This window comes from Mobula hypostoma, chromosome 7 (genome assembly GCF_963921235.1).
Source record: "Mobula hypostoma chromosome 7, sMobHyp1.1, whole genome shotgun sequence".
Taxonomy (NCBI): Eukaryota; Metazoa; Chordata; class Chondrichthyes; order Myliobatiformes; family Myliobatidae; genus Mobula; species Mobula hypostoma.
This window is the reverse complement of record NC_086103.1, coordinates 16,648,818-16,755,841: the sequence shown is the minus strand read 5'-3', so window position 1 is coordinate 16,755,841 and position 107,024 is coordinate 16,648,818. Positions and strand designations below refer to the sequence as shown.

Genomic DNA, 107,024 nt, shown 5'->3' with positions numbered 1-107,024 from the left:
CTCCGGTGCATGTGTCGTGGAGAATAAAGTGACTGGCTGCCTCACATCCTGGTGTGTATGAGAGCACCAGGCTGTTTGAACGGAACTCCTTTACCCAGTCCTTTACCCCACCATTGAGTACATCTTCAGGGAGCGATGTCGCAGGAAAGTAGCATCCACCATAAGGACCCCCCACCACCCACGCCATGCTCTCGTAAGGAGGGACACCATCAGGTTCAGGAAGTTACTACCTGTCAGCCAGCAAGCTTTTTAACCAGAGCTCTCACTCCATCACTACAACATATAGACTCACTTTCTAGGACACTTCATCTCCTGTTCTTGATATTTATTGCTGTTTTGTCTTTCTGTACTTGCACTTTGCTGTCTTTTGCACATTGGTTATTGCTCCATCGTCTATTGTCCATCTTGGTACAGGCAATCTTTAATTGATTTATTGTGTTTCTTTGTATTTATTGTGAATGCCCACAAGAAAATTAATCTCAGGTTGACATGTATGTACTTTGATAATATATTTACTTTGAACTTTGGAACCAAATGAAGGGCAAATGATGGAGAGAATTTCCTTCAACCTCGCTCTTCAGCACTTCTAAATGGCCCGTATCGCCCATCCTCTCTACAGACATCCTGGATACACTGCTGGAGAGGGTGCTGGAGGATGGGCCACGCATAGCATTTGAAAAAGGAATTTTGGAACAATTCAGCAATGATTCAGAAACTGCTTCTTTCCATCCACCATCAATCCACAAGGACCCTCTCGTTATTTGTTTTATTTATTTTTAAGGGCAATGTTATGATGGTAATGAAAGATTTTAACAAGGAGGCTGGGAAAAGGATATCGAGCGAGTTTGTTGAATGTCTACAAGATGGCATTTTAGAGCACTTTGTCAGAGTCCTCCTGAAGGGTCTCTGCCTGAAAACATCGACTGTACTTTTTTTTTCCCCCATAGATGTTGCCCGGCCTGCTGCGTTCCTCCAGCATTTTGTGAGAGTTGCTTGGATTTCCAGCATCTACAGATTTTCTCTTGTTTGAAATATGAAAGCAAGTTAGCAAATGATATCAAAGAGGATAGTAAAAGATTTTTCAAATATGTAAAAAAAAGAGGAGAATGGATATAGGACCACTAGAAAATGAGGCCAGAGAAATAATAACCGGGGACAATGAGATGGCAGATGTACTAAATGAGTATTTTGTATCAGTCTTCACTGTGCCAGATGTTGAAGGGTGTGAGGGAAGACAAGTGAATGCAGTTACCATTATAAGGGAGAAGGTCAGTATCAGGTTTATTATAACCAGCATGTGTCGTGAAATCATAAAGCTGAAAGATTTTTGCCTGGACCAGAAAAACTGCACCCTAGGTAGAGATTGTGGCTCTTTCAGAAATCATTGGACTCTGGCATGGTGCCAAAGGACTGAAAAATTGCAAATGTCACTCCACTCTTTGCGAGGAGGAAGGTAGCAGAAAGGAAATTATAGACCAGTTAGCCTGACCTCAGTGATTGGGAAGATGCTGAAGTCAATTGTTAAGGATGAGGTTATGTAGTACTTGGTGACACAGGACAAGATAGGACAAAGTCAGCATGGTTTCCTTAAGAGAAAATCTTGCCTGACAAACCTATTAGAATTCTATGAGATTACAAATTTGATAAATAAAAGGGATGCAGTGGATGTTGTATATTTAGACTTTCAGAAGGCCTTTGACAAGGTGCCACACATGAGGCTGCTTAACAAGTTAAGAGACCATGGTATTACAGAAAAGTTACTCACATGGTTAGAGCATTGGCTGATTGGTAGGAGGTAGTGAGTGGGAATAAAAGGGTCCTTGTCTAGTTGGCTGCCAGTGACTAGTGGTGTTCCACAGGGATCAGTGTTGGGACCACTTCTTTTTATACTGTATATAAATGATTTAGATGATGGAATAGATGGCTTTGTTGCCAAGTTTGCAGATGATACAAAGATTGGTGGAGGGGCAGGTAGTTTTAAGGAAACAGCTAGGTTATAGAAGGACAGACAGATTAGGAGAATGGACAAGAAAGTGGCAAGTGAAATGTTGTTGTTGTTGTTCGTCCTTCGTAGTCGAAGATGACCATGGCTTCAAAGTCAAATGGGAGATTGGTGGCTGTGGGTCCAGAGGTGACTGATGAGGCCAATCCGGGCCCTGAAGGCTCGCCCACATGTGGGACACAAGTGGGTGGGTGCTGTCGTGGCAGTGGATGCTGCTCGGGCCTTGCGCACAGCACGCTTTCGTTGCGCCTCGATGATGCGCCTGACTTCAACTGCACGGGCTCCTGTGGTGACCTTGCTGCGCCAAGCTGGACAGTCAAGGGCAAGCGTCTCCCACATGTTGATGTCGACACCCAGGCCTTTGAGGGACACTTTAAGGCAGTCTTTGTAACGTTTCTCCTGGCCCCCGATTGAGCGATTGCCCTGACACAGTTCTCGGTACAGCAGCTGCTTAGGCAATCGGCTGTCTGGCAAATGAAATATAATGTTGGAAAATGCATGGTTATGCACTTTGGTAGGAGAAATAAATGTGCAGACTATTCTCTAAATGGGGAGAAAATCCAAAAATCTGAGACACAAATGGACTTGGGCATCCTTGTCCCGAACACTCAAGGTTGATTTGCTGGTTGTGTCAGTGGTGAGGAAAGCAAATGCAATGTTAGCATTCATTTCAAAAGGACTAGATTATTAAAAACAAGGATGAAATGCTGAGGCTTTATAAAGTGTTGTGAGATTTGTAACCAGTTCGGGCACCTTATCTAAACAAAAATGTGCTGGCATTCCAGAGGAGGTCCATGAGAATGATTCTGTGAATGGAAGGGTTAATGTTTGTAGCACTTGATGACTCTGGGCCTATATTTGTTGGAGCTTAAAAGAATGGGGGGCAGAGACCATTAAAATCTATTGAATATTGAAAGGCCCATATAGAGTAGATGTGGAAAGGACGTTAGAGTCTAGGACCAGAGGGCACAGTCCATTTAGAACATGTTGTGTATGTGGCCTGGTTACACCACAATCCTATTAATAAAAATGCTGGAGACGGGAGCTCAGTTTCACGGTTCTTTTCTGGCAGAATCCGAAATCAGCACACATGTCCTAATGGCGCATGCTCGATACATGCCTGATAGTGCATGCAACGACGTGTTACTAAAACATAAGGTAGTCCCTTATTATACTGTAGGCTATACGGTACAATCCTCCCCTTTTAATAGTGTATCAACTTTTTCTTTACTGGGGCACTATGCTAAACAAATGCTTAACATACAATGCCTACCATTTGTTTACTTAGTAACTTAATAATATCAAATTATAACAAAGTAACATAATGATATCAAATTATAACAAGCCTTTTTTTTTTACTTTTGGTCTAAGACTCATTTATAACCCAAGTCTCTGGTGGTGGCTGGGGGTCTTCTCTGCCTCTCCGGGTAATGTCTGTCAATAAACTTGTTTGTTTTAATACAGATTTCCATATAAAAGTCATGAAAGGTTGACCTCTGAGCGTAGGGAGTTAAAAAGATGTGTGCCTCCAACTTGCTAAGAGTTCTAGGCAGCAGATCGCCTCCATATAATGAAGACTCCTCTGTGCGGCTGTCCTAGATATATACGCATCTTTGTGCTATCACTTGTCTTCTTTACCCATATCTCATTTGTTCCAACTAATCTAATTACCCAGCCAACCTTCGTATTCTCCTTAGATTCCAAATAGATAGCCTGACCTTTATGATACCATCTCTTATTGTAATATAACTTTCCATCCTCTATTCGTGTTTCATATCTTTGTGCTGGTGATTCAGCAGGAGTGCTGGGAAGATGCTCAGGAGAAGACGGAGATGCTGGTCTTTTCAGAGATTTAAGTTTATTGAGAGTTCGCAGCTCTTGCATTATTTATTCATCTGTTAACAAGTAATTTAACTGTGCAGATGCAGGTTTTCGTCTTTTGTCTGTAATTGGAACAGGGTCATTAGGTCTCCTGCTTAGTTTCCCAGTTATTCTGGGCTTTACCTCCATAGAATCTCCTGTGAGTTCCATTGTTAGTCTCTCATTCTCAATCATCTCTTTCTTTTCTTCAACTCAATCTTTTTATCTTCAAATTCCTTCACTGCTGCTTTCTTCTCTTTAATATAATTCCTTTCCACGTGTTATGTCTCCAGTTGCAGATAAAGCTCTGCATTTCGTATTCTTTCCTTGTATTGTTGATCTAGTTTCTTCATCCTTTTCTGATACTCCTGCAAAGTGCCTTCCTGTAACTGCTGTAGCTGTCTTTTGAGAGATGTCAGTTTCTCCCAGTACATGTGCTCTTTTACTTCCAGGTAGTCTTCATCATCCTGCTTATTGGCAATATCTGGCTCCCTTGCATCCTCTGTATCTTCATCCGAGTCCCGGCCATGGATACTGTGTTTGTCCTCATTGTCGACGCAGTCTAGTTCCTCCTCGTCATTGTAATAGTCATCAATGGGTGAGAGGAGAGCTGCGGACATCTTCCCCGCCGAGCTGCCCTCCTTTGTTGACACATCTGGTGCCTTGATGGTGTGCCAATCCAACTGGATTTTCCTGAGCCATTCACGTCCCAGCAATGGTGGTCCTCCATTTCTCAGTACGTAGAGGTTCAGCTGTTGTGTTTTGTCTCCATAGGTCACTGTCACTTTAATTTTACCTTTGGGACAGTAGTTTAGTTCGTTTCAGAGGTATGTGAGAAAACAGTCATTTGTAATCGTGTACAGAGATCACTGTTAAAGCTGAGCCTGTGTCCAACTCCATTTTCAGTCTCACGCCTGCCACTTGTAGAGTGATCCTTATTACTCTTCAATCATCTGTCTCTTTCATGCTGTGAAGTTGCAGACAAGACAATTTACTTTCATCTGAACTGTCTTCATCAGAACTGCTTTCTTCCATTTTGTGTACATTGTTGTGTTTTCCTTTCTGGGGTTTCTTGTTTCTGTATTTTGTTCTTTTTCTTCTGTTTACTAGCTCTGCCTACTCTGCCAGTGTGACCCTGTTTGTCACAGTTTCTGCAATCTTTGTCTTTAAACCAACAGTCATCAGGGTCATGTGACATGTTCCCACAACGATAACATTTCTTTCCTTCATTTCTGCTCAGTGACATTTTATTTGTAGCATATTTCAGAGACTTTTGTTGCATCTCTGAAGCACCTCGTGCGGCTGTTTCTAATGATATTGCAATGTTCAGCACCTTCTCTAATGTAAGGTCTTTTTCACCCAGGAGCCTCTTCTGTGTGGTTTCATAGTACATGCCACACACTAACCTGTCCCTCAATGCGTCCGATAGACCAGCTCCAAATTGACAATGTTTTGATAATTTGCGCAATTCAGCACAATATTCAGAAATGCTTTCATTTTTGCTCTGACTCAGTTTGTGAAATTTAAATCTTTCAGCAATGATCAGTGGTTTGGGGTTTAAATGGTGTTGGAGAGTGTCTACTGTTTACTTGAACGTTTTGTCAGCTGGCTTTTCAGGGGTTAACAAGCTCCATAGCAGCCCATATGTTTTTGCTCCCATAATACTGAGTAAAACGTTGAGTTTCTTTTCATCCTTAACACCGTTAGCCTCACAATACAACTCCACTCTCTCAATGTAAGTTGCCCTGTCTTCAATGCCACTATCAAATGCTGTAATGGTTCCAATCATCGCCACCTTTGTTATGTTAATTTAGCCCCTGGTTTCCCCTTTTTTTTTTGACTCACGTGTCCTTTTTGCTCGCGCCACGAGCACACTCCGTCTAAATGTGTATATCGCTCCTTTTTATCTCCCTTCTGGGGCAGGCAGACTCTCAGTCCCTGGGGGTCAGCACCAGCTGTGGTCTGGCCTGGACGTGCTGCGGCTACGACTGTGTCTCTTGGTCTCCTGACGTTCCTGACCCCGGCTGTGCTCCTGCTTCCTTTCAGACTCGCGGCCTCACTCCACCTGCTTCTCCCGCTCCTTGGCTCGTTCCTTGCGCTCTTCCTCCGAGTGTCGTTATCAACTAAAACATGGCGTTCCAATACGATGTCGGTTCATTGTGATTGTGTAGCCAAGTTTCCATCGAACTCAATATATAAGTTTGCTGATGACACAACAATTGTAGGCCATATCTCGGGTAATGATGAGTTTGAGTACAGAGAGGAAATTAAGAACTAGTGGCATGGTGCAAAGAAGATAACCTATCCCTCAATGTCAGCAATACGATGGAATTGGTTGTTGACTTCAGAAAGAGTAGCGGACCGCACGACCCAATTTACATCGGTGGTGCGCAAGTGGAACAGGTCAAAAGCTTTAAGTTCCTCGGGGTCAATATCACAAATGACCTGACTTAGTCCAACCAAGCAGAGTTCACTGCCAAGAAGGCCCACCAGCACCTTTACTTCCTGAGAAAACTAAAGTAATTTAGCCTGTCCCCTAAAACCCTCACTAATTTTTATAGATGCATTGTAGAAAGCATTCTTCTAGGGTGTATCACAACCTGGTATGGAAGTTGTCCTGTCCAAGACCGGAGTAAACTGCAGGAGATTGTGAACGTGGCGCAGCACATCACACAAACCAATCTTCCGTCCTTGGACTCACTTTACACCGCACGCTGTCGGAGCAGTGCTGCCGGGATAATCAAGGACACGACCCACCCAGCCAACACACTTTTAGTCCCTCTTCCCTCCGGGAGAAGGTTCAGGAGCTTGAAGACTCGTATGGCCAGATTTGGGAACAGCTTCTTTCCAACTGTGATAAGACTGCTGAACGGATCCTGACCCGGATCTGGGCCGTACCCTCCAAATATCCGGACCTGCCTCTCGGTATTTTTTTGCACTACCTTACTTTCCATTTTTCTATTTTCTATTTATGAAATTTAATTTAAATTTTTAATATTTACTATCGATTTGTAATCCAGGGAGCGGGAAGCGCAGAATCAAATATCACTGTGATGATTGTACGTTCTAGTATCAATTGTTTGGCCACAATAAAGTATAAAGTATAAGTATAACCTCGTCACCAATTTGTTGTGTATGTGACCTGGTTACACAACAATGCTATTAATAAAAACACTGGAGACAGGAGTTAAGTTTCATGGTTGATTACTTGCAGAATCCTAACTCGGCACACACGTACAGATCAATACGCGCCTAATAGCGCATTCAACAACGTGTTATTAAAACATAAATAGTCCCTTATTATACTGTAGGCTATACAGTCCAGAATAGATGAGATGAAAGTTAACAAATATTGAAAGGCCTGGATAGAGTGGACGTGGAGAGGATGTGTCCATTAGTGGGGGTGTCTACAACCAGAGGACACAGCCTCAGAATAGAGGGACATCCATTTAGGATAGATACGAGGAGGAATTTCTTTAGACAGAAAGTAGTGAATCAGTGGAATTCAGTGCCATAGATGACAATGGAGGCCAAGTCGTCTGGTATATTTAAAGCAGAGGTTGATAGATTCGTGATTAATCAGCGCATCAAAAGTTACGGGGTGAAGACAAGAGAATGGGGTTGAGAGGGATAATAAATCAGCCATGAAGGAATGTTGAAGCAGACTCATTAGAATGGTCTAATTCTGCTCGTGTGGCCTATAAATCTATAGGAGGACAATGAAAGCATCGTTTGTGCATCCTTCATTGTGGTCTAATGGTCCAGTTGGGGGTGCAGGTTCCCCAGTTCTGCACACTGTCAGGCTTCGATGGGACCAGGAAGTTTATCCAAATAGTGAAACACGACATTTTCTGGAATCTGCGATAAAATACATGGAGATGCACAGACAGGGCATTTCATCAGGAGTTCTGATGAAGGTCTATTTGAAAATTTAAACTGTTCTCTCCGCACATGATATCCGATTTGCTCCATCGAAAATGAACAATCATCCTCAAAACTCAAGAGCACTTTTATTGATGTTTTAAACCTTAATTACAGCTGTCAAACTTCACTGTCATTTCATTATTACAGGACTTTGAATAATCATTCTTGTGAAGTCATCGCCATACACAACGTGTCCACTTTAACCGGGATAAAACCGGGCTGTAACCCCTCATGTTAATACCTTGCACCATTCCAACCACCGGATATTGTTTAAAATGTTACATAGTCACTGTAAAACAAAAAGGGTGAAGCATTTTCAGGTACCTCGTACCCTAGACCAGGGCTTCCCAACCCTTTTTATGCCATGGACTCCTACTATTAACTGAGAGGTCCATGAACACCAGGTTGGCAACCCTTGCCCCAGACTAATAAGCATCTACATGTATACCCGATGACAGTGACATGGATTACATCAGGCTAAGGGTCAACACCAAGTTACCACCATTAAACTGGCTGAATTATTCACTTAAAAAACACAATGATAGATTTTCTTGAAAGCTTCCACATTTAAGTAGAATTGAACAAGAATTCACCCCAAGCCTCACCATTTGTCCCAAGTTTTCCCTAACACAATAAAGGATTGTTAAAGGACTGATACCTTGCCAACTGCTGACTATAGATCCTGGGCTTCAGGAGGTGAACTTTGAACAGAGTGTCTCAGCAAACCCAATGCCCCTCACTCGACTGCTGCGATGAGAGAAACTGTTTATCACACAATCTATGTTTTCAATCCGAGAATCAGTTTATTATTCAGTAATTTAGATATACTGTTTACGTTCTGTAAGTACCTCCAAGCAAAATAACCAACTGTTAAGGGAGACACTTTTGAAATAATTTAATTTAATTTACAGTTTTTAATCAGCTACCATCTTCATTAACAACACCTTGCAAATTAATTCCTTGTGAAAGCAGCACCATTATCTGTAACAGATATAACTGGCAACAGAAAACTCTTCAGAAACATTTACACATTTCAGTCCTTTACAAACCACTCACAAATATGATTGCAATAATGAGAAAATTCCCAATGAAAGTCATCCAAAGGGGATTAATGTTTAAATATGTATTTAAAAAGTCAAGCCTCAATTCATTTGGAAAAATAGCAACTGTATGTAACAAAGCTTTTTCCTGTTGTGCGCACAATCCATTTGTCGCCTCCAACGTATTACCAGTGTCTCAGTCCAGTTGAAGTTCTCAGCATTGGAATCAGACCTCAGGTCATCTGAAGTGCAGTGTTCAAGGTACATTTATATTCGCTGTAAAATCAAAATTCATGAAGTAGATGCTATTGTTCATCCATGCTGAAGTTTTACAAGAGATAGGGTCAATGTATATTGACAGCACTTGGCCAAACTTTAAACATTTCTGAACCCACCCCTAAATGCCATGAGACTCCCAGCAGAGACCACGACAGTCAGTGTCAAGGTCGACCCACAGTGTCAGACTCCAGTGATGGAACAGAGATCATTTCCTAGCCAGCATCCCACACAACCGAAAGGAGAGCTTGACAGTGATAGTGTGGCCCTGTGCTCCGCTGTCCCCCGTCCCCGCACACCAGCAGCCCATGCATTGCCACTACCCCCACACACACTGCCCTAACGCCAACCCCCTCTACACCGCCCTACCCCGACACCCCCACGCCACACACACCGCCCTAACGCCGACCCCCCCCACACCGCCCTACCCCCGACACCCCCACACCGCCCTACCCCCAACACCCCCACCCCACACACACCACCCTACCCCAACCCCCCTACACCACCCTAACCCCGACACCTGCACACTGCCCTACCCCAACACCCCCACCCCACACACACCGCCCTAACCCCAACACCCCCACAACCCTACCCCAACCCCCCCACAACCCTTACCCCGACACCCTCACAACCCTACCCCGACCCCCCCAACCCTTACCCCGACCCCCCCAACCCCCGCACTGCCCTAACCCTGAGCCCCGATCCCACACACACACCACCCTAACCTCGACCCCCCACACCGCCCTACCCTGACACCCCCACCCCACACACACCACCCTACCCCGTGTGCTGCCTGCCTTGGATTTGTACACCAGCAGCGATTTAGAAAAGGGTGATCCAGTTGTTGCACACTGTGAACCTTCAGGGTAACAGATACCAACCACACAGGCTGCTTCATTCCAAATAATATAGTGAGTCTTGATTTGGAAATAGTTGGCTAAGATCCTATAACACCTTTGTAATAGCACAGGGTGGAGTGCATCAGCACAGGGACTGCACCAGTTTGGCTCCCTGATCCCTACCCCCACCCATCCACACCCTGGACACCCACACAGGGGCACTTCACCCCAGGGACTGCACCATCAGTCACCTGCTCGCCACACCCACTCCTTCCAGCAACACTACCCGGTCACAAAGCTGTTAGATTGTTATCTGAGGACCTTGCCCTGTATCCAGGAATCATCTCAGCCAGCTGTCACGTAGCAACCTCGGCCAAAGATCACGTGAACAACTTGCCTGTAGTATCACTAGAGAAAGTGTTCACAAAGTTGACAGCAACTGTAGAAACATGAGAATTATTTACCTTCTTTCAGTGGCGTGGTGGGAACAACATTTTCCTTTGCTATGTCTTTGAAACCTTTTGCCAGTTCAAAGCGCTTGGTACCTTGGCAACGATTCTCCTGGTTCTTCTGCTCAGCCTTCTCCTTGGACAACTGACCTCGCAGTTTTGTCACCTCCTGTTTGGATAACCAGAGCAAATACTTATCCTCACGCTCAGCACCATGGCCATCACATATATACAGTGGTGCTAGAAATGTGAACCCTGTAGATTTTCTACATTTCCGCATTAATATGACCTAAATGTGATCAGATCTTTATGCAAGTCTCAAAAATAAACCAAGAGAACCCAATTAAATAACACAAAAATATTAAACTTATTCATTAATTTATTGAGAAAAATGATCCAATATTACATGCATTTGTTGGGAAAAAGTATGTGAAAAAGCATGGAAGCTATTTGGAGTCATGTGTTCCAATTGATGAGAATGGAGGTGTGTGTTGTAGGGGTGCTCTACCCTTTGAAAAAGACACAAAGTCAGGTTACTAACAGAGCCTGTTCTTCTCAAGAAAGATCTGTTTATGTACATCATCCCTCAATCAAAACAACTTTCAGAGAGCCTTAGAAGAAGAATTGTAGAGAAGCATGTAGCTGGAAAAGGCTACAAAAGCATTTCTAAAGACCTGAGTCCTCAGTACGATAAATCGTCCAAACAAAAAAATGGAGGAAACTCAGTACTGTTGCTACTCTCCCTGGGAGTGGGCGTCCTGCAAAGATCACGCCAAGAGCACAACATGCAATGCTAGAGATGGTGAAAAAGAACCCAAGGGTGAGAGCAAAAGACTTGTAGAAATCTCTAGAACTTGAAGTCTCTGTACATACGTCCACTACAAGAAAAACACCAAACAAGAATGGTGTTCATGGAAGGACACCACGGAGGAAAGCACTGCTCTCCAAAATGCACTTCTGAGACAATGTTCTATGGACAGATGAGACAAAAGTTGAGCTTCTTGGCAGAAATGCACATTGCTATGTTTAGAGGAAACACTAACACCAAAACCTCATTCCGACTGTGAAGCATGGTGGAAGGAGCATCATGGTTTGGGGCCTTCTCCTTGGTTTTGTAAGGAGCGATGACCTAAAGCCAGTGCAGGACTGATTAGCTACCAGAGCGTTTGGTTGATATTATTGCTGTTCAAGGGGATCACACCAGTTACTGAAAGCAAAGGTTCACATTCTTTTTCCAACAAATACATGTGAAATTGGAACATTTTCCTCTAGAAATAAATGAACAAGTATAATGTAATTAGTGTTATTTATTTAATCAGGTTCTATTTCTCTAGTTTTGGGACAAATGAATATCTGATTACATTTTAAGTCGTATTTACGCAGAAACAGAGAAAATTCTACAGGGCTCTCAGACTTTCTGGCACCACTGTATATGAAATTCAGACACTCATCCCCACACTCGGTACCTTGGCCATTAAATATTGTCACCACATTGGGACAACAGTTTGGGACAGAGTTCAGTTCCAATATCATAAGACCAGAAGATATAGGACAGAATGTGGCCATTTGGACCATCATATCTGCTCTGAAAATTCACCATGGCTGATCCAATTTTCCTCTCGGCCCCAATCTCCTGCCTTCTCTCCGTATCCCTTCGTGCTCTGACCAATCAAGAATCCATCAACCTCTGCCTTAAGTATACAGAAAGAAATACTGTACACAGCTGCCTGTGGCAAACAACTCCACAGACCGGGCACTCTGGCTAACAAAATTCCTCATCTCCATTCTAAAAGGATGCCCCTCTATTCTGAAGCTGTGTCCACTGGACTTAGACTCTCCCACCATAAGAAACATCCTCTCCACATTCACTCTATCGAGGCCTTTCACTATTCGATAGGTTTCAATGAGGTCACCTCTCATTCTTCCGAGCTCCAGTGAATACAGGCCCAGAACCATCAAGTGCTCTTCATATGACAGGCCATTCAATCCTGGAATAATTTTCATGAACCTTTTAACCCTCTCCAGTTTCAGCACATCCTTTATAAGATAAAGGGTCCAAACCTGCTCCCAGTACTTCAAATGAGGCCCCACCATTGCTTTATAAAATTTCAACACAACATCCTTACTTTCATATTCTAGTGCTCCTGAAATTAATGCTCACATTGCATTTACCTCCCTCACCAGACTCAACCAGCAAATTAATCTTTAGGGAATCCTTCAGAAAGACTCCGTCCCTTTGCACCACAGCTTTTTGTATTTTCCCTCCAGTTAGAAAATAGTCTACCATTTCATTTCTTCTACCAAAATACATAACCACACACTTCCCAACACTGTATTCCATCTGCCACTTCTTTGCCCATTCTCATCTGTCCAAATCCTTCTGCAGCCTCAAAACCACTTGCCCCTCCAACCATCTTCATTTGCAAACTTTGCCACAAAGGCATCAATTCCATCACCCAAATCATTGACATACAATGTAAAAAGTATTGGTCCTAACACATCTTCTGTGGAATACCACTAGTCACCGGCAGCCAGTCAGAAAAGATCCCCTTCATTCCCACTCTTTGCCACCTGCCAATCAGCCACTGCTTTATCCATACAATAACATTTCCTGTAATACCATGGGCTCACAGCTTATTAAGCAGCCTTGTGTGGCACTTTGTCAAAGACCTTCTGGAAATCCAAGTACACAATATCAACCAACTCTCCTTTGTCTATCCTGCTTGTTATTTCTTCAAAGAATTCCAACAGATTTAGAACATAGAACAGTACAGCACAGTACAGGCCCTTCGGCCCACAACATTGTGCCAACCCTTAAACCCTGCCTACCAAATAACCCCCCCATCTTAAATTCCTCCATATACCTGTCTAGTAGTCTCTTAAATTTCACAAGTATATCTGCCTCCACCACTGACTGAGGCAGTGCATTCCATGCACCAACCACTGAGTGAAAAACCTTCCTCTAATATCCCATGTGACAACAGACCAAATTATCAGAAGATTGATGCTGATAAGAGGACAATGGGGGAACATTCAGAAATGTTATTGGAGGATGAGAGAGATTAATGAAAGGGAGACACAGTTCCGAGTATTGTCAAGACCGGTTGCTTTGAACCTGAACTGTTTGAAGTTTGATGGACAGGCAATACCCCAGCAGGGGGATAAAAGGGACAGGTTCGCTAAGGCAAAGGACACACCACGACACCACGAGGTAACGAGACCCTGGAAGCGGTGTGCCCCCACAAGTTGGTGGGAGTTTTGGAGGTCTGGTCGCGGGACCAGCCATAGACGCACAGGGTGGAAAGGTACGGTCGGCGGGAACCCGATGTGTGTGTCCGCCCTTGCCTGGGTGCCGGGTTCACCGCAGAAGAACGATCGTATCTGGAACGGAGGGGTCACAGTCGGTGACCTCAGATGACATTACAAAGGGCTCGCCCGAAAGCTAACTACGAGGAATATCGAAGGTCTGTTTGGAATCCGATTTGCATATTTATTCGCTCTCTCTCTCTCTCCCCAACGGCACAACAGCGATTACTGCGAACTGAATTAAATTGAACTGAACTCTGTGTCACTTGAGACTGATCATTTTACCCCTAGACTGCGATAGAGCTTGATTGATCCTATTATCCTAGTTCTGTGTACATGTGTGTTTTATCATTGCTAACCTGTTGCATTTATATCCTTATGATTAGAGTACGGTGTTGCTTGTTTCTTCAATAAAACTTTCTTAGTTCCAGTATCCAGACTCCAACTAAGTGGTCCATTTCTGCTGGTTTGGCAACCCAGTTACGGGGTACGTAACACCCATAAGACCATAAGACAAAGGAGCAGAAGTCGGCTATTCAGCCCATCGAGTCTGCTCCGCCATTTTATCATAAGCTGATCCATTCTCTCATTTAGTCCCACTCCGCTGCCTTCTCACCATAACCTTTGATGCCCTGGCTACTCAGATACCTATCAATCTCTGCCTTAAATACACCCAATGATTAAGCCTCCACTGCTGCCTGTGGCAACAAATTCCACAGGTTCACCACCCTCTGGCTAAAAAAATTTCTTCGCATCTCTGTTCTGAATGGGCACCCTTCAATCCTCAAGTCATGCCCTCTCGTACTAGACTCCCCCATCATGGGAAACAACTTTGCCACATCCAATCTGTCCATGCCTTTCAACATTCGAAATGTTTCTATGAGGTCGCCCCTCATTCTTCTAAACTCCAAGGAACACAGTCCAAGAGCAGACAAACATTCCTCATATGTTATCCCTCTCATTCCCAGAATCATTCCAGTGAATCTTCTCTGTACCCTCTCCAACGTCAGCACATCCCTTCTTAAATAAGGAAACCAAAACTGCCCACAGTACTCCAAATGAGTTCTCACCAGCGCCTTATAGAGCCTCAACATCACACCCCTGCTCCTATACTCTATTCCTCTAGAAATGAAAGCCAACATTGCACTTGCCTTCTTCACCACCGACTCAACCTGGGTATCGTGCACGAGGACTCCCAAGTCCCGTTGCATCTCAGAACTTTGAATTCTCTCCCCATTTAAATAATAGTCTGCCCGTTTACTTCTTCTGTCAAAGTGCATAACCATACACTTTCCAACATTGTATTTCATTTGCCACTTCTTTGCCCATTCTTCCAATCAAAACAAGTCTCTCTACAAACTCTCCATTTCCTCAGCACTACCGGCCCCTCCACCTATCTTCGTATCTTCAGCAAACTTAGCCACAAAGCCATCTATTCCATAATCCAAATCATTGATGTACAATGTAAAAAGAAGCGGCCCCAACACCTACCCCCGTGGAACACCACTGGTAACCGGCAGCCAACCAGAATAGGATCCCTTTATTCCCACTCTGTTTCCTGCCAATCAGCCAACACTCTATCCACATTGGTAATTTTTCCCGTAATTCCATGGGCTCTTATCTTGTTAAGTAGCCTCATGTGTGGCACCTTGTCAAAGGCCTTCTGAAAATCCAAACATACAACATCCACTGCATCTCCCTTGTCTAGCCTACTTGTAATTTCCTCAAAAAATTGTAATAGGTTTGTCAGGCAGGATTTTCCTTTAAGGAATCCATGCTGGATTCTGTCTATCTTGTCATATGCCTCCAGGTACTCTGTAACCTCATCCTTGACAATCAACTCCAACAACTTCCCAACCACCAATGTCAAGCTAACAGGTCTATAATTTCCTTTTTGCTTCCTTGCCCCCTTAAATAGCGGAGTGACATTTGCAATCTTCCAGTCCTCCAGAACCATGCCAGAATCTATCAACTTTTGAAAGATCATCGCTAATGCCGCCGCAATCTCCACAGCTACTTCCTTCAGAACACAAGGGTGCGTTCCATCTGGTCCGGGAGATTTATCTACCTTTAGACTATTCAGCTTCCTGAGTACTTTCTCTGTCGTAATTGTGACTGCACACACTTCTCTTCCCTGCCACCCTTGAGTGTCCGGTATACTTCCTCAGCGAAGACTGATGCAAAATACTCGTTCAGTTCCTCCGCCATCTCCTTATCTCCCATTACAATTTCTCCAGCATCATTTTCTATCGGTCCTATATCTACTCTCACCTGTCTTTTACTCTTTAAATACTTGAAAAAGCTTTTAGTATTCCCTTTGATATTATTTGCTAGGTTCCTTTCATAGATAATCTTTTCCCTCTTAATGACCTTCTTAGTTTCCTTTTGTAAGCTTTTAAAAACTTCCCAATCCTCTGTCTTCCCACTAATTTTTGCTTCCTTGTATGCCCTCTCCTTTGCTTTAACTTTGGCTTTGACTTCTCTTATCAACCATGGTTGCATCCTTTTCCCACTCGAAAATTTCTTTTTTTGGAATATACCTGTCTTGCACCTTCCTCACTTCTCGCATAAACTCCAGCCACTGCTGCTCTGCCATCTTTCCCACTAGTGTCCCTTTCCAGTCAACTTTGGCCAGTTCCTCTCTCATGCCACTGTAATTTCCTTTACTCCACTGAAATACCGACACATCAGATTTCAGCTTCTCTTTTTCAAATTTCACAGTGAACTCAATCATGTTGTGATCACTGCCTCCTAAGGGTTCCTTCACCTCAATCTCTCTAATCACCTCTGGTTCATTACACAATACCCAATCCAGTACAGCTGATCCCCTAGAGGGCTCAACAACAAGCTGTTCTAAAAAACCATCTCGCAGACATTCTACAAATTATCTCGAGAGACCCAGTGCCGACCTGATTTTCCCAATCCACTCGCATGTTAAAATCCCCCACAATGATCATAACACTGCTCTTCTGACAAACCTTTTCTATTTCCTGTTGTAATTTGTAGTCCACATCACTGCAGCTGTTTGGAGGCCTACAAATAATTGTCATCAGGGTCCTTTTACCCCTGCAATTTCTTAGCTCAACCCATAAAGATTCTGCACCTTCCGATCCTATGTCACCTCTTTCTAATGATTTAATATCCCCCTTGAACTTCCCACCCCTTACCTTAAAGCCGTATCCTCTTGTATTGAGCAGTGGTGCCCTGGGGAAGAGGCGCTGGCTGTCCACTCTATCTATTCCTCTTATTATCTTGTACACCTCTATCATGTCTCCTCTCATCCTCCTTCTCTCCAGAGAGTAAAGACCTAGCTCCCTTATCTCTGATCATAATGCATACTCCAGGCAGCATCCTGGTAAATCTCCTCTGTACCCTTTCCAAAGCTTCCACATCCTTCCTATAGTGAGGCGACCAGAACGGGACACAGTACTCCAAATGTGGCCTAACCAGATTTTATAGAGCTGCATCATTAGCCCGCGACTCAAACTCTATCCCTCAACTTATGAAAACTAACACCCCATAAGCTTTCTTAACTACCCTATCTACCTGTGAGGCAACTTTCAGAAATCTGTGGACATGTACCCCCAGATCCCTCTGCTCCTCCACACTACCAAGTATCCTGTCATTTACTTTGTACTCTGCCTTGGAGTTTGTCCTTCCAAAGTGTATTACCTCACACTTCTCCAGGTTGAACTCCATCTGCCACTTCTGCATCCTATCAATGTCTCTCTGCAATCTTCGACAATCCTCTACACTATCCACAACACCACCAACCTTTGTGTCATCTGCAAATTTGCCAACCCACCCTTCTACCCGCTCATCCAGATCGTTAATAAAAATAACGATAAAGTAGAGGTCCCAGAACCAATCCTTATGGGATACCACTAGTCTCAACCCTCCAATCTGAATGTACTCCCTCCACCACAACCCGCTGCCTTCTGCAGGCAAGCCAATTCTGAATCCAACTGGCCAAACTTCCCCGGATCCCATGCCTTCTGACTTTCTGAATAAGCCTACCGTGTGGAACCTTGTCAAGTGTCTTATTAGATCACATCCTCTGCACTACCCTCATCTATACGCCTGGTCACCTCCTCAAAGAACTCTATCAGGCTTGTTAGACACGATCTGCCCTTCACAAAGCCATGCTGACTGTCCCTGATCAGACCATGATTCTGTAAATGCCCAGAGATCCCGTCTCTAAGAATCTTTTCCAACAGCTTTCCCACCACAGACGTAAGGCTCACTGGTTTATAATTACCCAGACCATCCCTACTACCTGTTTTGAATCAGGGGACAACATTCGCCTGCCTCCAATCCTCCGGTACCATTCCCATGGACCATGAGGATATAAAGATGCTAGCCAGAGGCTCAGCAATCTCTTCCCTCGCCTCGTGGAGCAGCCTGGGGAATATTCCATCAGGCCCCGGGACTTATCCATCCTAATGTATTTTAGTAACTCCAACACCTCTTCTCCCTTAATATTAACATGCTCCAGAACATCAACCTCACTCACATTGTCCTCACCGTCATCAAGTTCCCTCTCATTGGTGAATACCGAAGAGATGTATTCATTGAGAAGCTCGCTCACTTCCACAGTCTCCAGGCACATCTTCCCACCTTTATCTCTAATCAGTCCTACCTTCATTCCTGTCATCCTTTTGTTCTTCACATAATTGAAGAATGCCTTGGGGTTTTCCTTTACCCTACTCGTCGAGACCTTCTCATGCCCCCTTCTTGCTCTTCTCAGCCCCTTCTTAAGCTCCTTTCTTGCTACCCTATATTCCTCAATAGACCCATCTGATCCTTGCTTCCTAAACCTCATGTACGCTGCCTTCTTCCACCTGACTAGATTCTCCACCTCACTTGACATCCATGGTTCCTTCACCCTACCATTCTTTATCTTCCTCATCGGGACAAATTTATCCCTAACATCCTGCAAGAGATCTCTAAACATCGACCACATGTCCATAGCACATTTCCCTGCAAAAACATCATCCCAATTCACACCTGCAAGTTCTAGCCTTATAGCCTCATAATTTGGCCTTCCTCAATTAAAAATTTTCCTGTCCTCTCTGATTCTATCCTTTTCCATGATAATGCTGAAGGCCAGGGAGCGGTGGTCACTGTCCCCCAGATGCTCACCCACTGAGAGACCTGTGACCTGACCCAGTTCGTTACCCAATACTAGATCTAGTATGGCATTTCCCCCTAGTCGTCCTGTCAACATACTGTGACAGGAATCCGTCCTGGACACACTTAACAAACTCTGCCCTGTCTAAACTACTGGAACTTGAGGAAATCATGCTGACTACGGCCTATTTTATCATGTGCCTCCAAGTACCCCGAGATCTCATCCTTAATAATTGACTCTAACATCTTCCTAACCACTGGCCTGTAATTTCCTTTCTTCTGCCTCTCTCCCTTCTTGAAAAGTGGAGTGACATTTGCAATTTTCCAGTCTTCTGGAACCATTCCAGAATCTAGTGATTCTTGAAAGATCATTACTAATACCCTTCACAGTCTCTTCAGCCACCTCTTTTAGAAATCTCGGGTGCAAACCATCTGGTCCAGGTGACTTATCTACTTTCAGACTTTACAGCTTCCAAAGAACCTTCTCACTAGTTATGGTAACTTCACACAGTTTATGCCCTCTGACGCCTGGAACTTCCACCATACTCATAGTGTCTTCCACAGTGAAGACTGATGCAAGATTCTTATTCAGTTCATCTGTCATTTTGCAGTCCCTCATTACCATCTCTCCAGCATCGTTTTTCAGCAGTGCAAAATCTGGTCTCTCGGTCACACGTTATGTATCTGAAGAAACTATAAGGAGTCTGCACACCCTCCCCATGGAATGTGCAAGTTTCCTTCAGATGATCCACTTTCCTCTCACAGTCCAAAGATGCACTGGTCATTAAGTTAATTGATTATAAATTGTCCCATAAATAGGAAAGAGGGTTGCTGAGTGATGTGGCTCAAAGGGCCAGATGCGCACTCTAGCTCAAATTATATCACCCTGTATATTTCCTTACAGGGAAAACATGAGAAGTTTCAGAAAAAGGAGAAAACGAGAGTGTGACTGGGTAATTAACCCATCCAGCTCCCCTACACAAGTACAATGGCAGTGATGGTCTTATGGTTACTGTCATCTTTTTTAAAACCCAGTTAGTAAGAACATTGCTGCAGCAATCATATCCACAGACAGCTCACATCTTTGCTGAACTGTGTGCTGATATGTTGATAAAATAGCCAAATGAAAGGCAGTGTGTCCGTGGTTTCTGGTTCATTATGGAGTGAAGATATAGGTTCAATAAAATCAGCAAGTATAACACATTTTCCCTTTCAGGTTAATACAGAAAATGGTTTGCATAACAGATAGACTGTGGCTAAGGTGGCATTGACATTATAGTTTCAAGTTGCTGGGTGTCAATGTCCCTGAAGTTCTATCCTGGACCCAACATATTGATGGCACTACAGTGGCTATACCTCATTAGGAATTTGAGGCGATTTGATGTCACGAAAGACCCTGATAAATTCTGACTGGTCGTATAAGAGGCCACTGCACAGGATCAGAAAAAGCTGCAGTAATTTGTAAACTCAGCCAGGTCCAGCATGGGCACATTCAAAGGGTGACACCTCAAAAGACATCCATCATTAAGATCTCCCGGGACATGCCCTCTTCTCATTGCTACCATCAGGGAGGTGACACAGGAGCCTGAAGACACACACCCAACGATTGAGGAACAGCTTCTTCTCCTCTGCTGTCAGATTCCTGAACGGTCCATGAACCCATGAACACCACCTCACGACTTCGCTCTCTTTCTGCACCACTTATTTAACATAAATAACATTAACCTGTACTTAATAAAATACAGTATATATAATTTCTTATAATTTATAGTTTTTCATAGTGTATTGCAACTACTGCTGCTACAAATCATATTTCATGACGATTACCAATTGATTCCTGTTGTCAACCCACACGGCAGAGGTCAAGTCTGTAAGACGTAGAGAAAGCTCAAGTTGCTATAGATGGTACAAACTGAACCTTCATGGTGACGAGTATCAACCACACGAGCTGCTTCATTCCAATTCGAACAGTGTATTAACATAGAACAGCGTAGCACAGTATAGACCCTTCCTCACTGTCTGAAAAAGTCAACTATAACACCTACCCCTTCCTCCAATCACCTTAAAATTATGCCCTCTTTATAAGTCATTTCCACCCTGGGAAAAAGCCTCTGGCCGTCCACTCGCTCTATGCCTCTTATGATCTTGCACACCTCTATCAGCCTCTCATGCTCCTTCACTCCAGATGAAAAACCCAACGCTCGCTCATGTTTAGGGAGTCCTGATTTGTAAGTACTTAGTACAGATCCTGGATCATTGGGACCTCTTTTGGGGCGGCTGTGACCTGTACAAAAAGAACGGGTTGCACTTGAATCCCGGGGGACCAATATCCTGGCAGGAAGTTTTGATAAGGCCAGTGGGAGAGTTTAAACTAGAATTGTTGTGGGGGGGGGGGTGGGAACCGAACTGAAGAGACTGGGGAAGAGGAGGTTGGCTCACAAATAGAGAAAGCTTGGAGACAGTGAGGGAGGATAGGCAGGTGATAGAGAAGGGACATGCTCAGACCAACAGTTTGAGATGTGTCTATTTTAATGCAAGGAGTACCGTGAACAAAGCGGATGAGCTTAGAGCATGGATCAGTACTTGGAGCTATGATGTGGTAGCCATTACAGAGATTGAATGGCTCAGGGACAGGAATGGTTACTTCGAGTGCCGGGTTTTAGATGTTTCAGAAAGGACAGGGAGGGAAGCAAAAGAGGTGGGGACGTGGCACTGTTGATCAGAGATAGAGTCACAGCTGCAGAAAAGGTGGATGCCATGGAGGGATTGTCTACGGCAGCGGTCCCAAACCACCGGGCCACGGACCGGTACCGGGCCGCAAGGCATGCGCTACCGGGCCGCGAGGAAACGATATGATTTGGCGATATGAGTCAGCTGCACCTTTCCTCATTCCCTGCCACGTCCACTGTTGAGTCATTACGCATGCGAGGTCATTACCCGCGCGTCATCCATGTCAGCGTGGGAAGAAGATCAACTCCTCGAGCTTGCAAATGATGGTGGGCTGAGAAGTATGTTTGACATAACATCTCTGCCGGCGTTCTGGATCAAAGTCAAGGCTAAATATCCTGAGATAGCCCGGAAAGCACTGAAAACGTTGCTTCCATTTCCAACATATCTCTGCAACGAATGCAACGAAAACTAAATTGCGGAATAGACTGGACATAAGGAACCTCCTTCGAGTATCGCTGTCTCCCGTCACCCCTCGATAGGACCGTCTTGTTGCAGGGAAACAAGCCCAGGGCTCCCACTGATTCAGCGATATTGGTGTGTTGCAATGATTTTATATGTTCATACAGGGAAAATATGTGCTGTGTGTTTAATATCCAAATGATACTTAAAATGTTACGATGCTATTGACTTACTTATAATATATTATAATAATTATATAATAATTACAGCAGGGAAACGGGCCATCTCTGCCCATCTAGTCCGTGTCGAACGCTACTCTCACCTAGTCCCACCGACCTGCACTCAGCCCATAACACTCCATTCCTTTCCTGTCCATATACCTATCCAATTTTTCTTTAAATGATAATGTCGAACCTGCCTCTACCACTTCTACTGGAAGTTTGTTCAACACTTACTTTAAGCTCTCCTGATAATTGACTTATCGCTATATTCATGCGAGGAAAATATGCGCTGTGTGTTTAATATTAAATTCGTTAGATAAACCCCTTTAGAAACGAAATTGAGTATATTAGCCACTTATCACCGATATTCCGGTCGTGATTAACACCACCCCCCGCCCTCCCCTGAACAGATTCGCCAAAAACGATTTATAGAAAAAAAATCGGTACCTACATGCATGCGCAAATTACGCATGCACACTTGTGCCCGCGCAAGGCTTCATGGTCATTGTAGTCTCGTGGTAAACAACGTATTTGACTGCTACTTTTGTCTGTTGGCAACCCTACCCGCCCCCCCCGGGTTGGCTGGTCCGCAAGAATATTGTCAATATGAAACCGGTCCGCAGTGCAAAAAAGGTTGGAGACCCCTGGTCTACGGAGTCTCTATGGGTGGAGGTTAGGAACAGAAAGGGGTCAATAACTCTACAGGGTGTTTTTTATAGGCCGCCCAATAGTAACAGGGATATTGAGGTGCAGGTAGGGAAACAGATCCTGAAAAGGTGTAATAATAACAGAGTTGTCGTGATGGGAGGTTTTAATTTCCCCAGCTTTGATAGGCATCTCCCTGGAGCAAGGGGTTTAGATGGGGTGGAGTTTGTTTGGTGTGTTCAGGAAGGTTTCTTGATACAATATTTAGATAAGCCTACAAGAGGAAACTGTACTTGATTTGGTATTGGGAAATGAACCTGGTCAGGTCAGATCTCTCAGTGGGAGAGCATCGTGGAGATAGCGATCATAATTCTATCTCCTTTACAATAGCATTGGAGAGAGATAGGGACAGACAAGTCAGAAAAGTGTTTAATTAGAGTAAGGGGAATTATGAGGCTATCAGGCAGGAAATTGGAAGCTTAAATTGGGAACAGATGTTCTCAGGGAAAAGTACGGAAAAATGTTCAGGGGATATTCGTGTGCATTTCTGCATAGGTACATTCCAATGAGACAGGGAATTTATGGTAGGGTACAGGAACCGTGGTGTTCAAAGGCTGTAATCAATCTAGTCAACAAGAAAAGAAAAGCTTACAAAAGGTTCAGAGAGCTAGGTAATGTTAGAGATCCAGAAGATTAACAGGAAGGAGTTTAAGAAGAAAATTAGGAGAGTCAGAAGGGGCTGTGAGAAGGCCTTGGCGGGCAGGACTAAGGCATTCTACAATTATGTGAAGTGCAAGAGGACAAGATGTGAAAGAATAGGACCTATCAAGTGTGACAGTAGGAAAGTGTGTATGGAACCAGAGGAAACAGCAGAGGTACTTAATGAATACTTTACTTTAGTATTCACAATGGAAAAGGATCTTGGTGATTGTAGTGATAACTTGCAGCGGACTGAAAAGCTTGAACATGTAGATATTAAGAAAGAGGATGTACTGGAGATTTTGGAAAGCATCAAGTTGGATTACGTAGTCAGAACCGGATAAGATGTACCCCAGGCTACTGTGGGAGGTGAGGGAGGAGATTGCTGAGCCTCTGGCGATGATCTTTGCATCATCAATGGGGATGGGAGAGGTTCTGGAGGATTGGAGGGTTGCAGATATTGTTCCTTTATTAAAGAAAGGGAGTAGAGATAGCCCAGGAAATTATAGACCAGTGAGTCTTACTTCAGTGGTTGGTAAGTTGATGGAGAAGATCCTGAGAGGCAGGATTTATGAACATTTGGAGAAGTATAATATGATTAGGAATAGTCAGCATGGCTTTGTCAAGGGCAGGTCATGTCTTATGAGCCAGGATATGACTAAACGTTGATGAAGGAAGAGCAACAGATGTAGTGTATATGGATTTCAGCAAGGCTTTTGATAAGGTACCCCATGCAAGGCTTATTGAGAAAGTAAGGAGGCATGGGATCCAAGGGGATACTGCTCTGTGGATCCAGAATTGGCTTGCCCACAGAAGGTTGTAGATAGGTCATATTCTGCATGGAGGTTGGTGACCAGTGGTGTGCCTCAGGGATCTGTTCCGGAACCCCTACTCTTAGTGATTTTTATAAATGACCTGGATGAGGAAGTGGAGGGATGGGTTAGTAAATCTGCTGATGCCACAAAGGTTGGGGGTGTTGTGGATAGTGTGGAGGGCTGTCAGAGGTTACAGCAGGACATTGATAGGATGCAAAACTGGGCTGAGAAGTGGCAAATGGAGTTCAACCCAGATAAGTGGTTCATTTTGGTAGGTCGAATACGATGGCAGAATATAATATTAGTGGTAAGACTCTTGGTAGTGTGGAGGATCAGAGGGATCTTGGGGTCCGAGTCCATAGGATGCTCAAAGCAGCTGCGCAGGTTGACTCTGTGATTAATAAGGCATATGGTGCATTGGCCTTCAGCAATTGTGGGATTAAGTTTAAGAGCCGAGAGGTAATGTTGTAGCTATATAGGACCCTGGTCAGACCCCCTTCGGAGTACTGTGCTCAGTTCTGGTTGCCTCATTACAAGAAGGATGTGGAAAGCATAGAAAGGGTGCAGAGGAGATTTACAAGGATGTTGCCTGGATTGGGAAACATGCCTTATGAAAACAGGTTGAATGAACTCAGCCTTTTCTCCTTGGAGCGACGGAGGATGAGAGGTGACCTGATAGAGGTGTATAAGATGATGAGAGGCATTGATCGTGTGGATAGTCAGAGGCTTTTTCCCAGGGCTGAAATGGTTGCCACAAGAGGGCTCAGGTTTAAGGTGCTGGGGAGTAGGTACAGAGGAGATGTCAGGGGTAAGTTTTTTTTTATTATTACACAGAGAGTGGTGAGTGCATGGAATGGGCTACCGGCATCGGTGTTGGAGGCGGATACAATAGGGTCTTTTAAGACTTTTGGATAGGTATATGGTGCTTAGGAAAATAGAGGGCTATGGTAAGCCTAGTAATTTCTAAGGTAGGGACATGTTCAGCACAACTTTGTGGGTCGAAGGACCTGTATTGTGCTGTAGGGTTTCTATGTTTCTAACAGCCCTTGCTATGGCAAAGTGCATCAACATATGGACTGCACCAGTTCAGCTTCCTGTCCCTTCTCCCAACAGCACCCACCCACACAATCCCTACATCCATCCGCTAATTTCTATTAGCGACATTAGAAGGTTACTTAGTGCGAAATGCAGAGTTTGTGACCCATTATGCCACAGAAACCAATCTGGAAGTCAGGTGGTAGAGCAAGCAAGACACAACAGGAATTATTCTTTGGCTATACTGTACAAGCAATGTTCTGAAATGGGACCAACTGTGTCCGTCAGGACTGTTTGCGTGCTTTGTGGAGTGACAGACACAATCTGTACACTAACAGACCAGCAGGTGTAGTGCCCATTCTATTGCTGCCCAAGGGTTAGGAGCAGAGAACCAGAGTGCTGGTTTGTGCTGTCCACTGTCTCAGCTGGGGAAACATGGTCTGAATGATTTCATCCTCACCCATTATCAGGTTTCACTTGCCCAAACCCTGTCGAACTCCGTCAAGTAGCTTCAGGAAGAAGTAGTTCCAGCAGTTGCTGAACAATGTCATCAGGGTTAACGCCCCCAGTCCTGTACAGTACCATAACAGGGAGCACCCACATCGAGCACAAGTACTTTCAATGGATGCTCCGAAACCATAGGAACGCACAGCTCGCAGCATCACTGCGAGGAGATGGGTAATACGAAGCCGAGCTCATCCCTCTCTGCCAATCTCCCTGCCGGCACTTACCCCTGTAAGCAGGACAAATGCTACCCCTGCCATCACTATTCAGGTCCCAAAACTGTCCTTCCTGGTGAGGCAACACTTCACCTGCGAGCCTGTTGAGCTTGTCTACTGTATCCGACACTCTCAGTACAGCCTCATCTACATCAGTGAGACCCGACATAGATTGGTGAGCTGCTTCACTCCTCCACAACAGGCAGGATTGTCTGATGGCCTACCATTTTAACTCCACTTCCTATTTTCATGGCCTCCTCTGCTGCCATGATGAGGCCACTCTCAGATTAGAGAAACACCTTATTGTTTGCATAGCATGAACGTTGATCTCTCTAACCAAGTAATTTCTACCCCCTCCTCATTCCTTGTTTTACCATCCCCAATACTGATTCCCCTCTTACCGCTTTTTCTCCTCACCTACCTATCACCTACTCCTCGTGGCCCTCCTCCTTCCCTCCTTCCCATGGTCCACTCTCCTTTCCAACTAGATTCCTTCTTATTCAGCCCTTTACCTTTTCCACCTATTACCTCCCAATTTCTTCGCACCACCCTTCCACCCACCTTTCCCCTCACCTGATCTCACTTATCACCCACCAGCTTGACCTCCTCCCTCTCCCCCCACCTTCTTAATCTGGCTTCTGCCGCCTTCCTCGGGGTCTCGGCCTGAAACATCAACCATCTTATTCCCCTCCATAGATGTTGCCTGACCTGCTGAGTTCCTCCAGCATTTTGTGTGTTGCTCTGCAGACTCTCTTGTGTTTCTTTTGAAGGATGCTTTACCTGTTTTAGCTGCACATTCTCTTGCTTCAGTTTCATGACATGTTTGATCTTCTGCTTCTGGTTTTGGTGACCCAGCAGCTTTGCATAATCCGTGCTCAGTTTGTTTAGCTGCTCCTGGGTTGCCCCGTGCTCATTCAGTAGGGCGTCTTTCTCCTTTTCATATGCGTCCAGCTGGTCCTGCTCACAGGGGTGCACAATCAGTGTCTGCAACTCAGCCTATTATTACCAACTAAATGTCAAGTTAAGATTTACAAACATGACCAACTCTCTGTGGACCCAGCACAAACTTGACCAACTCTCGACGGACCCACACAATACACGAGGATTCTATATTGCATCTTGCTCCATCAAAATCAATTCAAATTTGACCTTGCTTTATAACAACTACGAGGGGTGATTGATAAGTTTGTGGCCTAAGGTGGGAGGAGTCAATTTTAGAAAACCTAGCACATTTATTTTTCAACATAGTCCCCTCCTACATGTTTCGTCAAGAGTAACTGAAAAAAAAAGAGACAGTAAGAGATTTGAAAGTGGGAGGGGGAGGGGGAAACCCAAACTGATAGGAGAAGCCAGGAGGGGAAGGGAAGAAGCTAAGAGCTGGAAGTTGATTGGCAATAGGGATACAAGGCTGGAGAAGGGAGAGGACCATGGGATGGGAGGCCTAGGAAGAAAGAAAGGGGGAAGGGAGCACCAAAGGAAGGTGGAGTACAGGCAAGGAGTTATTGTGAGAGGGAAAGAGAGAAAAAAAAATTATGGATGGGGTGAGAAGGGGAGGAGGGGCATTAGTGGAAGTTAGAGAAGTCAGTGTTCATGCCATCAGGTTGGAGACTACCCAGACACAATACAAGGTGTTGTTCCTCTCAAATCTCTTACTATCTCTTTTTTCCGTTAGTCCTGACGAAGGGTCTCAACCCGAAACGTCGACTGTACCTCTTCCAAAAGATGCTGCCTGGCCTGCTGTGTTCACCAGCATTTTGTGTGTGTTGCTTGAATTTCCAGCATCTGCAGCTTTTCTCGTGTTTGCCCCTCCTACATGTACACACTTAGTCCAGCGGTCGTGGAGCGTACGGATCCCTTCTTTGTAGAAGTGGTCCACAGCAGGGGTGATTGATAAGTTCGTGGCCCAACGTAGAAGGAGATGAGTTATACCGCTCTCATTACATGCACGTGCAGTTCAACTCTGAGTGAAAATGCAGAAAGTTTGAAGTTAATAACTCATCGCCTTCTCCTTAGGCCACGAACTTATCAATCACCCTTGCTGTGGACCACTTCTGGAGATCCAAGACGCCAACTTCTACAAAGAAGGGATCCATATGCTCCACGACCACTGGACTAAGTGTGTAAGTGAAGGAAAAATAAATGTGCTAGTTTTTCTAAAATCGACTCCTTTGCCTTAGGCCATGAACTTATCAATCACCCCTCGTACACTCCAATTTGGCAGCATCCTGGTGAACCTCTCCTACACCCTCCCTGTAATGGAGCAAACAGAACTGCACGTAATACTCCAGATGTGGCTTCAACAGTATTATACACCTTTAATTCTCCACCATGACTGACAACAAGCATGTCCTACACCACCTTTCTCACACCATCAACTCGCATTCCACTTTCAGGAGATATGGACTTCCACGGCAAGATCCCTCTGTACATCAATGCTCCTGCCATTAACTATACATTTTTCTCTTGCATCTCCAAATGCAGCGACTCAAACTTGTGACGATATTGGCCAACCTTTTAACTTGCTCCAAGATCAATCAAACCCTTCCTTCCCATGTACCCTCCATTTTTCTATCATGCGTCTCTTAATGTATCTGCCTCTATCACCACTCCTGGCAGGGCATTTCACACACCCACCGCTCTTCTCATTTCTGACATCCCCATGCCTTCCTCCAACTACCTTAAAATTATACCCCTTTGTATTAGCCATTTCCGCCCTGGGAAAAAGTCTCTGGCTGTCCACTCGATCTATGCTTCTTATCATCTTGTACACCTCTGTCAAGTCAGCTCTCATCCTCCTTCACTCCAAAGAGGAAAGCCCGAGCTCACTCAACCCATCTATTGATTGAGATACAGCATGGAACATGCTCTTCCCACTCTTCAAGTTATACTACCCAGCAGTCCTGATTTAACTCCAGCCTAATCATGATACAATTTACAATGACCAATTAACCTCCCAACCAGTACATCTTCGGACTGTTGAAGGAAACCGGAAGTCATGGGGAGAAAGTACAAACTCCTTACAGGCAGCGTGGGAATTGAACCTGGGTCACTGGTACTGTGAAACATTGTGCTAACCACCACATCACCGTGCTCCCCTAGCTTCATGCTCTCGAATCCAGGTAGCATCCTAGTAAATCTCCTCTGCACCCTCTCTAAAGCTTCCACATCCCTCCAAAGATGAGGTGACCACAACTGAACACAATATTCTAAGTGTGTTATCGCTCGCCAAATATTTCAATGTTTCAATGGGAGACAATATCCACTGCCCTACCCTCAAATCAGCTTCATCAGTTGAAAAATCCCAATAGCGTCACCTTTCAATCAAGTGCTCAGGTTAGTCTGGTATGTCACAAGTGGTTTGCAATGGTTAGTGCTGATAAATCACGTACCTGGAAAGGTTTGACCTTGTTGTGTAATTCCTCATAAAGAACTTGCCACTTCTGCACTTCATCCGTGAGTTCTGTAAGCACATGTTCGTCCATAGCATCACCCCTGCAACAATAATCACTTCTCAGAAAACAAAGACAATGTTGCTGACTACACAAAGTGACAGCCCCTCTACTGGTCGGGGTCAACAACGGATATTGTGCCTTAGCTGTCATACGCAACCCAGGGCTGTACCATATGGAGAGCAAGCTGTTGCCCATGCAGCCAGTTCCCCCTCTCCAAGCAGCTGATGAATCCAAAGGAACAGCAGATACCAATAGAATTTGGCACGAGCGGTGTTGCAGGAGTTGCCATTCAGCATTGAATTCAACAAAGGACTGCCTCAGGGACTCCAGCTCTGAATTGCTCCTTGGGATTACTCACAAGGCCTTCCCCATGAGTCGGTATAGCCGAAAGGAGCGGAGGTTTGAGATCAGTTGTCCTCCTCCTGGTTGACTGCCAGACACAGCTGACCAACACAGAAGATCAGCATACTTTGGAGGAACAGTGGGTGATGTAATGGTTAGTGCAATGTTCAAGGCTCCAGCACCACAGGTTCAATCCTGAACTCAGCCGCTGTCTATGTGACGTTTGCATGTTCTCCCTGTGGCCATGCTGGCTTTAGATTCCTCACACTTCGCAGAGGGTGTGCGTTTGACTACTGCTGTAGGTGGGTAACAGGCAAGTCTGCAGGGGGTTAACAGGCCGAGGAGAGAAGTGCTGGGGTGAGACAGGCGAACTGGTGGGAGGTTTCTCAGCACAGATGTACATCACATTCCTTCCTTTCATGTCTGAAGAAGCAGCAAATTCAAAGCTGCAATTATGGGTAATGAGCACTTTCAATGGTCACTGACTCAGTTTTTAACTAGCAGGTAGCAGACTATACTATCGGTGACGAGCCACAATCAATAGCACAGATAAAAAAAAGTTTTATTATTTAGAGTTACAGCACAGAGCAGGCCCCTGTGGCCATTCGAGCCGCGCTGCCCAGCAATTCCCAATTTAGCCCTATCCTAACCACGGGACAATTTACAATGACCATTAACCAGTACACCTTTGGACCATGCGAGGAAATCGGAGCGTCTGGAGAAAGCCCACACACTGCACGGGGAGGACATACAAACTCCAGAAACAGGATGTTGAGGTTGAACTTTGAGCTCCAACGCCCAAGTTGAACAGCATTGCACTAAACGCTGCACTACCACGTCAGCCAGCTTAACCAAAGCATTCATTAGCGAGGTGACTCTGTAAGTCTTGTCACAAACTTGGTAAATCACCAAGTATCATTACATTCAACACATTCCAGGGTCAGTTTTAATTCCCACAACTGTGAACAGATTTACGAGTCTTCCAGCAGAGCCAATTTGATGTCTGCTCTAAATAGTTGTCCTGTTCATCTTCTCAATCTCCACTGAACCGCCTGAACATCTTCATCCTCCAGAATGATTAAGTGCAGCAGCCCAGTCCATCTGCAGTAGGCTGATCCAACTTTGACTGCCAAAGTTAACCATTCATAATCGAAAGGATTAACTTATGAGAAGCGTTTGATGGCTTTGAGCCTGTACTCACTGGAATTTAGAAAAATGGGAGCGATCATATTGAAACCCATCAAATATTGAAAGAACCTAGATAGAGTAGATGTGGAGAGGATGTCTCCTATAGTGGAAGAGTATAGGACCAGAGGATGCAGCCATAGAATAAAAAGACGTCCCTTTGGAGAAATTTCTTTAGTTCGCAAGTGGTGAATCTGTGAAATTAATCGTCACAGACAGATGTGGAGGTCAAGTCATTGGGTATATCAAAAGTGCAAGTTGATGGGTTCTTGATTGCATGGACGTCAGCGAGAAGAGTTTAAGAAGACAGCTTTATAGAGCAAGTGTCAGAAGAACGGGCGTCAGAGTAGAAGGAGACAGAGTAGGAGGGCTTTGGCTTAACAGGTCTTAGGCGACAAAGGGTCGAGGCAAGGGCAGTTACATGTGAAGAATAGAAACAGGAAGTATGTGTGTGAGGCTGGTTCTGTACTGGGTGTCAGATGTGGGAAGTCCAGGAGAATCCCAGCCTCCCAGACGGCCACATCTGCGCCAGGTGCGTCGAGCTGCAGCTCCTTCGGGACCACGTTAGGGAACTGGAGATGCAGCTCGATGACCTTCGTCTGGTCAGGGAGAGTGAGGAGGTGACAGAGAGGAGCTATAGGCAGGTAGTCACACTGGGGCCTGGGGAGACAGATAAGTGGGTAACAGTCAGGAGAGGGAAGGGCAAGGAGCAGGTACTAGAGAGCACCCCTGTGGCTGTCCTCCTCAACAATAAGTTCTCCTGTATGAGTACTGTTCGGGGGGGGGGGGGGAACAACCTACCTGGGGGAAGCAACAGAGGCCGTGACTCTGGCACAGTCTGGCTCTGTGGCTCGGAAGGTAGGGAAAGGAAGAGGATGGCAGCAGTGATAGTTATATAGTTAGGGGGTCAGACAGGCGATTCTGTGGACGCAGGAAAGAAGCACAGATGGTAGTTTGCCTCCCAGGTGCCAGGGTCCGGGATGTTTCTGATCGCGTCCACGATATCCTGAAGTGGGAAGGAGAACAGCCAGAGGTTGTGGTAAACATTGGTACCAACGACATAGGTATGACAAGGGAAGAAGTCCTGAAAACAGACTACAGGGATTTAGGAACGAAGTTGAGAAGCAGCACCTCAAAGGTAGTAATCTCGGAATTACTGCCCGTGCCACGTGACTGAGAGTATAGGCATAGAATGAGCTGGAGGATAAATGCATGGCCGAGGGATTGGAACAGGGGGCAGGGATTCAGACTCTTTGCCCACAGAAGGCAAAGAGGGGTCACAGATAGGCCATATTCTGCATGGAGGTTGGTGACCAGTGGTGTACCTCAGAGATCTGTTCTGGGACCTCTTCTCTTCATGATTTTTATAAATGACCTGAATGAGGAAGTTGAGGGATGGGTTAGTAAATCTGCTGATGACACAAAGGTTGGGGGTGTTGTGGATTGTGTGGAGGGCTGTCAGAGGTTAGAGCTGGACATTGATAGGATGCAAAACTGGGCTGAGAAGTGGCAGATGGCGTTCAACCCAGATAAGTGTGAGGTGGTTCATTTTGGTAGGTCAAATATGATGGAAGAATATAGTATTAATGGTAAGACTCTTGGCAGTGTGGAATGAGAAGGGTGTTGGGGTCCAAGTTCATAGGACACGCAAAGCTGCTAAGCAAGTTGAATCTGTGGTTAGGAACGTATACAGAGCATAAACTGTGGGATTGAGTTTAGGAGCCAAGAGGTAATGTCGCAGCAATATTGGACCCTGGTCAGACCCCACTTGGAGTACTGCGCTCAGTTCTGGTCACCTCACTACAGAAAGGATGTAGAAACGATAGAAAGTGTGCAGAGGAGATTTACAAGGATGTTGCCTGGATTGGAGAGCATGCCTTATGAGAATAGGTGAGTGAACTCGGCCTTTTCTCCTTGGAGCAATGGAGGATGAGAGGTGACCTGATAGAGGTGTATAAGATGATGAGAGGCATTGATCACGTGGATAGTCAGAGGCTTTTTCCCAGGGCTGAAATGGCTAACACAAGAGGTCAGTTTTAAGGTGCTTGGAAGTAGGTACAGAGGAGATGTTAGAGGTAAGTATTTTTACGCAGAGAATGGTGAGTGCGTGGAATGGGCTGCTGGCGACGGTGGTGGAGGCGGATACGATAGGGTCTTTTAAGAGACTCCTGGATAGGTACACGGAGCTTAGAAAAATAGAGGGCTATGGGTAGCCCGAAGTAATTTCTAACGTACATGCTCAGCACAGCATTGTGGGCCGAAGGGCCTGTATTGTGCTGTAGGTTTTCTATGTCTCTCTGATTAGATGTTATGGCAAGCCAAAACAGACAACACCTATTGGTCAACTGGCAACGAATCCCAGATTGAGTTTCGCTAACTGATCTTTGCTCTGATCGAAGTCTTCAAAGTTCTTTGGATAAGACATCGAAAGCTTTGAGAGGAGGGGACTTCAATCAGGTCCATTGCCCCGGGATAAAAGGCAGCAGTGGGCCAGTACAGCGAAAAAGAGCTTTGACCAGTGGCCAGTCAGCATTTGGGATTGATTAGCAAGAGCAAATTAAAGACAGTGGCAAGCATAACGACCATCATCTGAATGGATATCGTCAGAGTAGTGTTCTTAAGGATTTAGCTCTCGAAGCTTCAATCAGTGAAAGTAAATGAAAGAAAAGCTCAAGTTTTGTGTTCTCTTCTTTATATCTGCTCAGCTTGGACAGTGGGGATGACAGGCAGGATAGTGGAATGCTCCTCTTGCTGGATGTGGGATGTGTCCCTGACAACTACAATTGAGAGAAGTGCATCCAGCTGCAGCTTCTGACATTCCGCGTTAAGGAAGTGGAGTTGGAGCTGGATGAACTCCGGATCATTTGGGAAGCTGAAAGGGAGAGAGATAGAACATATAGAGAGGTAGTTACGTCCAAGGTGCAGGACCCAGTAATCTGGGTGACAGTCAGGAAGGGGAAAGGGGTTAAGGAGCCAGTGCAGAGTACCCCTGTGGCCATCCCCCTCAACAACAGGTATATCACTTTGGATACTGTCGGGGTGGGGGTGCGGAATGACCTAACAGAAGAAAGTCACAACGGGCAGATCTCTGGCACTGTGACTCAGAAGGGAAGGGGAACAAGAAGAGGTACGCTGTGGTGATAGGGGACTTGTTCATTAGAGGAACAGAAAGCAGATTCTGTGGCTGAGAACAAGAATCCCAGGTGGTATGTTGCCTCCCAGCTACCAGGGCCCAGGATATTTCAGACAGAGTCCTCAGCATCCTCAAGGCAGAGGGTGAACAGCCAAAAGTTGTCATCCATGTAAGTACAATGGCATGGGTAGGACGAGTGACGAGGTTCAGCACAGGGAGTTCAGGGAGTTAGGTGCTAAGTTAAAGGGTGGGACCTCCAGGGTTGTGATCTCAGGATTACTACCCGTGCAACGTGCTAGTGTGGCCAGAACGAGGAAGATTATACAGTTTAATGTACATGATGGTGTACACCCTAGGGTTCTGAAAGAGGTGTCTGAAAAGATCAAGGAGACTTTAGTAATGACCTTTCAAGAATCACTAGATTCTGGAATGATTCCAGAAGTCTAGAAAATTGCAAATGTCACCCCACTCTTCAAGACAGTGGAGAGGCAGAAGAAAGGAAACTATAGGCCAAATAGTCTGACCTCAGTGGTTGGGAAGATGTTGGAGTCAATTATTAAGGATGAGGTCTCAGGGGCTTTGGAGGCACATGATTAAAAAAGGTAGTAGTCAGCATGGTTTCCTCAAGGGAAAATCTTGCCTGTCAAATCTGTTGGAATTCTTTGAAGAAATAACAAGCAGGATAGACAAAGGAGAATTGGTCTATGTTGTGTATTTGGATTTTTAGAAGGCCTTTGACAAGTTGCCATACATGAGGCTGCTTAACCAGCTAGAGCCCAGGGTATTACAGGAAGGATTCTAGCATGGATAAAGCAGTGGCTAATTGGCAGGAGGCAAGACGTGGAAATAAAGAGAGCTTTTTCTGGTTGGCTGCTGGTGACTAGTGTGTACCACAGGGGTCTGTTTTGGGACCGATTCTTTTTGATATATGTCGATGATTTGGATGATGGAATGGACAGATTTGTTGCAAAGTATGCAAATGATATGAAGATGGGTGGAGGGGCAAGTAGTTTTGAGGTTGTAGACATGCTACAAAAGGGACAGACAGATTCGGAGAATGGGCAAAGAAATGGCAGATGGAATACAGTGTCGGGAAGTTGTGCACTTTGATAGAAGAAATGAAAGGGTTCTAAATGGAGAGAAAATACAAAGATCTGAGGTGCAAAGAGACCTGCGAGTCCTTATGCAGGTTTCCTGAAAGGTTAATTTGCAGGTTAAGTCTGTGGTGAGGAGGGTAAATGCAATATTGAATTGAATTGATTTTATTTCTTACATCCTTCACATACACGAGTAAAAATCTCTGTTACATCTCCATGTAAATGTGCCATGTGCAATCATGGTAATTTATTATAAATAGCATTAATTTCAAGAGGACTAGAATATAATAGCAAGAATGCAATGTTGAGACTTTATAAAAAGCACAGATGAGGCCTTTCCTAGAGTATTGTAGGCAGATTTGAGTCTCTTATCTTAGAAAGAATGTGATGAAACTGGAGAAGTTTAACGAAAATCATTCAGAATTGAATGGCTTGTCACATGAAGAGTGTTTAATGGCTCTGGACCTGTATTCGCTGGAATTCAGGAGCACGAAGGGTGACCTCATTGAAACCTATCGAATGGTGAAAGACCTCAATAGAGTGGATGTGGAGAGGATGCTTCCTATGGTGGGAGAGCCAAGGCCAGAGACACAGCCTTAGAACGGAGATGAGGAGGAATCTCTTTAGCCAGAGAATGGTGAATCTGTGGAATTCTTTGCCACAGGTGGCTGTGGAGGCCAAGTTTTTATGTATATATAAGGCAGAGGTTGATAGATCCTTGTTTGGAAAGGCATGAAGGGATATGAGAAGAAGGCAGGAGATTGAAGCTGAGAGGAAAATTGAATCAGCCATGATGAAATGGCAGAGGAGACTCGATTGGCCACATGGCTTAATTCTGTTCCTATATCTTACGGTTATATGGTCTTAAATAGTCATGTTTTAGGATGTACTATTGGCGTTTGAGTTTGAGATTTTGTACTTACATGGTTTTACTGACTGGAGTGTTTCAAGTTCTGGCTTTGACCTATCCCCTGGCTTCAGGTCCCACCAGTAGTTATTGTTGAGCAAAACAACAACTTGGCAATGGGGTGCCGCATTATATTGATATGGCGATAAAGACTTGCACAAAATTCTACAAGCTCAATTTGAAGCAGCATAGCTGAAGTTAATCAAAACTTTGACCAGCTTGGTTATCAGTGACTCCAACAATGTTGGTGTCAAACACTAAACAGAACTCATGTGAGTCAGTTGTTGGGGCCATTACCAACCTCCGTATGTGCCCTAACATTTGACTAAACTGTCCAAGCGTTTTTGGAAAACAATCATCTCTCTTCAGTGTTCACTACCATTGCCTAAAACTCATTAAACATAATGCCAATGACTTCAACACATACTGTATGCCAGTGTTGTCAATCACAAATGTGAATATTTCAAGCTGGGTAACATGATTGCTCACAGTTCAAAAGACTACGGAGTTCAGGCACCTGGCAATGCAGACATTTGCAAAAGGTTCCTGGCCAGATCCTGGTTTCACTTCACAAGCAATCACTCAAGAACATCAGCACTTGATCAACCTGAAACATAATTCCACCTGGTCCAACAGAACCATGTCAATACAGTTTCCAAGTCTCCAAACATAGCTTGTTGGAACTGTGGTGCATGGCATTACACAAGAAACTGCTGATAAATGAAACACATTTGCAGCAAGTGCCATCGCCATGGTCACAAAGGCGGCTTTCTAGAGCAGTGAAACACAAGAAGTTTCAAAGGCCACCAAAATCCACAAGAAATTTAATGGTCATGTTCAAAGTTGAATTTGCCACCGGGGGAAAGTATATCACCGTATTTATTAACAATCAATTGGTCAAGCTACAACTTGATACAGCGTTGGACAACAGCAAGTGCTTTGGCTCACAATGTTGTGCTGACCATGTAACCTGCTCTAGAAACTGCCAAGAATTTCCCAGCCGAATAGACCTCTATTTTTCTAATCTCCGTATACCTAAGAGGATCTTAAAAGACCCTATTGTATCCGCCTCCACTACCATCACCAGCAGTGCATTCCACTGTTACATACTTCATGGATATATTGTGACTGTCGTATGAGGATGATGTAATGGTCTTGCAGAGGTCACATGATGTAATTTTCCCGCCAGTGAAGTCACATGATGACCTGTTCTCAACAGGTATATAAAAGAGACTCCTGATGTGACGCAGTTAGGTTTCAGTTTAGTTTTGTGTTGGTTACTCCATATTGCTGCGTATTCGTCTTATGACGCAGTTTTGTTTTAAAGTGGAGTTCTGCTTTCTATTGTAAGTTGTACTGGAGAGTGAAGACCATACCAAAGTACAGGAATTCGCCGAGTCGAGTAAAGCTGATATTGTTTGGTGGTTTTGGAGAGGATTGACCTTTATTGAATCTTCGTTCAAGTAAAAGTGACCTGCAACTGAGATATCCCCTGCTAAAGTAGGAAGGATAGTGCAGTGTCTATTCTCCAGAGGAAAAGATCAGTTCCTTTAAACTGTTTTATTTCTGTCGTTGTGAATCCTGCAGACAAGGCAGGTTCCGGCTGGGATCAGCAGTAACGACACGTCTTCGAGGAATTCTTTACTTCAGGAAAGTCTCTCCTAATAAAGTGTATAAATCTCTTGGACTTTTGAATTTACCATTCTAAGAACGGTGTTCGAATTTACCACTTTAACAACTGTTTTTGCATTTACCCTTTTAAGAACTGTTGCAGAGTTGTAGTATAGCAGTTACCTTCTGGTTAAGTCAGTCATTTAAATATATTTTGCTATATTTTTGAGCAGAGTTTAATAAATGTTTGTTTGTTTTTATAAAACCTGAGTAGTTTCTATATTCATTGTTGCCAGTCACGTGACACCATGCACCCATCACTCTTGTGTGAAAAGTTTACCTCTGTCATCCCCTCTGTATCTACTTCCAAACATCTTAAAACTATGCCCCCGCGTGTTAGCCATTTCAGCCCTGGGAAAAAAGCCTCTGACTATCCACATGATCAATGCCTCTCATCATCTTATACACCTCTATCAGGTCACCTCCCATCCTCTGCCGTTCCAAGGGAGAAAAGGCCAAGTTCACTCAGCCTATTCTCATAAGACATGCTCTCCAATCCAGGCAACATCCTTATAAATCTCCTCTGCACTCTCTCTGTAGTAACCACATCCTTCCTGTAGTAAGGTGTCCAGAACCACACCAAGACTGGGGGTTTATTGCACAGCAAGGAAGATTATCAAAGCTTACGGTGGGATCTAGACCAGTTGGAAAAATTGATCCAAAACAAAAAAAAGGCAGATAGAACTTAATGCAGACAACAGTGAGGAGTTGCACTTTGGGAGAGCCAGCCAGGGTAGATCTTACACGGTGAGCGGCACGATTGATGAATGCAGTAGAACAGAAAGATCTGGGAACACAGGTCCAGAACTCCTTGAAAGTGACATCACAGATAGATAGGATTGTCAAGAAAGCATTTGGCACATTGGCCTTCATAAATCAAAGTATTGAGTGCAGGAGTTGGGATGTTATGTTGAAGTTGTATAGGACGTAGATGAGGCCTAATTTGGAGTATCGTGTGCAGCTTTGATCACCTACCTGCAAGAAAGTTGTAAATAAGATTCAAAGGTGCAGAGAAAATTTATAATTATGTTGCCAGGACTTGAGAACCACAGTTATCGGGAAAGGTTGAATCAGTTAGGATTTCATTCCCTTGAATGTAGATTAAGGGGAGATTTGATAGAGGTATACAAAATTATGAGGGGTACAGGGAGCGCTTTTCCCCACATTAAGATTGGGTTGGGTAAAACTACAACTTGAGGTGATGAGTTAAGTGTGAAATGTGAACTGTTTAAGGGGAACATGAGGGAACTCTCAGAGGGTGTGAGAGTGTGGAACGAGTTTTCAGTGCAGGTAGTGGATGTGGTTTCCATTTCAACATTGAAGAAAAATTTGGTTGGTACATGGATGGGAGGGGTACGGAGAGGCATGGTCTGGGTGCAGGTCAATGGGACTAGTGGTTAATGGTTCAACAGACTATACAGGCCAGACAGCCTATTGTAGTGCTCAATGACAATGACATCATAGGTTATGGAGAGAAGGGAGAAGAATGGGGCTGAGAGACATAGTAAATTAGCCATAATGGAATGGTGGAGCAGGATAGATGGGCTGATATTGTCTGTTCAAGTTAACCATTCGTACTGGAGTCAGACACCTAACCAGAGATGAAGCAATTCCTTTCATGGCTTAGAGACACAACACCACCAAACATGAGTTACTTATTCATACCTCTGTTTCTCCACTTGGAGTGCCAGAGCCTGATCCAGCTCTCTTTGCAGCTCCTTTACTTTCAGGGTATAACTTTCTTCCAGTTTTCGAAGTTCTGGTTCCTTCTGAGCTAACTTCATCTGTGCTTCCAAAAGCATCCTTTAAAGAAGGGAGGAGGGACAGAAACCTGTTAATGTTCCATGTGGCATCAGAGAAAAACTTCAAATGGCATCACTGTAGACTTTCTCTGCATTTTTGCATGTGAGCGGCTTCTTGGGCCATGTGCTTCCCATTAAAACAGAAGAGCACAACACAGGAACAGACCCTTGCACCCACAATATCTGTGTTGACATGACGTCTTTCTGATCTAATCACATCTTTCTTCACGCGATCCGTACCCCGCAACCCTCGCCCACGCACGCGACAGCTCATGTTCTCAATATCTCAGTATTATTTAATTATTGTTATTCTTTTTTGTACTTGCACAGTTTGCCTTTTGTCAGTCTTTGTGTTGTTTTACATTGGTTCTATTATATTTATTTGTTCAACTGTGAATACTGGCAAGAAAATGACTATCTGTGCAGTATATCGTGACATACAGTGGCATGCAAAAGTTTGGGCTCCCCTGGTCAAAATTTCTGTTACTGTGAATAGCTAAGCGAGTAAAAGGTGACCTGATTTCCAAAAGGCATAAAGTTAAAGATGACACATTTCTTTAATATCTTAAGTAAGATTACTTTTTTATTTCCATCTTTTACAGTTTCAAAATAACAAAAAAGGAAAAGGGCCCAAAGCAAAAGTTTGGGCACCCTGTATGAAGAGTACTTAGTAACACCCCCTTTGGCAAATATCACAGCTTGAAAATGCTTTCTGTAGCCAACTAAGAGTCTTTCAATTCTTGTTTGGGGGATTTTCCCCCATTCTTCCTTGCAGAAGGCTTCCAGTTCTGTGAGATTCTTGGGCCGTCTTGCATACACTGCTCTTTTGAGGTCTATCCACAGATTTTCGAATATGTTTAAGTTGGGGGACTGTGAGGGCCATGGCAAAACCTTCAGCTTACACCTCTTGAGGTAGTCCATTGTGGATTAAGGTGTGTTTAGGATCATTATCCTGTTGTAGAAGCCATCCTCTTTTCATCTTCAGCTCTTTTACAGATGGTGTGATGTTTGCTTCCAGAATTTGCTGGTATTTAATTGAATTCATTCTTCCCTCTACCAGTGAAATGTTCCCCGTGCCACTAGCTGCAACACAAGCCCAAAGCATGATCGATCCACCCCCGTGCTGAACAGTTGGAGAGGTGTTCTTTTCATCAAATTCTGCACCCTTTTTTCTCCAAATATACCTTTGCTTATTGCGGCCAAAAGGTTCTATTTTAACTTCATCAGTCCACAGGACTTGTTTCCAAAATGTATCAGGCTTGTTTTGATGTTCCTTTGCAAACTTCTGACGCTGAATTTTGTGGTGAGGACGCAGGAAAGGTTGTCTTCTGATGACTCTTCCATGAAGGTCATATTTATGCAGGTGTTGCTGCACAGTAGAACAGTGCACCACCACTCCAGAGTCTGCTAAATCTTCCTGAAGGTCTTATCCAGTCAAACAGGGGTTTTGATTTGCCTTTCTAGCAATCCTACGAGCAGTTCTCTCAGGAAGTTTTCTTCCAGACCTCAACTTGACGTCTACCATTCCTGTTAACTGCCATTTCTTAATGACGTTATTAACTGAGGAAACGGCTACCTGAAAACGCTTTGCTATCTTCTTATAGCCTTCTCCTGCTTTGTGAGCATCATTTATTTTAATTTTCAGAGTGGTCGGCAGCTACTTAGAGGAGCCCATGGCTGCTGATTGTTGGGACAAGGTTTGAGGAGTCAGGGTATTTATAAAGCTTTGAAATTTGCATCACCTGGCCTTTTCTAGTGATGACTGTGACAAGCCATAGCCCTAACAAGCTAATTAAGGTCTGAGACCTTGGTAAAAGAGCTCAAATCTCTTGGGGTGCCCAAACTTTTGCATGGTGCTCCTTTCCTTTTTATCCCCCCACTCTAAAATTGTACAAAACAAAAATAACACACTAATCTTGCCTAAAATGTTGAAAAGAATGTTTCATCTTTAACTTTATGCCTTTTGGAAATCAGTTCATCTTCTACTCACTTAACTATTCACAGTAACAGAAATTTTGACCAGAGGTGCCCAAACTTTTGCATGCCACTGTATGTACTTTGATAATAAAATTACTTTAAACTTAGAAGCATGCAAGGTTAAACTTGTTCGGTGATATCTATGGCTCGAATTATTATCTGCACGCTGGGATTTGTCGAAGCTTTTTGCTGTTTTTGGACTGGAGCTAAAATAGTTCAGTGTAGTTGAACTCATTTAGAGTTGAATCACCACCTGGGCAACAGGTATCCACGTACCTAGCGTACTCTTCTTTAGCTTTGTCATTCGACAGCTGACACTCTGCCAGCTGCTGCTGCTGGTCCTTGGTTCGATCACGCAACTTCGCCAGCTCATTGGACAATAAGATATTGCTCTCCTGCAGAGATTTCAGCTCCACACTTACAGAGACTCTGTAGCTGAATCAGTGTCAGACATTAATTAACATTTACAGAGGGAAGCACAAACAGATGCTTTCAACACTAGGCAAATCAGGGGTACAAAGTACATTCACAGTAATTAGAAACGTCACAGAAAAGAGAACTGCAACGTTGGGACAAAAGTGTTTTAAATGATACGACTGATGTTGGGCATAATGCAAACAGCAAACACTCAAACAACCAGACACTAGCTGTGTATACAACTTTGAAGTACATTAAACATCATACCAACCTGAAACACATTCACTTCTCCAGAAATGGTGTCTGACCAGTTTTTAAACATGATATTTCAAGTCAGAGCATGACAGTGCAGACAGACCCTTCAGCCCATCTAGTCCATGCCAACCTAGATTTCCATCTGGACTGCATTCCTTCATACCCCTCCCATTCATGTACCGATTCAAACTTCTCTTAAATGTTACAATTAAATCTGTATCCACCACTTCTGCTGGCAGCTCGTTCCACATTCAGAGTGAAGAAGCAACCCCCCCCCAACCTGCCAGGATCTCCTTAAATATTTCATCTTTCATGTTTAACTTATGACTTCTAGTTCTAGTCTCACCCAACCTCGAGTAAAAGCGTGCATGTATTTACCCTACCTATACTCACAATATTGTATACCTCCACAGTATAAGATCTCTGTACATTCTCCTACACCCCAGTGAATAAAGTGCCAACCTATTCAATCTTTCCCTATAACTCAGGTCTTCAAGTTCCACCATCATAGACACAAAGCACTATGGCATAGAAACAGCCCCTTTGGCCCATCTAGTTCATGCTGAAATATTAATCCCATTGAACTGTACCTGGACTATGATCCTCCCTACCCCTCCCATCCATGTACCTATCCAAATTTCACTTCAATGTTGAAATCAAACCTGCATCCAGCTCTTCCACTGAAGCTTATCCTAACCTAGGAATAAAGTCCCAACTTATTCAACCTTTCCCTATAACTCGGCTCCTGAAGTCTCAGCAACATCCTTGTAGATTTTCTCCGCACTCTTTCAATATTATTGATATCTTTCCTGTAGATAGGTGACCAGAACTGCACACAATTCTCTAAGGCCTCACCGTCTTAAATAAATTCAACATAATATCCCAACTCCAGTACTCAACACATTGATTTATGAAGACCAATGTGTCAAAAGCTTTCTTTATGACCCTATCTACCTATGACGCCACTTTCAAAGAATTATAGATCTGTATTCCCAGATCCCTCTGTTCTACTGCACTCCTCAGTGCCCTACCTTCACCTTGCAAATTCAACCCGGTTTGTCCTCCCAAAGTGCAGCTCATCACACTTGTCTCCATCAGCCATTTTTCAGTCTATTTTTCCAGCTGCTCCAGATCCCACTGCAGCTTTGACAGTCTTCCTCGCTGTCCACTACACCCCCCTAATCTTGGTGTCATCTGCAAATTTGCTGATCCAGTTTATTGCATTATCATCCAGTTGAAGCAACAGTCCCAGCACCGAACCCTGCACCAACCATCTATAACCACTGTCTGCTTTCTCCCATGAAACCAACATAGTAACATAGATTCAGTAATCCAGTTGACAACTTCATTCTTAATGCCAAGTGAGTGAACTTCCCGGACCAACTTTTCATGCAAGACTTTGTCTACATGGACTTTAGCAAGGTCTTTGACAACACCCATCATCTTTGTTTCCTTCTTAGTAACCTCAAAAAATAAACAAGAGATTCTGCAGATGCAGGAAATCTAGAGCAACACACACACACACACAAACTGCTGGAGAAACTCAGATCTAGCAGCATCTGTGGAAATGAATAAGCAGTAGATGTTTAGGTCCAATCTGCTGAGTTCCTCCAGCATAATGTATGTACTTGAAAAATAAGATTGGTTAGACATCTTTTTCCTTGCAGAGCCATGTTGACTAAGCCCAAACAGACCTTGTCTATCCAAATACTTATATATCCTGTGCCTCAGAATACCTTCCAATAATTTACCCACTACTGACTTCAGACTCTCCGGTCTATTATTTCCTTGCTTATTGTTAGAGCCTTTCTTAGACAATGGAACAACATTAGCTATCCTCCAATCCTCCAGCACTTCATCCATGGCTATGAATGATTTAAATATCTCTGGACTAGCATCACATGGGGTCTAAGGAACACATTGTCGGGCCCTGGGGATTAATCTACACTAATTTGCCTCAAATCAGTTAACACCTCCTCCTCTGTAACCTGTATAGAGTCCATGAAGTCGATGTTGCTTTGCCTTATTCCCATAGACTCTGTATCCACCTCCTGAGTAAATACAGATGTAAAAAAATCCATTTAAGTCTCCCCATCTCTTTCACTTCCATGCATAGAAGACCACTCTAATCTTTAAGAAGATGTTCCTTGCAATCCTTTTACTATTAATATATCTGTAAAAGTCCTTGGGATTTTCTTTGGTGTGCTAAACTGAACCACTAGAACCACATAGTGTGTTGTTACACTGGATTCCTTCAGATACCATGAGGTCAAATACATACAAGGAGCCACTGATGTTTATATACCTTTCAAGTTGTGCTTCAACATCTCCTAGCTTTCTGAGCAATTTGCTGTTCTCTTCACGGAGCCCCTCCACTGTTTGAGTGTGCAGGTGATTGATGGTTGCCAGTTCTGCATTTCTCCTATTTAAGAGGAAGGAAAAAGTAACTGTACACAACTCCAGATGCAACATTAAGAAACACAAGGGTTTCTGCAGAAATACACACTCAAAATATTTGAGGAACTCAACAGGTCAGGCAGCATCTATGGAGGGGAATATCAATGACCTGCATTGACATAGAGCAGTACAGCACAGGAAAAGGCCCTTCAGCCCATAACGTTGTGCTGCACCAATCAAATAGTCAACTGAACTATTTGGCTGTATTTCATAAGCAGTTTGAGGAGATTTGGTTTATCACCTAGAACACTCAAAAACTTCTACAGATAAGACCATAAGACATGGGAGCAGAATCAGGCCACTTTACCCATCGAGTCTGTTCCACCATTTCATCATGGCTGATCCAATTTTCTTCTTAGCCCCAATCTCCTGCCTTCTCCCATATGTACCATGGAGAGCATTCTAACAGGCTGCATCACTGTCTGGTATGGAGGGTCTACTGCACAGGACTGAAAGAAGCTGCAGAGGGTTGTAAAATTAGTCATCTCCATCTTGGGAACTAGCCTCTATAGTATCCAAGACACCTTCAAGGAGTGATGCCTCAGAAAGGCAGCGTCCATTATTAAGGGACTCCCATGACCCAGGACATGTCCTCTTCTCACTGTTACCATCAGGAAGATACAGAAGTCTGAAGGCACTCACTCAATGATTCAGGAACAGCTTCTTCCCCTCTGCCATCCGATTCCTAAAAGGATATTGAACCCATTAACACTACCTCTTTTCTTAAAAAAAAATACAGGTGGCCCCCGTTTTCCGAACTTTCACTGTTACGAAAGACCTACATTAGTTACCTGTTTTCGCTAACAGGTGTTTTCATTGTTACAATAAAAGGCAGCGTGTGAAAAAAAGGCAGTGAGGCGCGCGCGCCCCAACAGCCAAGCTCCTCCCCTGGAACTGCATTCTAGCCGGCATTGCTTAAACATGTGCTTTATCTCGATTTATTTTGTGCATCCATTAGCAAGATGATTTCTAAGGTATCGGAAAAGCCTAAAAGAGCTCATAAGGGTGTTACACTTAGCGTAAAACTAGACATAATTAAGCGTTTCCATCATGGTGAACGAAGAAAGGACATTGTCCGCGCGTTGAACTTGCCTGCGTCCACCATTCGCACTATCTATACGCAGAGAGAAAGAATTTTGAAAGATGCCGATGTTACTGTTGGTTCTGCTCATAGCAAATTGGTTTCTCTTAGTCGGCATCCAATAATGGATAAAATGGAAAGTCTATTGCTTGAATGGATTGATGGGTGTACAAAGCGTGGTGTTCCGTTAAGTTTTCTTATACTTAAGGAGAAATCAGTCAGTCTTTTTAATAAGCTGAAACAGAAAGCACTGGACGATGGTGATGAAAGTGAAATTTAAAGGTAGTCATGGGTGGTTTGATTGGTTTCTGAGGCGAGGGCAGCTTCATAGTTTAAGGAGTGGTGCCCAACCTCTGGGCCGCGGACCGATACCAATCTGCGAAGAATGCAGTGGTGCGGCAGTAGTCAGAACGCACTCAGCACATCTTTAAGAAAAAAGCCGAAATAAACAAGCTAATTAATTAGGTGCCACCCGGCACGTAAATGTCGGCCCAGATCAGAGGCGATTGCCGATTGCGTCAGGTGGTTATTTGTATAAGCAAGTGTTTAACTGTGACGAACTGCAATTTATTGGAGTCTTCCCGTATCCGGTAAGTGAAACTACACTGTACATACATTATTTCTACTTTATATAGGCTGTGTATTTTTATGTGTTATTTGGTATGATTTGGCAGCTTCATAGCTTAAAGGTTACTGGAGAGAGTGTTTCTGCCGAGAGCGCTTCCGCGAGATTTTCGCTGTGCTGGACAGTGCAGCAGAAAAATATTTCTACTCTATATAAACTGTGTATCTATATCATTCCTGCATTTACTATATGTTACTATTATTTCAGGTTTTATGTGTTATTGGGCATGATTTTGTAGGTTATTTTTTGGGTCTGGGAACGCTCAGAAGTTTTTCCCATATTAATAAATGTTAATTGCTTATTCACTTTACGACATTCTGGCTTATGAACCGTTTCATAGGAACGCTCTACCTTCGGATAGCGGAGGAAACCTGTACAAACTATTTCTGTTTTTGCACTATTTTTAATTTAACTATTTAATATATATTTACTGTAATTTCTCTTGCAGCTATCGAAGGGAGAAGATCATGTCGATTGTGGAGCGTTCTGACCTAAAACCGCACTGAGACTCGGGATATACCCTTTCGGCTATTTTCTGCAGTCTGTTCAGGACCACGCGGGCGAAGACCTTCCCAACGATGCTCAGCAAGGAGATTCCCCTGTAGTTGTTACAGTTGCTTCTGTCCCCTTTGTTCTTATATATGGTGTCAACGTTGCAGTCTCTCATGTCTTGCAGCACTGCTCCCTCTGTCCAGCACTGGCACAGTAGTTCGTGCAGGTGGTTTAGCAGGATGCCCTTTGCACATTTGATGGCCTCTGGTGGAATGCCATCTAATCCTGGTGCCTTCCCAGTGGGCAGGCTGTCGATGGCTTTACTCAGCTCTTCGGCAGTCGGCAATGCATCAAGATCCTCCATGACAGGCAGGCATTCTGCGGCGTCTGGCACGCTGCCCGAGATGCTGTTTTCTCTGGAGAGGCCTGCATCCTCACAACACTGCTTTACGGCAGAGAGACCTGGAGCCTCTACTACAGACAAGAGTGGCGTCTCAACGCCTTCCACCTTCGCAGCCTGAGACGCATCCTGGACATCACGTGGACTGACCGAGTCACCAACAAAGAGGTCCTGGGCCTGCGCCCAGATACCCAGCCTCTTCACCCTGCTCCAACAACGCCGTCTCCGCTGGCTGGGCCACGTACACCGCATGTCAGACGGAGGATCCCGAAAGACCTGCTGTACGGGGAACTGGCCCCCGGCAAAAGAGCACAAGGGCGACCCCATCTTCGTTTCAAAGATGTTTGCAAGAGAGACATGAAGTCACTGAAAATGAACATCGAGAGGTGGGAGGACATCGCAAGCGATCGCTCTCACTGGAGGCTTGAACTACACAGAGGTCTAAAAAGAGAAGAGAAGCTGAGGCTTGCTGCTGAAGAAAAGCGCACTTGTCGGAAAAACAGCACCAAGACAACACTGGAGGACAGTGCCTTCATGTGCAGTTGCTGCAGCCGAGTCTGTAACTCCCGTGTGGGCCTCTACAGCCACAACAGACGCTGCTCTAACAGACTGAAGCAAGACTTTCCAGGCGCAGATCCATGGTCTCGCGAGACTAACGGATGCCACCACCATTTACTGTAATTGACTTTTCTATACTTTCACGTATTGCATTGTACTGCTGCCACTAACAATATGCTGCTGATATAAAACCCGATTTTGATTCTTTGCTGCCTACACAAAGTCCATATCCTTCCATTTTCCTCACAGACATGTGTCTATCTTACATGAATCTGCCTCCACCATCACCCCAGGCCGTGAATTCTAGGCACCCACCACTCTGTAAAACCATAGCAGCTGGATCAATGCGACCTGCTTACTCTGATCAGCCCGCCAAACAAGCTTAACACGTACAGCAGCCAATGGTCCCCAGGCCTCGCCACATTAGTGAACTTTCTCAAGGACACGGGCCTCAGCCGTGGTCAGCAGCCCTTTTTCCTACAGCGTCTCTTGCTGCAGAGATCTAAAGCCCTCCCTCCCCATCAACCATCCAAGTGCACATTCCTCTGACACAGGGGGCTTGTATAATACAGAGATTACTGTTGTTCATATCTTCCTTCTTAAACTCTTCGCATGCAGAGCAGCCAGCAAGCTCTCATTCCGTTTCCCCAGCTGTTTCCAGGGTACACATGGCCTGGGCTCTGGCCTCGCTCTCCCAATTAGAACAGAATAATGGTTAGAAAGGGATGCAGTCAGGCGTCTCCTGAACCGTCCCCGAACCCGACAAGATGAGAGGCACAGATAAAATGGATATCGAGACTTTTTTTTTCCACAGAGCAGAAATGACTAATACGAGGGGGAATAAGTTTAAGGTGATTGGAAGTAAGTATTGGGGGGGGGGGCATGTTAGAGGTAATTTTTTTTTTAAAACATGGAGACTTGTGGTTGCATAAAACACTCACCGACCACTATCTGTTTAAAACAAAAAGTGGTTTTGATGGTAGAGGTAGACGCATTAGGGACATTCAAATAGGCATAGTGATAGAAGGAAAATAGCGGGCTACGTGAGAGTGAGGTATTAGATTAGAGAGGTGGTTAATAAAAGGTTGGCATAATATCATGCTATGCTGTCATGTTCCATGTTCTAATCTGCATGCATTTCAACCAAAATCTGCAAATGACTGCCATCTGAGCTATGCTGTTGAAACGATCTTGTGAATGGATGGCATTGAGGTCAAGGGCTGCTCTGAGACGCTGACACCTGAATGGCAAATTTCACAGCTGAGATACTGCAGAATGCCTATTTATTTGATTAATTCACCAAACCAAAATAAACCATCAGGCCCTCTTCCCCACACTGCTCCTCCAGTGAATGTGATGTTTCATCTCAGCACAGATCAGGTACTGACCTGTCCAGTTCTCCCTGCAGTTTATTGAGCTGTCCTGCTCTCAGCTCGCTCTCCTGTTGCAACTGTTTAAACATGTCCTCGACCTGCACCTCCTTCACCTGTAAGAGCTCCAGCTCAGACAGTGCCCCTTGCAGCTCCTCCTCAAGCTCGAGCTTCTCCTGGCTCAGGTCCTCATGAACAGCACGCAGCTGCTCGAGCTCCGAATCTGAGAGTTCCTGCAAAACACAGGACAAGGACCAAGTCAATGAAGAAGTGCAAACCCATCACAGCAGGATGACCCTATTGTGAGAAAAGCACAACAGAAAATCCGGAACCAGAGATTTTACCCCAGGATTGTGGCTGCTCTTTCCATGCCAGAGTGCAGCCATCCACATGACACAAAACAGGTGAGGCAGCATCTGGAAGGGGAAGAAACAGTTGATGCTTTGGGCCCAGACCCTTCATCAGGATTGGAGAGGAAAAGGAAAAAGCCAAAATAAGGTGGTTGGGGTAAGAGAGGAGGAGGACAAGCTGACAGCGTATAGTTGAGAGGGAAGGTTGTAAGAGAAGTTTGCCATGTGTCTCTTCACCACTCTCCTCAGAGGTGTTGTGACTTTCAGAGATCCATGGACTGGAACCCCCAAGGTGTCGCTGCTCATCACCATTCCTCAGTACCCGACCATTTACTGTACTGTCTAACGCCTATTTTACTTCCCAAAGAGTGTCACTTCGCTCTCATCAGGGCCACATGACCATAAGACAGGAGCAGAATTAGGCCATGCGGCCCTTCGAGTCTGTTCTGCCATTCCACCATGGCTGATGTAGTTTTCCTCTCAACCCCATCCTCCTCAGCAGGTCGGGCAGCATCCATGGAAACGCACAGTCAACGTTTCGTCATCAGGACTCGGCCCGAAACGTTGACTGATCATTTCCATGGATGCTGCCCGACCTGCTGAGTTCCTCCTGCGTGTTGTGTGCATTGCTTTGACCCCAGCATCTGCAGAGTATTTTGTGTTTACGAACCCCATCCTCCTACCTTCTCCCCATAACATTTGATACCCTGACTGATCAAGAACACCCCTCTGTCCAACGTTTCATCTGATCTATCCCCTCCACTTTTGCAAAGGTTCCTTTGCAGTACCCACAAGTTTTGTGCCATCTGCAAACTTGCTCAGCATTTCTCCTACATTGAAATCCACATATAAAATGACAAGCAGCAAAGGTCTCAGTACAACTTCCTGCAGTACGCCACTAGTCACAGACATCTGATCAGGTCTCAGTACAACTTCCTGCAGTACACCACAAGTCACAGACATCTGATCAGGTCTCAGTACAACTTCCTGCAGTACACCACAAGTCACAGACATCTGGTTAGGTCTCAGTACAACTCCCTGCAGTACACCATGAGTCACAGACATCTGATCAGGAGGGCACCCATCCTCCACTGCCCTCTGCTCTGTCACCTCACCAGCTGCCAGCTCGCCTTGGATCCAGCACCAGTGCCTTTACTACACCCAATTCCAGATATCCAAGGATAGAGAATCTCTGCAATTCGATACCAAAGGAGGTTGAAGGCTAGAGAGAGAGTTAGTCAGGGTTTTGTTCAGTGCCAATGGAACCAGAGCTGCTGCCACTGAATGAGCAAACCTCATTTACCCAGTGAACACTCCACCTGGCACAAAGCAACACACACACACACACACACTCAGGTGTAAGGCAGCCAAGCAGCTACATGCTAGCAGAATGAACAAAAGTATACAAGTAGATTTCAGAAGCAGATGTATAATCTTCCAGAGTTATGATGTTTTTTTTGTAAAAAACCTTTTCTTGTTTAATGGAACAGAGCTGCTCTTCTTTCTGCTGTAGGTCGTGCTCTGTGGTATGCAGCTTTTCCTTCAGTAGAGCCAGCTCTCCGATGAAACGTTGCTCCAGTTCACGGCACTCTGCCTCCACTTTTTCTGCAGAGGGAGAAACGTTAATTCCAACAAAGACATCATGTGGTTATGGTTAAGTCCTTTATGAAAAACATGCTAACATTAATTTGACAGCTCTACCTACTGTTTGACAGACCAGTAGCAATGATAACCAAAGAATCTCAAAGTCTGCTCTAGTTAAAGAATGGCTTAATTAGCTTATGGTTCAAACCGGTCTCTGAGCTTTCCCTACTAAATACCAGTGCAGACCGATCGCATTCACCTCCACCAGGACAGTGGGACAGCACGCCCGCCTCAATTTGAACAGTGGCAAGATTAGTAAACTGGCATTCTAAAGAATTCAGATGCAAACATTAGGAATTGACACTGGACAGCTCCTGACATGCCAGCCAGATTCATTCAGTAACACAAACACAAAACACTGGAGGAACTCAGCAGGCCAGACAGCATCAATGGAAAAGCGTACAGTCGACGATTCGAGCCGAAAGCTTTTCGGTGGGACTGCTGACCCTTCATGCTGATGAAGGATCTCAGCCTGAAATTTCGACTGCACTTTTCTTCCATAGATGCTGCCTGGCATGTTGAGTTCCTCCAGCATTTTGTGTGTGTTGCTTCAATTTCCAGCATCGGCAGATTTTCTTTTGTTTGAAATCCATTTAGCAGTAGATACTCATCACTATTAATAAGTGTCTATTCTCCAAGTACAATGAGAATGGAATTCCATTTTAATGGATGAGAGTTGATGAAATTACTAACTTGTCATTAGCCAGAGACCCACTGTTGAGTTTGCACTGTCAGAGAATGATCACAATGGTTTCTTTAGACGGGGCATTTTCTGTGTTCTATTGCCAAAGGTATCGATCTCTTGAGGAGGACAGAATCCTCATAGCACAGGCTATCTCGTACCTTTCTCCTGTTGAAGATGCTGATATTTCTCAATCACTTGTCGAATCTGCTCAGAGTGAACTGCCTCAATCTCCTGCAGACGGTTCTGGAGATCTGTAGCTTCCTTTTCCTTCAGATCAAGCTGCTCTGCTGACAAGGTGACTTTTTCTTTTGCTCCTTCAAATTGTACCTTTAACTGACTAAAGAAATGATCATTTTTAAACACTTTTACATAGGCATCTGGATCACAGTCCCTCCAAAATCACAGGGAAATCCCTCCCCACCATTGAATACATCTACACAGAACACTGTTGCAGGAAGATAGTGGAACAGTGGATCCATCATCAGGAACCCCACCCTCCAGGCTATAGTGGATACTGCACAGTGCATCACAGGTGAAACTGTCACCACCTTTCAGTACATCCACACACAGCTTTGTTTCAGAAAAGTATCCATCACCAGAAACCCCCACCATCCCGACCACGCTCTCCTCACTGCTGCCATCAGGAAGATGGTACAGGAGCCCCAGAACTCTCACCACCAGGTTCAGAAATAGTCATTACCCCTCAACCATCAGGCTCTTGAACCAGAGCGGATAAATTCATTCATCCCAACAATGAAATATTCCCACAACCTATGGATTCACTTTCAGTGACTCTTCATCTCATGATCTCAATATTTAATTGATTTTTTTTTTGTTTGTTTATTTTATTTTGCTTTTTTTTTGTTTCTTTGTAGTTACTGGGAATGTTTGTAAGAAAATGAATCTCAGGATAGTATAAGGTGACATGTAATTTGCAATGTTCTCTCTAATTTGTGTGTGGCACGTGGCCAAGTGGTTAGGGCGTTGGACTAGTGACCTGGAGGTCGTGGGTTCGAGCCTTGGCCGAGGCAGTGTGTGTGTCCTTGAGCAAGGCACTTAACCACATAATGCTCCAGGCTACCCAGCTGAGAATGGGTACCAGCAAAAATGCTGGGGGTTAACCTCGCGATAGACTGGCATCCTATCCGGCGGGGAGTCTCGTACTCTCATTCGCTTCACGCCACAGAAACCGGCATAAGCACCAGGCTGATGGGTCACAAGGCTCGTGACAGATTTTAATCTTAATCTCCCATTTGTAATGACAATGTGCGCAAAAATCTAGTGCTGTGCAATTTTTTGCCCGGTGACACGTATGCACTGAAAAATTTCTTCAATAAACCAACATAAATGGCCAGTTCTAAAATCTGTAGACAAATCATTGCAATCTCCATGTTATCAACAGTGCCCACATCAGAAACCAGAAAAGGAAATGTGATTGTGTACGATCGTGAAATATACTTAACATGCCACCAAGGTAGAGGGTGACAACCTTTTGGGCACAGTTTAAATTCCTTTGTGCACCAGCAGCAAAAGATACGTGTGCACACACACCTTAGAGAAAACATTGTTACTTTGACAACAAATTTCTTTGAACTAATTTCATATCAAATTGCTGAATTAAAAAGGGATTTGTAAAAACATGCATTTTTGTATGCATAATGGGGAATTGGACAAGAACACATCTAATTGAAACTTGCTGAATGGAGCTCGAGTCAATTGCTGCTAAATAAATTGAGATAAGATTGCACTACGCCATGGCCATGAACATTGATCCTTACACTAGCACACATCGAGTCCTTTGATCTCAATATTTACACACACCCCTTCTCTGCAAGTACACTGGTTCCGATTAATTGGGCCATTAGTTAACCGGGGCAGCCACTTATTTGGGACAACTCTTAAAGAACAAAACTAATTAAGGAAATATCCGGGATTCCCTTCGTCCATTTGGGACACCATGCTGATGAATTGTGTCAGGACACCAATGCCAAACAGTTACTAACTAGCATCAGTCTTGTGCACTTGTGCAGCTGTTAGTCACTACACCATGCTTAGAACAACAGTTTTTTTTTAATTGTTTCAGTTGCATGTGTTTCTGTTCAGAAAGCAAAGATTTTTGCCACTGATAGTTGACAAGAAATAAGCAGCAAGACATTTCAGAACTGTTTTGCTCACTGTAGTTTGAAGCATTCAGGCTTGGAGATGCCAAAAATAGCCACTGGATGAATTGCTCAATCAATAACTAGGAACTAATAGAGTTTTATAATCCTGTAGTAGTATTGGTAGTGTTCTAATTTGTTCTGTATTTTATTTAAACACATAATCTGTCTTTTTATGCCGTAACTATTACCATGAAACTTCAGCGAATTGGGGCAGTCACTTAATTAGGCAAAATCCCACTAAATCCCAATGAACTGGAATCCACATTGCCATCACCCAGTACATAGTCAATGCTATTACAGTAATGACCAGTTGTCCATTAAAAATCTAATCAGTTGCTCATAACTGGCATCAAGCTTCAAATGAGGGATATGATAGTTACAAGAAATAGTGACTGAAGCTGAAAAATTCATTCTCATTAGCCTACTAAAAATGTACATAGGAGCAGACAGCCATTGCATACAGGATGGTCTTTCTGAGCACATTTCAGTCAATACCTTGTCAGATACTTTCTCACAAGTGACAGGTCTTTTAGTAAATTTTTAGCAGGGCAGCACAGCAGTGTAACATTGAGCACAATAACTCCATAGTGCCAGTAATCACTGATCAGGGTTCAATTCCTGCCTCTATCTGTTAGGAGCGTATACGTTCTCTCTGTGACTGCTTGGGTTTCCCCCGGATGACCACAGTCATAGGAGCAGAATCAGGCCATTCAGCCCATCGGGTCTGCTCCGCCATTCAATCATGGCTGATCCTTTATTCCCTCCTCAGCCCCACTCCCTGGCCTGCTCCCCATAACCTTTGAACCATAGCCAATCAAGGACCAATGGTCAATTAAGGATTTAGATTAGATTATGAAGACATGCAGTCCTCTTTTTATTGTCATTTAATAATGCATGCAATTAATTTGCCTTAAATACACCCAACGACCTGGCCTCCACAGATGCCTGTGAAAATAAATTCCACAAATTCACCATCCTCTGTCTAAAGAAATTTCCCCACATCTCTGCTTTAAATGGACACCCCTCCATCCTGAGGCTGTGCCCTCTTGTCCTAGACTCCCCCACCATGGGAAACATCCTTTCTACATCTATTCTGTCTAGGCCTTTCAAAGGTTTCAATAAGATTCACCCCCCTCCACCCATCCTAAATTTCAGTGAGCGCAGACCCAGAGCCATCAAATATTCCTAGTATGATAAACAGTTCATTCCTGGAATCATCTTTGAGAACCTCCTCTGAACCCTTGCCAATACCAGCACATCTTTTCTTAGATGAGGAGCCCAAAACTGTTCACAATACTCAAGGTGAGCCTCACCAGTGACTTATAAAGCCTCAGCATCACATCCTTGCTGTTGTGTTCTGGACCCCTTGAAATGAATGCTAACACTGTATTTGCATTTCTCACCACCGACTCTACCTGCAAGTTCTTCTTTAGAGTGTCCCTTTGCATCTCAGATTTTTGGATTTTTTTCCCCGTTTAGAAAATATTTTGCACGGTTATTTCTACCAAAGTGCATAACCATGCATTTTTCAACATTGTATTTCATTTTCAACTTTCTTGACCATTCTCCTTCTACGGTTGTCCTGTTTCCTCAACAGTACCTGCCCCTCCACCAATCTTCATATCGTCTACAAACTTGGCAACAAAGCTATCTAGTTCATCTAAATCATTAATATACTGCCTAAAAGGAGCGGTCCCACCACCGACCCTGCAAAACACCACTAGTCACTGGCAGCCAACCAAAGGATCCTTTTATTCCCACTCACTGCCTCCTACCAATCAGCCAATGCTCTAACCATCTTTCCTGTAAACCACAGGCTAACTTGGTAAGTAGCCTCATGTGTGGCACCTTGTCAAAGGCCTTCTGAAAGTTCAATATACAACTTCCACTGCATCCCCTTTATCTATCCTACTTGTAATCTCCTCAAAGAATTCCAACAGATTCATTAGACAAAGACTTTACCTTCAAAAAACTATGTTGACTCTGTCCCATCTTGTCCTGTGTCACCAAGTATTCCATAACCTCATCCTTAACTATCGACTCCATCATCTTCCCAAACACTGAGGTCAGGCTAACTCGTCTATAATTCCCCATTTGCTGCCTTCCTCCTTTCTTAAAGAGTGGAGTGACATTTGTAATTTTCCAGTCCTCTGGCACCATGCCAGAGTCCAATGATTCTTGAAAGATCATTTCTAATGCCTCCACAATCTCTACCACTTCTTTTTTCAGAACTCTAGAGCACAGTTCATCTGGTTCGGGTGCCTTAAGTACCTTTAGGTCTTTCAGATTTTTGAACATCTTCTCCCTAATAATAGTAAGTGCACTCACTTCTCTTCCCTCACACCCTTCAACATCTGGCACACTGCTAATATCTTCCACAGTGAAGACTGATGCAAAATACTCACTTAGTTCATCTGCCTTCTCCTTGTCACCCGTTAATATTTCTCCAGCCTCATTTTCTAGTGGTCCTATATCCACTCTCATCTCTCTTTTCTTTCTTACATACTTGAAAAAGCTTTTACGATCTACCTTGATATTATTTGCTAGCTTGCTTTCATGTTTCATCTTTTCCCTCCTAATGATTCTTTTAGTTGCTCTCTGTAGGTTTTTAAAATCCTCTTAAATCCTCTGTTTTCCTACTAATTTTTGCTTTATTGTATGCCCTCATTTTGTTTTTACACTAGCTTTGACTTTTCTTGTCAGGCACAGTTGTACCATTTTGCCATTTAATTATTTCTTCATTTTTTGGATTACATCTATCCTGCACCTTCCTCATTTTTCCCCAGAAACTCATACCATTGCTGCTCTGCTGTCATCCCTACCAGTATCTCCTTCCAATTTACTTTGGCCAACTTCTCTCTCATACCACTTTAATTTCCTTTACTCCGTTGAAATACTGCCACGTTAGACTTTACTTTCTCTGTATCAAATTTCAAATTGACCTCAATCTTATTGTGATTACTGCCTCCTAGGGGTTCTTTTACCTTAAACTTCCCAATCACCTCTGGTTCATTACATCACCCAATCCAGTACAGCTGATTCCCTAGTAGGCACAATGACAAGCTGCTCTAAAAAGCCATCTCTTAGGCACTTAACAAATTCACTCTCTTCAGATCCATTACCAACCATTTCTCCCCCCAATCAACCTGCATGTTAAAATCTCCCATGACTATCATAACATTGTCCTTTTGACACGCCTTTTCTATTTCCCGTTGAAATCTGTGGTCCATCTCTCACCTTCTGTTGAGAGGCTTGTATATAACTGCCATCAAGAATCTTTTACCCTCGCAGTTTCTTAACTAAATCCACAAGGCTTCAACATCTTCCAATCCTTGTCACATCTTTCTACCAATCGGATTTTACCAGTAGAGCCACACCAGCCCCTCTGCCTCCCTTTCTAACCCTCCGATACAATGTGTAACCTTGGACATTCAGCTCCCAACTACAACCATTTTTAAGCCACGACTCTGATGGTCAACACAGCATACCTGACAATCTGTAACAGTGTAACAAGATCATCCACCTTATTTCTCATACTCCATGCATTGAGATATAACACTGAGTACTATATTTGCTACCCCTTTTGATTGTGCATCCCTAACGCATTGATACTCACCCTGCTGGCTGCAATTCTGTCCTAGCACCTGTCTGCTCTTCCTGACAGTCTGACTGCACACTATCTTTGCTTTTATTCGATCTGTCCTATCCTGAGTCCCTTCACTCCGGTTCCTACCTCCCTGCCAAATTAGTTTAACCCCTCACTTTCGTACAGGTCTTACCTCCCCCAGAAAAGAACCCAATGATCCAAGGACCCATCTCAGGTCTGTTCACATACAACATTAATTGGAGACGGAGACGCAAAATCATGTGAACAAATATGCCTGCCATCAGTAGGTACAATCATACAGTCATAAAACTTTAAGGAAACTGAAGGGAATATAAAGTTTGCTCAGAATTGCTTTCAGATTGCTATATAAATGAATTGAAGTTTTGACATATGCAAAAAGCCCAAGTACCTGAGTTCTTCCAAACAGCAGGAGAGTTTCAGTTCAGCTTCAGCTTTGGCTTTCTCTAGTTTCTGTTTGTCTTGCTCAGTCACAGCTCTGGGTCAAGTTAAAACAGCACTGATTTAAACCAAGTCATTTACCACACACAGGCAGCACATACTGTGCTGGTTTCACTCAGCATCACAGACAATTTCACACCTTTTAAAGTTTGTGGAAACTCTGCAGTAAGCACAAAATAACTTGCATTTAGAGGGTACCCTTTGATTTATTTGAAAGGATTACTGTTGTCATATTCACAACTATGATTTTTACAGTGTGAAGTTTACTGTTAGTGTGACAACATTACACTGAGATATGTATTGTAAATATTGTTGGCAAGCTGGGAATTACAGTTTAGCTCCTGACACTTTCACTTACTGGCTGCCCCTCACTCACAAGCAGCCACTCCTCTGGGGTAATAACAGAGATATCAACAGCTCTCAGCCCTTTCCACCGACAGTATTACAAACCGTCCACTCCTCTGGGGTACTAAAACACACACCTAAAGGTCTGACCATTTCGCCAAGGGGGAAAAACCACCCTCTGCCAGCAGAGGGGGAATTTTGTGTACGTGTTGCCCTGGATTTCTTGCATCTGCAGAATCTCATTTGTTTATGATTTTCTCCCCCATCCACCTGTCCCAATTGAAACTCGAACAGCCTACAGAGCAACCCAGCAGCTTTCTGTTTGCCCCCCACAGAGCGAGCAAGAAGCCAGCAAATGTTTTGCAGTCATGTTAGAGAACAGGTCTGTACACATACGATCATTGTCAGTATCATTAACAGAGCCTCATCATTAGAGAAAGAATGTGGAAGCTTTAGAGAGGCTGCAGAGGAGATTTGTCAGGATGCTGCCTAGATTAGAGAGCATGTTTTATGAAGACAAGTTGAGCAAGCTAGGGCTTTTCTCTTTGGAGTGAAAGAGGATGAGGTGGTGACTTGGAGGTGTACAAGATGATAAGAAACATGCGTAGATCAAGTGGACAGCCAGAAACTTTTTCCCAGGGCAGATGTGGCCAATACCAGGGGCCATAATTTTAAAGTGCTGGGAGGAGAGCATGTGGGGGGGGGGGGGGGAGAGAAGGTGGTACAGGTAGTTTTTTTTTTAAATATACAGTGTGTTGGATGTGTGGAACACACTGCTCTTTGGAGGTAATAATAGGCTGGCAATAGAGGTATATTGGAAGTTCTTAACGAGGCAAATAGATTATAGAAAAATGGAAGGCAAACCGGGAGAGAAGGGTTAGATTGGTCTTGGAGTAGGTTAAAGGGTCAGCACAACATCGTGGACTGAACGGATTGTACTGTTCTGTGGTTAGTCAATTTCACAACAACATCCATCGATTGGTACATACAGTTTCGCCTGAAGATCTGCGATATCTTCCACTGTTTGTTCCAGAAGCTTCTGTACTGCCAGGTGATCTCTCTCAGTCTGCTGCTGTTTGATTGTTAAGGTCTGAAAGTCAAGTTATTTATTTATAACACACAGGTATGCAAGGACTCCCCACTTGAACAAAGGCGTTTCTGATCAAGCAATCAGCCTACTGCAGAATACTCAACTGCTAGCAGAGATTACTTGGTCAGTAAATTGAATGGTTAAACATTCCTTGGAATTGGATTAGTTCGTTTAATTCTTAGATTAAACATTTTAATTTTTTTTTTATTAAACAGTTTAACAATTGTAATGCCCTGGTTAAGATTTTTGCTCCTAATGTTGTAGGGAAATTCATTTAGTAGCTTTCTGTAGAAGCAGTGTGTCCTGCTGATAGCACGTTTGGGTTTCAGGTAAAGATAAGGGGCTGTGATGTTCAGCTTCGGTTGGTAGAATCTCAGATGGTAACGAGAGGGTGTACAGGAGTGAGATATGCCAGCTAGTGGAATGGTGTTGAAGCAACAACTTGGCACTCAACGTCAGTAAGACGAAAGAGCTGATTGTGGACTTCAGTAAGACAAAGGAACACACACCAATCCTCAGAGGGATCAGAAGTGGAGAGAGTAGGCAGTTTCAAGTTCCTGGGTGTCAAGATCTCTGAGGACCTAACTTGGTCCCCAACATATCGATGTAGACATAGAGAAGGCAAGACAGCGACTATACTTCATTAGGAGTTTGAATAGATTTGGCATGTCAACAAATACACTCAAAAACTTTTATAGATGTACCGTGGAGAGCATTCTGACAGGCTACATCACTGTCTGGTATGGAAGAGCTACTGCACAGGACTGAAAGAAGCTGCAGAGGGTTGTAAATTTAGTCAGCTCCATCTTGGGTACTAGTCTACAAAGTACTCAAGATATCTTCAAGGAGCAATGTCTCAGAAAGGCATTATCCATTATCAAGGATGTCCAGCACCCAAGGCATGCCCTTTTCTCACTGTTACCATCAGGTAGAAGGCACACACTCAGTGATTCAGGAACAGCTTCTTCCCCTCTGCCATCTGATTCCTAAATGGACATTGAACCCGTGAACACAACCTCACTTCTTCAATATAGAATTATTTGTTTTTGCACAATTTTGATCTATTCAATAATGCATATACTGTAAATTGATTTATTATTTTATTTTTTTTTCCCCTCTTCTTCAATATTATGTATTGTATTGAACAACTGCTGTCAAGTTAACAAGTTCCATGACACATGCCGGTGACAATAAACCTGGTTCTAATGTTGTGTCAGCCAGTCAGGATGGTGGAATTGGGAGAAGGCTCCAGAGAAAGCTGGATGGAGAGAGATTTGTGGCAGACACTGGTGGGGTTGGAGGACTTTTTGACAGGAGTTGCAGAGAGGACAGGAGGGAGGATGGATAAGGATGCCATGAGGAGGTGCGTCCCCATTGCACAAGATGCTTTGTGCAGATGAATGGCTCCAAGGAGGAAGGGCCAATACTCCAGATATCGCCTGTTGTTTGAGAAGGATTTTGAGCAACGTTCGGGATGTGTTGTGGGCTTTCATGCAGACCATGAATTCAGCGTACGAGTTAAAGACAACCCCAGTATGAACTCCAATTTTATGTGCACATTTGAAATGGGCCCTTTTATTGTTTTCCTTTTCTTTTTCTACTAACTGTTCAATAAAGCTGAAATTTGTAAATATACTTTCTTTATAATTTGATATTTCATGCAGACCCAGCAATTGTGTATGGGCAGTATTTACACAGCATTAGCTCAAATTGAGATTTCTTTAATGACAATGTTCCTGTTTGGCAGAACCCCAAATCAAATACATAGTTTGTTTATAAAAGGTGGATGGGGCTTACACAATGACAAGGGAAGTCAAAGCTAATGTAAAAGCATAAGAGGGCATACTACAAAGCAAATTGCAAATGTCACTCCATTCTTTAAAGAAAGGAGGGAGACAGCAGGAAGTAGATTATAGACCAGCTAGTCTGACCTCAGTGTTGGGAAGGTGTTGGAGTCTATTGTTAAGGATGAGGTTATGGAATACTTGGTGACATAGGACAAGATAGGACAAAATCAGCATGGTTTCTTGAAGGGAAAGTCTTGCCTGACAAAACTGTTGGAATTCTTTGAGGAGATTACAAATAGGACAGATAAAGGTGATGCAGTGGATGTTGTACATTTGGACTTTCAGAAGGTCTTTGGCAAGGTGCCACGTAAGACTACTTACCAAGTTAAGAGCCAATGGCACTACAGGAAAGTTACTGGCATGGTTAGAGCATTGTCTGATTGGGAGGAGGTGGTGAGTGGGAATAAAAGGATTCTTGCCAGGTTGGCTGCCAGTGACTAGTGGTGTTCCACAGGGGTGGATGTTGGCACCAATTCTTTTTGTGCTGTATATCAATGATTTAGATGATGGAATAGGTGGCTTTGTTAAGAGGTTTGCAGATGATACGCAGATTGGCGGAGGGGCAGGTAGTGGTGGGAAATAGGTAAGCTGCAGAAAGAAGAACGGGAGAATGGGCAAGAAAGTAGCAAATGAAATACAAAGTTGGAAAATGCATGGTCATGCACTTTGGTAGTAGAAATAAATGTGCAGACTATTTTCTAAGTTGGGTGAAAAATCCAAAAATCTGATATGTAAATGGACTTGGGAGACCTTGTACAGAACAACCTAAAGGTTGACTTGCAGGTAGAGTCGGTGGCGAGGAAGGCAAATGCAAATGTAGCATTTAGTTCAAGAGGTCTAGAATACAAGAGCAGGGAAGTGATGCTGAGGCTTTCTAAGGCACTGGTGAAGCCTCGTCATGAGTATTGCAAACAGTTTTAGACTCCTTATCTAAGAAAAGATGTGCTGGCATTGGAGAGGGTTCAGAGGTTTACAAGGATGATTTCAGGAATGAAAGGGTTACCATATGAGGAACATTTGATGGCTCTGGGCCTGTACTTGCTGGAATTTAGAAGGATTGGGTGGGGTGGGGGAAAGAAGATCTCATTGAAACCTTTCAAATGTTGAAAGGCCTAGACAGGGTAGATGTGGAAAAGATGTTTCCCATGGTGGGGGAGTCTAGGACAAGGGGACACAGCCTCAGGATAGAGGGGTGTCCATTTAAAACAGATGCAGGGAAATTTCTTTCACCAGAGGGCATTGACTTTGTGCAATTTGGTACAGCAGGCAGCTGTGGAGGCCAGGTCGCTGTGCATTTAAGGCAGAAGTTGATAGGTTCTTGATCGGCCACAGCATCGAAGGTTACCGGGAGAAGGCGGCCCAGGAGTGGGGCTGAGCAAGGGATTTAAAAAAAAAGGATGAGGCATGGTCGAATGGCAGAGCAGACTCTATGGACCAAGTGGCCTAACCCTGCTCCTATACCTTATGGTCTACAATTGCTTACTTTTATTTTATATAATCATGTAATAACATAATTAACTGCCTAGTATGCTCCCTAGTAGTGACAGTATATACATGCGATTGTTCAATCTGTCCTCTTGTTATTAATTGGTATGATTCTGGAAGCATCTCTTGGTACTGCATTATGTTTAATGGGGGATATCTCATTGGTCAACTGTTGCAATCTACTGTTTTTTTAAAATACTTTGTATATTAGTTGAATTAATGCAAGACTAAAATTTAGTTTTAATCGCAGTTTCTTTCTGACTTATATAATTTGTGTTTTTAACAATTAGTATCTAGAGCAAACTTGAGTATTTTTCACTGTATTTGGCAGTTCATCTCCACCTACTGGCAGAAGGCTGTATAGCAGTTACATAATGGTTTATCACTCCTTTTCATTTTTAATTGGCTAAATCAGTGGTCCCCAACCACCGGGCCATGAGGAAACTATATGAAACGATGTGAGTCAGCTGCACCTTTCCTCATTCCCTGTCACGCGCTGTTGAACTTGAACACCACCACTCCCCGCCCCCCCGTCGGCCAGTCCGCAAGAATATCGTCAATATTAAACCGGTCCGCAGTGCAAAAAAGTTTGGGGACCCCTGAGCTAAATATTCACACATTTTCATAGAACATAGAAGGTTGTCTCCTCTTGACAGCTCATGGAGTAAGACGTTTTTGTCGTTGCTCCATCTTTCACAACTTACTTTCCACTGCTAGATTCATTTCAAGTTTGATTATTTTTGCTGAAGGATTAACGATTTAATTACAATGGCTGATATTCGATCTGGAACCGAATTAAGAAGTGGCAAAATTCTTCCCGAAGTTCAACAAACAAAGAAATCAGAGGAAGTTTCTACTTCAGAAAGAATGTTCTCTTTAATAGAAGCTATTAATGCGAAGATCTGTACAGTGGATACCAAAATCGATAAATTGACAAACACTAATGAAATGCTTGACAAAACCATTCTTGCTGTTCAGGAATCTTTGAAGAATCTGGAAGATCGATATCTGACACTTAAGCAGAGCACTCATAGAATTGAAAGTTAATGAATCAAACTATTAAAGAGCAGGATTTGAAGATGCCTTTTACGGAAAAGAAAATTAAGAGACTATTTCGAAGTTATCAAGAATTAAGAAGAAAACGATTGATCTGGAAGCAGAAGTCACAGGATGAATTTATGCATACTGGGTTTGCCTGAAAATACGGAAACCGGTGAGCCATTAAAGTTTTTTTCAAAGATGTTATATTCACTCTTTAGTGACATTCACAAAGCTTGTCCGATATTGGATAGAGCCCACCGAATTCGACGTCCTAAGCCTTCAGCCGAAATGAAATCACGCCCTGTAATTCTGTGTTTGCATTATTTTACAACCAAAGAAGCTATTCTTTGGGATGCAAGAAAAAGGAAACTAATTTATAATGAAGTTAAGATTCATATAGTTGAAGATTTTACTCCAGAGATTTATGCTGAAAGAATTAAATATTGGGAAGTTATGGCTGAACTTTAAGATTAACTGTTGCCCTTCTCTGCATTATTCAGCTCGTCTGATGATTACTCCACCCAATGCTCGTCTAAAAGGGATTGACTCTTCAGAAGTCGGTTGGAAATTTATAAAGGAGTTTAAGTCCATTTTGTAAGCAATTTGAAAAGTTCATCCTTAGCTGGGAGTTGTTTGTAACGGCTTCGATGAAAGTCTGCTCCACGTTGTATGAGTGCCCAGACACGGACTTGGTTGACTCACTTAGATCTGCTGTTGTTTAACAGTTAATATAGCTTTGGATTTAATATATATAGATTTACTTATTTTTTTCTTCGATTTGAGTTCATCTTTAGTTGGGAGTTGTTTGTTATGATTTCGATGACAGTCCGCTCCATGTTTTATGAGCGCTTAGACATGGTTTTGGTTGACTTACTTAGATCTCTTGTTGTTTGCTTTAATAGTTAATGTAGTTTTGAATTTAACATATATATTTACTTTTTTTTCTTCGATTTGTAAGTCTTTAATATTAGTTGGCTGAATTTATCTCTTTTTTTGCGTATTGTTGCGTATTTTAAATGGATTTAAGATGGCCGTCATTAATTCAGTCTTAACTATTGTTAGACATAATATGAAAATATTTGGAATCTGTTTACTTCTTTATGTATTCTGTTATTCTTTTTGGTGGTGGCAACATATTACTTTGCAAGCAGGGGCTGCTATCTGGAGACAAGGGTAGCATGCCGTTCGCCTATTGGACGGTTTCTGGGTTTCCGGGAGAGAGAGGTGGGTCTATTAGATTAGTTTTTTTTCGACTGGACAATCATGAGGGGTTTATTTTGTCAATCTTCTTGCTTTTCTTTCTGATTGAGTCATGCTTCGCCCTTTCTTCGGATTTAGTTTGCACCTGCGCATTAGGCTTCATAACAATTTTAAATTAAACTTTAAATATGGATCTTAATAAAATTAATATATCATGGAATTTAAATGCTATGAACCAACCTATTAAGCGCAGAAAGATTTTTAAGAAATTAAAAACACTTCATGCAGATATTATTTTTGCGCAGGAGAATCATGTCCACAGGCAGGATGAAAATCGCTTTTTTTTTAAATTTTGGAAGGGACCCTTATTTCATTCTTTATCAGTAAATAAAATAAGAGAGGTATCTATTTTTATTAATTCTAAACTCCCTTTTGTTCATTTTAATACTGTTACTGAATTAATTGGAAGATATTTAATTGTCACTGGTCTGTTATGTGGTCAAAAGGTGGCTTTGGTGTGTGTATATGCACCTAATATAAATGGCCCTGAATTTTTTAAGACGCTATTTTCTGTATTGCTGAATTTAAATGAATATAAGTTGATTATGGGCGGTGACTTTAACTGCTGTCTCAATCCATCGATTGACAGATCGTCCACCAATCCGTTGCTTCCTAATAAAGCTGAGACTTGTATTAATTATTTTTTTATTAGAATACGGTTTGGTGGATATTTGGAGATTTAAACATCCTAAAGAAAAAGATTTTTCTTTATTTTCCTACATGTATACCATAAATATTCAAGAACTGATTATTTTTTGCTGGACACGCAATTGGTGCCCTCTGTTATTGTTTGTGCGTATGATGTGATTGCATTGTCGGATCATGCATCTATGAAACTAACTTTGAAGTTTTCTGGTAATATTCAGATACCTCAGTGGAGATTTAATGTTTCATTGTTACAAGATTCAACCTTTGTAAATTTTATTGAAGAGCAAATTTCTCTATTTTTTTGAATTAAATACAACTGAGGGAATATCAAATTTAGTTATTTGGGATTTGATGAAATCTCTTCTTAGGGGACAGATAATTTCATACTCAGTAGGTTTAAGGAGGAAAACGAAGACGGGACTTTTAGTGATTACTAATAAGATTAAAGAAATAGATAAAGTTTATTCAGTAATGCCTGGTGAAGATCTCTTTAAGGAAAGGGTGGAACTCCAAACATAGTACAATTTGCTTTTGACTTTTCCCATTGAGCAGCAACTTCTTAAATCTAAAAGTTAATTTTATATGCATGGAGACAGGTCAGGCAAATTATTGGCTGGTCAATTAAAAGCAAATATGGCTAGAAGACAGATCCTGAAAATATGAAGACCTGATAGAACCAAAATGGTAGATCCTTATGAAATTAATAAGGTATTTATGGATTTCTACTCTAACCTTTATAAATCTGAATGTTCAGACAGTATTACTTTTATGAATAGATTTTTGCAAAAATTGAATATACCTAAAATTTCTATTCAAGATATGAGTACATTAGATGCACCTATTAAACAAGAGGAAACAGCAAGGGCTATATCCTCTCTTCAATCAGCTAAGGCTCCAGGACCAGATGGATATACAGTGGAATTTTATAAGACTTTCACTGAAATACTAACACCTCATTTATGTCAAATTTTCACTGATTCTATATCCTCTGGGACTCTCCTGAAAATTCTTTTATGAAGTTTCATTCCCTTTAATTCCTAAAAAAGATAAAGATTTATCTGAATGCGCTTCCTATAGACCAATCTCTCTATTGAATGTAGATTTTAAAATTCTTTCCAAGATCTTAGCTAATAGACTTGAGAGTATTTTACCTTCTGTTATTTCCAATGACCAAACTGGATTAAAAATAGATGTTCACATTTTAACATTTGAAGATCATTAAACACTATTCACTCTTCTCCATCTAAAGAATCTGAATGTGCTGTTTCTCTTGATGCAGAGAAAGCCTTTGATAGGATGGAGTGGTCTTATATATTTGAAGTTTTGGAAAGATTTAATTTTGGCCGGGGATTTATTTCCTGGATCAAATTGATCTATCATGCCCCAATGGCCACGGTTATAACTGATAATCAAAAATCTCCCTATTTTAGATTATACAGAGGTACTTCGGCAGGGATGTCCTCCTCGTCCTTCATTATTTAACTTGGCCTTAGAACCCCTTGCTATTGTTCTTAGAGATTCCAATACTGTTCAGGGTATTAAGAGAGGGGATAAAATACACAAGGTTTCATTATATGCAGTTGACCTGTTAGTTTATATTTCAGATCCTAGGAAATCTATTCCTTCTGTTATCTATATTTTCTGAATTCAGTAGTTTTTCTGGGTATAAATTAAATTTACATAAAAGTGAGTTATTTCCTATTCATAATTACTCAGATCCAAATCATCAAGTACCTTTTAGTATTGCTAAAAATTACTTTACCTATCTTGGTATTAAAATTACTAAACATTTTAAGGGCCTCTATAAATATAATTTTTTTCCATTAATTGAATACACCAAACAAACGCTTTCTAAATGGTTGCCCATGACATTATCATTAATAGGTCGAATTAATGCTATCAAAATGATAGTTTTACCAAAATTCTTATATATATTTCAGGTAGTTCCTTCTTTTGTTTCCAAAACGTTCTTTGACAGAATAGATTCTATAATTTTATCTTATATTGGAACAATAAAAAATCCTAGATTGAGTAAATCCTTATTGCAGAAATTAAAAAAGGATGGTGGTATGGCTTTGCCAAATTTTAGAATGAGTTACTGGGCAATTAATATTCGATATATTACTTTTTGGATTCACTATTCAGATATATATGAACGTCCTTCATGGTTGGATTTGGAGGAAAACTCGGTGAAGGGGTTCTCTTTGGCCTCTTTACTGGGAGCTCCTCTTCCCTTTTTGTGTTCTAAGATTAGTAGACAAGATTTTAATCCCATTATTAAACATACATTAAGAACTTGGTTTCAGTTTTGTAGATTTTTTGAGTTAAGTAATTTTATTTTTTCTAATAATATCCATCTCAATTTTTTTTTGAAGCATCAATTTTGGATAAGGCCTTTTTAATTTGGAAAACCAGGGAATAATAACTTTTTCAGATTTGTTTTTAGGGGATTGTTTAATGTCTTTTTCTCAGTTAGTGAATAAATGATTTATCTAATGTACACTTTTTTAGATATTTACAACGTAGGAATTTTTTACGTGGCTTGTTGCCAAGTTACCCTTCTGCTTATCCACCTAATATGACAGATGCTCTCTTTCAGTTTAAACCATTTCAAAAAGGGTTGATAGCTATAATCTATAAACGATTACTGAATTCACAAATCATATCTAATGATAAAATTAAATGTGCTTGGGAATCAGAATTTCAAGAGTCATTTTCAGGTACTCAATGGAGTAAAATTTGTCATTTGGTTAATAACTTATCTATTTGTGCTCGTTATTCCTTGATACAGTTCAAGGTAGTGCATCGGGCCCATATGTCAAAGGATAAACTAGCGCGTATTTTTTCCAATATTAATCCAATTTGTGACAGATGTAATATTGAACTGGCCACTTTAACTCATATGTATTGGTCTTGTATAAAGCTAGATAACTTTTGGAGAGATGCTATCAAAAGTCTTGGATCTGGATTCACAATCTAATTTACTTAAGGCAATATTTGGGATTATCCCATCGGAAGCAGGAAATATTCCTGTTTCCGCTCAACGTATGATAGCCTTTTCGACTTTATTGGCTAGGAGAGCCATTTTATTGAAGTGAAAGGATTCTAATCCACCTACTGTCTTTCTTTGGCTTTCCTCCATTATGTCCTGTTTAAGTTTAGAGAAAATAAGAAGTCAGACATTTGATACATCCTTAAAATTTGAGCAAATATGGCGACTTTTTATTCTATATCTTCATTTGATTTATTCATTACTCCTCCAATTTTTTTTTTGAAGTTTTAGATTTGATCAGAAAGTCTTTCCTTTTTTTCTTGGTTGTATCCTCCGAATGGACTGCCCAGTCCCCCCCTTTTTTTTCAGTGCAGTGGGTTTTCCCCCCTTTCATTTTAAATTTAAAGTTTTTTTCCTCTTTATGAATTGATAAGAGGAGAATTAGTTGTCCTTTTTTATTATATATTGCATATTTGCTTATTACTATGTATGATTATGATAATATCTATTTCATCTTTTGTTTATATTGTTGCTGATATCCATATTTGAGATAATTCTCCCCTTGTCTGTATATCTGTTTTCTCTAAATCAATAAAAAGATTAATAAAGAAAGAAAAAGTTCTGAGATGCAACGGGACTTGGGAGTCCTCATGCAGGATACCCTTAAGGTTAACCTCCAGGTTGAGTCGGTGGTGAAGAAGGCGAATGCAATGCTGGCATTCATTTCTAGAGGAATAGAGTATAGGAGCAGGGATGTGACGTTGAGGCTCTACAAGGCACTGGTAAGGCCTCACTTGGAGTACTGTGTGCAGTTTTGGGCTCCTTATTTAAGAAAGGATGTGCTGACTTTGGAGAGGGTTCAGAGAAGATTCACTGGAATGATTCCGGTAATGAGAAGGTTAACATATGAGGAACGTTTGTCTGCTCTTGGACTGTATTCCTTGGAGTTTAGAAGAACGAGGGGGGACCTCATACAGACATTTCGAATGTTGAAAGGCATGGACAGAGTGGATATCACAAAATTGTTTCCCATGGTGGGGGAGTCTAGTACGAGAGGGCATGACTTAAGGGTTGAAGGACGCCCATTCAGAACAGAGATGCAAAGAAATTTTTTTCAGCCAGAGGGTGGTGAATCTGTGGAATTTGTTGCCACGGGCAGCAGTGGAGGTCAAGTCATTGGGTGTATTTAAGGCAGAGATTGATGGGTATCTGAGTAGCCAGGGCATCAAAGGTTATGGTGAGAAGGCGGGGGAGTGGGACTAAATGGGAGAATGAATCAGCTCATGATAAAATGGCGGAGCAGACTCAATGGGCCGAATGGCCGACTTCTGCTCCTTTGTCTTATGGTCTAAAAACTTACCCCTTGGTACACATTTCCAAGCACCTTAAAACTCTGTCCCTTTGTGTTAGCCATTTCAGCCCTGGGGAAAAAAAAACCCTGGCTATCTGCACTATCATCTTAAATGCCTCTATCAGGTCACCTCTCATCCTCTGTCGCTCCAAGGAGAAAAGGCCGAGTTCACTCAACCTGCTTTCATAAGGTAAACCCTCCAATCCAGGAAACATCTTTGTGTAATTATCCATGCGTTATAATTGTGTAGCCGTTGACTGGATTTTCTTATCTATGAAATTTCTGTTATCTGAATTATAAAGGTGATAGAGTTTTCAAAAGCACCAGATTCAATCTATTGAATCTCTGTTTTGCTTCACAGCTCCTCACATATTTTTGAATGCTCTCTATCTTTGTTTAAACTTTAAAATAAACAATCACAAAGAATCAAAGTTTCTTGCTTATTCCTGAACTCCTAAAAGAACCCAGGAATCAAAAACAACAGAGATCTGACAATCCTATCTATGAATCTGAATGGAATTTTCCCTTATCTACGGGCATGAAAATAGCTGATCATAAGCCAGTGCTATCTTGGCTTTTTGTTTTTCCCTTCTCTAAGTAGCCCTCTATCACTGCCTGTTTCAATTTCTCTTTGTTTTACTAAATCTTAATGAAATGACTGTGAGGCAACAGCTTTTCCTCACTTCTAAAATAACTTTGAATTAAAAACATCAGAATCCTACACAGGTCAAGAACTGTCAACAGAGGCAGTGTCCTGCTTTTCAACATACCAAGGGCCTTTGGAGTTCATAACAAAAACTGATGTGAACAGTAAATTCAGCCATTGAACCTGGATACCAGGTAGACACGATGATAAAGAATTTTAACAACTCCAGTTAGTTGCCTGGAATTTTCCCCAAGTTGCATAAAGCCTGTGTGCTCTGTGGCAACATGGTTACAGAATGACTAGAGCGACAATCTACTTGGTCATTTTTACAAACAACCTTCTGGTTTATTAATCACTGGGCACCATGCTAGAGTAGTGATTAGCGCAATGCCGTTACAGCTTTCCGGAGTATTGAGTTCAATCCCCGGTAAAGAGTTTGTACATCCTCTCCATGACCATGTGGATTTCCTCCCACAGTCCAGAGACGTACTAGTTAGATGGTTAATTGGTTATTGTAAATTGCCCTGCAATTAGGCCAGGGTTAAATAGGTGGGTTGCTGGGCAGCGCAACTCATTGGGCGATTCACTGTGCTGCACTACATCTCTAAATAACTAAATAGGAGCAGCACACCCCACAGGTCTCAGCTACAGTACCCTCAAGTTACAGACTGTAAGAGTGTTAACAGGATAACCTTACCGAGCACTTTTCTTCCATGTCAGTGGACACCAGTTGTAATTTACTCTCATAGTCACTCACTTTGGAACTCAATTCTATTTGAAGATCCTGTAGGATTAAGCAAAGAATCACAACATAGCTGCCTTCAGGTACATTGACAAGTTCTGACTTTAATCAATAATCGCATCTCCTGACCTCTCCTCAACCTTGGAAATGTTTTCCTTTCCTGCACTCATCCATTTCCCTTGTGAATGTATATAACCATGAGCTAGCTGAAGGGCTTTCATGTCATTTTGGACCTTTTTCTGTTTGCCTTCATTGGACATCAGTGATACTCTTCCTCAAATGGGAACAACCTCCATCTGCACGACTTTAAATACACTGTCTCGCTCCTCTATTCCATGAACAATCCAACACCGTCAATCCATCCATGTGATAAAATCCTTACTCACAGGTACATGTTCTGGACCCTCTGCATTATTTAGACTTTCATTCCTGTCCCTTTCAGTAGTTCCTCAGTTATCCTCAGGTAATATTCTGGGTGCACTTGTTGTTTCAATAAGTGCATGACAGAGGGTAAATCCCAATTTAGTCCTAATAAATTATGCCTCAAGCAAAGAAATCAATAGGCTATCTGAAATAGACACACACCGAGGCCCCCATTGGTCAGGGTTGACTGTGGATGTTGTGTCCCAGCTATCTACCTAATACATAGGGCAGTATAATACTGAGAGATCCAGAGAGAGTTCCGTTGCTAAACCAGGTCCCTTCCTGAGGTAGTCTCACTTTCTTACATTGGGACAACTCTCTCCAAACCCTTCCTATCCATGAACTGTCCAAATGTTTTAAATAAGAACATAAGAACATAAGAAATAGGAGCAGGAGTCGGCCATCTGGCCTGTCAAGCCCGCTTCCCCATTCAATAAAGATCATGGCTGATCTGACCATCGACTCACCTCCACCTACCTGCCTTTGCCCCATAACCCTTAATTCCTCTACTATGCAAAAAATCTATCCAACCTTGTCTTAAGTATATTTACTGAGGTAGCCTCCACTACTTCATCGGGCAGAGAATTCCACGGATTCACCACTCTCCGGGGAAAACAGTTCCTCCTCATCTCCATCCTAAATCTACTCCCTCAAATCTTGAGGCTATGTTCCCAAGTTCTAGTCTCACCTGGCAGTGGAAACAACTTTCCTGCCTGTATCTTATCTATGCCTTACATGATTTTATATGTTTCCAGAAGATCTCCTCTCATTTTTCTGAATTCCAGCGAGTACAGTCCCAGGCGACTCAATCTCTCCTCATAGTCTGAACCCCTCATCCCTGGAATCAACTTGGTGAACCTCCTCTGCACCACCTCCAAAGCCAGTATATCCTTCCTTCAAGTAAGGAGATCAGAACTGCACACAGTACTCCAGGTGCAGCCTCACCAGTACCCTGTACAGTTGCAGCATAACCTCCCTGCTCTTAAATTCAATCCCTCTAGCAATGAATGCCAACATTCCATTTGCCTTCTTGATAGCCTGGTGCACCTGCAAACCGACCCTTTGTGATTCATACACAAGCACTCCCAAATCCCTCTGCACAGCAGCGTGCTGCAATTTTTTACTATTTAAATAATAATCTGCTTCAAGTACCTGAATTTTTTCATTGGCTTTCTCCAAATATTCTTGAAGGACTTTATTCTCTTCACGTAATTCTTCAGTTAGAGCTGTACAAAAAGAAAACACTGTCGTGTTCACCATCATGCCAATCTAACAACCCCATCGGTGTATTATCTACATCCTTTCTCTTCACGTCTAACCACCTCAAACACTGCTACCACATGTGCTTCCCCACTTACCCCAGCACCGTGCTCCAGGCACATAACACACCAATTTAAAAAAAAACTTCCTCTCAGCTTAACCTGTGCCCTGTGGCATTTGACACTTGTATCCCATGAAATGGCATTACTATCAACCGATCAATGTATTATCAAAATACATACATGTCACCATATACAAACTTGAGATTCATTTTCTTATGAACATTCACAGTAAATGCAAGAAACTCAATCAATGAAATACTGCACATAGGAAAACAGAGAAACAACCAATGTGCATTAGACAAACTGTGCAAATACAAAACAATATAAGTAAACAATAAATATTGATAACAAGAGATAAAGACTTCTTGAAAATGAGTTCATTTATTAGGTTGCTCCTCATCCAAGTTTGTCCAACTTCTCCTTATAGCTCCAGTCCAGCTAGCATCTTGGTGAACCTCTTCTGCACCTTCTCCAAAGCTGCCATATCCTTCCTGTATACATAAAAGTTGCTGGTGAACGCAGGAGGCCAGACTTATTGATCAGACTTCCCGAAGTGAGGGCGTGGAATAGCGCAGTAGGCATTCTTGATGGTGGTGTAGCAATGGTCCAGTGTGTTGTTTCCTCTAGTACTGCAAGTGATCTGTTGATGGTAATTGCTTAGCGATTTTTTCAGACTGGCCTGGTTAAAATCTTCCAAAACGATAGAGAAGGTGTTAGGTGCGCTGTTTCGTGCACACCCATTGCTCAGATCATCTAAAGCCTGATTGACATTAGTCTGAGGTGGAATGGATACTGCTACCAAAATGATCCCGGAAAACTCCCGCGTTCGGTAAAAACTGCTAGATATTGGTCCATGGCATGAAAAAAAGCTCAGGAACCCCTGCTCTAGAAGATCAACATTCTCACCATCATGCATGTCCTTCTCGTTGACAAGGTAATCCAAAGTACTCAGGAAGGACTTCAGCCATTTCCTCTAGCTCCACACACAAATTCCCTTTTGTTTCCAATATAGAAGCAAAATGCCCATCAGTCCTTCTTGATCCTGCTTGCAATTATATTTTATGGTCCCTTTAGCCCTCCTAATTGCTTGCCAAAGTTCTTCAACATAACCACATGTGAAAACAGGAAGAAACTAACAGTTCTGCCTGAATTTGCTGGTCAAAATGCCGTCACTGAATTCCGAGTCAAATGTGGATAACACTAGTTTATTATTTTCACATGTACCAAGGTGAAGGACTTGTCTTACATACCATTCATACAGCCCAACTCATTACAGCAATGCATTGAAGTAGGACCAGCTAAAACAGTGTTACAGTTATCAGAGAAATTGCATGAAAGGCAGACAACAAGTTACAAGGTCAGAAGAGTACACATGAGAGAAACTGCCTCAGGGCTCAAAATAACTTGTCTGAATGCTGGGAAAACATTCCACTCTCACGAGTCACACAGGCAGAGGAAGATGGTACTGTGGCCAGGAACAATCTTCTTCTCTGCCTGATACTCACCAGCCTTCTTCGTGGTACCGTCTGAAGGAGGACAAGTATAGCTGGAATATGGAAAAACCACCTGGCCACTTGGAAGCAGGTCGTTCTTCCTTGTAATGCCACCAGGGCCAAGACTGGAGAAGTATCAACATCAGTGGAGTACCTTTACTCACAAAAGCCACCGTTCCAGTGATCAAAGTCCAGGCTATAGTTGCTCACAAAAAGCACGTGCGAAAACAGACAAGAAACAGGAGTTTGGGTAGATAGGTAAACTTCTCATACATCAATTGGAAAAAATAATGCTGGGAAAAGTGCTTAAGGCAGATGGAATCAGAGCATCTCAAGCATTGAGCTTGTACGAGTACACGGATGGGAGGGCTATGGGCCACACGCAGGGCAATGGGACGATGCAGAATTACAGTTTAACACAGACTCGAAGGGCCAAAAGGCCTGCTACTGTGTTTTCGTGCTCTGTGACTTGACTTACCGTGGAACTTGTCCATTTCCTTTTCTAGGTCATCATTGTGGGATTTTGTTGCCTGGTGCATCTCTTCTATAGGAAGAATGAAGAGTGTACAGTTAATTGACAAAAATACATCGAGTGAGGATACAATGAGGATTTTAATCACAGCCTCTGCTCCCCACCAGAACAAACTACAAACTTAATCACAGCCCCTCTGACCCACTGGAACGGACAAACGAGCATTTTGATCTGAGCGTCACCTACCCACGGGAACAGACCACAAACTAGGATTTAGATCACAGCCTCTCCAACCCACTGGAATAGAAACACAGAAAACCTACAGCACAATACAGGCCCTTTGGCCCACAAAGTTGTGCCGAACATGTCCCTACCTTAGAAATTACTAGGCTTACCTATAGCCCTCTATTTTTCTAAGCTCCATGTACCTATCTAAAAGTCTCTTAAAAGACCCTATCGTATCCGCCTCCACCACCGTTGCCGGCAGCCAATTCCACGCACTCACCAGTCTGAGTAAAAAACTTACCCCTGACATCTCCCCAGCACCTTAAACCTGTGTCCTCTTGTGGCAACCATTTTAGCCCTGGGAAAAAGCCTCTGACTATCCACATGATCAATGCCTCTCATCATTTTATACACCTCCTACCAGGTCACCTCTCATTCTCTGTCGCTCCGAGGAGAAAAGGCTGAGTTCACTCAACCTGTTTTCATCAGGCATGCTCCCCAATCCAGGCAACATCCTTGTAAATCTCCTCTGCACCCTTTCTATGGCTTCCACATCCTTCCTGTAGTGAGGTGACCAGAACTGAGCACAGTACTCCAAGTGGGGTCTGACCAGGGTCCTATTTTGCTGCAACATTACCTCTCAGCTCCTAAATTCAGTTCCACGATTGATTGAGGCCAATACACCTTACGCCTTCTTAACCAGAGTCAACCTGCGCAGCTGCTTTGAGTGTCCTATGGACTCGGACCCCAAGATCCCTCTAATCCTCCACACTGCCAAGAGTCTTATCATTAATACTATATTCGGCCATATTTGACCTACCAAAGTGAACCACTTCACACTTCTGGGTTGAACTCCATCTTCCACTTCTCAGCCCAATTTTGCTTCCTATCAATGTCCTGCTGTAGCCTCTGACAGCCCTCCACACTACCCACAACATTTCCAACCTTTGTGACATCAGCAAACTTACTAACCCATCCCTCCACTTCCTCATCCATAAAAATCACTAAGAGTAAGGGTCCCAGAACAGATCCCTGAGGTACTCCACTGGTGACTGACCTCCATGCAGAATATGACCCATCTACAATCCACCCTTTGCCTTCTGTGGGCAAGCCAGTTCTGGATCCACAAAGCAATCTCCTTCACATACTTCACAAAGCTCTTCACATACTTGTAGAATGCCTTGGGGTTTTCTTTAATCCTGCCTACGAAGGCCTTCTCATGGCCCCTTCTGGCTCTCCTAATCTCTTTCTCAAGCTTCTTCCTGCTAGCCTTATAATCTTCTAGATCTCTAACATTACCTAGCTCTCTGAACCATTTGTAAGCTTTTCTTTTCTTCTTGACTAGATTTATTACAGCCTTTGTACACCATGGTTCCTGTATCCTACCATAACTTCCCTGTCTCATTGGTATGTACCTATGCAGAACTCCACACAAATATCCCCTGAACATTTGCCACATTTCTTCCGTATTTTTCCCTGAGAAAATCTGTTTCCAATTTAAGCTTCCAATTTCCTGCCTGATAGCCTTAAAATTCCCCTTACTCCAATTAAACACTTTTCTAACTTGTCTGTTCCTATCTCTCTCCAATGCTATTGTAAAGGAGATAGAATTATGATCACTATCTCCAAAATGTTCTCCCACTGAGAGATCTGACACCTGACCAGATTCATTTCCCAATACCAAATCAAGTACTATCTCTCTTCTTGTAGGCTTATCTACATATTGTGTCAAGAAACCTTCCTGAACACACCTAACAAACTCCACCCCATCTAAACCCCTTGACGCCAATTGAGATTTGGGAAGTTAAAATCTCCCATCACAACAACTCTGTTATTGTTACACCTTTCCAGGATCTGTTTCCCCACCTGCACCTCAATATCCCTGTTACTATTGGGCGGCCTATGAAAAACAGCCAGTAAAGTTATTGACCCCTTCCTGTTCCTAACCTCCACCCACAGAGACTCCGTAGACAATCCCACCATGGCGTCCACCTTTTCTGCAGCCGGTACACTATCTCTGATCACAGTGCCACACCCCCACCTCTTTTGCCCCCCTCCCTGTCCTTCCTGAAACATCTAAAACCCGGCACTTGAAGTAACCATTCCTGTCCCTGAGCCATTCAAGTCTCTATAATGGCCACCACATCATTGCTCCGAGTACTGATCCATGCTCTAAGCTCATCCACTTTGTTCATAATACTCCTTGCATTAAAATAGACGCATCTCAAACCGTTGGTCTGAGCATGTCCCTTCTCTATCACCTGCCTATCCTCCCTCTCGCACTGTCTACAAGCTTTCTCCATTTGTGAGCCAACCTCCTCTTCCCCAGTCTCTTCAGTTCGGTTCCCACCCCCCAACAATTCTAGTTCAAACTCTCCCCAGTTGCCTTAGCAAACCTTCCTGCCAGGATATTGGTCCCCCTCCAATTCAAGTGCAACCTGTCCTTTTTGTACAGGTCACACCTGCCCCAAAAGAGGTCCCAATGATCCAGAAATCTGAATCCCTGCCCCCTGCTCCAATCCCTCAGCCACGTGTGGTGGGTACACAAGCGTAACACTATTACAACGTCAGTAATCTAGGTTCAGTTCTATCACTCTTCAAGCTGGCACATTCTTCCCATGACAACATAGGTTTCCTTCGAGTGTTCCATTTCCCTCCTACATTCAAGTAGTACAGGTTAGTAGGTTAATTGGTTACTATGCTGTATCTCTAAATAAAATTGTTAATGCCCTGGTTGACATTTTTACTGTTATGCTGTATGTATTTCATTTAGCAGTTCTGTAAGAGCAGTCTGTTCTGCTTTCAGCCTGTTTGGGTTACTGTTGAAGATAAGGGATGATGAGGAATGCGTGCCATCCAATTGGGATGGTAAAACTGAGGGGAGGGTTTTCTGGTGAGGGACACTGAAGTTGGTCTTGGGTTTTTTTTGTTTCAGCGGGAGATGAAGAGAGAAGATGCTGGGGAGAAAACCGGTTGTAAGTGGGAGACCCGTTTGTTCGAGATGGATTGCGACCCTTTAGTTTAGATTCATAAATATAATTCCTTTAATGGTATGCAGTGTACATTCTGTTATTTCATGGCACTGAGTTGTAACAGGTAGCAAATTACACAGCATCACACAAACCGGGGTTTGGGGTGGTAGAGCCATCTCAATCTCACGAGTTTGGCGGGACCGGAGAGGGTCTTCCAGACTTAGGCAGCCAAGGAAACTAGAAAATAAAATGTAAGCTAAAGAACAGTTTGGAACTCTGGCTATAAGCTCTTTATCTGGGGGGGGGAAAGAGTCCACTAGGTTCTACAGAACCTTTGTACTGAAGAACAGGAGCAACACAGGATCGGGTACTTACCCACTGATCGGTTTCTTTCCTGCAATGCAGCCGCTGTGGCTTTGGAGGCTTCCAGATCAGCCTGCAAGAGTTTCACTTGACTTTCCAAACTGATCTGGAGGTAGCTGATCTCCTGTGCATAGGATTGAAATACAATGTATTTAGGTTAATAAACAACATAAAGCTACAGATAAAGTGCAACAAAACCAGGAAGAGCAAGAGAAGAGAAGGGCATCCCAGGACAAACTGGGTTATGATTGTCACGTACCAAGATATGGTGCAAAGTTCGTCCTGCTTATCATTCATACACATCAATCCATTACACAATGCATTGAGATACAACAAGGGAAAACAATTATAGAATGCAGCATAAAATGTCACAGTTACAGCAAAAGTGCAGTGTAGGCATACATTAAGATAGAAGATCACAACAAGGTAGATTGAGGTCAGGAGTCTCTTATCATAGAAAAGGTCCATTCCATGGTCTGATATCAGTGAGGTGGAAGCTGTCTTTGAGCCTGATGGTATGTGTGGTATGTGCTTTCAGACTTTTGCATCTTCTACCCGATGAGAGAAAAAGAGACTTTACCCAAGAATGGGTGGAGTCTTTGACTATGCTGGATGCTTTACTAGGCCAGCAGGAGATATAGACAGAGTCCATGGAGAGAAGGCTGGTTTCTGTGGTGCTGCGCTGAGCTGCGTCCACCACTCTCTATGGTTTCCTGGGGTTACAAGCGGAGCAGATGACATTGTTACTCCTAGGTGCCAGGACAAGTAGCCCAACATTTACCACACACTAATAAGAAAGTGTTTGATGTCTCTGGACCTGGAGATCAGAAGAGTTCAGGTGGTCTTACTGAAACCTACTGAATACTGAAAAACCTGGACAGAGTGGATGGGAGAGAATGTTTCCATTATCAGAGAGTCTGAGTTCGAAGGACTCTGTCTTGGAATAAAGGGATGTCCCTTTAGAACTGAGCTGAGGAGGAATTTCTTCCACCAGACGATGATGAGTCTGTAATTTGTTGCTATGGAAGGCTAGGAGACCAAGTCATTGGGTGTATTAGTAAGGCGGTTAAGGTAATAGGAGAAGATGGGAGTATAGGGTTCACAAAATTCAGCTATGATTGAATGATGGAACAGGTTTGATAGGCTGAATGGCCTAATTCTGCTCCTATTTTTATGGGCTTATGGTCGAATTTTGTGTGTTAGTTGAAATAAGTGATTGCCCAATAAATTGGTAAATTAGTTTATTGTCATATGCAGTGAGATATAGTGAAAGGCTTGTCTTGCACACTTCATACAGATCAGATCATGAGACAGCGTATCGAGGTTGAACAAGGTAAAACAATAACAGAATGCAGCTAAAGAGAAGGTGCAGTGCAGACAGACAGTAAGGTACAAGGTCATGAGGTAGATTGTGAGGTCAAGAGCCCATTCCACTGTCTTAGGGAATTACTCAATATAATAATAATAATAATAATAAGTACTTTATTGATCCCGAGTGGAAAGTTATTTCATTACAGCAACATTTAAAAACACATTTAGCAATAAGAACATTATATACACAATTTACCATTGTGCAATAATAGTGTATGAAATAATAAAACAGACTATTGTACTATGATGTGTGCTCTCCTGTCAGAGATGAACTGCATATCGTAGAAAAGATTTTCACGGTGGAGCTGAACAAGCCTGTCCAAAAGGGTTCGCTGCTTATTAAGCACAATTGGTAGTTACAAGTTATAAAGGAGAATCTATAACACAAATACAACAACAAATAATAATAATTTGACCGAAAAGGGATCTCAGAAAGCTAAATACTTGCCTGAAGCCAAAGAAACAGAATCTACAGTCAGGACACTAAACAGCAAGTGCTGAGATTTGATCCTTCAGGTCGAGAACACTTCATCAGAATTCTAAATCAGAGAATCTAATTGCACACACGGTAGATTATTGGTAAGGATGACGAGAGCAGAGAGAATCTCTCTGCTAGGCGCAAACTCCAGTATTCATTGCTTAAAACTATCAGTTCTGAGGAGACACAGAACACCGCAGATGCTGCAATGCCAGTGGCACTCAGTAAGTTCAGCCACCGGTCGCGGGGAGACCGAGCCGCGTGCAGACCAGATGCCAAGAAGATGCTTGTTCCAGCTCCAGGCGGAGACATAACGTAAAGATTTTTAGTCATGTATTTGAAGGATGTAGGAAATAAAGTCAATTCAAGGGGCAAGTCCCATTATGCCACACATACTCAAAGACAATGAAGGTCACACCACAGGACAAGTCTCGTTATGCCCCACACACTCACACTATGACACTGAAGACCACACTATAGATAAGTCCCATTATGTATTTCACACTCACACTATGACAATGAAGGCAAACTCCCATCTAATTCCTTTACGCTATGGAAATCAATAACCCCCATTTATTGACCACTTGATGAAAGGAAAGGTACCCTTACCGATCTACAAAGCAATTTTAAATATGAAGTAAACCTTCCCAATCCAGACAGTCTCTCCACATAATGATAATACACCAACTCTGGGAACATCTTTGCACCTTCTCTGCATTCGGCACCATCACACCCACCTTTCAATCGGGAGAGCAGAACTACTGTTTTCTACCAGCGGCTTAACTAATGTTTAACACATGGCAAGTGTGGCCTCACTCCTCTTGTGTTTTGTGCTATGGCCAATGAGGACAAGTAACCTGTGGCATTTTTAACCATCATCTACTTCCCTGTCATTTTCAGGCATTTGGACAAGGTCCTCAAATGTCCTATCTCACTTCTCCAGACAATTCCATTCGACACCTGTTTGGGTGCAAACAACCCACTGATTCTACATGGCTCTACATTCCACCAGGGGCCCTCTCCACCCAGGCCATGCTTTCTTCTCACTCCTTCCATTGGGAAGGACGTACAGGAGCCTTAGGTCCCACACCATCAGGTTCCGTAACTGTTATTGCTCCCAAACCAGCGTGGACAACTTCACTCAACACTGAACTGATTCCACAGTCTACAAACTCACTTCCAAGGATGCTATCACTCTTTTTCTCAGTATTTTGTTTATTTACACTCTCCCACTTTTGTACATTAGTTGTTTATCAGTCTTTAAGTATAGTTTTTCATAAATTATATTGTATTTCTTTATTTTCCTTTAAGTGCCTTTAAGAAAATAATTTAAGGTAGTATATGTTAACATATACATACTTTGAGATCCTTTTGCCCATTGGGCAGAGGTCGTTACTGTAAATAATTAAACTCTAAACCCAAATCTCATTAGCAACCAAAAAAAACCAGAACAAATTTCAATCACCCAGGTTTCAGAACAGTCAGTGCAGAAAATGTGAACTGAATGAACTAAATAAAATCTGAAGATTTTCTGGAGAGCAAGCAATGTTATTGTTGCTACATTACTCCAGGCCTGTCACCGTACACAGCAAAACAATGGCTATAGTTACTGTCAGTGCAACACATCGATAGACAGAGAGGCTCCAATCCCTCACCTCGAGTTGGTGTACAAGGTAGAGGAGAAAAGTCTCTTAGCTAATGGCACTCAACAACAAAATTGCATTGCTCTTGGAAAAGGGCAAGAGGAATGGGGCAATTGGATCTTCTGAGGAACACACGCAGAATGCTGGAGGAGCTCAGTATCTATGGAGGGGGACCAAATGATCAACATTTCAGGCTGAGATCCTTCATCTGTCAGTCAAATATGTCAGCTCTTTATTCCTCTCATTAGATGCTACCTGACCTGCTGAGTTCCCCCAGAATTTTGTGCTTTGATCTGGATTTTCAGCATCTGCAGAATCTTGTGTGTTTATGAGCTGGATCTTCTGTTTGAGCAGACAGGCTCAATGGGTTAAAATTCCTCCTTCCCATGCCCAATAACTCTATATAGTTATACTTCAGTTGAAACATTAAGTGGTCTTCCATTTAGTCATTAATTTGACAGGACGATATTTTAAACCTTTTGCTGACATGCATTTAATCAGTGAAATGCCTTGTGTAACATTAGAGACCGTACATCAATAGAAATTGGAAAATACAACAAGCAGTGGTGGGAAGGCCATCACAGTGGAGGTATTGTAAACAGTGTAATAAATCTGTGGAAGATTTTAACAGATACTCTAAAGTCAAGTGAAGTAATTTCTAAATAGTTTGAGAGTGGTGTTAGTATACATGTCCAGATCACTCATACCTTCAGGACTTCTTCCTCCTGGGGAATTAGAAAACAGATTTACAAATACATCACAACTTTGAAACGCTTTGCAAGATTTCTCAGCACGGTCTACCCTCTGAGTTTAGCAAGAACTTGGGGGGTTCAGGAGAAAGACTCAATAGTTCGACTCACTTTAGTGCAGAAAGCGACAATCAGAGTTCAGGAAATTAACTTCAGCTGGTGCTCACCCACATCACACATCATACCAAGGCAGCCTTCAGAAACCACAGTATCAGAGACATCAACCAGAGAGGCTATGGCTGTTTTGCACCTCAAAGCAGAAAATACCCAAGTTGCTATCTCTCTTAGTGTGAGGCAGAATTTCTAGATTTATTTTCTCTTTGACAAACAAAGTGTTATTACCTTATCCTTGGCATCAGTCTTGTTTTTCACTTCGATCAATTCCAAGCACAGAGCATTGATCTTCTTCTTGGTGCTGTCATCAGAGAACTGAAGGCAACAAATGAACAACCGAACTTTACACACCAGCAGTGCTCACATTTACAACATCACCAAATGACCAATTATCACTGACCATCCGTGCGGGAAAAACTCAGAACCCTATTCCACTGGTGAGGCTCTCACTTTGGACAGTTCAAACTGAGACCTCAAACACTACGATAACAGAAATGGTTTCATTTCAGGCTTTCAGTTATGACAACAGTTAGTACCAAGGCTTAATGTTCAGTTGCACCCAAGACTAAGAAATCAGAACAGTATAGCACAGTATAGATCCTTTGACCCACAATATAGTATCGACTTTTTAAAATAACTCCAAGATCAATCTAACCCTTCCCTTCTACATAGCCCTCCATTTTTCCATAATCCATGTACCTATCTAAGAAACTATTAAGTGTCCCCAATGCATCTGCCTCTACCAGCAGCCCTGCCAGTGTGTCCCACAGACCCACAATTCTGTGTAAAAAAACTAACTCTGACATCCCCTTATAATTGCCTCTAATCACTAAAATATGTCCCACTCACATTAGCCATTTCCACCCTGGAAGAAAGGTGATGGCTACATAGAGATAAACACCAACATACTGTATCTGACGATAAATACAAGGGTGCAATATCATGTAATCAAAGTGCTGATGCACTGGACAGTGTTCCTTAAATGTGAACTGCAGATGAGCAGTGCACTGGAGTAGTCATAACCTCTCGAGTGCACGCCCGGTAGAATTCAAACACATCAATGGAACAGAAAGAGTCGTTCAGTACAGCAATACCTTAGTTTTGAGCAAGTCATTGGCTTTCTGGAGCTCTGAAAGTTGTCTCTCCAAGGAAGCAACGTTAGATGTCAGCGATGTTTTCTCTCTCACAACGGCAGCCAACTTGCCTTCGACTTTTTTCAACTCCTCTTCCAGAGAATGGAGCCTTTTATCCTGTTCCCCTCGCTGCTGCAGTAGGCATCGGATCTGCCGATAGAACATAGGGCATTACAGAATAGTACAGGCCTTTTGGCCCAACCCTTTCCCTGCCACATAACCCTCACAGTGCTATCATTCATGTGCCTATCTGAGACGCTCTTAAATGCTCCTAATGTATCTGTCTCTACCACCATCCTCAACAGGGCACTTCACGCACCCACCATCTTACCTGACATACCCCCCATACTTTCATCCAATCACCTTAAAATTGTGCCCCCTCATATTAGCCATTTCTGCCCTAGGGAAAAGTCTCTGGCTGTCCACTCAATCTATGCCTCTTATCATCTTGTACACCTCTATCGAGTCACCTCTCATCCTCCTTCACTCCAAAGAGAAAAGCCCTAAATTGCTCAACCTATCCTCATAAGACATGTTCCTAATCCAGACAGCATCCTGGTAAATCTCCACTGCACCCTCTCTAAAGCTTCCACATCCTTCCTATAAGACCGTAATAGATAGGAGCAGAATTAGGCCATTCAGCCCATCAAGTCTGCTCCACCATTCCATCATGGCTGATCCCATATCCCACTCAACCCCATTCACCTGCCACCTTCTCCCCATATCCTTTGATGCCCTGACTAATAAGGAAAGGATCAACTTCCACCTTGAATGTACGCACTGACTTGGCCTCCACTGCTGTCTGTGGCAGACCATTCTACAGAATTAATGCTCTCTGGCTAAAAGAATTCCTCCTTACCTCTGTTCAAAAGGGTCACTCCTCAATTTTGAGGCTGTGTCTTCTAGTTCTGGATACCCCCACCACAGGAAACATCTTCTCCACATCTACCCCATCTAGTCCTTTCAACATTTGGTAGTCTTCCAGAGGCGACCAGAACTGAACACAGTTCTGATCAAACAGATGGAAGCTTTCTTCCCCCAAAAGTTATTTTATTATAGGAGGAGGTACTGCATCAGAGTTAGTTTTGGAAGCAAAATACAATTCTGACCCACATATGAGAAACCACCTTCTACAGACTAAAGGACATTGAAGTTTGATTGTGAGAGCTTGGATTGTAAATTCAACACAAAATGCTGGTGGAACTCAGCAGGCCAGGCAGCATGTATGGAAAAGAGTACAGTTGACGTTTCGGGCCAAGACCCTTCAGCAGGACTGGAGAAAAAAATCTGAGTAGATTTAAAAGATGGGGAGAATTCAGCAGGTCAGGCAGCATCTATGGAAAAGAGTAAACAGCATAAGCATTCTGATCTGAAACCTCCAATGCCTTGTGGTCGTACCCACTCATTGAGAAGGCTTCAGAAATACACCCAGTGGAAAAATTCAGAACTAGAATCTCTAAGACAGTCTTATGTTGAAATCAAAGCTGACACCTCCTGTGATGCCGCTGGAGCCAAAATTTATTGGTCGCTGCTTTTTCTTTGCATTTATCAGCTATGTGGAGAGGGGGAGCCTGCAACGTGAGCAACAGTTTGTTCTCCATATTGTACTACACTGGCTTGCGCATCTTGTAGACAGCTGGGACACCACATCCATGGTTGACCCTGACCAACAGATGCCTCAATCCCCTAGTGGTTACACTAGTATGATTCTAGAATCTTCTCTTGGGGCTGCACTATTTGAAAGAAAAAGATTTCTTAATGGTCGACTCTTATCTACAAATTGGAATGGAATTTTCATCTATGGGTATAAAATAGCTGGCCGCAAGGCAGCACCAACTTTTGTTAAACCTCTAACAGGGTCAGTTTCAACTTCTCTTTGTTCCATTAACACCTAATAAAATGATCATGAAGTGACAAGTTTTGTGCCTCTTTCCCGAATTCAGAAGGAACCTTTGATAAAAAAAACATCAAAATCAAACACGGTTGAACACCGGCTGTTGTTGCAGTACGGTGTTTGGCATTACAAGCTGCCCAAGGACTAAATGCAGCCATTTGTACTTCAGCACTGCTTTAAACAATTTCCAACTACACACTCTCTCTCTCTAATTACAGACGAGGATTCAACATTACACATTTCTGTAAATTCTAATAGTCATTGATGCTCAACTTACCTCTTGTTCCAATATCTTCTGCTTCTTAAGTTCTAGAGCCAGGTTCGCATCCTTGGTCTGCATGGAATTCAAGGAACAGCAGAGTTATTAAAATCGAATAGACAATCTAGATTTAAAGACAACAGATAGTCAGAACCTACCCTAACCCCATGTCGGCGAGATAGGCAGCACAGCAGCGTAGCTATCATGCCAACATGCTGGAAGCTGGAAGCTTTGTAACACTTGTGGGCTGCCAGGCACAATCCTTACTGGATTGAATTGACGCAAATGATGTTTTTCACTGCATATTTCGATGCACATGTTACAAATAAAGCCAATTTTTAAATCTCACCCCTCTGGAGATGACTGCCACAAGGGAGGGCCTTGGAGGTTTGCCATCATGAGAAGCAAACATAACAAATATAAAGGATTGTTGATCTGACCTACATTTGGAATGATTTGCCACCTGGATGCAAAGCAGACACCATGAGGCCACAATAACTGGCTGATTCGGATTTGTTTACTAATCACAGGCACAGTGAAATACGTTGTTTGCATGAACAACAGAAGCAAGCAATGTGGTTACCCACACCAGCTTCAGCATGCTTCACCAAGCTCCTGGCTGCATCAGCGTGCTGGCTTTCTGGACACAGTCGTAGGTTCTGTAAGTTGCCATAGTAAAGTATCGGTTACTGTGACGCTATTACAGTTCGGGGCGTCGGAGTTCTAAGATCAATACCAGCATCCTCTGTAAGGCGCTCATGGAATGTGTGGGTTTCCTCCGGGAGCTCCAGTTTCCTCCCACAGTCCAAAGATGCATCAATTAGTAGGTTAATTGCTCATTGTAAATTGTCCCGTGATTAGGCTAGGGTTAAAAAGGACTAACGAGCCACACCATGAGGACAGGAGAAGCCCTTACGGCCCAGTGACGCAGCTCATTGAGGCAGGAGGGCCTATTCCATGCTGTACCTCTAAATGGGTGGGAATATATGACACTCCATCTCTCAACCAGCGTGCGTGGTACCCTTGGGCAAGATGTGGCACCTGCTTAGCACCCACACTCCCCCTCCCACCCACCCAGGGTCACGAAGCATGGGAGCAGGTGGTGGACTGTCATAAGCACCTAGCGCATATCACAAGTCCTAGTGATACAAACACGGCTGCCACAAATCTCTGAAGAGTATTGATAATGGTTGGGGTCACCCATCTTGTAAAAATCCTGTCCAGAAGGCAATGGCAATCCACTTCTGTGGGAAAATCAGCCAAGAACAATCATGGTCATGGAAAGACCACGATTGTCCATGTCATACAACATGGCACATAACGATGATGAAAATCCCTGAGTGGGTCTGACTGTAGCATAGCGGTTAGTGTGATATTATTACAGCTGAGGGTGCCCCGGAGTTTGCAATTCAATCCTGGCGTTGCTCTGTACATCCTCCCCATGAAATGCGTGGTTTTCCTCCAGATCCTCCGGTTTCCTCCTACAGTCCAAAAGCATACCAGATAGCTTAAGTGGTCAATGTAAATTGTCCCATGATTAGGTTAGGGTTAATCGAACTTGTCGGGAGTCGATGGGGCGTCGTGGCTCGAAAGACAGAATGACCTATGCTGCACTGTATCACTAAATTAAATAAACAGTCACTCCTGGAAGAAGAAAGAGCTACTTCACATATCTCAACGACAATAGAAAATACGGTGAAAGGGTGAGGTGACACAAGTGACCATTACAACCACTCACTTCTCAGATTACAACATCAACTGTTTGTGGATGGTTTCTTCAGACCACAGCTGCCAGACCAGAATTACTGGTACACCAAGGACACTAGAATCAGGCCAAAGTGACAGCGACACAGTACCCACAACATGGGTACAGTGTTGCTGGAGGTGTATGTTCTGTTTTGTGCACTTAGGCAGCAAAGGTGCAGGCGCGGTTAAAATGAGATGACAATAGCACTAAACAAAATAATTTTTTTTAAACATCCAATTGTCATATCCTGAACAAAAGCACCAAAGCCTGTGAAACACAAAGTTAGCAAGTTTTCATGAAATTTAATTTGAATTAATCTATTTTACTAACTGCAAGATTCTTCCTCAAGCTTGCTGGCGATATCAGTCCTTTCTCAACTTCAACAGGCACCTGGTTTCCTGCATCTGGAAACAACACAGAAATATGCTCATCAGGACTACAATGCAAAACAATGATGCCCAAGAAGCTGCATTTATTTCCATTTTCTATCCGTTCAAAACAATTCCTTCTTCAAGTCTGCACACAGCCAACTCTCACACAAACTGACGTGCCAACTCACACTTGTTCAGGACAGAATGGCTAGCAGACATTTGATAGTTCAGTCGAGCAGGCAAGAGGAAAGATGCTACTGCTCAGAAACTAACACTTGCCATGACAAATGCACATCCAACACAAATGAGCAGCACAATGTACAGATATAAATTAATCAGAATCAGTGTTATTACTACTGATATACCTCATGAAATGTGGCAGCAGTACAGGGCAAGACATAAAATTACTTCATTGTGTAAAAAATGTGAAAAAGAGGATTATGGCGGTAATGTTCAATGACCGTTCAGAAATCTGACTGCAGAGGGGAAGAATCTGCTCCTAAAAATGTTGAGAGTGGGTCTGTCTCTTGTACCTGAGAAGAGGGCATGTCACAGATGGAGAGGGCCGTTAATAAACGATGCAACTTACTAAAATTGAATATTTGGATAAATATTGATGCAGGCTGGCATTGGAGCATGGCCAGTCTGTACGACGCTCTCAGCAAGTCCACCATGACACAATAATCATTCTACGCCTTTATATTTCAAATGTAAGCTGCAACGTTTAACTACCTTGATGTAGTCTGTTTGGATGGCTTGCAAAGGTTTGTCACTATCTGGGTACACGTGACAATAATCAGCCAGTACTATGTACCAAATTCCCTGGAACTGAAATTATTGCAAAGCAGCTGCTTTGTGAACTTTCATAACACCAAATGGCTTCAAACACCTTCCGTAATTGGATCCTGATTACAGTTGTCAGGTTGGAATTGATGGCTTTGCAAAGAACAGTGAGAGAATCTGGACAGAAATGTTAACCAGAAACCTGGTGGAACACTCCGTTCAGACGCTCAGATAACCACCTATGTCAAATAATAACTTCGTTTAAATCCGTTATCTGTTTAGCAATGGCAAGAATCGCTCAGGTCAGATTATCTGAACCACGACATCACCCATCAAGTTAACTTGCACAGGACTGGAAACATACTGCCTTGTTCAGTGCTGTGACAGCAGGCCAGAAGGCGCTGATGACTGCCGGGCTCAGCAATTACAGCACCAGCATATTCTACAGTTCTGCACATGGGTGGTGCAGAGGAATGGAAAATGCTCCAGGTTAGCTCCCACTCTACCTCTGCACTCAGCTGGTCATGCAGCGTGGCTGGGCTTTGCAGCCACTGAATGCAAATAAGGCCATAGTAGCAGAAAGAGGCCATTCAGCCCATTAAGTCTGCTGCGCCATTCCACCATGGCTGACATTTTATCCCTCTCAACTCCATTCTGCTGCCTTATCCCGTGACCTTTGATGTCCTGACCAATCAAGAGCATCAATCTCCACTTAAAATATACTCAATGACCATGGCCTTCACAGCCATCTGCAGCAATGAATTCCACAGATTCACCACTCTCTAGCTAAAGAAATTTCTACTCATCTGCTCTAAAGAGATTTACAAGGATGTTGCCTGAATTGGGGACCATGCCTTTTCTCCTTGGAGTGACAAAGGATGAGAGGTGGCCTGATAAAGGTGTACAAGATGCTGAGAGGCAGCAATCGTGTGGGTAGCCAGTGGCTTTTTCCCCAGGGCTGAAATGGCCAACATGAGGGGGCATAGTGTTAAGGTGCCTGGAAATGTCAGAGGTAAGATTTTTTTTATAAAAACAGAGTGGTGTGTGCGTGAAATGCACTGCCGGTGGTGGAGCCAGATGCAATAGGCTCTTTTAAGAGCCTCTTAGATAGGTACGTGGAGCTTGGAAAAATAGAGGGCTATGCGGTAGGGAAATTCTAGGCAGTTTCTAGAGTAGGTTACATGGTCAGCATAGAAGAGTTGAGGAGAAACATCCCTAGCCAGAGAGCAGTGAATTTGTGGAAGTCTTTGCCACAGGTGGCTGTGGAGGACAAGTCTTTAGGTATACTTGGGCAGAGTTTGATAGATGCTTGATTGGTCAGGCATGAAGGGATATGGCAAGAAGGCAGGAGATTGGATCAGCCATGATGAAATGGCAGAGCAGACTCGATGGGCCAAATGGCCCATGTCTGCTCCAACGTCTTATGGTCTAAAACAAATGTGGTCTGACCAAGGTCTTATACAGCCTCAGTATTACATCCTTGCCTTGATATGGCAGAGGCAGATCCCACAATGGCTCCAAGAGAGCTTTGGAGAAAAATGGAAGAAAAATTTGTACAGTTATAGAGAAAGGGCAGTAGGCAGAGGGGATGGTTGAGCAGACTGGAAGTTGCCCTGAGAGAGAGCCAGCACAGAGGTAATGGGGCCAATGTCCTTACTGAATGGGGGACACTGATTATTAAAATGTAAATGGTGTATTTTACTTCACTTAATTACACTTGCGGTCTGAGGATTGTGTGAAATAATTATCTTTCATTTTTTTCTCATTTAATATTTGGAATCCTTTACTCAAGTCTGGCTGTTAACAGTGAAAAAATCCTTAGCGACACACGAAAGAGGCCCCCCATTCCCACTACCCACAATGAGGCTGCTGCTCACAGACGTTGTGAAGGACTGTGCAACAATGGCGGGAGAATGGTCAGAATCAAACTCAACACCACCTTCTCATGGGCAGTGGGGATGAGCAATAAATGGAATCAGATATATTACCACTGACCAGCGTTGGAAAATGCGCTGTTTGTGGCAGGGGTAGAGCACTTTCAAATTACTATCAGTAGCAATGAGAAATAAATTTTAAACAGTGTAAAAAGAGAGTCCCATGTCAGCATGACACTGCTACAGCATGAAACGTTGGAGTTCAATTGCAGCGCTGTCCATAAGGGGTTTGTACATTCTCCCTTTGGAATGCGTGGGATTCCTCCAGTAGCTCCAGTTTCCTCCCACAATCCAAAGACATATCAGTTAAGTTAATTGGTCATTGTTAATTGTCCTGTGATTAGGCCAACTATAGATGGGTTGCTGGGATGAATGACTCACTGAGTCAGAAGGGATGACAGAGACACAGACAAAACAGTGAGATGGTGAATGTTAGAACCACGTGGCAGGAAACATGTCAAGTGCAGCATAAACTGATCCATTTGCTTTCTGAGCCTAGAATCAGCAACCCAGGGTTACTCAGTTACTGCTTCATGTCAACATTATCGCTCCTGCTAGCACAATCATAATTCATGGCAGATGACACCAAGACTGGGGGGTGCAGTGGACAGCGAGGAAGATGATCAAAGCTTGCAGTAGGATCTGGACCAGCTGGGAAAATGGGCTCAAAAATAGCAGATGGAATTTAATGCAGACAAGTGCAAGCAGTTGTACTTTGAGAGGACCGACCAGGGTAGGTTTTACAGCGTGCAGTAGGGCACTGGGGAGTATGACAGAACAAAGGCATTCAGGAATACAGGTCCATAATTCATTGAAAGTGGCGACACACACAAATAGGGTCATAAAGAAAGCTTTTAGCACATTGGCCTTCATAAATCAAAGTACTGAGTACAGGAGTTGGAATGTTATGTTGAAGTTCTATAAGACATTGGTGAGATCTAATTTGGAGTGTTGTGTGCAGTTTTGGTCATCTACCTGCAAGAAAGATGTCAATAAAATTGAATCATATGACTGGCAGTTGTCAGGAAATTTGTTAACTAAACAGCAGCAGTTCAATGTAATACATAATATTAGAAATAAATCAAAATAAATATTAGAAATAAATCAAAGTAAATATACATATTGAGCAGATTAAAAATAATTTTAAAACAGAAGTGATATACATTAAAAAAGTGAGGTCGCGTTCATTGGGTTCAATGTCCATTTAGGAATCATGGCCAAGTGGAAGAAGCTGTTGCTGAATAGTTGAGTGTGTGCCTTCAGGCTCTGTACCTCCTTTCTGATGAGAAGAGAGCATACTCTGGGTGAGAGACGTCTTTAATAATGGTTGTTGCCTTTCTGAGGCACTGCTCTTTGAAGACATCTTGGGTACTATGCAGGCAGGTTCCCAAGATGGAGCTGACTAATTTTACAACTTTCCGTAGCTTCTTTCAGTCCTGTGCAGTAGCTCCCCCGCCCCCCATACCAGACAGTGACACAGTCTGTCAGAATGCTCTCCACAGTACATCTACTGAAGTCTTGAAAATCGACAAGCCAAAGCTCTTCGAACTCCTAATGAAATATAGCCACTGTCTTGCCTTCTTTATAGCTGCATAGAGGTATTAGGACCAAGTTAGATCCTCAGAGATCTTGACACTCAAACTTGAAATTCTTCACTCTCTCCACTTCTGATTCCTCAGAGGATTAGTCTGTGTCCCCTTTTCTTACCCTTCCTGAAGTCTACAATCAGTTCTTTCACATTACTGACATTGTGTAAGGTTGCTGCTGTGACACTACTCAACTAGCTGGTATATCTCGCTCCTGTACACCCTCTCATCCTGATCGGAGATTCTACCAACAATGGTTGCATGATCAACAAATTTATAGATGGTATATGAGCTATGCCTAGCCACACAGTCATGGGTAGAGAGAGAGAGTAGAGCAGTGATCTAAGCACACACCCAAGGTGCAACAGTGTTGATTGTCAGTGAGGAGATATTAACATAGAAACATAGAAAATAGGTGCAGGAGCACGATTATCATCAATCCACAGATTGTGGTCTTCCGTTTAGGGAGTCGAAGATCCAATTGCAGAGGGAGGTTCATAGTCCCAGATCCTGTAACTTCTCAATCAGGATTGTGGGAATGATGGTGTTAAACATTGAGCTACAGTCAACTAACAGCATCCTGACATAAGTGTTTGCGTGTCCAGGTGGTCTAAGGCCATGTGAAGGATCATTGAGATTACAACTGCTGTCAACCTATTGTGGCAATAGGTCCAGGTCCTTGCTGAGGCAGGAGCTCATTCTCCCATGACCAATCTCCCAAAACATTTCATCACCATAGATGTGAATGCTAATGTGCGATAGTCATTAAGGCAGTTCAACTCTTCTTGGGCACTGGTATAGTTGTTGCTTTTTTGAAGCAGGTGGGAACTTCTGAGCATAGCAGTGAAAATGTCATTGAATACTCCCGCCAGTTATTTAGTACAAGTTTTCAGAGTCTTACCAGGTACTCCATTGGGTCACCCTCCTTAAAGACAGCCTAACATCGGCCTCTGAGACAGAGATCACAGTGTCATCAGGTGCAGCAGGGATCTTCACAGCTGTAGTTATATTCGCCCTATCAATGCGGACATAGAAGGCGTTTAAGTTCATCCGGTAGTGAAGCATTACTGCTATTCGTACTATTGTTTCGTCTTACAGGAAACAGTGTCTTGCAAACCCTTCTGGAGTTGACTTGCATCCGATGTCGCTTCCAACTGCTCCCGGAATTGTCTCCTCACTCTTGAAATAGTCCTCAAGTCATATCTGGTTTTCTGTACAGGCCTAGGTCACCAGACTTAAATACCACAGATCAGGCCCTCAACAGACGACAAACCTCCTCATTCAGCCACGGCTTTTGGTTTGGAAATGTACAGCAAGTTTTCATAAGCACAAACTCATCCACACAGGTCTTAATGAAGTCAGTAACAACTGTGGAATACTCATCCAGATTCAAAGATGGACCCCCGAATACAGTCCAGTGCACTGATTCAAAGCAGCCCTGTAAGTGATCTACTGCTTCTCTTGTCTATATCTTGTTGATTCTCACTGCTGGTGCTGCAGTCTTCAGTCTCTGCCTATACTCAGGGAGAAGTACAGCCAGGTGACCAGACTTTCCAAAGTGAGGGCGTGGAACAGCACGGAAGGCATTCTTGATGGTGGTGCAGTGCATTGTTTCCTCTGGTACTGCAAGAGACTTGATGGTAATTGTTCAGTGACTTTCAGGCTGACCTTGTTAAAACCCCCAAAATGACGGTGAAGGTGTCTGGGTGTGCTGTTTTGTGCACTTTGATCCCATTGCTCGGGTCATCTAAAGTCTGCTTGACGTTGGCCTGATGTGGAATGTATACCACTACCAAAATTATTGCAGAAATCTCCCGCAGCAGGTAAAATGGATGGCACTTATTTGCAAGATATTCCAGGTCTGGTGAGCAGAATTAGGACGTCACTCATATATTTGTGCACCGAGTTGATCACGAAGCACACACCTCAACCTTTGCTTTTGAGAGACTCAGTGGACCTATCTTGACAGTGTATCATAAACCCATCAATCTGAATTGCTGCGTTCGATACAGAAGGGGTTAACCAGCAGGATTCCATGAAACAAAGGATGCACACAGTCCTATTGTCCCTGATACATCACCCTAGATCTGAGATCTTGGATTTTATTTACTAGAGACTGCATTTGCCAGCAAGATAGTCAGTACTGGGAGTTGAAAATCCCGTTTCCTTCGACACACTTGTATCCCCAACCTGCAGCCACACTTCCTACACAGAATCCAGCGAGAAGATTGCCACAATCGACATTGTTTCTGTTGGTTTTAAGCAGCAATAATTTATTTAATGGCATTAAAATATCTTTGGTTTGTAAGGTTGTCATAGTGGGGTGGTAGTGGGGATAAGCTCCCACTACCTATAAAGTGCTCCAAATGGCATGTGTCTCTTACAGCCTCTGACAACCAAATCCAACTCTTGGCCTTCACATGTGGCTTAGCTACTAGGCCCGGCGGAACTGTTTCTACTGACAAGAGAGGGGGCAAAGGCGGACCTCTGGCACCTCAAAACCGGTTACTATGGGCAGGTGGGCTATCAGCCTTGGAGGGCAGCCCGCCTAGGAGAAAGAAAACTGATTTTAAACCTCCGCTGCCTTGCAGCCATACCCACCGGGAAATGCTTCAGGAGTAAACCCCCAAGGAAGAAATCCGGTGCCAGAGTCCCTAAGGCAGTTTATTGTTGTTTACAACTTCGCTCTGGGAACTTCTGCGACGACACTGGTGCCAAGCTGCATTGGCACTTGCCCTTCCCTTGGACTACATCAGTGACGTGGAGAGGGGGAACCTGCCGTATGGTCAACAGCCGGTTCTTCAAATCTTCCCGCCCAGGCTTGCACCCTGGAGAGGACACAGTCCACTAGAGGCACAAACCCCACGGATCCCCTGGGATCAACGGCTGCCTACTACTACTAAAATATCTTTATCGACTGTACTAACCTTCAGACTATTAATGTTGCCAGGAGTTGAGAAATGGAATGACAGGAAATGGTGAATAGGTTAGGACTTTATTCCGTAAAGCAAAGGGGAATGAGGGGAGATTTGACAGAAGTATACAAAATTATGAGGGGTATAGATAAGAATCCTTGTGGGTTGACCCTGCCTTGTGATGCTGGATCCTGGACTTCCTGTCAAATCACTGGCAGGTGGTAAGAGCAGGCTCCCTCACCTCCACCCCTCTGACTCTCAACACAGGAGCCCCTCAGGACTGTGTAACAAGTCCCCTTCTTTACTCCCTGTATACCCACAACAGTGTCACCACCCACAGCTCTAATCTAATTAAATTTGCCAACAAGACTACATTGATTGGCCTAATCTCAAACAATAATGAGGTGGCCTACAGGGAAGAAGTCATCTCCCTGATACAGTGATGTCAAGAAAACAACCTCTCCCTCGATGTCGCAAAAACAAAGGAGCTGGTTGTGGATCACAAGAGGAATGGAGACCGGCTAACCCTTATTGACATTAATGGATCTGGGGTTGAGAGGGTAAACAGCTTCAAATTCCTCAGCATCCACATCACCAAGGACCTCACGAGATCTGTACACACCAGCTGTGAGGTGAAAGTTTGGTATGAACCCCCAAATCCAAAGGACTTCCTACAGGGGCACAATTGAGAGCATCCTGACTGGTTGCATCACTGCCTGGTATGGGAACTATACCTCCCTTAATCACAGGACTCTGCAGAGAGTGGTGCAGACAGCCCAGCACATCTGTAGATGTGAACTTCCCATGATTCAGGACATTTGCAAAGATAGGCATGTAAAAATGGCCCATAGGATCATTGGGGACCCGAGTCACCCCAGCCACAATCTATTCCAGCGGCTACCATCTGGGAAACAGTACTGCAGCTTATACTGCAGGCTTATAGAGAACGTAAGGAGGCATGGGATCCAAGGGGACATTACTTTGTGGATCCAGAACTGGCTTGCCCACAGAAGGCAAAGAGTGGTTATAGACGGGTCATATTCTGCATGGAGGTCGGTGACCAGTGGTGTGCCTCGGGGATCTGTTCTGGGACCCTTTCTCTTAATGATTTTTATAAATGACCTGGATGAGGAAGTGGAGGGATGGGTTAGTAAATTTGCTGATGACACAACGGTTGGAGGTGTTGTGGATAGTGTGGAGGGCTGTCAGAGGTTACAGCGGGACATTGATAGGATGAAAAACTGGGGTGGGAAGTGGCAGATGGAGTTCAACCCAGATAAGTGTGAGGTGGTTCATTTTGGTAGGTCAAATATGATGACAGAATATAGTATTAATGGTAAGACTCTTGGCAGTGTGGAGGATGAGAGAGATCTTGGGGTCTGAGTCCACAGGACACTCAAAGCTGCTGCGCAGGTTGATGCTGTGGTTAAGAAAGCAAACGGTGCAATCGTGGTATTGAGTTTAAGAGCCGAGAGGACCCCACTTGGAGTACTGTGCTCAGTTCTGGTCGCCTCACTTGAGGAAGGATGTGGAAACCATAGAAAGGATGCAGAGGAGATTTACAAGGATGTTGCCTGGATTGGGGAGAATACCTTATGAGAATAGGTTAAGTGAACTCAGTCTTTTCTCCTTGGAGCAACAGAGGATGAGAGGTGACCTGACAGAGATGTACAAGATGAAAAGAGGAAAAGATTGTGCGGATAGTCAGAGACTTCTTCCCAGGGCTGAAATGGCGAGCACAAGAGGGCACAGTTTTAAGGTGCTTGGAAGCAGGTACAGAGGAGATGTCAGGGGTAAGGTTTTTACGCAGAGAGTGGTGAGTGCGTGGAATGGGCTGCCGGCAACATTGGTGAAGGTGAATACGACGGGGTCTTTTAAGAGACTCCTGGACAGGTATATGGAGCTCAGAAAAATAGAGGGCTATGGGTAACCCTAGGTAATTTCTAAGGTAAGGACATGTTCGGCACAGTTTTGTGTGCCAAAGGGCCTGTATTGTGCTGTAGGTTTTTTTATGTTTCTAATCTCTACTGGAACTTCTCCAATTCCAACACATTTTTTTTTCTTAGATAAAGGGCCCAGATCTGCTCAGAATACTCCAATTGTGGTCTGACCAATGCCTTATAAAGCTTCAGCATTACATCCTTGCTTTTGTATTCTAGTCCTCTTGAAATAAATGTTAATATTGCATTTACTTGTCTTACCACTAACTCAACCTGCAAATTAACCTGTATGGAATCCTGCATGAGGAATCCCAAGTCTCTCTGCAGATTTTTGAATTTTCTCTCTACTTAGAAATTAGTCTACATTTTCAAATGAAGATTGGATAGGTACATGGATGGGTGGAGTGTGGAGAGTAGGTCGATGGGACGAGGCAGACTAATAGTTTGGCATGGAATAGATAGGCTGAAGGGCCTGTTTCTGTGCTGCAGTAACCTACTACTCTATGACTAATCAGTACACTATTGCAGACAGATCTTTGTCAAAGAACCATTTGCACACAATCACTCAAAGGGTACTCGCATTGAATTCAATAAAATACACACCTACCTTTTTGCTTTTTAAAACGGTTTGCTTTGTCAAAGGATACAGGACCTTTGGAAGTCTCCAGCTGTTTAACATCATAATGGCCTGGTGCAGGGGCACAACCTGAAACAGGGAAAGGACATCCACATCAGTAACAGTGCTCGTAGAACCAGGAACAAAACTGCCCTATCACTCTGTCCATGGTGCAGGCCAAGACCCTTCATCAGCACTGGAAAGGAAGGCGAGAGACGCCAAACGCCAGAATAAAACGATTGGGGGGGGAGGGAGGGGCAGAAGAGGACAAGCTAGTTGATGCTGAGACCAAGTGAAGGGGAAGGGGTGCAAGGGAGGAAGAAGTGAGGAGCTAGGAGGTGATAGATGGAAAAGGTAAAGGGCTGAAGGAGGAGTCTGAAAGGGGAGTGGACATAGAAACATAGAAAACATAGAAACATAGAAAATGGGTGCAGGAGTAGGCCATTCGGCCCTTCGAGCCTGCACCGCCATTATGATCATGGCTGATCATCTGACTCAGAACCCGGTACCAGCCTTCCCTCCAAACCCCCGATCCCTTTAGCCACAAGGGCCATATCTAACTCCCTCTTAAATATAGCCAATGAACTGGCCTCAACTGTTTCCTGTGGCAGAGAATTCCACAGATTCACCACTCTCTGTGTGAAGAAGTTTTTCCTAGTCTCGGTCCTGAAAGGCTTCTCCTTTATCCTCAAACTGTGACCCCTCGTTCTGGACTTCCCCAACATCGGGAACAATCTTCCTGCATCTAGCCTGTCCAATCCCTTTAGGATTTTATATGTTTCAATAAGATCCCCCCTCAATCTTCTAAATTCCAACGAGTATAAGCCTAGTTGATCCAGTCTTTCATCATATGAAAGTCCTACCATCCCAGGAATCAATCTGGTGAACCTTCTTTGTACTCCCTCTATGGCAAGAATGTCTTTCCTCAGATTAGGGGAACAAAACTACACACAATACTCTAGGGGTGGTCTCACCAAGGTCTTGTACAACTGCAGTAGTACCTCCCTGCTCCTGTACTCGAATCCTCTCGCTATAAATGCCAGCATACCATTCGCCTTTTTCACCGCCTGCTGTACCTGCATGCCCACTTTCAATGACTGGTGTATAATGACACCCAGGTCTCGTTGCACCTCCCTTTTTCCCTAATCGGCCACCATTCAGATAATAATCTGTTTTCCTGTTTTTGCCACCAAAGTGGATAACCTCACATTTATCCACATTAATTTGCATCTGCCATGAATTTGCCCACTCACCTAACCTATCCAAGTCACCCTGCATCCTCTTAGCATCCTCCTCACAGCTAACACTGCCGCCCAGCTTCGTGTCATCCGCAAACTTGGAGTTGCTGCATTTAATTCCCTCATCTAAGTCATTAATATATATTGTAAACAACTGGGGTCCCAGCACTGAGCCTTGCGGTACCCCGCTAGTCACTGCCTGCCATTCTGAAAAGGTCCCGTTTATTCCCACTCTTTGCTTCCTGTCTGCCAACCAATTCTCCACCCACACCAATACCTTACCCCCAATACCGTGTGCTTTAAGTTTACACACTGATCTCCCGTGTGGGACCTTGTCAAAAGCCTTTTGAAAATCCAAATATACCACATCCACTGGTTCTCCCCTATCCACTCTACTAGTTACATCCTCAAAAAATTCTATGAGATTCGTCAGTCATGATTTTCCTTTCACAAATCCATGCTGACTTTGTCCGATGATTTCACCGCTTTCTCCATGGACTATGGGAGAAAGGGAAGGAGGGGACAGGCAGGAGAGGGCAAGTAGGGAGCCAGAATGAAAAAAGGGGGAGGAATTCCCATATGATAGAGAAATCCATACTCGTGCCACTAAGTTGGAGGCCACCCAGACAAAATACAAGGTGTTGCTCCTCCAAACCAAAACAATCATGGTGTAACAGAAAAACCATGTTTCAAAGGCAGACTGCATTCAGCTCCTGCTTTGTAGGTGTGAAAGGATACACCACTTCATGTGCAGACAGGAATCCATATAACCCATGACATTGTCAGACTCCTCGTCACCCTGAGCTACCCGCATCACACCCAATCAGCAAAGCATCACTAACTGTTATCTCTCATGAGTCCAGATGGCGTTTTCCAGCGCCTTCGGTACATAACATGTAGGGTTGGTCAATGTACAGTACGTTCTGCATAACCCTACTGACCCTCCACAGAACCCCCGTCACACTCCCACATCAGCCAGGAGACACATGGTCCTCCAGATAAACACACATGCCAAGAAGCATATCCAGGCACAGAAGTCAGGCAGCATGTACTCAGCCAAGAAAGAATCTGTACAAAACTACAGATGGGGCCAGCCTGCTGCTTAATACCATCACTGTACACCGAAAAACTTGACATTGACTATCACAGCATAGGCCATTTTGGGGTGTATGGGGTGTCAGGGAGGGGTAGCACCTCCGGTGGGGGAACATGTCACGTCCTTTTCAAGGCGGTTAGTCCACCTTTGGTCCCCACCTGGCACTCAGCTCTCACCTATGGCTCCCTGTAGCTGTTTGCATGCGACAGCGGCCACACCCCAGGCAAAGGTTTCGACAAGCCGGCTAAACCAGGTGAGGGTAGCCGATGGGTCTCAAACTCTCGGTGAGAAGGGAGTCGTCTATCCCAGCACGTGAAGACAGACTCCGGCGTATTGAGCGGATGAGACCAATGGAAGGTCCAACGATCAAGAAGGCGATCTCTACAAGCGTCGTGGAACGTGTAGAGCACGACAAGATACAGATGTCCTGGTCATCCGCTGCGCCTGGTCCCACCTCCAGCTGTCTCGACTCTGTCTTGCCACTGGATCCAGTGGGAATTGGGAAGAAAGAGTTACTGATGCTGCGCAAGGCTCCCTCACTTAAATCCAAATCAAGCGCTAGTCTCAACACAAAAGTCGGCTGGTGGTGTAGCGGCATCAGCGCGAGAGATCCCGAGTTCGAATCCAGCCGGCTCTCTTGCACGCTCTCCATCCATACTGGGTTGAGCGTCCAACTAGCAACTCGACCTCGTAAAAAGTACTAATGGTGACGATGGACGAACCTTATAGGCCATTCAGCCCACTATGTTGTGTCAACCTTTAATCCTACACGACATCAATCTAACCCTTCCCTCACACATCATCATCATCATCAGGTGCCATGATATTCTTTACATCCTCCTCAAAAACCACATCTCTGCTGCTACAATTTGTTTCCTCATGTTACTAGATATTGTTCAACATTCTGAGCCATATAACTTAACTGGATAGACGTAACATTTCAGTACTCTGAGGCAGGTTGCCATGCCTAGTTTAGTATTGGCCAGTATACTCTTCATTCTCGTAAAGGTGTCTTTTGCCATCCCTATTCTTCTTTTGATGTCCATGTCGCACCTGCCATCTGATGTCACCCAGCTTCCTAAGCAGCAAAAGTTCTGTACTTGTTTTATGTCTTCCCCATTTATTCTCAGCCCGCAGATAGGATTCTCCTTCTTTTTGGATATCACCATACATTCTGTCTTTCTGCAATTGATAGATAGAACCATTTTTGCACTTTCTTCAACAATTATATCAATTAAGTTCTGTAGTTCTTCCTCGGTACTTGCAATTAACACAGTGTCATCTGCATATCTGAAATTATTGATGTTTTCACCGTCAACTTTGATTCCCAAGATGTGTCCTTTTTTTCTTTAAAAAGGTTGTTTCACTGTACACATTAAATAAATCAGGGGAGAAAACACACCCTTGTCTAACGCCTCTCTTGATTTTCGTAAACTGACTCACTTCTCCATCTATTCTTACAGCGGCAGTTTGTCCCCAGTACAGATTTCTGATTAGGTGGAGGTCTTCCGAATCTAGATCTAGAGTTTTCTGTAATATTTCAAATAACTTAATGTGCTTCACTTTATCAAAAGTTTTTCTATCGTCGATAAAACAAACAAACCTTTTTGCACTTGAATAGCTAGTTCTGACAGTATCCTTAACATCAATATTGCGTTTCTTGTTCCTTTGTCTTTCACAAAACCACATTATTCTTTACCTGTTTCAGCTTGTATCTTACTTTTAGCGCTTGTTGTCAAAATTCTTAGAAGTATCTTGGTGATATGACTCATTAAACTTATGGTCCTATGTAATTCACATTCTGTTGCTCCAGGTTTCTTAGGAAGAGTGATAAATACTAATTTTTTCATCTCTTCTCGTATTATTCCAGTCTCATAAATGTCATTGATTAAATCAGTAAGTTTTTCAATTCCATAATCTTCAAGGGCGATGATTTGTTCTATTACTAATTCATCAGGACCTGCTGCCTTTCCTTTCTTCATCTTATTATCATCTTGTTATCATGGGTGACTTTAACTTCCCTAATATTGATTGGCACCTGATTAGTTCCAAGGGTTTGGACGGGGCAGAGTTTGTTAAGTGTGTCCAGGACGGATTCCTGTCACAGTATGTTGACAGGACGACAAGGGGGAATGCCATACTAGATCTAGTATTAGGTAACAAACCGGGTCAGGTCACAGATCTCTCAGTGGGTGAGCATCTGGGGGACAGTGACCACCACTCCCTGGCCTTTAGCATTATCATGGAAAAGGATAGAATCAGAGAGGACAGGAAAATTTTTAATTGGGCAAGGGCAAATTATGAGGCTAGAACTTGCAGATGTTAATTGGGATGATGTTTTTGCAGGGAAATGTACTATGGACATGTGGTCGATATTTAGAGATCTCTTGCAGGATGTTAGGGATAAATTTGTCCCGGTGAGGAAGATAAAGAATGGTAGGGTGAAGGAAGCATGGATGACAAGTGAGGTGGAAAATCTAGTCAGGTGGAAGAAGGCAGCATACATGAGGTTTAGAAAGCAAGGATCAGATGGGTCTATTGAGGAATATAGGGTAGCAAGAAAGGAGCTTAAGAAGGGGCTGAGAAGAGCAAGAAGGGGGCATGAGAAGGCCTTGGCGAGTAGGGTAAAGGAAAACCCCAAGGCATTCTTCAATTATGTGAAGAACAAAAAGGATGACAGGAGTAAAGGTAGGACCGATTAGAGATAAAGGTGGGAAGATGTGCCTGGAGGCTGTGGAAGTCAGCGAGGTCCTCAATGAATACTTCTGTTCGGTATTCACCAATGAGAGGGAACTTGATGACAGTGAGGACAATATGAGTGAGGTTTATGTTTTGGAGCATGTTGATATTAAGGCAGAGGAGGTGTTGGAGTTATTAAAATACATCAGGACAGATAAGTCCCTGGGGCCTGACGGAATATTCCCCAGGCTGCTCCACGAGGCGAGGGAAGAGATTGCTGAGCCTCTGGCTAGGATCTTTATGTCCTCATTGTGTACAGGAATGGTAATGGAGGATTGGAGGAAGGCGAATGTTGTCCCCTTGTTCAAAAAAGGTAGTAGGGATAGTCCAGGTAATTATAGACCAGTGAGCCTTACATCTGTGGTGGGAAAGCTGTTGGAAAAGATTCTTAGAGATAGGATCTGTGGGCATTTGGAGAATCATGGTCTGATCAGGGACAGTCAGCATGGCTTTGTGAAGGGCAGATCATGTCTAACAAGCCTGACAGAGTTCTTTGAGGAGGTGACCAGGCATATAAATGAGGCTAGTGCAGTAGATGTGATCTATATGGATTTTAGTAAGGCATTTGACAAGGTTCCACACGGTTGGCTTACTCAGAAAGTCAGAAGGCATGGGATCAAGGAAAGTTTGGCCAGGTGGATTCAGAATTGGCTTGCCTGCAGAAGGCAGAGGGGGGTGGTGGTGGAGGGAGTACATTCAGATTGGAGGATTGTGACTAGTGGTGTCCCACAAGGATCTGTTCTGGGACCTCTACTTTTCGTGATTTTTATTAACGACCTGGATGTGGGGGTAGACGGGTGGGTTGGCAAGTTTGCAGACGACACAAAGGTTGGTGGCGTTGTAGATAGTGTAGAGGATTGTCAAAGATTGCAGAGAGACATTGATAGGTTGCAAAAGTGGGCTGAGAAATGGCAGATGGAGTTCAGTCTGGAGAAGTGTCAGGTGGTACACTTTGGAAGGACAAACTCCAAGGCAGAGTACAAAGTAAATGGCAGGATACTCGGTAGTGTGGAAGAGCAGAGGGTTCTAGGGGTACATGTCTACAGATCCCTGAAACACAAAATAATCTGCAGATGCTGGGGTCAAAACAACACTCCAACACGCTGAAGGAACTCAGCAGGTCAGGCAGCATCCGTGGAAACAATCAGTCAACATTTCAGGCGGAACCCTTTGTCAGGCCTGAAATGTTGACTGATCGTTTCCACAGATGCTGCCCGACCTGCTGAGTTCCTCCAGCGCGTTGTGAGTGGTACAGATTCCTGAAAGTTGCCTCACAGGTGGATAGGGTAGTTAAGAAAGCTCATGAGGTGTTAGCTTTCATAAGTCGAGGGACAGAGTTTAAGAGCCGCAAGGTAATGATGCAGCTCTATAAAACTCTGGTTAGGCCACACTTGGAGTACTGTGTCCAGTTCTGGTCACCTCACTATAGGAAGGATGTGGAAGCATTGGAAAGGGTGCAGAGGAGATTTACCAGCTGCTTGGTTTAGAGAGTATGGATTATGATCAGAGATTAAGGGAACCAGGGCTTTACTCTTTGGAGAGAAGGATGATGAGAGGAGACATGATAGAGGTATACAAGATAATAAGAGGAATAGATAGAGTGGATAGCCAGCGCCTCTTCCCCAGGGCACCACTGCTCAATACAAGAGAACATTGCTTTAAGGTAAGGGGTGGGAAGTTCAAGGGGGATATTAGAGGAAGGTTTTTTACTCAGAGAGTGGTTGGTGCGTGGAATGCACTGCCTGAGTCAGCGGTGGAGGCAGATGCACTAGTGAAGTTTAAGAGACTACTAGACAGGTAGACTGTCAGACAGCAAGATCTTCTGGAAATGCTTCAAGATCTTGACATAGATGGGAAAGATAAACATTTCTTAAGAAACTTAAGGACCAGACAGCATCTATCAGAATAGAAGGAGAAGTGAGTGAGTATGTGAATATCATGAGAGGAGTCAGGCAAGGTCGTGTCTTTTCGCCAGACTTATTCAACCTGTATAGTGAAAATACCTTAAGTATCAAAGACATCAAAGGATTCACAATATAAATAATATAAATAACATCAGATACACTGATGACATAGTACTGACTCAGAAACAAAACTTCAAGAACTACTCACTATAGTGGCAGCAGTAAGTAATTGCAGAGGCCTCTCAATCAACACCAAGACAGAAAGCATCTCCAGAAAGACAAGCATCCCACAATGTGTGACCAAGATCGGAACTACAAGCATCAAACAAATCAACAAATTCAAGTATCTTGGCAGCCTAATAACAAGTGATGGCAGATATCAAATACAGAATAGCAATGGCGAAAGAAGCTTTCCGAAAAAGTGAAGACCATATTAACAGACAGAAAGATGAACACGCACACTAAAAACAGCATACTGCAGTGCTACATTTATTCTATCCTGACTGATGGAAGTGAATGCAATGGAAAAGAGACTAGAAGCAGCTGAATTATGGCTCTACAGGAGAATGTTAAGAATATCACGGACCACACACACATCAAATGAAGAAGTTATCAGAAGAGCCCAAGCAGTTCGATCACTCATACCAACAATAAGAGAAAGACAACTCAGATTCCTAGGGTACATCATGCAGAGAGATGAACTAGAAAAACTCATACTCTCTGGAAAGACCGAGGGGAGCAAACCTAGAGGAAGACCTCGGCTTATGTACATAAAAAGCATAGCCAGGTGGCTGCACATCGAGGAAATGGAAGTCATCCAAAAAACGAAGGATAGATCTATATGGAAAACCATGGTCACCAAAGTCCGCATCGGAGACGGTATCTAGACAGACAGACTAGACAGGCTTTGCGGGTCGGCACAACAATAATGTGGGCCGAAGGGCCTGTACTGTGCTGTACTATTCTATGTTAAAGAGTCAGCACAATGTTGTAGACCCAAAGTCTCGGTCCCGGCCTCCAGCCCAGACTCGGTACCCCGGACTCACCCACGCTCTCGTTGAAACGTTTCAGCGCCGCTCTGGGGAACGACATTGTGCCGGTGCGGAGCCCAGGCCAAGTCCGGAGCCGGCGTCGGTCACTCGGAACTCGGGTCCCGGTGTCTCCTTCGGCCTTCTGCTGCTCCAACCGCCGTTACTTTGAATTTCTCTCACGTGATTCTATTGATCAATCAGAGGAGCTGGTTGTCATCACGTGGTGTGTATGGCCCCGCCCATTTCCCTGGGGAGGCCGTGGCCCCGCCCCCAACCCGCGCTCTCTGCCGCCCCCTGCCCTCCAGAACGGATCAGTGCAGTAGAAGCGCTTCAGAGTCAGAACCAGAATCCTTTATCATCGCCAAGAACATAGACACATACAGGGAATTTGATGCCGGTTTTCAGCTCTGCATGTCTGCGCCCAGCACAATCCCAGGCCAACCAATGGACCATAAGAGCAGAATTTGGCCGTTCAGCCCATCGAGTCTGCTTTGCCATTCCATCATCTCTGATTTACTATCTCTCTCAACCCCAGACTCTTGCCTTCCC

The 107,024-nt window shown here is 43.4% G+C and overlaps 1 protein-coding gene across 2 annotated transcripts; it reads right to left on the bottom strand.

The window, feature by feature from the left end:
* Positions 1–7,865: 7,865 nt before the first annotated feature.
* On the bottom strand, positions 7,866–106,639 carry hmmr (hyaluronan-mediated motility receptor (RHAMM)). 2 transcript variants are annotated; one of them, XM_063052630.1, is made up of 23 exons: positions 106,491–106,639; positions 98,459–98,557; positions 88,653–88,726; positions 86,594–86,650; positions 84,384–84,572; positions 83,518–83,604; positions 83,134–83,151; positions 78,947–79,058; positions 75,381–75,446; positions 73,240–73,313; positions 71,620–71,706; positions 59,552–59,652; positions 58,168–58,254; positions 52,148–52,326; positions 51,129–51,265; positions 49,329–49,543; positions 44,633–44,749; positions 41,932–42,090; positions 39,542–39,679; positions 29,479–29,581; positions 26,870–27,046; positions 10,406–10,559; positions 7,866–9,102 (listed from the first exon to the last, which is right to left on the bottom strand). In XM_063052630.1, the coding sequence occupies exons 1-23, from the start codon at positions 106,534–106,536 to the stop codon at positions 9,083–9,085; spliced, it is 2,496 nt and encodes an 831-aa protein (XP_062908700.1). In that variant the 5' UTR covers positions 106,537–106,639; the 3' UTR covers positions 7,866–9,082. The 2 variants fall into 2 exon arrangements, with proteins under 2 accessions (XP_062908700.1, XP_062908701.1); XM_063052631.1 differs by lacking the exon at positions 83,134–83,151.
* Positions 106,640–107,024: the final 385 nt, after the last annotated feature.

Coding starts and splice junctions, on each gene's coding strand:
- hmmr (XM_063052630.1), bottom strand. CDS start 106,536: ATGTCGTTCCCCAGAGCGGCGCTGAAACGTTTCAACGAGAGCGTGG. Junction 52,327..58,167: donor TGCTGTTTGGAAGAACTCAG/GTACTTGGGCTT, acceptor TCATTTCTTTAG/TCAGTTAAAGGTACAATTTG. Junction 51,266..52,147: donor GCATCTTCAACAGGAGAAAG/GTACGAGATAGC, acceptor CTCCCTCTGCAG/AAAAAGTGGAGGCAGAGTGC.